Source organism: Malaya genurostris, chromosome 2 (genome assembly GCF_030247185.1).
Source record: "Malaya genurostris strain Urasoe2022 chromosome 2, Malgen_1.1, whole genome shotgun sequence".
Classification (NCBI taxonomy): domain Eukaryota; kingdom Metazoa; phylum Arthropoda; class Insecta; order Diptera; family Culicidae; genus Malaya; species Malaya genurostris.
This window is the reverse complement of record NC_080571.1, coordinates 58,189,269-58,333,447: the sequence shown is the minus strand read 5'-3', so window position 1 is coordinate 58,333,447 and position 144,179 is coordinate 58,189,269. Positions and strand designations below refer to the sequence as shown.

General features: G+C 37.0%; 1 protein-coding gene across 5 annotated transcripts; it reads right to left on the bottom strand.

The window, feature by feature from the left end:
• Positions 1-23,219: 23,219 nt before the first annotated feature.
• Positions 23,220-138,198, bottom strand: LOC131432673 (ATP-binding cassette subfamily G member 4). Of its 5 annotated transcripts, XM_058599081.1 has the most exons (9): positions 138,056-138,198; positions 137,528-137,918; positions 73,948-74,618; positions 46,180-46,306; positions 45,148-45,353; positions 44,510-45,084; positions 40,885-41,616; positions 40,717-40,817; positions 23,220-25,168 (listed from the first exon to the last, which is right to left on the bottom strand). In XM_058599081.1, exons 3-9 carry the CDS (start codon positions 74,322-74,324, stop codon positions 24,668-24,670), a joined length of 2,619 nt encoding a protein of 872 aa, XP_058455064.1. In that variant the 5' UTR covers positions 74,325-74,618; positions 137,528-137,918; positions 138,056-138,198; the 3' UTR covers positions 23,220-24,667. The 5 variants fall into 5 exon arrangements, with proteins under 5 accessions (XP_058455064.1, XP_058455062.1, XP_058455066.1 ...); XM_058599079.1 differs by lacking the exons at positions 137,528-137,918; positions 138,056-138,198 and adding an exon at positions 117,152-118,226; XM_058599080.1 differs by lacking the exons at positions 23,220-25,168; positions 137,528-137,918; positions 138,056-138,198 and adding exons at positions 39,904-40,442; positions 117,152-118,229.
• Positions 138,199-144,179: the final 5,981 nt, after the last annotated feature.

The window sequence follows — 144,179 nt, the reverse complement described above, 5'->3', positions numbered from 1 at the left end:
GTATCAACGAACTGGCATCCTAGATAGGAAGACTACTTATAACAACTTAACTAGGATAATCCAGGAATGGATATCTGAGCTTCGCAACAGGAACTTCCAGCAAAAGCTTCGAGAAATTCTCCCACATTCAAAGCCCTTCTGGTCCTCAACGAAGGTGCTTAAGAAAAAACCGAAGCCTATTCCTCCTCTGATGTCACCCCAGGACGCAGCTGGAGGAATACCTTTAATCACACCAGTAGAGAAGGCAAATGCGCTAGGCCAGCAGTTTGTGTGTTCTCACAATTTAGGACTTAACATTGTTAGTCCATATGAAAGAGCCGTTGCTGATAGCGTAGCTGAGGTTGACCAATCAGACAGCTTGGTTCCTGAGGAAAGTAGAGTCACTGCGAATGAGCTGATGGCTTTTGTGAAAAAATCCAAAAATATGAAGGCCCCCGGTTTCGACAACACATTCAACATTGAGCTGAAACATTTGAGTATTCGCTCATTTGTCTTCTTAGCTAAACTTTTTAACAGGTGCTGGGAGCTTGGTTACTTCCCTTCAATGTGGAAGTTAGCTAAAGTTATCCCAGTTTTGAAACCGGGGAAAGATCCTTCCTTTTCCAAGAGCTATCGGCCCATCAGCTTACTCTCTGCCCTATCCAAGCTGTTTGAAAAGTCAATACAAAGGCGAATTCTTGCTTTCGCAGATGAACAGGATATATTTCTGGAAGAATAGTTTGGGTTCCGGAAAGGAAGATCCACCATCCACCAACTCACAAGGGTTAACAACGTCATCCAGCAAAACAAATCAGTGTCCAAAACGACTGCCATGGCAATATTGGATATTGAAAAGGCATTCGATAATGTGTGGCACGATGGACTGGTGTTCAAACTGCATCGGTATAATTTTCCCATGTATCTTATTAAAATTATCAAAAATTATCTTGCAGATAGAGCATTCCAGGTTTCTCTGAATAATGCACTTTCAGAAAGATTTACTATTCCTGCTGGTGTACCCCAGGGAAGTATCCTAGGTCCCATTCTATACAACATTTTCACATCAGACATCCCACCTCTTCCAGGTGGTGGTGTTCTGTCACAATTTGCTGATGATACTGCCATTCTTTACAAAGGTCGTGTCATTAATGCTCTGAAAAATAAACTACAGACAGGTCTGGACGCTTTAACGGAATATTTTACAAGCTGGAAAATTGTGATCAATGCAGCAAAAACTCAGGTCATCTTGTTTCCACATTCAAGATCTCCAAAACTTGTTCCATCAGACGAATGCCGAATACGATTCGGTGATGAGGTCATTCAATGGTCCGATGAAGTTATCTATCTAGGACTCACCTTTGACAGACATCTGATATTCAGGTCACATGTTGACAAAATCGTTCAAAAATGCAGCATACTCATTAGGTCTCTGTATCCGCTGATTTGTAGAACATCTAAACTATGCCTGAAGAATCAGATGGCTGTCTATAAACAAATCATCTACCCCGCAATTGAATACGCAGTCCCTGTTTGGCGGGGTTGTGCACGAACACACAAACTTAGGCTTCAACGCATTCAAAGTAAGATCTTAAAGATAATTCTAAATCTACCCCCTTGGACAAGGCCTAGTGAAGTACATGAGATGGCCTCACTGGATATACTAGAACAAAAATTCGAACAATACTGCACGAAATTTGAAGAGAGGTGCTCAATCTCTGAAATACAAATAATTCAAAATTTGTACGTATTAGGTTAGGGATAGTTATAAGTAGGTAGACATTTTATAAATAATTAAAATAAATATTATGATTAAACATTAGTATGTAAAACAATAGTTACTCTTTATTATTAATAACGAATCGTATGAACTACAAAGATCAAAACACTTGTACTGTAAAATGTTGATGTAATACACAAAAATAAGATTAATAAACAGATATTTATGCAAAAAAAAAAAAAAATATGAAAATCGATCATTTCTTTTCGTGCGTTCGATGGAAGCAGACGTCGTGGGAGTGGAATCATCAACCAGCAGCGACAGAGAATGCACCTTCTGCGGGGTTAATAAAAACCTCAAACGCTCAGGTCGCATCTCTCATTCGCTTGCTGGCCATCGAGGCGCGAGGACCAGCCAGCAGCAGCAGCGGGAGTTAACCAGCAGCGAGAGAGAATGCATCTTCTGCGTGGTTAATAAAAACCTCAAACGCTCAGGTCGCATCTCTCATTCGCTTGCTGGCCATCGAGGCGCGAGGACCAGCCAGCAGCAGCAGCGGGAGTTAACCAGCAGCGAGAGAGAATGCATCTTCTGCGTGGTTAATAAAAACCTCAAACGCTCAGGTCGCATCTCTCATTCGCTTGCTGGCCATCGAGGCGCGAGGACCAGCCAGCAGCAGCAGCGAGAGAGAATGCACCTTCTGCGTGGTTAATAAAAACCTCAAACGCTCAGGTCGCATCTCTCATTCGCTTGCTGGCCATCGAGGCGACAGGACCAGCCAGCAGCAGCAGCGAGAGTTAACCAGCAGCGAGAGAGAATGCATCTTCTGCGTGGTTAATAAAAACCTCAAACGCTCAGGTCGCATCTCGCATTCGCTTGCTGGCCATCAAGGCGAGAACCAGCAGCGACTGAAACTGGATTCTGAGTCTGTTATTGGATCTAAATTTAGGTCTTGAACTCAGGGTCCAGTTCTCTATTCCAGACTTCTATTCGGTTCTTCTTAAAACCATAATTATACTCCTAAAGAATTATGCGGAATTTACTTTACTGTACCTCTATACAACCAATTTTTGTCGTGAATACGACTTACTTTACTAAGGGGTGCCTTCTTTTCAAAATTTACCCTCTGAGAGAGTGATAAGTTTTTGATCGTGAATATCTATTATTGTATCTAATGAATCAACATAATTCTTGCGACATGCCGACATGGAAATATGATCACAATTTTATGATAAAATTTTCAGTTTTGTGACATAGTCTCAAATAATTCAAAATTAAACTTTTCTGAAATGTTTGGTATAAACGAGTATCAAAAAAGATAATTCATAAGGCGCGTTTGCCTTTCTCGTATTTTTAAAGCTCATAGCTCAGTGATCTGTGAAAGGATTTATATAATCTAACTACCAATAGAATCGAAATTTTGCAACTTAAACGTGTATAGCAAAAGCATTGAAGTATTTCAATAGTACACTATTGAAAAACCTGTCTCATTTGCTCCATGTCAACACCATGTCAGAACGCGTTCTAAGGAAGAGAACAAAATATCTGCTGCTGTACAACAAATCGTCCGGGAAAAATGTTCCGAAAAGTGGTGAATATCGCAGTGAGTTCCTCAATTTGGTCCTTGTGAATGCTAGAAACGAATCCCTACAGCATATTGATAGTTTCTTTCAATAAATTATGCAAATCCGAAATGAAATAATCGACAATAAAATTCTGTATGCTGCTATTTTTATAGCCGTTAGGACCGCCCATTAGTGAAAAAGCTACAAACGAAATCACATATAAGGAAATCTCTTAACAAAAATTCAATCAGTTTGGATTCAATCGCCACTGCGAGCAGATGTGTTTTGTGTCGTCTGCACAGCTAGTTTCGCTTTCGACAAGAGCGATTACGTCACAGCTGCCAGTCATTAGCATTGGTGAAAAAACAACGATGGAGAGCATTGCACAAAATCAGCCGTTCTAATGGCTCTAAAAGTTTTCTAAAGAACTATTAGGATTTGTTGTTCGCAAATCGTAGGGAAATATCCTCAGCTTACTGCAAATCAAGAACAGTTTGCTTAGATTCGTGCACTTTTCGCTATGTGAGATTCACAGTAATCGAGATCAAGTGAAGCTTTCTTTGTTTTTGCGAAAAATGTGAAAAATGGGAATGCGTGCATAATTCATACAATTGATATTTGGAAGTGTTAAGGAACATGTCAGTTGTTTTCGTATTCACGACATCCAGTTATGTCTCTGACATTACCCACCCGCCTTTTTATTCTAAATTAACTTTATTCATCAACGTAATATCTCTCAAGAGCAACACAATCATTCCAACGCCGCTCTAACATTTCAATCCCACTTTTGTAGAGCGATTTATCTTTTGCCTCAAAATAGGCCTCAGTTTCAGCGATAACCTCTTAATTCGTGTTCTTACCGGCGAACATTTTTTTTTCAGGTCTGCGAACAGCCAGTAGTCGCTGGGAGCCAAATCTGACGAATACGGTGAATGTGGGAGCAATTCGTAGTTCAATTCAGATAGTTTTACCATTGTTTTGATTAACTGGTGACACGGTGCGTTGTCTTGATGAAATATTTTTTTTTATTTGCCATATGCGGTCGTTTCTTTGCAATTTCAACCTTCAAAAGCTCCAATAACACTATATAATATTCACTGTTAATGTTCAATTTCCTTTCTCAAGATCAATATTACACCACGCACATCCCAAAATACCGAGGCCATAACCTTTCGGGCGCTTTGAACGAGGTTCACCAGTTGCTGTCCACTCAGATGACGATCGTTTTGATTCTGGAGTGAAGTGGTGAATCCATGTTTCATCCATTGCCACATATCGACGCAAAAATTCTGGTTTGTTACGTTGAAACATGACCAAACACTGCTCAGAATCATCAACACGTTCTCGTTTTTGGTCAACAGTGAGCAAACGCGGCACCCACTTTGAACAGAGCTTTCTCATAGTCAAATACTCATGCAATATAAAGCAAATGCACTATGGTCCGAAACAGGAAATTAGCGTGACAAAAATATGTTCACTATTAAATATTAGCTTTTTGTAGTTGGTGTGTTCACAAAAGTTGTTTGTAATCAAATGGCGCTTCTTTTGATGAAAAATTTTACTAGGGTGGTCCTCATTTAGATTGAAATCTGAAATCTAACTTTCCTAATTGAACTGAAAAATGATTTTGTTGTACAACAAAGTTGTATGAATTTTATTTTGAGCAACTTTGCTGAAAAAAGCACCTCTCTAGCTTTTTATTTAATCGAGTTGCATCAATTTTCTCGAATAAAAGTAGGGTGACTTCTGACAATTCACTTTTTTTGTTCTAACTTTGTTGTGAAACGTTCTACGGAAAAGTTGTCTTCAGAAGAGTTGTTGTACTAATCATTCTCAAAATCATTTTTGAGTTCAATTAAGAAAGTTAGATTTCAGATTTTAATCTAAATAAGGACCACCCTAGTAACATTTTTCATCAAAAGGGGCGCCATTTGATTACAAACAACTTTTGTGAAGAAACCAACTACAAAAAACTAATATTTAATAGTGAAAAAATTTTTGTCACGCAAATTTCCCGTTTCGGACCACTGTGCAATGTCAGCTAACTTACGCAACTTCACTTTTCGATCATTCAAAACAATTTTGTGAATTTTTCTATTTCTGGTGTTACCGCCTCATTTGGACGTCCACTGCGGTCTGCATCATCAGTGTCTCTACGACCACGTTTGCAGTCTGAAAACCAACGTTTTGTTGTTGTTTCTGTTGGAGCGGAGTCTCCATAACACTGACGTTGACGTTTAAGAAAAAGGTGACAGTCGTACAAGTGAAGCTACTTTTGTCAATACTGTACGAGCTCAGCAATGGCTTCAATGGATTCAAAAGTTTTATCCTGACTCTGTTCCTTCCTGTCATCAAATTGAGGTGATTAATCCAGAAAATGTAAAGAAGTGCAGACCAGTTGCTTGTATCTAATTATAATCAGACAGCATTATGTTTATAATTATGCATGAACATTTGACCATTAGGTAGGACTTTTTTAAAAGAGTGTCACATTTACACACAGTCGATCAAAACTAATGATGTGTTGATGATTCAGAGTAGTGTTTGGTCATATTTACAAGTGATAAATCAGATTTTTTTTATCGACATGTGACAATGGATGAAACATGGATCCATCACTTTATTCCGGAATAAAAACTATTATCATCAGAGTGGGCAATTCGTTCAGAAGAACTAGTTCTTTTGAAAGAAGGAATGAGTAATAATTCTTATCTCGAGAACGGTAGTTCCTCATTTCAAAGTCGTAGACCTTTTTTTTGCTCACTCAGCTCTTTTTCGCTTCATCACGAAATTGGTGGAACCTTTTTTTGTTTAACTAAGTTCTCGTTTAGTCTTTGAACAAACAACCCATCTATGAAAAGAACGAACGAACGGCTCTGGAGAACTAGTTCTTTCAATAGAGCTCTGCATCACTGAACGGCTCTTTGAAATGAACTGTTTTGCCCATCTCTAGTTTGCAGCCGGTGATCGTCCAAAGACACCACAGTCAGTTTCAGTATTCTGATATGCACATGGTATAATCTTCATCGACTATCTTTAGAAAGGAGAAAAAATTAATAGCGAATACTGCATAGCGTTGTTAGATCGTTTGAATGCAAAAAACAAAGAAGAAAGATCTTATCCGTCGAAGAAAAAACAACTTTTTCACCAAGACAATCGACATCGATTCACAAGCCGATGGCAACGATGATGAAATCGAACGAATTACGCTTCGAATTGCTTCCTTATCCACCGTGTAGTCCAGATCTGGCCCCCAGTGATTATTAACTCTTTGCTTGTCTAAGTGAAAAATGCTCACCGATAAGAAATTCAACTCGAAAGAAGAGGCAATAGCTGCGTGTGAGGCCTATTTTGTGACAAACGACAATTTCTTCTACAAGCAATGCATCGAGAAGTTAGAAAAGCGTTGGAATGATTGTTTTGCCATTGAAGGAGACTACATTGATGAATAAATCTATTTTTTGGAAAAAAGTGATGAGTGGTGTGTTATGTAGCTGTGAAAGGGATGTAGATTTTAATACTGCTAGGGCTATACCATTCGATAATGATATCAAATACTGCATTGCAGAATGTAAGGAAGATTTTAAAAGTGGTAAATTCTACTCTACGAACTCGTTGACTCAACGCAATGCACAGTGGTCTGAAACGGAAAGTTAGCGAGTCAACAATATTTTTTCTATGAAATATTATTTTTGTGGGGTATTTGTCTTCACAAATCACAAATCCTTTGATGTAAAAGGTTATTAGGATGGTGCATGCCTGGATTGAATTCTGGAATCTAACTGGCTTAGTTGAATTTAAAATTGATTGCACTTTACTGCAAAGTTGTAGATAATTTTATTTCAAGAAACTTTCCTTCATTTGATTTCGGTTACTTCGATTTTTCTGACTAAAAGTTGTATCGGAAAAAAAAAAGATTTTGTAAACACTTCTACGAGAAAGCTACTGTTGAAACTACCTAAAGAGAAGCCCACTTTTGTGAAGACACCAACCAAGCTTCAATAATCGATTTTCTGGTATTTACTTGAAACAATCCGATAGATTTTTTACTTTCGTTTAGTCGAACCAAAAAAGGCGGGTGGGTAATGTCAGAGACATAACTGGATGTCGTGAATATGAAAACAACTGACATGTTCCTTAACACTTCCGAATATCAATTAGTTGATCAATTGTATGAATTATGCAAGCATTCCCCTTTTCCACATTTTTCGCAAAAACAAAGAAAGCTTCACTTGATCTAGATTACTGTGAATTTCACAAAACGAAAAGTGCTAAACTCAAATCAAACAGTTCTAGATTTACACTAAACTGAGGATATTTCCCTTCGATTTGCGAGTAAGAAATCCTAATAGTTCTTTGGAAAACTTTTAGAGCCATTAGAACGGCTGATTTTGTGTAATGCTCTCCACCGTTGCTTTTTCACCAATGCAAATGACTGGCAGCTGTGACGTAATCGCTCTTGTCGGAAGCGAAACTAGCTTTGCAAATGACTCAAAATACATCTGCTCGCAGTGGCAAAAAAACCCAACTGATCCAATTTTTGTTGAGAGGTTTGTTTTTACCTGATTCCGTTTGTAGCTTTTACACTAATGGGCGGTCCTAACGGCTATAAAAATAGCCGCATACAGAACTTTAATGTTGATTATTTCATTTCGGATTTGCATTTCATTGAAAGAAACTATTCGGATGCTGTACGGGATTAATTCCTGCCTTTCAGAAGGACCAAATTGTGGAACTCACTACGATATTAAATACTTTTCGGAACATTTTCTCGAACAATTTGTTGTACACCAGCAGATATTTTGTTCTCTTCCTCAGAACGCGTTCTGATTGGCTGGTGTTGACATGGGTCAAATGAGACAGGTTTTTCAATAGTGTACTATTGAAATACTTTAATGCTTTTTCTATACACGCTTAAGTTGAAAAATTTTGATTCTATTGGTAGTTAGATTATATAAATCCTTTCACAGATCACTGAGCTATGAGCTTTTAAAAATACGAGAAAGGCAAACGCGTCTTATGAATTATCCTCTTTGATACTCGTTTATACCAAATATTTCAGAAAAGTTTAATTTTAAATTATTTGAGATTATGTCACACAACTGAATATTTTATCATAAAATTGTGATCATATTTCCGATGGCATGTAGCAAAAATTATGTTGATTCATTAGATAAACCAGGAGATATTCACGATCAAAAACTGATCACTCTCTCAGAGGGTAAATTTTCAAAAGGCGCCCCATAGTAAAGTAAGTCGTATTCACGACAAAAAAGACTACCCGTTTCAAAGTTCTTCTCCACAACATGGTAAATTCATTGATAGATTGTAGGTTCTAATTTAGCAAATAAACGAGCACTTTTTTACTAAAATTTGATTAGCTGGAGTATTTGCCGTATTTTTAAATGCCAATCAGACAGTTAGCAAAGAAAAATCTTACTCCGCATGCGATTGCCAAATATTTGCCTGTGAAGCCTTACATGTTTTCCGGTAATCGCATTGCATTGCACGTGCCGACCGAAGGCATCAGTTTTTGCACCGCTCGCGAAGACAACATTCTCGATGGAAGCGTGACACCCCCCGTGCCGATGTAGGCAGAGCGATATTTTACCGGATAGAGGAAGCACGTCGAAGCAGAGAACTTTGGAACGAGGTTAATACAGCAGTCGAAATTGAAACGCATCTTGGCCGATGTGAGTTTTCGATTAACTTTTGCAACCTATGCTATTGTGAATACCCATTTGGTATCATCACACGGTCAGGTGCTAGATTTTGACTATGAAAAGATTATGTTTCGTATTGAAATGATTGTCCTCATCATCCGTTACCCTTGAAATAGAATGCAATATTTTGTTCGAACCTTAACAGTTCGGCTGAAAAGTTCGTATCGTTTAATAGAAACACACATTTTTTTTGCCAAAATTCGTTTTTATTATTCAACATAATTGCCATCAGAGGCGATACAGCGATTATAGCGATCTTCCAACTTTTCGATACCATTTTTGTAGTACGATTTGTCCTTTGCCTCAAAATAGGCCTCAGTTTCAGCGATTACCTCTTCATTGCTTCTAAATTTTTTACCAGCGAGCATTCTCTTGAGGTCTGAGAACAGGAAAAAGTCACTAGGGGCCAAATCTGGAGAATACGGTGGATGAGGGAGCAATTCAAAGCCCAATTCGTTCAATTTCAGCATGGTTTTCATCGACTTGTGACACGGTGCATTGTCTTGATGAAACAAAACTTTTTTCTTCTTCAAATGAGGCTGTTTTTTTTAAAATTTCGTCCTTCAAACGCCCTAATAACGCTATATAATAGTCACTGTTGATGGTTTTTCCCTTTTCAAGGTAGTCGATGAAAATTATACCATGCGAATCCCAAAATACAGACGCCATAACCTTACCGGCCGATTGTTGAATCTTTCCACGCTTTGGGTTCGGTTCATCGCGTGCAGTCCACTCAGCTGACTGTCGATTGGACTCCGGAGTGAAGTGATGGAGCCATGTTTCGTCCATTGTTATATATCGACGGAAAAAATCGGTTTTATTTCGATATAACAGCTCCAAACACTGCTCAGAATCATCAATTCGTTGTTATTTTTGATCGATTGTGAGCTCACGCGGCACCCATTTTGCACAAAGCTTTCTCATATCCAAATATTCGTGAATAATATGTCCAACACGTTCCTTTGATATCTTTAGGGTGTCAGCTATCTCGATCAACTTCACTTCACGGTCATTGAAAGTCATTTTGTGGATTTTTTTCACGTTTTCATCGGTAACAGCCTCTTTTGGACGTCCACTGCGTTCATCGTCTTCGGTGCTCATATGACCAGTACGACATTTTGCAAACCACTTACGAATTGTTGCTTCGCCCGGTGCAGAGTCTGGATAACACTCATCAAGCCATTTTTTGGTATCGGCGGCACTTTTTTTCATCAACACACGAAATTCCTTTTTTTTCCATTTTTTTTTACAATAACAAGAGTAGCTTCACTCAAAATACAATATCTCACAAACTAATAATCAGACAGCTGTCAAATTTATACACATATCTTTTGAAGGTTGGTACTAACTGAAAATGGTATGGATTTAATTCTAGTGGCGCCCTCTCATAGAAACGATACGAACTTTTCAGCCGATCTGTTAACTATTTTTTGTTATGAAAGGGTGTAGCATATAAAAACTGCCCCCAAACAGAAATTAAATTGATGTACGCTGTTTGAAGGGGTTTGTTTTTCCCATAACTGATGAGATGATTTTCCCATAACTTTAACCCTCTAACTGCCGTATTTGTGGAGTTAGGGTGGTTCTTCTGATTTTCATTTTATGTAAATTTTTCAACAACCTGTTTTGCAATAAAAAAATGGAAAAATCCGGAATATTTTAGGCATTATGGGGAAACTTTTCGTTTTTTTCAGAATTTTTCGATATGTATAATATGTTTGTATGTATAAATAAATCAATCGAAAAACTATGCGTCTCCATCAAATTACCATCAGATGGAGACGCGTGGTATTTAGTTCTCAAATCATACACCACTCACCTTCAGAACTAAATACGATGCGTTTGCGTCAACAACTGGAGTTCAGGTCTTGGGTACTGACTGACCCAGACAACCATTTTATATGTATAATGCAAACTGTGACTGTATAATACGTACATTTATGCGCTACAGTTAAATTGTATAATATGCTTCAAATGTGCCTTATGCATGCTAAACTGGAGGCGATATACATGCATTTTTAGAACATAGAAAACCTAATACAACATATATAGTTGTTTAGTCCAACTTTCTTCAGTGAAGTTCTTTCGTTCTGTTGTACGGCTAATTTCAAAACTCAATACGACTTCGGAACATCACTTTTGCAATATAAACCCTAGCATATATGCGATGATAGCTATTCTTTTAAGGAACTTATTTAAAATGCTATGCGACTGTATCTGAATTTGTTTCGACGAAAAAAAAACGAATGATTCGAATACTAGTCGATTATCGAATTATGTTGATCTTTCGACATTTTACATTATTTATTATTTTATTATAATAATTGAGCCTTGTAATTTAATCGCCATCTTGTAAATATCCTAAATGTACTATTTTCATCCATTGGAGGCGCGAACCTAGAACGTTTGAGTGATTGAACGCCATTCTCTGCCTTCGTCCATATTTTTTTTTGTTTCGATTATAGAGGTTTTAACCTTAAGGTCATTCGCCTCTTCGGGCCAGAAAATTTTCTGACCCTATGTGCGGGGATGGGAATCGAACCCAAGTGGGCTGCGTGAAAGGGCATCGACTTACCCATCACGCTATACCCGTTCCCATTCGTCCATATTCTTCTCATAAGAGAACTCGATTTTTAGTAAATACATTCTTCCCATTTGCGCAAATGTGATGAAAACTATTCGCATTAGCATTCATATCAGAACATCTACAGCAATGTTCTGCTAGGAATGCTACGCGATTAATTTTCATTACATTCATCTTAAGATTAGCGCATAAATATTTAGAGTGCATCGTAAAAGTTGTATTTAGCAGTAATGTGATAGTGTGAGTTGCTGCGAAACGTTATACGAGGGGTCAAACTGACATTTACATCATACTGTCATGACCGAAACTAATCCAATACTTCTGTCAGGATAGATTTTTGATCCATGCTTTTGAAGGCGAGATATTCAATGAACAAGTTGAAAGTTGCCGTTTTCAGCTATGCAACTCTTCCTGCAGAAAAAAGACTTTCCCGATCGCTAAAGTCAAACAATCATTCTGAAATTTTCACAGAATAATTTGAACTAAATTTCTAAAAGATTGTCAGTTGGGTTTTTTGATATTCGTCACCGTTTCTGAGAAAAGCCCTTTAAAACGCCCTAAAACACGCTGGCCTCAGTCCTTAATTGGTATACTCTGATCGTGTGTCATGCAAACTCGGAATTCCATGTTATGTCGTTTCCCCATGAGAAATTGACAACTACCTCTGGATAAATTTTGAGTGCTTAAGATTAATTTCTAATTTATATTAGATGAACTCGATTGATAATGAGAAATAGTTTATCGCTTCAACCGAAATCGCAGAATGGTAGAGAAACTTAACGCTAAAAAACTGCTTGCATAAAAAACTTGAAAACAAGCTTGGCGAAGAGAAGCTTAATTATCGAAATCGCAAATATGTACAAAGATATAATTGCGTATAGGGTAACGGCTCCCTATTTCATCTGAGCTCCTATTTCCATCTCATCCCTTCACCTCATTACTTTGAACATGAATAATATTTTACAACCTACCTGAACCAACCTGTGAAATGTTTTAAAATGATTTTAAAAGCTATTGTCACACTTTCCTATTGAAAGAAATGGTTTGAAGTTCTTCGTTTATCGTTTTTTCATTTAAAATAAACTCACTTTTCAATTTAGGACACATTTTCGTCTCAAGATTTACAGTTCGTCATGTTTCTGATTATCTACTAATCGATTCGTCTCAAAACATGATCACTTTTTCGCACAATTACACTACCATTGAATGCTGGATGACTTCATAATTAGTAATGTTCACTTGCTACTTGTTTATTTAACGATTTAAAACTTCAAAAACTACCCGACAAACAATAAAAATCTTTTAAAATATGAGATGAAAGTTTTTCACTTAGTTCACTTGATTGCGCTTTGTTTTCATCTCATTTGGTTTCGCAAAGTTGTCAAGTTTTCTCTAAATGTAACAAAAAATGAATTGTTTTTCTTCTTCAAATTATTATCAAAAAGTATGTTTTTAGTATCCGTTGACATTAATTATATTATTGATATTAATACTTCAATAAAACTTTTTTTGCTTCGAATAATACCAGAAGGAGCGTGTTATATACTAATGAAATAACCATTGTGGGAAATCTAGTAGCACTGGTTTCATTCCGCTATACGTCAACATAACGCTGTGAAGTGTGTGTGTTTCATCGGTTGTGCACAGAGATGCCAGATATTTTCATAGAAAATATGTATTCCGTTGCATAGAAAGTCGATATCTACTCTATCTGTTTTCACTAATGAAATGATGTTAACAGATAGTTCTTTATATCTCCGTAAGTCATTGCCCCGCTCACGAGAATATTCAACGAGTTAATATATACAATAACAATAACAATATATATATATATATATATATATATATATATATATATATATATATATATATATATATATATATATATATATATATATATATATATATATATATATATATATATATATATATATATATATATATATATATATATATATATATATATATATATATATATATATACCATGTGATTTGTCCGTTGATTAATAAGCTTTTAAAGAATCACTGCAATCAAATACTAATAGATACTCAGAGAGAAAAGTCTAAGTTTTTACTTCTCACTTTCTATGAACCTGTACAAATCTGTATTAAATTTAGGAAATATGTATAAAATCTTTGATTTAAATCAATATGGGAACGCAAAAATCTATACAATACAAATAAATCTGTATAAATGGCATCTCTGGCTCTACACTTTGTTTTAAGAAGGGCTAATGAATAAATAGTAACAATTATATTTTGGTTTTTATTTAAAGTTCACCAAATTAAATTTAAAGTAAAGTTTTAAATTCAAAGCGAAAGGTAACGGAAACGACCGAAAAATTTTTAAACGTTGAAATGATTTCAAACTGGTTCTAAAAATATCGTGTGTTTTCTCATAGTTTGCATTAGGCCGTTTTTAAGAAGAATTCTGACATTTTGAACCTGAGAGTGTAATAGTGGAATATTTTGTTTTGATTGCTGTCACCATTGCTTATTTATAGGATGAATAAAGGACCAACGATAGGATGGATAAAAATCCATTGAGACGAAATTTGGAGCAGAGTAGTGAAGTGTTTTTAGCTGTTTTATGAATATTAGTTAAATTTTCAAGAAATGTGAATCAATTCTCAACGTGGAGCAATGCGAATGAAGTAGTAATATGAAAAAGTTATAGTGTTTTAGTGGCTAAATCGGGGTTTGAAGGCGACGTCCTTACAAATGAGATGAAATAGGGAGCCCTTACCCTATTTGGGATAATGGTGTAATTTCATCGGTCATAAAACAAATGCAAATCAAGACAAATGATGTTCTGTGTTGATTCGGATTGATTGAACTTTTTGATTGTAGATCTCTAGAAATTTTGGTTGCCTTGTTCCACATCAATGGCTCGAACAACCCCATGGGGCTGATCCTTGTAGTTTTTCTTAAAAGTATGAAGAAAACGCTACATTTGTATAAAAAAGATCTTGAATTCAGTAATAAATAACTGAAATACAGGTAATTGTCTTTGTTCCAATTCTCTCTGAAGCAAGCTTTATGCATAGTAACTGGAAGCCTCACACAGACGTGAAGTATAACTCTACTTGAGCAAAACTTATGCAGTAGCATTTATTTTCGTTGTTTTTTACTTGACATTTTTGAACCATTCGTTTATTCAAATGAGACTGAAAAATCTGGCATTTCATATGCAGAATATTTGAAAATCTGGTGAAATCTACAAAGTCTGACAAACGATCTGGTTTGTAAGAGTGTCTGTCAAAATGAGAAAAATCTGGCCAATGCCTGGAACATTGGCAACTCTGGTCCAGTGTGCGCAAAAAGTGAACGCTTTCCGGCGATGGAAGGTGGTCGCATCGAGACTTCTATTTTTCAGAAAACTGCTTGTGAAAAATTTCGGTTTCAGTTTCCTTGCACTAACGCACTCCATTAGTAACTAACGAACTAACTCTGGCCCGGTCAATCGAAACCTTTACCAGAAAATCGTGCAAGCTTTCATTCGTAATAAGGGTGCTTGCGTACAAGATCAGACCACAAAAAGCTGGGAACCTCCAAAAGGACCGTCGATTGAGCGAAGATACGAAATGAACTGAAGACTTTCAAGAAGCAGCAAGAGCCAAAAAGAAGTAACAAACAAGCCGCATCAGTCAAACCAAGGGTCCGTAATTTGTATCTAATATCTAAATCTAAGTATTATCTAAAATTTAATTTTATTCCTATAATTTTTAATCCTTTTCATTAATTCGATTCAAGTTGTAATACAAATAATGTTTTAATAAAGCGCTTTATGTTATACTAAAATTGTTTTTGTATCAGAACTTTTTTTCGCTACTATCTTTCCTAGTGTTGATTTAGCTTGTTAAACATGCTAAAGAATTAATTAAAAACACATTATGGATGTAGTATTTTGACTTCCCAAGTAACAATTTTTGTTACGCTAGCTTGTTTGTGACTAGTTTGCAACCAGATATTTGAGTGATTGTTACTAACATCTAACCACTTGCATGACTCAAAAAGCGCAGTTTCTACTAGTTTCTATGTCGGTTAAAAATAAGTTGTCGTTACGTTGTAATGCCATACTGAAAGAACTTATCTTTTCATAACTTGAAAATAACTTGTTTTCAAGTAAACTAGTTGAAATTTAGTCACAATCGACATTATAAACATTGAATGAATACAGAACACTTTTCTATCATCAATAAAAAAGCAGAAGAGTACTTTAAATCACAAACTTGATACAAGGTACAAATTTCACAACGATTTTGAAACTGTCGAGCGGAATTAAATTTTACTTAACTGTTTTTTATGCGCCTTCAATCAAAATCTGTTTATAAAGATATAAAAAATAAACAGCAAATTAACACTATGTTCATAATGCTCAAAATTATTCCAAGTAGAGTGATTTCTCATCATTTTAAATTCATATATCATGAGAACTATGATATTATCACAATCGATGTTCAATCCCTATATTATTTTCTTCGTGTTTATGACAGTGCATAGAACAAAAATGACTATTCTGCCTTTCACTATTTTCGGCAAAAAGTAGTTTTAAAACAAGTAATATCCTGGTTTTATTTATGTTTCATACACTTCTTGAGACTCCATATTGTGTTCACCATATTCAAGCCAACAAAGGTTGTTTTGTTTGCATTTTCGTTATCATAACGTTGGGAAAACCTACCGATAACTATCTGAATCAATGAAGAAATTATATGTTATAATCTTATAATATCTAAGTTATTACTACATCAATTCACAGTAACGATTTACATATACGCTTATGTATTTATAATGGTTTCGCAACGGAAAATAAACCTTTTTTCAACTAGTACCTAAAAGCATAGCTGTGATTAAAGATATGTTAGAATCAAGTAACGATAACTTACAAATGATAGTTAGTTCAATGTTTACGTTATAAAGAAACACTGCAGTCACCTTGTTTTAATCAGTATAACATAAAAACATGTTCGTGCTCTTGTTGCAACACAGTTGGGTTAAGTGATATCAAAACTAGTTACGGGTTGCTACTATTGAAGTCAAATAAACTTATTTTCAACTAGTAGCTAGAAGCATTGTTGTGATTAAAGATATTTTTTTTTTTTTTTTTTTTTTTTTTTTTTTATGTGATTAAAGATATGTTTGGATTAAGTAACGATAGCTTATAAATTATATTTAATTCAATATGACACAAAGATGTTATTATTGGAAACCTAAATAACTATTTCGTAACTAGTTATGTTATGATGAAACATTGCTGTCACCATGTTTTAACCAGTAAAACATATTCGTGCTCTTGTTGCAACATAGTTTGGACTTTGTCGTATCAGAACTAGTTGCGGATTGCTACTTGGGTTATACAGCCTGTCACAATGACGTGAATATAGAGTGAGACTTAAGCGCTATTCACACTAGGCCGTGACGTTTCCGGAACGGAACTGGACCGAATCCCGTCCGGGTTATGCTTCAAATTAGTTTAATGCAGCTCCATGTGAATATTCTTACTAGACCATGTCGCACCCGTGTCTGTATCGACACACGTCCGAAGCACGGTTGAAGCACGGTCAAAGCATGCGTTGACTCTAAGACACTATTGGCAGGTACTTGAATTGTCACTGGCTTCAAGACAGCGGGAAATTCACCATAGTGTGAACATCCTTAGCAATCTTCTTCCACATATTTTCTGTTGGTTTCGGCATTGCATCGTCTATTAATTAATTACACGACATATCTCGTGAACAATCAGTACTTGCCTCAAGTCTGTAACTAAATGCTGTGGTTTTTTGCGTGTCTCCTGTTGCTAAATATCTGAAATCATGAGACGAACACAAACTATAAACCATCTCAATCATCGTTATACAATTTTTGGTTGGAGTTTTCTTGACATTTGCCTAGAAATCTTGTTAACAAATCAATCAAAATATCTTAAACAAACTGCCAGCCTCTCTCGGGAAGTCACTGCTAATCGGAATTGCTTTTTAAGATACGGATGAATTTTACTCAACAGCGAGTTAAAACTGGATTCTGACATTCGGAAATATTCCTTGATCTCGTCATTTACAAGCTCCTTATATAAAAGTCACCCTCAACTGTTCTTTTTCGCCAAAGTTCGGGTCCCCAATCTTCTAATGTTCTTTCATTTTTTTTTCTTCCTAAGCTGCTGATTATCTTCGTCATTCAGAGCAATTGCAAATACGGCCAGTTCTTCATCTGAGAAATGTGCCATTTTCATGAGGAACAGAAAATCATCAAACTCTACGATTGTGTATGTTACTAATAGCAACGGCAGCGACACGGAAAGTGCACGGTAGGATGAGAATATTTTACAAATAAATCCTGGCACGTTGCGGACACGATCCGGTCCCGTTCCGGATACGTCACGGCCAAGTGTGAATAGAGCTTTATACTGCAAGTTGTTACAACGCAGTATTTTGAGCAGGCTACGGTAAAGTACTAAAATATTCTCTTTAACTATTTTAATTGAAAGTAACTTGCTCATCGATTCCCTACACGCAGAGAAATAGAACACATTAGATTCTAATATATTAAGTCTTTAAATCAACTTCAAACAATTGTTTGAATCAAATAAAATTATGTTTGAATTAAAATTTGAATCAAATAAAACTCTTTTTGAATCAAATTTTGTGTGGTAATGGATATTAGATTCAAATATATTATGATATGGATTCAAATTTCAAAAATTTATTGAAACAAATCATAAATTTATTTGATTCAAATGCTTGTTACAGTACATCAAATGTATTTGAATCAAATATGTTGTTGGATAGATTCAAATAAAAAATTATGTTGACTTTGGAATTAAACTGAATCAAATATACAGAGTCTTAGCTTTAAATTCATGGGTGTTGATTAAAGCTCTATTCACACTTGGCCGTGACGTATCCGGAACGGGACCGGATCGTGTCCGCAACGTGCCAGGATTTATTTGTAAAATATTCTCATCCTACCGTGCACTTTCCGTGTCGCTACCGTTGCTATTAGTAACATACACAATCGTAGAGTTTAATGATTTTCTGTTCCTCATGAAAATGGCACATTTCTCCGATGAAGAACTGGCCGTATTTGCAATTGCTCTGAATGACGAAGATAATCAGCAGCTTAGGAAGAAAAAAAATGAAAGAACATTAGAAGATTGGGGACCCGAACTTTGGCGAAAAAAAAACAGTTGAGGGTGACTTTTATATAAGGAGCTTGTAAATGACGAGATCAAGGAATGTTTCCGAATGTCAGAATCCTGTTTTAACTTAACTGTTTTAATTCATCCGTATCTTAAAAAGCATGACGCTACATTCCGATTAGCAGTGACTTCCCGAGAGAGGCTGGCAGTTTGTTTAAGATATTTTGATCAAGAAAACTCCAACCAAAAATTGTATAACGATGATTGAGATGGTTTATAGTTTGTGTTCGTCTCATGATTTCAGATATTTAGCAACAGGAGACACGCAAAAAACCACAGCATTTAGTTACAGACTTGAGGCAAGTACTGATTGTTCACGAGATATGTCGTGTAATTAATTAATAGACAATGCAATGCCGAAACCAACAGAAGATATGTGGAAGAAGATTGCTAAGGATGTTCACACTATGGTGAATTTGCCGCTGTCTTGAAGCCAGTGACAATTCAAGTACCTGCCAATAGTGTCTTAGAGTCAACGCATGCTTTGACCGTGCTTCAACCGTGCTTCGGACGTGTGTCGATACAGACACGGGTGCGACATGGTCTAGTAAGAATATTCACATGGAGCTGCATTAAACTAATTTGAAGCATAACCCGGACGGGATTCGGTCCAGTTCCGTTCCGGAAACGTCACGGCCTAGTGTGAACAGCGCTTAAAATTTTTCGTCCTTGAATCAAATGCCAGTGATTATTGATTCTAAATCATTTTCATTGAATCAAACATTGGGACTAGTTGATTTTGTGATATTTAACACAACTTTTTCTAAGGTTTCATTTTGTTACATCACTCAAACGGAAAACCTCGTTTGAGAAAGTAATAATTTTCGCAGCAGTTGACGAATTGAAACTATCTGCACTATTGAAATCGTTATAATTGTGCGATACCATATGCTTTCATAGGATAGGTAGGTTATGAATTATTTATGTACATGGAACTTACATTTGTATTCATTCCAGAGAACGGTTTCACAGTGGAGCTTTTGGAAAATTTTGAAATAAAGGAAGTAGAGGAGTCAATACCGCAACCGTACCTAGCTGAGCGCACAAAATGCATTAAATAATAAATAAAAAACAATTTACAACAATTTGTCAAAAATTATTTTCAAATAATAATTTAATGAATTAAAAAAAAATCCATCATTGAATTTACACACATTCGCACGAAAGCCTGATTTTAGAAACAATGCTAGTTTGCTTTGAATCAAATAAAAATTGTATTTGATTCCCAGTGAAATGAAATTCAGGTGGAAATGAAATATATTTGAATTCAAAGAACAATATATTTGAATTTAATGTTTATTTTATTTATTTCTAATAATAATTTACTTTGATGTAAATATCAAATGTATTTGAATCAAAGGAAAATGAAAATAAGCGCTGATTCAAAATAAAATATCTTTGAATTCAAAGTGTAATATGATAGAACTTAAAATAAATTTTTCTGCGTGTATGTGGCACAATGTAGTCATCACAACAAATATTTTTGTTCACCCAATATTATATGACATTTGGCCTATTCATACTAACTGTCGAAAACCAATAATTTTTGTCAATCCTGGTTAAGGTGCTGGTTTTGAGTAGTGATTAAAACGACCGGAAACAAGATTTCCGGTGCACGAATAATAAAATTTTGTCGTGAATACGACTTACTTCACTATGGGGTGCCTTTTCAAAATTTACCCTCTGAGAGAGTGATAAGTTTTTGATCGTGAATATCTCTTGTTGTATCTAATGAATCAAAATAATCTTTGCTACACGCCATCGGGAATATGATCACAATTTTATGATAAAATTTTCAGTTGTGTGACATAATCTCAAATAGTTCAAAATTAAACTTTTCTGAAATGTTTGGTATAAACGAGTATCAAAGAGGATAATTCATAAGGCGTGTTTGCTTTTCTCGTATTTTTAAAGCTCATAGCTCAGTGATCTGTGAAGGGATTTATATAATCTAACTACCAATAGAATCGAAATTTTTCAACTTAAACGTGTATAGCAAAAACATTGAAGAATTTCAATAGTACACTATTGAAAAACCTGTTTCATTTGACCCATGTCAACACCAGCCAATCAGAACGCATTCTGAGGAAGAGAACAAAATATCTGCTGCTGTACAACAAATGTTGAACGAAAAATGTTCCGAAAAGTGGTGAATATCGTAGTGAGTTCCTCAATTTGGTACTTCTGAATGCTAGAAACGAATCCCGACAGCATATTGATAGTTTCTATCAATAAATTATGCAAATCCGAAATGAAATAATGGACATTAAAATTCTGTATGCGGCTATTTTTATAGCCGTTAGGACCGCCCATTAGTGAAAAAGCTACAAACGAAATCAGGTAGAAACAAGCCTCTCAACAAAAAGTGAAGCCTTCTTTGTTTTTGCGAAAAATGTGCAAAAGGGGAATGCTTGCATAATTCATACAATTGATTAACTAATTGATATTCGGATGTGTTAAGGAACATGTCAGTTGTTTTCGTATTCACGACATCTAGTTATGTCTCTGACATTACCCACCCGCCTTTTTCAACTGAATAAATACTCTTGAATGATTTCAGATTGAGAACTATCAAAATCTGATTCCGAAAACAATGTAAATATTCACGGAGCTCCTATTAAGGTTCCATTTACAATCTCAGGAAAACTGACTCTGCTACTGATATGACCATCTGCACAATGCCCCAATATGATGAAGAGATTATCAATTTTTTTACAGCTTAAGGTTCTACCTACAATCTCAGGAGAACAGCCATTGTTGACAAACGCGAAAGCAGTTTTCTCCGCTATTTCTCGACCAAAAGTCAAGAGCAAAACACAGGATTGTTTAGAAAAATGTACTAAACAAACTGATGTTTTTCTTTTGACGATTCATCAAGCAAAAGCGGAGGAAATTGCTTTCGCGTTTTTCAACAATGGCTGTTCTCCTGAGATTGTAGGTAGAACCTTAAGCTGTAAAAAAATTGATAATCTCTTCATCATATTGGGGCGTTGTGCAGATGGTTATATCAGTAGCAGAGTCATAATTATACCATTATTCGATGCCGAAAATCGCGCATGATTATTTAAATCAGTGACATTTGATTATTCAGTTTTTCCGCAATGCTGCATGAGAGGTCTTATAATCCCTTAGTTTTGAATTGCATACCGAAGAAGATCGGAGTGAAATAATCCAAAATTCACATTCACTCATAGACGAACGAATTATGAAATCGATGGTTTTTGAATGTGATTCAAACATTTCCCAGAATGCTTATTTAATAATCGAGTATAATTTTGAAACTAATCGATTGAAATTTATTCGATTATCTGGGTTATTAATCGATTACTCGATTATTCATTCGATTATTACAATGAGATTTTTTAAATTTATTCGATTAGTTCAATAATCGAATGTTAGTTTTAAGCTAATCGATTAAATATTACTCGATTATCTGGGTTATTAATCGATTACTCGATTAATCGATCGATATTACGACATCCCTAAGTTTCTTATTACTGTAACGAATAAAAATATCGCAAATAATTCTTTCGGGATAAGTTTACAAGTCTTTAGTAGAACCGACTTATTAAAACTCCTCGATATTTAGCAATGATGATTCGCATGGATCAAAGAGCAACGGTTGCCTCGCGAGTATGGCAAACTGCGCACAAACAAATCGTCAAAAAAAGCACTTGTTGGTTTAATTCATTTAGTGCCGATTTTCAGTTTTCAATGGAAGACAATATCGCAGTCAGTTCTTAGGGATAAATTTGCTTGATCTGAAATGAAACGAATTTTTAGATCTTCTTGATGTTTCACAACGGATGGCATTTCTCTCGAATAAACTAAACAAACTATGTTGCTTTTTACTATGACATTTAATTTTGTCACAATATGAATGAGTTTAATTAAAAAAATCTTCATCCGACGAATTTTTGTAGGTCATGTTTATATCAGTGGCTTGCAAATCACCTAACGGACAATAATTGGTAAAGCCACTTCTCAAAAAAGCGAATCACTACTAGAAGTGATAATTGCTATTCCTATCATTTTGACAGGAAGGTGATTATTTCGTGGTAACAAATGACCTTACGTGATTCCATCCCAGTACTCTTTTGGCTGGATTTGGCATCAGTGCATTTCGCGAAGATAACTTGGTGCAAAGCCAAGGAGATGAATGCCTCCCAACTGTCAATTATATTTGCGAAAACATGTCAAAGGTGCGGATTCCATTACAGCTTTTGGAAAAGACTGAGTAAAGTCTCCAAAATCGTTGGCAAACAGACTGTGATAATGAGCAGCGCAATATCAGTATTTCGCTCTCTGGCGTACAATAAAAAGGATATCGGAATTATCACGTAAAACTATTATAGAGTATAGTAAAGAACAGAACAGTTATTCTCAAATCGTGTTCAAACTTACGGGAACACCCTGTATTAGCAAGGAAAATTTTCTTTCGAGCAAATAATGTCAATCTCGTTTGTTATATTATTATTAAAAATTGATGAAATCAAGTTTCGTATCACACTAATTCGCAGCTAAAAATTACCAAAAATCTTATCTATCCAGTTTCCTCAACGGTGCGACAGAGCATACCCTTTGTTATCCTTACGAAACGAACTCTGCTTTGGCAGAGCACACAAATCCTAATTCGATCGGTTTTCCTGCCATTCGAGCATATGGAGCACTGTAAATAATTAGTGGCTGAATTGTTTCGCAGTAACCGTTTTCTTCCCCCTTTCCCTGTACAGTTTGAAGGTTATTCAAACAAGCGTGGGTCAGGGTTTTTTTTCTCTTCTTCCTGAATAAATACATACTCAATGCACTTCTGAAGATGATTAAATAAACCAAACCGGCGGGAACAAAACAGTTCCCGGTTTCACAGGTGAGTGAGTAATCCTATAAATAAGCATTTTCCAGTTTTTTCAAAAAATATAATGTAGATTCCTTTGCGTCAAATATGTCGGCAATCGCTTAAACTTTAGACCGATATATACTGATACAATTTGGTACTTAGAAAATAACTTAACGGTCGCAATTTAATTGAACCATCTATCACACAAATATTTCAATTTATCGTTTCGTCTGCGCTGCTGCATCCAACAACCGACTTGGCTCAAGATTTTTTTTTTTATCTGTTTTCGGTTATGTTTTTTGTTTGTTTCTGGTATCTGCATTAAGCTGGTGCAATCGTGGATTATACACCAAATTTTTTACTTTCGAAAAGTTCGAAATGCACCGACAGCGAAAAATGATATTTACTTTTTGATTTTAAAGTTTTGCGTTTTTTTTGTTGTTGATGTTCTTTGTTTTTTTTTTCTTTCGCCTTCCGTTCGAGGGTAGCATTACATACATTACATACTAGTATATCAGCTGGGATTCTGTTTGTTTTTTTTTCCTTCTATTTCCTAAAGCCTGTTATAAGAATGATTATTGTTTTCGCTAAGTGAGTTGTTCTCAAGTGGGTATATGTGGGTGTGAATTGATTTATGCTTGCTCACAATTACGCTATCGTGTTTCCGGTTTGCGGTTGTAGTAGAAATGATTCCTTTTCCAGTTGGTTCTCTTGCTGGTGGAAAAATGTTGGGTGGCGTTGCGTATTCTAAACACGCCTGGACGCAGATTACCGGCATACACTAAATCAACGAAAAATTGGACGTTGGTTCTTCCTCAAAAATTCGGTCGACATTTGTTACGTTTGTTGTTCTGTTACTTTAAATATTATTACTTTGTGTATATAAAAATGTTCGGACTGAAAAATGATCATTTCTACTTAACAACCTATCTACGTTGTAAACTTTGCTTAAAAGTGGAGTAATGAGTGATGGATTTCGGGCTGTATATAAGCTACATTCGGGCGTTGAATAGGACTATGACCGCCGCCGAATACTCATCGCGCTAGATGCTTCTGTCAGAACTAACCTAACGGATAGAATGAAGTTTCCACCGCAGCACGAAGTAGGCCACGATCCGTAGCCCGATGAAGAACCCAAACAACGCAGTGGCATCGATCCAGTACTCGGCTTTATCCATCGACATCTCCTCCAGGAACTTTTCCGGATTGCGATAGTGACAGTAGATCTCGTTGCAGTCCAGCTTTTCCCGTTTCAGACCGTACACGGTGACCATCGCCCCTTCGAAACCGTACCGCACGTAACTGACGTACGTCAACCATTGCAGGTAGCTGGGAATGACGTCGAAGTTGACGAAGAATCCGGAGAACAGGATGATGGGGATGGTGGACACGGGACCGAGGAAAACCCCAGTTTCTACGCTCATTCCGGCGCCGATCAGCAACCCAAGGCTTTGCGCTACCAGCGATGTTAGGATGCAAATCAGTACGAACATGCCGACCCGCTTCGGTTCCATCGGTTGAGACGTCAGGTAGTACACCACGATTACGTACACACTGGTGAACACGACCTGTGGACGACGAGAAGACAATTGTGTTAGTTCCGTTGAGGATCAAGACTGTGTTAATCTTATTTGTAGCTTTAAAAAATTCGATGTGTGAGATAAATTGGATCAAAAATCAGATTTACCCGAAGATACGCAATGTGAAAGATCTGGTTACAGCACCTACACAATTTTTACGTTTGTTTATCGTACTTACAAGTAGTTCCCGAAACAGGTTTCTGCACGAAAAAGCCCACATTCACAAAACAACTAAAATATTAGTTGTCTATTGTTTTTTTACTTTTTTTTTTATATACATAAAAAATAGGTATAGAATTCGCTCAAACTTTCGAAAATTTTTCCGAGGCCCGGAGGGCCGAATGACATATACCAATCGATTCAGCTCGACGAACTGAGCAAATGTCTGTGTGTTTGTGTGCATGTGTGTGTGTGTCTGTATGTGTGTTGTCAACTAAGAGGTCGAGATCTCAGAGATGGCTGGACCGATTGTGTTCAAACTAGTCGCAAATGAAAGGTCTCCCCGTCACCCAAAACGCTATTGAATGGTTTTGAGATCGGATTTTTACTTTTTGAGTTATACGAAGTTTTATGTCAAAATTTTCAGTTTTTTTACAGTATCTGTCACAATTGACCTTGAAAACAGAATATGTTTTCAGACTTAGATTCCGCACGGTAATAGCTATCCAACAAGCCATAGATTGTTAAAATCCGTCCATTTTTAACGGAGATATCGAATTTTTTGTGTAAGCGACTTTTCCCCCATATTCCAGCAGTAGAAGTTCTGAGCGCTGTCTGGCAAAGAAAGGCTTGGGAGCAACGTAAAACACGATTTTTTATACTGTTACATACAATAGTTTCTAAGTACCAAAAAGACTGTGAACAGCATTATTTTTCATGACATTTTGCCTCGGACCAATTTTAGCACGGTTCGTTTTTGGCAACATAATCGTTCGAATATGACATATTGGAAAGATGGCAGTACTTCCGAATTCTGAACAATTTCATAATTATATTGATTTAAACTGCTTACAGCAATAAATGCTGGAAGAACAAAACACCCATATACCATTTGAATCAGTTCGTCGAGATCAGCAAATGCGTATGTGACAAATAATTTCACTCAATTTTTTACCTTATTTTCGAAGATGACTCAACCGTTTTCTACAAACTCAGATTCATATGAAAATTCGTATGCTCCTAAACAAGGTTCCTGAATTATGTTTGGATCCGAATTCTGGTTCCGGAACTACAGGATGATATGTGAAACGAAATTAAAATTGTGTAACTTATTTTCCTCGTAGATGGCTGAACCGATCTAAGATTCAAATGATATCTAAGAATCATCTAAGATTTGCTGATTTGAATAGTCGACAACCAAATAAACTTATTTCAGTTTTAGTGGTATTCAGTTTTCGATTCGGAAGGCACCCAAATATTTAACTCGTACTACGATTTCTCAAAGATGTCTACACTGATTTTTAAACATATTGAAACAAATGTAAACTAATCAGGTGAATTTGTCTGACTTCGGCTACACCGATTTTCGAATTCCGGCTCCAGTATCGAATCGTTTCTCAAAGCTCAATCGTTTTCTCAAATAAAGCCAAATCGAATTTCAGAAAAAAATTCAAATTAAAATAAACTTATAGTCCCACACAAAATTAGTTAATTTTATTCAATGCTGACTTCCGATTCTGGAATTACAGGAGGATGAATTTTTAAAATTCAATCCGATATAGAAGATGATAATCCCGAAAAGCTTGAAAGTTGGACTCAAAACTATTGCAATTTATTCGTCATATGGCCATACGAATCGGTTTGGTTTATGCTGGTTCCTGAATACTGGCTCTGGAAGTACCTTAAATTACCGTAAATTCTAAAGTGGAACTCACTTCGACATATCATGAGAAGTTTAATCGATTGTAACCTTTTTAGATAGAGTAATGAGTGATTAAAATGTCAAATTGCAGCTTAAAACGACAGTCATTAAAATAATGTCATGAAAACCGAAGAATATTCATGAAAAAAAACACATGCGGATTGATAAAAAAAGGTATCATCTCACTGATAAGTGGATTAAGCACGTTTTTTCCTAAACGGCCGTTTTTCATTGTTCCATGCTGGCAACCTAGCAATCTAATCCACACAAATCGAGCAATGACATAAAAATGGTAAATAAATCGTTTCAATGTCATTTGTAGAACTAGGCAAAGACACACTCCCAGAAGTTACCTGCATGCATGACAGCAAAACGGTGTTTCAATTATTTGAACTGAAACGCCTATTGCAATAAATATTTTTTACTGCTACTCTTTTCGAAATATATGTGGTGATGCAATGTAATTGAATACATTGTTCATTTAGAATACTAGAAATTGAAGTTACGGTTAATTTTTTTTCGAAAAGTTTTAGTAATTCCCGACTTGGAATTCATCAGCTAAATGGTTCACAAGGCCGTAAGTAGTTTTTACTGTACTTGCAAAATAACCCACTGGAAGAGCGTTTCTAATTTCGTTCTCAAGTACAGGGTCCGCCATCTAACATTTTATTTTGAACTAGCGGTTATTTCGACATTGGTAAACATTTAATGTCACGTCTGATTTGACAGAAACTTAGTGTTATCCTTCCGCTGAACGAAAATGGTTGTGTATACGCTTGAGGAACGCGAAAAAATCGTGCCAACTGGGCTTGCGATCAGCTTGAAGAAGACGCCGATTTTTGCCAAAAAAATCATCTTCTCGGATGATGCACATTTTCATCTCGGCGGGTATGTTAATAAGCAAAATTGTCGCATCTGGGGGACGGAAAACCCCCACGTTATCATGGAGAAGCCGATGCATCCTCAGAGAGTGACGGTTTGGTGCGGATTTTGGTCTGGCGGCATCATTTGGCCCTTCGAAAATGAGGCAGAAGCCGCCGCCACGTCCAATGGCGAGCGCTACCGCGCCATGATTAGCGATTGGTTCTTCCCGTTACTTGAAGAGGAAGACTTGGACACCATTTGGTTCCAACATGACGGCGCTCTGTGCCATACAGCCAACGCTACGATCGATCTTTTGCGCACATTCTTCGAAGATCGAATTATCAGTCGAAATTCGGATGTCGTTTGGCCGCCTCGGAGCTGTGATTTGACGCCGTTAGACTATTATCTTTGGGGAGCTTTCAACGATAAGTGTTATGTGGACAAGCCAGAGACAATTCAAGCTTTGAAGGACAACATTCGTGCAGCCATAGCTGAAATAAAGCTGCGTACTGCAAGGCCAGCCGAGGCAGCCATTTGAATGAAATTATATTCGACAATTAATCGGAAGGATTGTACTTTAATATGAGAAAAATAAATTTTGAAATCGAATGAACCGTTTGTGTTTTATTGCATATTTAAAACAAAGTTTCATGGTGGACCCTGATGTTGCCGGTGAACCCATTTGCATTTAAAGACTGTCTCAGAAAGTATGGACGCAACCAAAAACCGCTGCCATTTCGCAATGGTTCAGAATCTGTCAATTTTTATGGCTGCGTCCTGTTGTTTACACTCTCCTCTAACCACTTGTGCAGTTGTTTATTCGTTTTCATTAGTTTGTTTCGAAATGCGTGGACTTTCAGCAAAACAACGTCGAAAAATTATGTACAAATGGTGCACAGAACGCGGACTGTCACTGAGAAAGATAGCAAAAATGGAAGGAGTAAGTGAAAAGTGAAAAGGTCCTGCTAACCCTCAGTTGGATAAACGTATACTGAAGGAGTTCGAGCAAAAGAAGGAAGTTTCAGTTCGGGATGTGGCCAAGAAGTGGGCACTTCGAAGTCAAATGTTCTTCGTGCTAAAGAACGTTTGAATCTTCGAACCTATAAGAAGGGGAAACAACCAAAACGTAGTCCGAAACAAGAAGCATCGATCAGGCCGAGGGTTCGAAAGCTGTACAATTCGTGCTGGAAACTTGAACTGCATAATCATGGACGACGAAACTCACGTGAAACTCGATTACAAATCCTTGCAGGGACCACAATATTATACGGTGCGAGAAGGACAAGTGTTAAACCAGTCCAAGACAGCGACTGAAGTCGAAAAATTTGGTAAGAAAGCTATGGTCTGGCAAGCAATTTGTAGCTGCGGTAAGATTTCGAAACCCTTCATCACCACTGCTTCAATGAACAGCGAAATATACATCAAGGAATGTTTACAAAAACGACTTCTACCCATGATTCGAAGCCACAAGGATCCTGTTGTCTTCTGGACAGATCTTGCTTCTTGTCACTATTCGAAATCAACGGTAGAATGGTATACTACCAAAAATGTCACGTTCGTCCCAAAAGACATGAATCCACCAAATTGCCCACAACTTCGACCAATTGAGGAATTTTGGGCATTAACGAAGGCACATCTTAGGAAACATGTCTCGGCAGCCGAAACCATTCAACAGTTCGAAAAAGAGTGTCAAAACATGTCGCCAAGAAGACTGTACGGAATTTAATGAGGAACGTTCGCAAGAAGGTGCGCCAGCTAGTCTACAATGGCTAAGTAGCAAATGTTGAGAATAATATTCTGTTGTTGTAGTCTAATATTATCAGTATATCGAATAAAATTTGAATATCTGACACTTGTGAATTATTTACAACGAAATCAAAGTACGTCCATACTTTCTGGGACAGTCTTTATTTATTTGTCTTCGAGTTAAAAAAAACATTATTTCGCACAGACTTAGACTTATACTAATTTAATCTAAATCTTATTCTTTGGTTGAAAGTCTTTTTGCTAATATTATATTATTTTAATAAATCAGAACCCGAAATAAAAAAAAGGCGGGTGGGTAATGTCAGAGACATAACTAGATGTCGTGAATACGAAAACAACTGACATGTTCCTTAACACATCCGAATATCAATTAGTTAATCAATTGTATGAATTATGCAAGCATTCCCCTTTTGCACATTTTTCGCAAAAACAAAGAAGGCTTCACTTTTTGTTGAGAGGCTTGTTTCTACCTGATTTCGTTTGTAGCTTTTTCACTAATGGGCGGTCCTAACGGCTATAAAAATAGCCTCATACAGAATTTTAATGTCGATTATTCCATTTCGGATTTGCATAATTTATTGAAAGAAACTATCAATATGCTGAAGGGATTCGTTTCTAGCATTCAGAAGGGTCAAATTGCGTAGTTCTTCACACACGGGGGCACTTTTCGCAAAAACACAGAAGGTTTCACTTGATCTCGATCACTGTGAATTTCACACAGCGAAAAGTGCAAAAATCTAACCAAACTGTTCTAGATTTGCACTAAACTAAGGATATTTCCTTTCGATTTGCGAACAACAAATCCTGATAGTTCTTTAGAAAACTTTGAGAGCCATTAGAACGGCTGATTTTGTGTAATGCTCTCCACCGTTGTTTTTTCACCAATGCTAATGACTGGCAGCTATGACGTAATCGCCCTTGTCGAAAGCGAAACTAGTTGTGCAGACACATCTGCTCGTAGTGGCGATAGAATCCAAACTGATTAGTGATGGGCGAGCGCTCACGAGCCGTTCATTTGAACCGACTCGTAGCAATGAGCGAACGAACCACGGCTCTTCAAAATTGAACCGCGGCTCTCAAGCAGAGTTGCCATTTTAAAATTTGCGTTTCAACTTGGAAAATCTGTGTGCCTGTGTACGCCCATATTTGATTGCGTTGTTGGTTAAACGATGATGTTTTCTAATGAAGCTGTCAAAAATACATAGGAACATTTATTCAGCAATGAATTTTCAAAGAATTCTGTCGTAATAGGAGAAGAAAAATAGATTTTTTTTCCAAATGGAATTTCAACTAATTTATTTCAATATCCCGCTTCCTCGCACACGGACATCTCTAGTTGTGAAACCCAATTTTAGATCGCCCATACCGCTCATGCATTTCCGGGGCTCTCACACTCACTCTCTCGAACCGCTTCTCCACATTGACGTTTATTGAAAAAGAGCCAATGAGCCGTTCATTTGAACCGGCTCTTACGAAAGAGCGTTCGGTTCAGAGCCGCTCATTGAAATGAGCCGTATTGCCCATCACTAAAACTGATTCAAGTTTTGTTGAGAGGCTTGTTTCTACCTGATTTCGTTTGTAGCTTTTTCACTAATGGGCGGTCCTAACGGCTATAAAAATAGCCGCATACAGAATTTTAATGTCCATTATTTCATTTCGGATTTGCATAATTTATTGATAGAAACTATCAATATACTGTCGGGATTCGTTTCTAGCATTCAGAAGTACCAAATAGAGGAACTCACTACGATATTCACCACTTTTCGGAACATTTTTCGTTCAACATTTGTTGTACAGCAGCAGATATTTTGTTCTCTTCCTCAGAACGCATTCTGATTGGCTGGTGTTGACATGGGTCAAATGAAACAGGTTTTTCAATAGTGTACTATTGAAATTCTTCAATGCTTTTGCTATACACGTTTAAGTTGAAAAATTTCGATTCTATTGGTAGTTAGATTATATAAATCCCTTCACAGATCACTGAGCTATGAGCTTTAAAAATACGAGAAAAGCAAACGCGCCTTATGAATTATCCTCTTTAAGTTTAGTTTAGTTTAATTTTGAACTATTTGAGATTATGTCACACAACTGAAAATTTTATCATAAAATTGTGATCATATTCCCGATGGCGTGTAGCAAAGATTATTTTGATTCATTAGATACAACAAGAGATATTCACGATCAAAAACTTATCACTCTCTCAGAGGGTAAATTTTGAAAAGGCACCCCATAGTAAAGTAAGTCGTATTCACGACAAAAAAAGTTTGATGAAATGGGACTGTTGAACCTGCAGATGACCCCGTGAAGTGGTGGTTTAAAGAGTGGTCGAAACTCCACTGTCACTGACAGTGTCCAAAGTACATAGAATGGAGATTAAAACGGGAACAAAATAAACGACAATAATAAAAATACATAACATTTTAGATAGATAATCGGAAAGAGAAAGTGAGCGAGCATGCCATAGTTGGATAGGATTCAGCAGACGAGAAAAATATTCCTCCCGCAGATACTTATTTAGGACTGAAAAGACGAACGCAAGTGTACTTCGAACACATGTTTGACTGGATCCATTATTATACATCAGAGAACAAAATGATTACCCGATAATGGACTGAAGTCAGAACGAGTATTTCCAACCGACACGGTTCAATGGGTCGGGAAGATCATGATGTGGGAATGTCATGGTATACTTTAGGAGGACTACGTCCAAACAGAAATGCAAGTATTAGCGTACATTAATGGAGCGATTAAAGAACGAAATCGCTGTGAAATGGCTTTATCTGAAGCCTCCATACCATGGTTAAAGTCAACGGTTTTGAGTTTCAATTATTTACTCATCCACCTAGTTAACCAGATTTGGCTCCCTCGGATTGTTATCTGTTCCCAAACCTCAAATCATATCTAAGAAATCTATGTGAGTTTTGCATTGAAAGTTCAGACCACTACTTCCGGAACCTGAAATCGAGATCAGTATAGGCAAAGTTCAGAATCAGAAATCAGAACTAATTGACTCAAGTGGCACATTAATCGTGAATCACTGTGCCCTCATCAACTTACCGACACTGCCAAAAATGACGAGTACTTTTCAACTCTAATAGAAGTCATAAATGTGCATAACTGTTGAGAGTTAGAGCACTCAAGATCCGTTCTATCATTTGCGAAAATCGACCTAGTCACTTCAGGTAGATCTATTCTATCGTTCTGTTCTAGAATTTTTGTCCGGTACTTCCGGAACTGAAAACCGGTAAAGCCAAGTTTGTCTAAAAACCAACTAACAACCCCTTTGAATTGAAAAAAAGTTTTGTACTAAATGGAGAAGATTTCTCTGTTTTGGTTGCATCGTTACTTTTAATTACGATTTGAAATTATCAGCACTCATTATCCTTCTGTATTTCCGGAACAAGAAGTTGGATCTCGGTTAAATTAAATTTCATACGGGATAATAACACCTCTTGTTTGAATATAAGTTCGTGAAATAGGCCAAGCAATATCTGAGTAATCAGTTTGAGTAACATTCCGACGTTTTTGATCGCATTCCGTAGTCAAGGATGCTCAGAACCAGGGAAATGTAAAGTGTCTTTAGACTATAAACGTCAGTGAAGTCTCGAGTTTAACTTGGTTAAAGCCGGGTATAAATAAACGATATAAAAAAAAGTCTCGAGTTACACGTTTGATTAGTCCCAGTACTGCAAATGCCTTAGCGGTAACCGTTGAGCAGTGTTCCGGCTGGTAAACGACTGGACAATGCGCAATTCAGGCCCCATTGTGGTTCTTAGCCTCTTGTCCAGTAACTCCTATCCCTACCTCCCCGCGGTGCCGGCTGGGGTACGAGCAACCATAGGAAAGATCGGGTAACCAACCCCGGTGGGACCTTGGTCGTATGCTGACAGGGAAGGGGGTCCTCTTTAGAGGATGTCGGAGCGTCTGTACTCCATGTTAGGAGCGGCTTCAAACAGCGTCTGTTCTGGTATCCAGCGGCTGAGTATGAAATGCTGCATCCCGTCCAGCTAAATCCAAGGTGGCAACCCCACCAACGGGATCGTCCTAGTGCTAGTTGGGACGTTAAACAGAGCAAGCACGATGATCCTCCGGCGAGACAGGGGGTTGGCGTAGGCCTAATAAGCCGCCCATAAAACTTTAATTACAAACAATACAGGAGAGAATATGACCCGGAACAATCGGCTTAGACCCACGCGACGAAATAAGGACTACGATTGGAAACTTGGAACATGGAACTGCAAGTCGCTAGGTTTCGCAGGCTGCGACAGGATAATATACGACGAACTGAATCCTCGCAGCTTCGACGTCGTAGCGCTGCAGGAGCTTTGTTGGATGGGACAGAAGGTGTGGAAAAGCGGACATCGAGCGGCTACCTTCTACCAAAGCTGTGGCACAACGAACGAGCTGGGAACTGGCTTTATAGTGCTGGGCAAGATGCGTCAGCGAGTGATTGGGTGGCAGCCGATCAACGCTAGGATGTGTAAGTTGAGAATTAAAGGCCGTTTTTTCAATTACAGCATCATCAACGTGCACTGCCCACATGAAGGGAGACCCGATGACGAGAAAGAAGCGTTCTACGTGCAGCTGGAACAAGTCTATGACGGCTGCCCACGCAGAGACGTAAAAATTGTCATCGGTGACATGAATGCCCAGGTAGGAAGGGAGGCAATGTACCGACCGGTAATCGGGCCGAACAGCCTGCATGCCGCATCGAATAACAACGGCCAACGGTGTGTCAACTTTGCGGCCTCCCGAGGAATGGTAGTCAGAAGCACCTTCTTTCCCCGCAAGGATATCCACAAAACCACCTGGAGATCACCTGACCAACAGACCGAAAACCAAATCGATCACGTTTTGATCGACGGAAAATTTTTCTCGGACATCAACAATGTTCGCACCTACCGCAGTGCGAATATAGATTCGGACCACTACTTGGTTGCTGTATGCATGCGCTCAAAACTTTCGACGGTGGCTACCCAACGTCGAAACCGAACGTCGCGGTTTAACATCGCGCGGCTCCGGGATACTGGAGTAGCCCAAGATTACGCGCAGCAGTTGGCAGTGGCACTACCAACGGAAGAGCAGCTTGGTGCAGTTACTCTTGAAGATGGCTGGAGACACATCCGATCTGCCATAGGTAGCACTGCATCAGCAACGCTAGGTACGGCGGCTCCGAACGTAAGGAACGACTGGTTCGACGACGAATGTGAACAGTTAGTGGCCGAGAAGAATGCAGCTTGGGCGAGTAAGCTGCAACACCGGACGAGAGCAAACGAGGAGAGATACAGACAGGCGCGGAACAGACTAAACTCGGTATCCCGTAGAAAAAAGCGCCAACAGGAAGACCGAGATCGCGAATCGATGGAACAGCTGTTCCGTGCTAATGACACAAGGAAGTTCTACGAGAAGGTGAACCGTTCGCGCAGAGGCCATGTGCCACAGGCCGATATGTGCAAGGACACCAACGGGGATCTTCTCACGAACCACTGTGAGGTGATCGAGAGGTGGCGGCAGTATTTCGACGAGCACCTCAATGGCGATGTGGCGGAATACGAAAGTGGCGGCGCAGTAACGAACTTGGGAACGCGTGCGGAGGACGATAGACTGCCGGTCCCAGACCTCCAAGAAGTGCAGGAGATGGTAAGCCGGTTGAAAAATAATAAGGCCGCTGGCGTTGACCAACTACCAAGCGAGCTACTAAAACACGGTGGTAATGCACTAGTGAAAGCATTGCACTGGGTCGTTACCAAGATCTGGGAGGACGAGATTTTTCCGGAGGAATGGATGGAAGGAATCGTGTGTCCCATCTACAAAAAGGGCGATAAGCTGGATTGCTGCAATTACCGCGCGATAACTCTGCTGAACGCCGCCTACAAGGTACTCTCCCAAATCTTATGCCGTCGACTTTCACCGATTGCAAACGAATTCGTGGGACAATATCAGGCAGGATTTATGGGCGAACGCGCTACCACGGACCAAGTGTTCGCTATCCGCCAGGTGTTGCAAAAGTGCCGCAAATACAATGTGCCCACACATCACTTATTCATCGATTTCAAATCAGCCTACGACACAATCGATCGAGAACAGCTATGGAAAATCATGCACGACTACGGATTCCCGGACAAACTGATACGATTGGTCAAGGCTACGATGGATCGAGTGATGTGCGTTGTTCGAGTATCGGGGATAAACTCGAGTCCCTTCGAAACTCGCAGAGGGCTACGGCAAGGTGATGGCCTTTCGTGTCTGCTATTCAACATTGCTTTGGAGAGTGTGATAAGAAGAGCGAGGATAGACACGAGTGGCACGATTTTCAGAAAGTCCGTCCAGCTACTTGGTTTCGCTGATGATATTGATATTATAGCACGCAACTTTGAGAAGATGGAAGATACGTACATCGGACTAAAAGCTGAGGCCAAGCGGATCGGATTAGACATCAATGTGTCAAAGACAAAGTACATGAAAGGCAGGGGCTCGAGAGAAGATAACGTCAGCCACCCATTACGAGTTCTGATTGGTGGTGATGAAATCGAAATGGTCGACGAGTTCGTGTACTTGGGCTCACTGGTGACTGCCGATAATGACACCAGCAGAGAAATTCAGAGACGCATATTGTCAGGAAATCGTGCTTACTTTGGACTGCGCAAGACGCTTCGATCGAGCAAAATTCGCCGTCGCACGAAGTTAACTATCTACAAAACGCTGATTAGACCGGTTATCCTCTACGGGCATGAGTCCTGGACAATGCTTGCGGAGGACCAACGCGCACTAGCTGTTTTTGAACGGAAGGTGTTGCGAACCATCTTCGGTGGAGTGCGGATAGAAGACGGTACGTGGAGAAGGCGAATGAATCATGAACTGCACCAGTTGCTGGGAGGACCAACCCTCGTCCAAACGGCCAAGGTCGGGCGGTTACGATCATCAGCGTACATGGTTTTAAAAGACTCTATCTTAGTCTATCACATAGGTCGTTGAAAAAGAGCAGAAAAGGAGGTTCGGTTATTGAGAATATGGTGGGTGAGGAAACAGATCGGTGCCCAATTCGTTCAATTTGGCCATTGTTTTCATTGACTTGTGACACGGTGAATTGTCTTGGCTAAAGATATTTTTTTCTTTTTCATATGAGGCTGTTTGTTCGATTTTGCTCTTCAAATGCATCAGTAATTCAGTAGTATAATCACTTTTGATGGTACTTTCCTTTTTAAAATAGTCGATGTTAATTAAACTCGAACATCGAAGAACTGACGCCATGGTTGTCCCTGCTACCTGTTGCGTTTTCGGATGACTTTCTCCGCCTGAATGCGGATATGACCCCGCCGAAAAATGTTGGATCCATGTTTCGTTCATTGTTTCATGCCAACGCAAGAAATCTTTTCTATTGCGACCTAACAGTGCCGAACAGCACTCTGGATCGTGGATGCGTTGTTGCTTTTGTTCTATTGTGAGCGAACATGGCACCCATTTGGAAAAGACCATTTTAATGCCCAGATTTTCGCGTAAGATCGAAAAAGCATATTCTGTTGATGTGCTAACCATCTCAGCACACCTAATCTCACGAGCTTTGATTTTGCGTTTATTACGATTATCAAAACTTGCCTAATTTTTTTCCGGATGACAGAAATCTTTGTTTTCAATGGATCCGAGTGCGAGTAACACTTCTCAACTCATTGCTGAGTGCCGAACTTTCCCTTTAAAAAGAAATATTTTATCAATACAAGGACTTCGTTATTTTCATGTTTTCGTAAAATAAAAAATAACGAGGTTATGTTGTATATATCGACTGGAAGTGGAGTTAATAGTTTTTATTTGTGGCTTTCTCAGTCTAATTCATGAGGCAGACGATGTATTCGTTAAATTGCCCAATTTAACGAATACATCGTCTGCCTCATGCATTAGACTGAGAAAGCCACCAATAAAAACTATAAAAAATAACGTAACTAACGTAAAAATAACTTATATATCGGTAGGCTTAGTGTTTGTGGGACGATTGACGTAAAAATTTAGCACATGTCATCTGAAGGTTGCTACTTTCGAAAAATAAGATTTGTTTGACATCACAAATATCATCTTTGAGTCAGTCCCGGGACTCTTTGAACAATGTGTTATGTGATTTGTTTCGTGCGCCGTTCGATACGCACGAGACACATTTTGATCGAAAATCAGCTGTTTCTCCGTATTCGAGGAAATTCTCGGTGGTTTCGATCATGGGTTGGCGGTTCAATGCATAGGACGCTGGTCTTACAAGCCAGTTGTCGTATGTTCGAGTCCCGACCGGGAAGGATTCTTATAGCGTTTTCCATTGAAAAACACCGGTGCCAGAGTTGCCAGTTTATTTTTTCAAAAATCTGTCTCTGATTCAAAAATTTATCTGGATTTGTCTGGATCTGGATCTACTACATACAAGGAAATTTTGACCGGGCTTCATTTTCAGCGAGCAAAAAAAAGGTCTCACCACCTACGTATAGAGGCCAAAACCCATAAAGAACTGGGAAATCTGACAAAATCTGGGAAAATCTGGCAAAAGATCTGGTTAGTTAGAGTTAGTTAAAGTGGTTAGTTAGAGTGTCTGACGAAGAAAAGTCTGGGGAGAACGCCAATAGAAATGTAATACCAAGGCATTACTTTTCGATTATGAAGTACTGGATGAACGAGTTCAGCACCTTCCATCAGTGATTTTGAAACTAGTTATGTAGTCCTATGTCAACAGCTCGAACAACCCCACAGTAGTTTTAGGTGGTATTCGACCTTTAAATGCGCAATTTTGTTTCAAGACAAAATACCAAAAACGCTTCAGATTTCGAATTTTCGCGTCTCATGCAAAGTTACACCGAAACAAAATTTTAATCAAAAATCGAATTCTTCCTTTTAAAGGATAAATATAATTTTTACTTATACAATAATACTTCCCCCCGGTACGAAAAATTACCCGTGGGTCGTTCCCCCCGGTACGAAAAATTACCCACCTGGGATTAACATGTTTCACCAGCCCTGGCAGGAATATTTATTCATCTCAGCGAAAACTTGTTTTACAATTAATACAAGCATATCGTGCTTGAATCAGAAAAACAGCGTACTGCGACTTTTCGGACACTGTCAGCTAAAATTTTCATAAAGCTGATTATGATAGTATAAATAATTTTCATTTTACTGTTGATTGGACTGAAGCTCTTAACATTGACGATGTCAATGCTGCAGTACAGACTTTTTCTAGCACTATGAGCTATGTTTTTGATCGCTTTGTGCCTTGTGCCTAAGCAATCCAGTCGGAAATCAATCAAACCGAATTGGCAATTCTAAGACGAACTAAGACGTCTAAAAACAATGGGTAGCATTGCAGCAATAATCTGGTATACCGGCGATTCTTCTGCGAAAAGGCTCTGCCAATTTAGCTGCACCTGTTAGGTTTTTGTTCCACAAATTGCTATCTACCGGAATATTTCCCGACATGTGGAAGCCTTTTGAAATGATCGTTCTTGAAACAATTTTCAACTATTGTAAGCAGTATATTGTCCAGACTCAGCATTTCGCATCTGCTTTCGCTTACGAATTATGTCACAAATTCTATGTCCGTTGGTTATCAAACAGACGTCATTGACACTGATCTCTCGGCAGTCTCCGATAAAATAAACCACGCTATCGCCATTGCTGAACTAGACAAGTAACTAGATCTGATGAGTTTCGCGCTTCATCCGGAATTCCACAAGGCAGTCATCTAGGACCACTGATATGTTTGCTATACTTTGCCGATATAAATTTTGTCCTGGAAGGGTTGCGGCTTACATTTGCTGATCATCTTAAAATTTATAACATAATCCGAATAATACTTGATGCCTAAATCGATTCTAAACAATCGAAATAATCTAAATCCCCAGAAATGTTCGATCATAACATACACACGAACAAAAAATTCTGTTCGATTTGACTACTGCTTTGGTGGTACTTCAATTGACATGTGTTATAGATCTTGGCGTTTTCTTCGATGAGCAACTGACATTTAAGCAACATGTTAGCTACATAGGGGCAGACCCTGTCAGCTTGGAGTGAAATCAATCTTCAGCAACGCCATCGCACGGCATCACATTCAATTGTCAATTGTATGGGGGCGCAGTTTTGCTTTTTTGGCGCGCACGAATTTGACATTCCCCTCCCCTACTTCTATGTATAAGATTGATAATATTACTTGAAATTAAATTAGGAACGAAAGAAGTGTGTAGTAAAAATGTATTATCTCTCAATGATGGTAGAACACGGAGGCGGTTTTTTTTGTGCTCAACCCATGGTATGAAGTTTCAAGCGTAGTACAAAGTATGCCACGAATCGTAACCCGATGAAGATCCCAACCAGAGCGGTCACATCGATCCAATACTCAGCGTCATCCATCGACATATCCTCGAGAAACTTCTTCGGATCTCGGTAGTGACAGTATTCCTCGCTGCAGTCCAGCATCTTCCGGTTCATTCCATAAACGGCCAGCATCGCACCTTCGAACCCGTAGCGCACGTAGCTCAGGTATGTCAACCACTGCAGATACCGGGGAATGGCATCGAAATTAACAAAATACCCGGAAAACAGAATGATCGGAATGGTGGATACGGGACCAATGAAAACACCCGTCTCGACGGTCATTCCGGCACCGATCAGCAGTCCTAGACTCTGCGCCACCAACGATGTTAGCACGCAGCTAGTTACGAACATCCAGACTCGTTTCGGTTCCACCGGCTGGGAGGTCAGATAGTACACAGCAATGACGTAGAGACTTGTGAATACTATCTGCAGAGGACAAAACAAGACGACCGTTAGTGGAGAAGTGGGAAAGAATGGCGACGTGTAATGTGTTTTCGAATACGTTTCGGTAGTTCATTTGATTGTCTTTTCGAATCAACTTATAGTCAGGCTAGTGAGTTGAACTATCAATATTTGAAATATTTGAGGTTTGTAAGGGAAGACGCATAGTATTTTGTCCACAAGAAAATACCATGTGTCCCCATTAGACAAATAGATTTCTGAGGGCTATTTTATGCTACACTTGAAAAATTGCACTTACTTGAAAGGGCAGATCGGCCACGGTTTTCGCGAAATAGAATGCCTTTAGTGAGTACCAATAGTTGAGATGTTCCCTCACGAAGACGGCCATTTCGGTAGGAACTGAAATGAGGAAATGAAAAAATAATCAAGACCACCCCTCCGGAACGGTTCCACGGTATCCACTTACAGGTGAGAATCGTTGGCATCATGGCCGTGAACATCGTGAACATGGTGGTAAAGAACAAACAGCCCGCGTTGCTCATAATCTTCGATGCCTCGTTCCCGATGTCGTAGTAGATCATCCCGATGATGGCACCCACGATCACGTGTGACAGCAGTCTCATCTGCGTGAGGGTCTGATCGCGCATAATCGTGATAAAGGTGCGCTTGAGCAGTATCCAGAACTGCATCCAGCCGGACGTCGGAAAACCGGTTAACTTCTTCGGTACGGTAATACTAACGCTTTCGGTTGAATCCAACAGCGACGTTGTACAGGTGGGTTTCAGCGAAGTCGACGCCGCTTCTCCGCCGCTACTGACTGTACCGGTGCTGGTCACGGCGGTTGCATTGGCGGGTTCATTCAATGGCTTACTATTACTACTACTGCTAGTGCTAGTATTTACTAGGGGGGCTACGAATTTACTGTCATTGTTTAGCTGGGGTTCTGTAGGCGGCATATTGATCGCGGTAAACTCCACCGCCAACGGTTTCGCCAGATCATCGTCTTTGCTAGCCGCCAACGATGAAACAGTGACAATTTTCTCCGCTCCCTGATCACTAACGGTCCCTAACGCTAGGTTTTTCTGGGGTTTGGCTTGAGCTAGTACTGGTTGGTTGTAGTTGTTACATTTGCCATTGTTAACGGCCGTCACTAGTTTACTATTCCAGTCGCCGTGTTCACCGCAGGCAACTTCCATCACTAGAAAGATAATAAATGTGTTAATTTGTTGGGAATTAAATATAGGGTTGTTATGAAATATTTCGAAATCAACACGCGCGAAGTCGAAAACTAAAACGCGTGAGATCCGCGCGAGGTTGTAGAAGAAAACGCGATATATTCGAGCGAAGTGTTTACACCACTATCTTTATGCAGGTGTTACTTTCCGCAGAACTAAAAAAATGATTTTTTTTCCACTCTTGTCTTCTCTTGTTGTCGAATGTTTGTCCGAATGTTTCTCTCTTCCTCCTCATATTTTATTCTTTTATTTGGAGCAGGGAAAGGCGTACTGGAGTTAGTTTCTGCCAAACTTGCTTTCCAGTAGGCATAAAACCTCCACTTCCTTAAATCCAGTACTTCTATAGTAACCGAATCTAATGAAACAATAACATGAGGAACGATAACATTGATAACATTACGTGATTTGAAACATTTGTTAAATATGCGGCACACGCAGGCAATGGGGTCGTTATGTTCATAATTGGTTCTAATATAGAAATCCGAAGAAAATATAGAATCGAAGATTACGACGTCGAATGTCTAATTGTACCAACTGCAATAGCTCAGAGCAATCGGTAACATTTCTGCTGAAATGGCAATTCGCGACTGAAGTAGGTCTGCCACAAGACAAGCCCTTCAAACGTCCGCCTTCGCGACGGACAGGTAAAAAAATCGAAATAAGGCTATCTCCATGGAAGATATCGGAGAGCGAGTCGGACAAATTTACGTTGAATCTCTTCAATGCGTTAGATATCGTTTTCGTAATAAGGTGACCAGATAACAGTAGCATATTCGAGCGTTGAGCGAACTAAAGCGCTTACAAGCAATATACATCATAGAATTTTTTAGTAATGCTGAAAATAAATCCTAATAGCTTAGAGGCTTTGAAGATAGTAAACACGGGAGCTTCGGTTATGTGGCTGCGCCACATCAGTTTTACAGGAGGCATAATAACACAAAAAATTATTTGATGTATTCGAAATTACCCTTTCGGCGAAATGACCCTTTCGGCGAAACGACTTTCGGCGAAATGAGCTTTCGGCGAAATGGCATTCGGCGAAACGACATTCGGTGAAGTGGCCCATTCGGCGAAATGACCCTTTCGGCGAAATGACTTTCGGCGAAACGGCTTTCGGCGAAATGGCTTTCGGCGACATGACCGTGATCCAGTAAACACTATGTGCTCCTTGAAATTTTACATGGAACATGGAAGAACACCCAGGTCCTTAACAGAAGATGCGCGTTCGAGTATAGTTTGCGAAATATCATAGTCCAACTTGAATACAGACTTTTTGTGACTAAAGGAGATGACGGAGCATTCAAAGGCATTTCAAACCATTTTGTTGATGTTACACTAATTAGTTGGAACTCTGAGTCAGCTGCAGCTTTGATTATATGAAATATTTTAAAGTCATCGGCGAACGATGGTTTCATTTCACTTGATCGAAACGTTTGGATCGTTGAGATACAATAAAAATATAAGCGGTCCAAGTTGACTTCCGCGAGGAACTCTAAAGGCAGCAGCAAATGGTGAGATTGTATAGTCTCCTATTTTCAGTATCGTTTCACGACCAGTTAGATATGATCGAAGCCTATTCCAAAATTATCCAATAAATCGCAGTCTACTTAACTTGGAGATCGTTATGTGATGATTGATTTTGTCGAACGCAGCTGAGAAATCGGTGTACACTGAGGTACCTTTAATGCGTTTTTTTACGAAGCTTTTTTACGCGTATTTCCGAAGTTGCGAGGTTTTATTGTTTTGTCTTAGAAATGCATGAAACGTGGAAGTGTAGTGTTATTTCATTTTTTTTAAGTTAACTCTCTGACACTTTTCGACAATTTTAGATTTAAAAAAATATATTTTTTTAGACTTTTCATGTATTTCTAAGACATTTGGCATAAAAAAATGTCGATTTCAGAAATCTCAAACTTTTCTAACGTCCTAAGTCGATTTTCACATTTTTTTTTGAGATTGCACCAGATTCTTCAATTTTGCGGTTTTTTCTGCGCAGATTTCCGAAGTAACGAGGTCTCAAATTCCCAAAGTCGATTTTCACAAAAAAATTGTTTTTTTCGAGATCCCACCAGATCTGCACGTTTCATGCATTTCTAAGAAACTAGCCATAAAAAATTATTCCATTTTGAGGTTTTTTTACGCGGATTTCCGAAGTTACGCGTTTTTTTTTTGCGCAATTTTTTTATGCAGTTCGTATCTCCCCGCGTAAAAAGAGACCTCAGTGTATATAGAATCTACTTGTAGTCGTGCTTGCAAATAACGTATAATGAAGGAAGTGTAGGTTTGAGGAAGTTGAACGGTAGTTGGATATTTTTATAAACTGGAAGCACATAGTATTTCTTCCGTATTTCACGAAAAATTCCAGAACGCAAAGAGCAATTGAAAATGTTGGATAGTGGAGCCAACAAACTATTTAAACAATTTATTTTCACCACGGATGGAATCCCGTCGGGTCCAGCACTAGATAAACGTCTTTAACTTTCTTTTGTTCGTTTCTTTTCCTATCAAACTCGAGATCGGAGAGCATAAAATCGAAGTTTTATCTACTGAAGAAACTATTTGCTAGAGTCGCCTCCTTGTCAATTTTGGATTTACCAAAGTGAAAATTCATCAATTCAGCCAACTCGACCAATTGCTGAAACGTTCGCCCATCTTTAGTTTTAGATCTTCATTAAACTTGTTTTTGAACAAATGATTCACAGATGTGAAACGATGTTTCTTGAAATTCGCACCATCGTATCAAATCTGAGCAGAAACCGCGCGAAATTCGCAAAAATCGCGAAATACGCGAAAACCGCGAAATCCGCGCGACCGTAACAACCCTGTAAATCAATCCGCTTCGCGGCAAAGGCTCACCATAATTTGCCGGGTTGTGATAGCTGGGACATTCCAGTCCCAGAGAGGCCAGAAACGGAACCAGTCCATTCACGAGCCCCTGGTAGATGCATTGGCCTTCCGCCAGCACATACAAGTTGTCAAACATTTCGAATATCCTCGCCGACGGTTGGTGGATGGTACAGACGATGGTCCGACCGCCGCGAGCCAACGATTTCAGCAGATAGATCAACTGCGAACAGGTCGCACTGTCCAGGCCGCTGGTTGGTTCGTCGAAAAACATGACCGGTGGGTTGTTCACGAGTTCTAAGGCGATCGATAGCCGCTTGCGCTGACCACCGGAAAGATTCAGCGCCAGGGTGTTGGCCGCCTCCAGCAATCCCAGCGTGTCGATGATTTCCTCGACGATTTCCCGTTTCAGATCGTCCGAAATGTCCTTGCCGAGTTTCAGGTTGGCGGATACCATCATCGCTTCCCGTACCGTCAGGTACGGCAATAACCGATCATCCTGCATGATGTAGCAGGACAGTTTGCGAAATTTGCGCAGGTTCCGTGCCTTGCCGTTGATTAGCACCGAACCAATCAGGTGGGATGTTCTGAAACCGAAATTACTCAAATTATGAACTCCGTCCGTAAACGTTATCCCCTCAACTACTCACTTGTATCCGGCGAGAATGTTCATGAGTGTACTTTTGCCGGCCCCGGACGGTCCCATGATGGCGGTTAGCTCGCCGGAGCGAAACTTCCCATCGATGCCCTTGAGTATTGTCTTGTAGCTGCGCTTGGTGCCCTCCGATACCGAATAGGCCAGCTCGTTGAACGCGATATCGATCGGAGGTCTCTTTGGTAGATGTGTGAGTGACACCTGCAATTAGGAAGAGCAAAAAACAAAACAATCACTAATCCGGTTGGTTGTGACTCTACAGGTCGATAAGCTAGTTTTAATGAATGAATTGTGCTGTTTATCAGTGCAGATAACCGTCAGCTGTGGCAATTAAAACGCCCAGATTGGAACGCAAACGGTTATACAATCTCTCTTGATCCATTCGAGTTATTTTCAAACAGTACCAACAATGACTTCCTCAACGGCATTGTCTAATCAGAGAATTTCAAATCGTGACTTTTTAATGTTTCGAAAAAACGTTTCCATTGGTTGGTGTTGATGTCCAGCTTTCCGGGGGGGGATTTTGGTAAAAGTCTCAAAATGACACAATTACATTGAGTCAAACTGTGACTATTTATCAAACAGCAATTCAAGGCTGACTGGATTGAATTATGCTAGAGGGGATTGAATATCAACACAAACGTGGAATTTGCAAAATTCCATTAGGTTTTTGTCTTCCTGGTTTTTTTTTTGTTTTTTCTTTGACCATTTGTGAAATCCTACTTTTGTTGATTTTCAAACTAAGCTTTCAACATTTTTTTCCTTCGTATATTTTATAGCGTATCCAACTTCTTCTTTGACAAAAGTGACTTTTCAAATAATCAGTCTTGAGTCAAATTGGTCTCTCCATCCGTGCAAATCAATTGTTGTACTGAACGTGTGAACACGTGTGCCAAATTTCTAGATGAAGAAACTTTTTAAATTAATAAACTCATTGAAATATTCATCGGGCGTTTTTGGTTTACTAGATAATTTGGCACTTGAAATCTTTCTTAAACATTCGTTTAACACTAAAACAAAAACTCACCATGCCTTTTTTCTGGCCATTTTCACTGCTGTTTAGAACCTTTCTCACTAGCCCGTGAGTCAGGTTTGATTCCTTGGTTTGACCGTTTGTCATGATGGATCCATTGCAGAGAGCTCCTTGAGAGTTTCTGTGGAAAGAGGAAAGCAACATGTTATTTTTTTGTTGGTGACAGTTTATGTTTGATTTTCAATATGGGGCACCTTTTCAAAATTCACTCTGAACAGGAATGAGTAGAACTTAATCGTGAACTTCTCTTGTTGTATTCAAGGCAGCAGCATAATTTCTTCGCCTTAGTATCGGAAATATGTTCAGCAATTTATGATAAAACATCCAAAAATAACTCGAAGTTTTCTAAAATTTGTGGTATGAACGAGCATTGAGGAGAAATTTGGTGCCAAAATAAGGCGCGCAAAATTTCAACCACATGGATTGAACGAATAATCGCACAAAGCGTATCGCGCAAAACCGACACATAGAAATACGGAGGATTTTCGAGTGTTTGAGTGCTGAGGGAGACATATTTGTGCATGTTGTTTTAAACGGTCGATTCAGTCATTCAAATTATAACCAAAATGCTCTTATAATAAAAATTTTCGCCTGTAACGAAATTGTTCATTCTTTTTTACAGATCAAAATCTTTGGCATGAGCTGTGTACTGTTCATTCGGATCATAAGCGAGAGATGTGAATGCTAAGTGTGATACTTGTTGTGGTCGACTGATCACCTATACATCTATGTAACTCTTTAAAAATGCTTAAACACTTAAATAATCCATGAGTGGAAGAATCCGTTCCGTTATTATGAATCTCATAAAATGTTATTTTTAATATTTTCATGAATTCCGAGTTTTCAAATTTAATTTCAGGAATTTTTGTTTTTTGAATCCTCTTATTTCCAGTATTTTTTGTAAAGTCGTTTTTGTACAGTTTATTTTTTATTGTCATTTTTGTACTGTCTCTTTTGTAATGTTTTTTTGTACTGTCTTTTTTTGTACCTTCCATAAATGTAATTCTATTATTTTTTGCAATAAATAGGTATAGAATTCGCTCGAAGTAAAGAATAATTCTCTTTTTCGTACAGCTTTTTTGTACTGTCTTTTTTGTACTTTCTTTTTAATACTGTTTTTTAGGACTGTTTTTTATTACATTTTTTGTACTGTCTATTTTCATAATGTATATTTTGTTCTGTCTTTTCGTACCACATTTTCGTACTGTTCATTCTTGTACCGTCTTCTTTGTACTGTCCTTTTTGTACTTGTGTCTTTTTCTAGTTTTGTGTTGTCTATTTTTATACTGTCTATTTTATACTACTTTATATATTTTTTAAATGTTTATTTTAGTACTGTCTTTTTTGTACAGTTTGTTTTTGTATTGTCATTTTTGTACTGTCTCTTATGTACTGTTTTTTTTGTACTGTTTTTTTTTGTACTGTCTTTTTTTGTACTGTCTTTTTTGTTTATTTGGTACTGTCTATTTTTTTCTGTCTTTTTGTAATATCTTTTTGTACTGTTGATTTTTGTACGGTCTTCTTTGTACTGTTCTTTTTGTACTGTCTTGTTTGTATTGTCTTTGTTATGTACATTCATTTTCGTACTGTCTTTTTTGTACTGTTTTATCTGTACTTTTTTTTTACAGTCATTTTGGTACTGTCGTTGTTATACTGTTTTATTTGAACTGTTTATTCAGTACTGTCTTTTTTGGACCGCCTTTTCGTACTGTCTTTTTTTCTGTCTTTTGTTATTTATTTTCTGCACTGTCTATTTTGTATTGTCGTTTTCATATTGTGTTTTGTGTGCTGTCTTCGTTGTACTATCTTTTCTGTGCTGTCATTTTTGTACTGCATCTTTTGTACATTTTGAATTGTCGTTTTTGTGCTGTCTTTGTTGTACTGTCTTCTTGGTATTGTCCTTTTTGTACTGTTTATTTTGTACTGTCTGGTTTGTATTGTCTTTTTTTTGTGCTTTCATTTTCGTACTGTTTTTTTGTACTGTTTTATTTATACTGTCTTTTTTGTACAGTCATTTTTGTACTGTCGTTTTTATACTGTTTCATTTGAACTGTTTATTTAGTACTGTTTTTTTAGAGCCGCCTTTTTGTACTGTTTTTTTTTACTGTCTTTTGTTATGTATTTTTTGCACTGTCTATTTTGTATTGTCGTTTTTGTGCTGTCTTTTTTGTACTGTCTATTTTGTACTGTCTGTTTTGTACTGTTTTTTTGTACTGTAATTTTTTTACTGTCTCTTTTGTACTGCATTTTTTGAATCGTACTTTTTGTATTGTCTATTTGTACTGTCTTCATTGAGCCGTCTTTTTGTACAGTTTATTTCTGTACTGTTTTCTTTGTACTGCCCTTTTTGTACTGTATTTTCTATACTGTCTTTTTTGTACAGTCTATTTTGTATTGTCGTTTTAGTGCTATCTTTTTTGTACTGACTGTTTTGTATAGTTTTTTTTATTGTTCTGTCATTTATGTACTGTCTCTTTTGTACTGTTTTCTTGGACTGTCTTTTTTGTACTGTCACTTTTATACTTTATATTTTGCTTTGTCTTTTTTGTACCATCTTTTTGAACTGTTTTTTTGTACTGTCCTTTTTGTACTGTCTTTTTTGTTCTGTCATTTTTGTACGATCTCTTTTGTACTGTTTTTTGTCTTCTTTGTACTGTTATGTCTTATACTGTCTATAATGTTCTGCCTTTTTATACCATCTTTTTGTACTGTCTTCTTTGTACTGTATTTTTTGTACTGTTTATTTTGTACTGTCATTTATTATTCATGTTTTGGACTGTCTATTTTGTATTGCCGTTTTTTTATTGTGTTTTATGTACTGCCTTCTTTGTATTATCTTTTTTTTACTGTCATTTTTGTAATGTTGTTTTTGTACTGTCTATTGTTGTACTGTTTTTTTGTACTGTTTATTTTTGTACTGTCGTTTTTACTAGCTTTTTTTTTAGTACTGTCTTAATTATAATAGGAATTGGTTTTTTTCTTCTTCAAATGTTTCTCAATCAAGTATTATTTTTTGAAAACTTCATTTTCATCAAATAATACTTGATTGAAAATGTAATTGTTCCTAATTGGGTTAGTAACCATAAATCGATGACATACTGCAAGTAATCTGAGAAGCGAGGCTTACTTTTCATTAACTACTTGAATGAGGGAAGATATGTGAATATGGGGCTATAGTAAAGTGAAGAGCATGGAACCTTACATCAGTTATAATGAAATGAATTACTGTCATGCTCTTCGGAAACAATGTGGAGCATGAGGAGAAATAAAATTTTAAGCTCTCATAGCATGCCATGTTTTTCACGGTAAGTTTCAGCATTCGCGAATTACCGACAATGGTGTAAGTAAATGGAAATTTTCAGTACAGCCATTATAAATTTCACTGATCCCTTTCTGGCGGACCTAAAATCTACTGTTGGCGAACATGGAAAAAATGCGAAGTTTTTTCTCACGCATTCGCCAAGCATTTTGTATTTTACAATTCTTATATTCGATTTGTGGATATTCTTTAAAAATGCTATACAATTTGTTTTTTCGAGACGGGTTTGACAAGTAAGTTATTGAACCTACTGTCATATTAATTCCCAACTTAGGTTTGGAAATCCTAGATGACTAAAAACGATTCGATATTTGGATGTGTGGAAAAAGCATGTTAGTATTATTCGTATTCACGGCATTCAGTTATGTCTCTAACATTACCCTTCCGACTTTTTTCATGAGAAAAGATAAAAATTCGAACCAAAGCAATCTATGATGTCGGCGTTATTAATGGCGTTTTCGTTTGGAGTAAATCCTGACTAAGTTCTAACCCCTACAACTGTCAAATGTACAGATTTGACAGCTGTTGGGGCCGAAACTGGGTTACCTGCGGCTTCAGGCGAAACGACTTTGGTAGAGAAAAAATACTTTATTACACTGAACGACACAGTCATGCTAGTATTATGACTTCACTGACAAATGACTCTCGATCAGGATGCAAAAATAAAGTGACTGTCTAATGAGAGTTGGTTCTTGCACTATAAAGCACTAAATCACAAAAATCGAATACAATTTTGAACTTTGACAAAAAAAAACTCACTTCTTGAAAAATTTCAACACTTCGTTAAACCGTAGCACCGAAGTAAGTCTAGTGATGACCAGTGGTTTTTCATGGCAATCGCCATTTTCCAGATTAACCACATCCGTTAACATGATCTCAAGCAACACACCCTCTAAGCTAGCTAGTTTTCACTTCCTGCACGTTGGAACTCCGACATGCGACTGAACTGACAACTTGTCTCAGTAGAAAATAAAACGAAAAATACGCGCGCGCGCGTGGTTTTGCCAGACTAATCGGGTCACTGTTATGGGCTATCGGTACTAGTGACCCTAAATTGTACCGTCCACCGAATTTTTACACATGCCTGATAATCGCCCGGCAACATTTGATGAGCATAGTTTCCTAATCAGTACCAAAGCAAGCGAAATGTCGTCGGCGCACTCGAACCGATCCGGTTCAGGTGCTCTCGGAATTTCGTGATGGATGATGGCAAACTTTGGAACAAAGCGCTATCAATGGTCGATTTGTATCATTCATTTCGCTCGCTATATCAGTATCGTCGCGGGAGATAAGAACTGAAACATTACATTGTTGCAAAAACGTCAATCCAATTGTTTCAATTTGTTTTACTACACCTTCAATATATTGATCAAAGCAATTATGCAGACTGTCAATATTTTGGTTTGAGTGGGGTCCAATCAATAATCGATACAAAGGTATTTCGATTAGAAGGGTTGTTAACAGGTCTCGATTTGATATTTTTCAGTCCGTACGATTGCAAAGCTTGTCTGTGTTACAATTCATGTAAGGAACGCTAGTCGCTAGCATTGCTACATATTTGTATTCACATTCAGTGGCAATTTTTACAACGAGCTTCTGAAATTAGTGAGAACGTTTCATATGATCTGAATTTTGAATAGTACACAGAAACTCCGATTTTGTGTTCTACTCAAAGGGCCTATCGGGATCAGGATTATACTGCTGTTGTTCGAAAATATGTTACCCACTTCCGGCAACTGGTTGCCCAGAGTTTAATTATACAAACTAAAAAATTCTTTTATTCATTTTCAGCGTTTTTCAGTTCAATTCAAACTGAATAAAAGAAAAAAAATACTGTCAATCTTCGGTTTGATCGAATTCAAATTGCCGGGCCTTTTGGCACAGCCTCCTTGATTGCTATTCTCACTGCAGAACGCAAGTTTGCCTCTTTTCACAGTCTTTCTCACTCACTATCAAGAGTCTTTCTCATCTTCAGGTTCAGTTTCAGAGACATGTCAGATGTGGGGAGAGTTCATGTCTCGGACTTCAAAAACACTAATATAAGTTTTAAAAACTAAAACATAAATTTTTCCATTTTTCAAAAGGTTACTATAACGCATACGTTTAAAAATTGGTTGGTGGTTTGCTTGTGCTGCTAGTCCTATCACAAAGCAACGAAAATGAAGATTGTTAGTCACTTCGTGTCCTCCGAATTTTACCGATACGGATCCGTTTTGAAGAACGACAAAAGCGTCGAACGAAGGACTGGTGACGGCCGCTCGACAGTGATCGTGTGTCAGCAGACTAGAAATAAAAAGTGGGGGGGTAATGCCAGAGACATAATCGGATGATGTGAATAGTAATAAAAAGGATCGTTTAAGTTCTTCACCCGGTTGAGTGAATTTACCTCGAGTTCGAAGCTCATCAATCTGGTCCAAGTCCAGATTAAGATTCTGAAACTGAGCCTGATGTTACCATATTACTGGTTCAATTTCATATCCTGGACAAAAACCTTGATTCTGGCTCTGATTTCTGATCCTAAATTCCTGAAACTGAACTTTGTACTCGTCCTGAGCTTGCATTCTAAAAAATATGGACGCACTTTGATTTCGCTGTAAATAATTCACAAGTGTTAGATATTCAAATTTTATTCGATATACTAATAATATTAGACTACAACAACAGAATATTATTCTTAACATTTGCTACTTAGCCATTGTAGTCTAGCTGGCGCACCTTCTTGCGAACGTTCCGTACAGACTTCTTGGCGCCAAGTTTTGACACTTTTTCCAATCTTTTTGGAACTGTTGAATGGTTTCGGCTGTCGAGACATGTTTTCTAAGATGTGCCTTCGTTAATGCCCAAAATTCCTCAATTGGTCGAAGTTGTGGGCAATTTGGTGGATTCATGTCTTTTGGGACGAACGTGGCATTTTTGGTAGTATACCATTCTACCGTTGATTTCGAGTAGTGGCAAGAAGCAAGATCTGCCCAGAAGACAAATGGATCCTTGTGGTTTTGAATCATGGGTAGAAGTCGTTTTTGTAAACATTCCTTGATGCATATTTCGCTGTTCATTGAAGCAGTGGTGATGAAAGGTCTCGAAATCTTACCGCAGCTACAAATTGCTTGCCAAACCATAGCTTTCTTACCAAATTTTTCGACTTCAATCGATGTCTCGGACTGGTTTAACACTTGTCCTTCTCGCACCGTATAATATTGTGGTCCCTGCAAGGATTTGTAATCGAGTTTCACGTGAGTTTCGTCGTCCATGATTATGCAGTTCAAGTTTCCAGCACGAATTGTACAGCTTTCGAACCCTCGGCCTGATCGATGCTTCTTGTTTCGGACTACGTTTTGGTTGTTTCTGCTTCTTATAGGTTCGAAGATTCAAACGTTCTTTAGCACGAAGAACATTTGACTTCGAAGTGCCCACTTTTTTGGCCACATCCCGAACTGAAACCTCCTTCTTTTGCTCGATCGCCTTCAGTATACGTTTATCCAAATGAGGGTAAAATACCTTTTTTTCGACCCGTTTTCGGTTTATCCTCAAAGGTTTTATCCTCACCGAACTTCCTGATTGCATTTCGCACGGCTTTTTCACTTACTCCTTTCATTTTTGCTATCTTTCTCAGTGACAGTCCGCGTTCTGTGCACCATTTGTACACAATTTTACGACGTTGTTCTGCTGAAAGTACACGCATTTCGAAACAAACTAATGAAAACGAATAAACAACTGCACAAGTGAATAGAGAAGAGTGTAAACAACAGGACGCAGCCATAAAAGTTGACAGATTCTGAACCATTGCGAAATGGCAGCGGTTTTTGGTTGCGTCCATACTATCTGGGACAGTCTTTAGATGCTGGGCCTGGAACTGGCTTAGAGTCTGGACCTGAATTCTGAATTCTGACCCTGCATTTTGGACCTGAATATTGGACATGCATTCTGGTGTCGAATTCTGAAGCTGAGTTCTGCAACTACACTATCCTGAATTTGGACTCAGAATCTAGAGCCTTATTCTGGAATTATTTTAATTCTGGAGCTGAGGTTGGGCTGTTGATTTGAGAATTCGTGAGCAGTGTTCTGAACCAGAATTTTGAATTTGAATTCAGAAATCGGATACTGAAGCTTAATTCTAGACTTTAATTTTGGAGCTGGATTATGGAGCCGAGTTCTAAAACTTTGTTCTGGTATTATGGAACTGCTTTCTGGACCTGGATACGGAACTAGAATTCTGGTCCCAACACCAGACTTCTCGAGCTGAGATCGGTATCCGAATTTTCGACCGAATTCTGGATCTGAGTTTTTAACCCGAATTCTGGACCAGGATCTTAAACTATATTCTGGAACGAATCTGAATTCTAGATTTAAATCTGAGTTATGAAACTGGTCAGAATTTCAGAGCTGGAGCTATAATCTGGAAACGGATTCTAGAGCTGAGTTCTATATTTCAATTCGGTGAATGAATTTTGAAGCTGAATTCTGGTTTTGGATTCTGGACCTGGTATTTGTAAATTAATTGTAAAGAAGTATTCGGGACCTGGACTTAGAGTCAGGACCTGAGTTCTGGATCTGAGCCTGATCATAATTTCGGATTTGGACCAGGATTCTGAAACAAATTTTCGTACCTGGATTCTGGACCTGAATTTTGGACATGGATTCTGGAACCGAGTTCTAAATCTTTATTCTAGGTCGGGAATTTGGATTGAGAGCCTTGTTCGGGACTCGAATTTCGGACCTGGTTTCGGAACATGAATTCTGGACCTTAATTCTGGAGCTGAGGTTGGACTGTGGATTTTTGAACCGAATGCGGAACCTGTGTTCTGAATCTAAATTTTGAATTTGAACTCTTATTGTTGGATTCTAAAGCTTAATTCTAGACCTAAATTTCGGGCCTGAATTATGGAGTCGAATTCTAAAACTTTGTTCTCGGCCTGAATTACGATACTGATTTCTGGACCTAAAAACGGTATAAAAATGCTGAAGTTGGATTCTGGACTTGGTTCTGAACCGAGATTCTGGAACTGGATTCTGAACATGAATTCTAGACAGTATTCTGGAACGAACCTGGATTCTGCGACTGAACTCTGAGGCTGCATTCTCGACCTGGAATCTTGATCTGAACTCTGGAATTGGACCTGAATTATGGAACTGAATCAGAATTCCAGAGCTGGACCTGGAATCGGGAAATGGATTCTAGAGCTGAGTTCTATACTTCAATTGGGTAACTGATTTTTGAAGCTGAATTCTGGTTTTGCATTCTGGACCTGGATTTTGTAACTGAATTCAGAACCTGAATTCGGGAACTGAATTCTGAAGCCAGAAAAATTGCTTGTAGAACTGAATTCTGAACTTCAATTAGCGGGATTCTGGACTAGGATTTATTTTGGACCTGAATTCTAGAACTGGATTTTGGAACTGAGATCGGTATCTGCACGGAGAACCCTCCGATCATAAAATTGCGATATCGCAGTTTTTGATTTTTGCGATAGTTGATTTAACTAATTTATTTTTGATTCAACCAATATGGTTTTTGCTTTGCATATATTCATGTAGTTGAAAAATATGTTGTTTTGAATGCTGTCAAATGCCGGAGACAGTTGAAAGCAAAACAATAATTGCAATGCAAAATCAACAACTTTTTTAGTTGAAATCTGTACGTGTCGCTTCAAAATGTCAATGAAAACAACATCGATGGTTCAAGCGTTTGGTGAAATTGTGTTCATTTGATTTTAGAAATTTATGATTCCATAACAAGTGTTTATCTAACAGAGGTGTTGTGATAAAGTTAACCTTGTTTAAGATGAAAAAGATTTGGTGACAAATTAGAAAATGTTAATGAATGATCATCTCGTAATCTTTCAGGTATGCGCAAAAATTTTATGCTTCAAATTCGATCATTGATTTACTTCCAGCAGACTGTTTTACTTCCAGCTGTTTGATACCGATGATGATGTTCATGCATTAGCAATAAAACGCTTTTTGACATGAATTTAATCTATGAAGGTAACAGGAGCGAAGGGTTTCAAACACACAGAACGCGCTGCGATTGAATGGCGCGTTTGAATTGCCGTCGCAAAATTCCAATTCCCAGCGGTTGATGCACCCAAACTCATATAAATTGACTAAAATTTTCGCAAATCAATAACATTGTTCGAATTGATTCAACTATTTGCAATGTCTAAAACAAATAAAACCGATTTATTTTTCAACTAACAGAATTTTGTTTCAATAACAACACCAGTTATTTCAACTAAAATATTTGTTGAAATTGAAAGGTATGTGTCCTCACTAATTGACAGCATTTTATTTCAAACAGTTAAATTAGTTGTTTCAACCATCGTTTCTGTTAATCGAAAAACAAAAATGACAGTTTAGTTAAAACAACAATCGATTAGTTGTACCAAATTTTAACCAATCGAATTCAGAAAATCAACTAATATTCTGGTTGAAATGGGATCGCGGGTGGTTCCGTGTGAATTTCGGAACCGAGTTTTGAACTTATATCTGAATCTGAATTCATGATTTGAGTTCTGGACTGTATTTTGAAACGAGCCTGCGTTTTGCAACTGAAATCTAAAGCATTATTATTATTATTATTATTATTATTATTATTATTATTATTATTATTATTATTTCTATTATTATTATTGTTATTATTATATCGTTTATTTAACCCCTTAATCTGGAATGGAATTCTTGACCTGAAACTGGTTTCTGGACCTGCATTCTGGATTTGGATATGAATTAAGGAAGTGGATCAGAGCTAGAACAGGAATCTGGAACCGAATTCTATCACTGAGTTCTATACTTTGATTCGGGAGCAAAACTTTGAAGCATAATTCTGGAACTGAGTTAGGATTTGAGTTCCGAAACTGAATTCTTGACCAAGATGTTTAAACGAAACTCTGTACCTATATTCTGGATATGGATGTTATTGCACTTATGAGTCCAATACGGAACGTGAAAATAAGTAAGATAGTCATGTGTACTTTGTACAAACCTATGAAGTACCAGAACCCCTAAATGACTGTATTATGCAGCTAAATTCTAGATTTGGATCATGATTTATGGAACTGGAGCTGAATTTTGAATTCTTTATTTCGAATTTCTGATCCAGAAACCGAATTTTAGAACATAATTCTATACTTTGATTTAGAAATTGCATTCGGAACTGACTGCTGATATCGAGTGCTTGAACTGAATTCTGGACATGTACTCTTGACTGGGATTCTGGACTTCTTGAATTTTATTTTAAGATCTGAACCCAAATTCCGAATCTGGATTTTGGAACTGGTTTCTGTATTTAGATTCTGTACCGAGATTCTAGAATAAGGTTCTGTAACTAGAATCCAGACTGTATTCAGAAACGGACCTTGATTCTACAACTGCATTATGCATACTCGTACGTTGCGTCTTACTCATTTTTACGTTTAATTTTACACTCAATAGAGAAAATAAGTTATCCAAATACATTTGTGTTGTATGCATGTATTTGTGATGGTTTTTTATGCTCAGATCACAGCATGTTGTGCGTTTGACTGTCAGCTTTCGCTTGTTTACTTGTTTGTGCATTTGAAATTCTGCGTTTTCAAAATGTCGCGTATTGAAAAGCAAGTGAAAATTAAGGTTCTGGACACATGGCTAAGTGAGAAGGGTATTACTGTGCGAAAATTGGCGAAGCGGTTTAGAATTCATCATGCCAGTGTTAAAACCATCATTAATAAATTTGGGGAACACTATTCTTTGGGTGAGCTACCAGGAAGATGCAGAAAACCCGGTTCTTCCAACCCGAAACTGGACTAGAAAGTGGTATCTCTAATCATGAAGAACAAATCAATTTCAATACGTGTTTTGACCAGTAAAAGCAGGAACGAGTGTCGGAATGATCCAGCACATCAAGAGGCGAAATCACCTGAAGACCTACAAGAAGCAGAAAATCACGAAACAAAGTGTAGAACAGAAGAATCGAGCAGCAACAAGGGCCCGGAAAATGTATTCGCGTCTTTTGCAGTGTCCTGATGCATGCGTTTCAATGGACGATGAGACTTATGTAAAGGAGGACTCAAAAATCCTTCCAGGTCCACAATACTTTACTGTCGTCGTTGGGAAGGATGTGAGCGATGCGGACAGGTCGATTCAATTGGAGAAATTCGGTCGAAAGGTACTGGTATGGCAAGCAATATGTTCCTGTGGTTTGAAGTCAACCATTTTTTACACTATCGGAACTATAAATGCATAAATCTATCGACCTGAGTGTCTCCAGAAGAAATTACTGCCTTTATATGAGAAGCATAGTACAACTCCACTGTTTTGGTCGGATTTAGTGTCGGCTCACTATGCCAAAACCACTCTCAATTGGGTTGCGGAAAAGGGTATAAATTTCGTTGAGAAAAATATCAATCCACCGAATTGCCCTAAGCTTCGATTCATCAAACGTTACTGAGCAATCGTGAAGAGTGTCTTCAACAATTTTGGGCTCAAGCGCCCAAAAAATGCGATACAACACTTGTCCGGAACTTGATGTAGAGCGTTCGAGCAAAGGTTCGAAAATTCGTGAAGGAATAACTTAAATTTCATCCGGTTTTCATTATGCTCAAGTTTAACCTCGTTCAATAAAGGATCAATTCTTAGGTTGAATAAAATATCGTTTTTTATCATAATTTGAAAGAAAAATTTGTGGATAGCTTATTTTCGATACACTCCTTAACGCTGAATCTGTGCTCTAAAACTGAATTTGAGATTCCGGTACGGATTTTTGAAACTGAATTCTGGAACTAATTTCGAATCCTCAATTCAGGAATTGAGTTTTGGTACTGATATCCGGATCTGAATTCCTGGACCTGGATGTAGGAACTGAATTCCGATCCTAAATTGTGGATCTAGTTTCCAAAACTAAACCTTGGAACTGACCTCTGATTGTTGAATTTGGAACTGGATTCAAGATTTCAATTCTCAAACTAGATTCAGAAACTTAGGAGGAGATCAAGATTTTGAAACTGGATTCTGGATATAACTTCGGAACCTAAATTATTAACCGGAATTCTGAACCTGCATTCCGGAGCTGAACTCTGGAACTGAATTCTGAACCTGATTTTTGGTACTGATGATGTCAGTATCTGAATTCGGTATCTGGAAGTTGTGGCTGAATTCTGTACTAGAATTTTGAATCTGAGTTCTGGAACTTAATTTTTTAATTTGTCCTGAATTTTGGACCTGAATTCTGAACCGGTATTAAGCTTTCGGTTTTTGAAGCATAACTCAGGATCTGGATTCTGAAATTACAGAACTCCCTCGGACGGAATGAATTTAAAAGGTATTCGGGGGATCACTAATTCTTTTATTCAAAGTTACTTGACACATAAAGACTGTCCCAGAAAGTATGGACGCAACCAAAAACCGCTGCCATTTCGCAATGGTTCAGAAACTGTCATTTTTTATGACTGCGTCCTGTTGTTTATACTCTTCTCTAACCACTTGTGCAGTTGTTTATTCGTTTTCATTAGTTTGTTTCGAAATGCGTGGACTTTCAGCAGAACAACGTCGAATAATTGTGTACAAATGGTGCACAGAACGCGGACTGCCACTGAGAAAGATAGCAAAAATGGAAGGAGTAGGAGTAAAAGCCGGGCGAAATGCAATCAGGAAATTCGGTGAGGATAACCTTTGAGGATAAACCGAAAACGGATCGAAAAAAAAGGTCCTGCTAACCCTCAGTTGGATAAACGTATACTGAAGGCGTTCGAGCAAAATAAGAAGGTTTCAATACGGGATGTGGCCAAAAAAGTGGGCACTTCGAAGTCAAATGTTCTTCGTGCTAAAGAACGTTTAAATCTTCGAACCTATAAGAAGCAGAAACAACCAAAACGTAGTCCGAAACAAGAAGCATCAATCAGGCCGAGGGTTCGAAAGCTGTACTATACGATTCTTGCTAGAAATTTGAACTGCATAATCATGGACGACGAAACCTACGTGAAAATCGATTACAAATCCTTGCCGGGACCACAATATTATACGGTGCGAGAAGGGCAAATGTTAAGGTAGCGCTTCGCCGTGGTCAGGTCGAAGCAAGACAACTCACTGCTTCCTCTTGCTTTGTCGCCGAAATTTCACCCTAAATTGCAAATTTCTAAAATACTAACCCGATTCACGAAAAATCAAAAACATACGATTGTAGGTAAATGATTTTACTATGCATTTGGCGAAAAATATCAGTTAGAAAGCTTTTCTTTCGCGAGATTTCGTGCGAGTTTTGTTAAACATTTTGTTTTCTTTTTTCCTTTTCTCGCTATAAACAACTCGCATATGTAGGGATGTGCTACGTTTTCAACAAAGCGTCAAAGCTAGTAACGATGAAAATCTTTACTGATTTCTGGTTCTACTGAAACATGAATAGAAATTATTTTACAAAGTAGTAACACTTACTTACATTTTCTACTCATCTATATTCAACGTTTACGCAGAGAGAACGGACAACGAAAACAAAAGAAATGTTGTTAGCGTCTACCGCATGTAGCATTTTGCACACCCCACTGCATGCGTTGACATTGTGTGCGAGCGAAAGAATAAGGAAAAACTCATTTATTTTTATAACTCGCACGAAATCTTTCGATAAATATGTTTATCAGGCACAATTTATATACGAATCGATAGAAAAATTAATTATCTACAATCGTATGTTCTTGGAATTTCCGTTTTCTTCCCCGTTTTCTCACAATTTTGGGTAAAGTGCGTGAAACCCCGGGATAGGCAGCGAACTCCCGTGACCACGGCGAAGCGCTACCTTAAACCAGTCCGAGACATCGATTGAAGTCGAAAAATTTGGTAAGAAAGCTATGGTCTGGCAAGCAGTTTGTAGCTGCGGTAAGATTCCGAAACCCTTCATCACCAGTGCGAAATATACATAAAGGAATATACATCAAGGAATGTTTACAAAAACGACTTCTACCCATGATTCGAAGCCACAAGGATCCTGTTGTCTTCTGGCTAGATCTTGCTTCTTGCCACTACTCGAAATCAACGGTAGAATGGTATACTACCAAAAATGTCACTTTCGTCCCAAAAGACATGACATGACATGCCTTGATTACACCCAAATCGGAGCGAATATAGTCACTGCTACGCTACACCGGTGCAGTGCTAAAAACAAAAACGGCGTTACTTTACATCGCCAAACTACTTAATGTTGTTATGAAGGAACTCCGTTTACTCAATCATTATAACCAAAATATAACGTTACCAAAGGGCGCTCATCTCGCAGTTTAATAAGTGCACCATCGACCGTCCATTCAACTTCTCTAGCTGATTCAACCAGCTGATTCTAGTTCGATTCACTTTCGTGCATGTTTCCATTAACTCCATTAACTTACCACTTGACCTGTCGAAATTGAGTTCTTTCATTCATCCGGGTATGGGTAGTTTGCATACGAATTTACGACCCATTTCTTCCAAAGTTATGTTTGTAGTCACTGACCGAAAGTATGCTTTCGGTGACATTAGTTTGCTATAAAACCGAAGATTTAATTTGAAGATCAACAACTGAAATAATAATTATTTCTAGTTCTTTTTTCTTCGGGAAAATTATACCGTTTTCGCTTGAGAAAACTGCAACTGACTCAGGGTAACATAGTCTCATCAAACAAACACTTTTCACGAAACTGGGTTGGGTTCGCACTTAGCAACGGGGGTTTGATCAAACCTAATATAAAAATCATGTTTAAAATTTACTCGATTTTCAGTTCAACAACGTTGAAACTAGGTTCGAAATTGGCTTCGAACAATTTACGACAAAGTTTTAGCTTTGTTTTCAAGTCGCCTACTATGCGGATATCACATTTTGAATGGTTCCTTCGGAATGACACTAATGTCGTTTTCGCTTGAGAAAACTGAAACTGACCCAGGGTAGTTTCATCAAACAAACACTTTTCATGAAACCGTGTTGATTTCGCACTTAGCAACGAGGGTTCGAGCAAACCTGATATAAAAACCAGGTTCGAAACTGACTCGATTTTCAGTTCAACAACGTTGAGACTAGGTTCAAAACTGGCTTCAAACAAACGGTTTGACAGCAATTAGAGTGGAAACTGGGTTTGGTTTGGCATCAAGCGAAAACGACATAAAACAAACCATTTCCAAGTGAGAACACTCATGTTATACAGTGTCATTGACGATTATTGTAGAAGTCGCAGAACGCAGTAGTTAACGTTAAATGTGTAATTAAAGTCACAACAATACAAAACGAAAAAAAAGACTTGTCAAATTCTCAGAATGGCAAACAAATAATGGCAACTGCGATGATACACTCACTAAGTCGAACACGGCGAGTGACTGTCTGATCTGAAGTTTGATCGAATCAAATTTTGATGCATGATTTACCACTTTATCGACGCTAAAATTCTCCCGAAGCATTCAACCGGAACTGAACATAACACCCACCTTCTAATCCACACGGCTGGAGCCTGTTCATCGATTTCCTCCAGCATTGGTCGGGCGCCGAACCGATTGCTGTGGAAGCTCAAATTATATCTATTATCACAGCTGAAATGGTAAGCCGGCACCGACATTCGCTCTTCACCGGCGACTAATTCCAAATTGTCCAAACTGCTTGCCCCGGAAGGTGGAAAGCTCAACTCAACCAGGGGAGCCCGCTTCGGTGGCACACTTTCCAGCTCTTCGTAGGGTGGATCGTCATCTTCCAGACTGGCGCTCAAGCGCTTGATGATTTTGGACATGATCGGTTTTCGGACACTAAAACTTTTTACGGATGGTACATGCTACGGCGCGAATTTTAAAAACGTCCGATCGCGAAGGCTTCGCCGATACAACTGTCCCACAGCTGGTCGATCAACAATAGTAGTGCTGATCATTGGCGCAAGGGGCGTGGTCCTCGTGGAGACGTTCGGGGAGGGAAGGTTCGCCGAGTTCAGCAGCGTGTGAGTTCCGTCATTGTTTGAGTTGTACCGCTGATTGAATTAGAGAATGCAATGTAGGGAATAAACAGGAATGCAAGAGAGTCTCCCTCTTCCCCTCCCCCTGAAATGGGACTGATGATGATCGATGTTTTTATGCGTCGAGTGGTTCGTTGTTCATTGGATCTCTGTAATTACGTCGCCGGTCTAAGCTTGCTGATCATCGTGCTAACTAGTAACGGGTTGTCCGGACTTTGGCTTGTCATTTCGATGCTACTGCTCTATCCAATCAATAACAAATAAGTGCTACGCACCGAATATGTAGGTTAATTTATGCTGCTCTCTGAAACATGAATAAAATAACTGGCAGCGAGTGAAAGTGTTCCCTTATCGGAATCTTGTAGTATCGAGCTGGTCTGCTAACTTAATATGCACAGCTTACTCGTCGAAATCAATTTATTAAACTGGAAGGGAAGCTCTCTAAAAATGAAAAATTGTCACATTCAATGATCATCAAACACGCGAATCTCCCGACTTGATATGGCCATTAGAAGTAGACTTAGCATATGCGAAAAGTAAGAGCCGTTTTACGAACATATAGAATACTCATTTGAGGATTCTGGCACTTCGTGAAACGTGAAAATATGATATTATTCCTATAAACTATGCTAAAATTGGTCACCGACGGGGTACCAAATCCCCTGAATCACTACTATCTGGTGATAACCAGAAAGTCGTTACATGTTTGGTTTTCGTGCGGCACGTCAGGAAATAAAAAAGTACAGGTGTGTAATGTTAGAGACATAACTGGATGTCGTGAATACGAATAAAACTGACACTCTTTCTTTATACTTTCGAATATCAATTAGTTGATCGATTGTGTGAATTGTGCAAGTTTTGCCCTTTTAGATACACTACTAGAATTTGAAACGATACACCTAAACTACAGTACAGATTAGTTACATTAAACATTCTGACACACAAATATTACGAAATAACCAGTATAGTTCTTTATGATAAAACAATGCACGTTCTAAAAAGAACCTTTCATGAAGGCGTTCCTGGTGGAGAGTGACGAGTTGAGTTCAAATTCCGATGGATACCGCTGACTTCCGTCATCCATTTCCGGGCTGACCTGTTGTCCGTGGGTGCGATACTGATATGTGTTCTGTTGGAGTCTCCTGCGAGTCTTCCGCTTAGCTTTGTATTTCGCTAGGAGATTCCTCAATCGCACCATAATCAACACGATGACAACGACTGCCAAATTCAAAATGAATGGCTTCTGACTCGGTGCTATGCATTTTATATAGCAAATCAGCAGAAAGTCTACTACAAACTACAGCTGGTTGAAAAATTGGCCGTATATAGTATACTGAATTAAAAATTTCGCATAATTCTTTGGGTATAAAATTATGGTTCTAAATGGCACCATAGAGAATTTTGATGTTGATTATTTCATTTTGGATCTCAATATTTCAGTGAAAGAAATTACATAATGCTGTACGGGATTAATTTCTGGCATCCCAGAAGGGCCAAATTGTATACTTCTCTAAGATATTAAACACTGATTGGATATAAACGATTTTAAACATTGTTGAGAATTTAGCACTGTAAAAATTGCAAAAAAAAACTAATCAAATTATTTTAGATTTGCACTACACTGCTAATTTTAATTTTCGATTTACAAAGAAGCAATCCTAATAGTTATTTAGATAACATTTAGAGCCATTAGAACGGCTGATTTTATATAACGTTGTCCACTTTTCGATTTCTTTCTCTCCAATGCAAACGACCAGCAGCTCTGCTGTCTGACGTCATCGTCATCAAAATTATCCGGTTTCCCAGTTTGATCTTAGTCGAGATCTAGTGTTATCCCGAAATTTTGTTTTAAGTCGACTTTCTGACACAAATTTTTTCCAAAAATTTGGATTCCAGCAGATCTTGACGTTTCATGCTTTTCTAAGACATTTGTCATCAAAAATTTGTTCGATTTTGGAAATCTCAATATTTTTCTCCCAAAATAGTTTTCTTTCGAAATTTTTTTTTTCTGAGATTACATCAGATCTGGATGTTTCATGTATTTCTAAGGCATTTGGCGTAATGAAATTTAGGCATTTGGCGTAATTGAAATTTTTTTTCCAGTTTTTTTTATTCAAAATTTTTTTCCCGACTTACTCGTCAGCGCCGCCTTATTCACTGTAAATCTACAATGACGCAAATATTTAATATTTTTTTTTACTTTTTTATTTATGACTTCTGGTCAGTCCGTAATTTTTACTTTTTTCGGTTTTTTAACGATATCAAACTAACTAGAGATTATAAGAGGAGAAAGAATATGAAATCATAGAGCCATAGTACTCAAGGAAGAGCAAGGATGTGAAGAATAAAGTGCGGAAAAGTGAGACGTGACAAGGGTCATTTAAGTAAGCAGAATGCTTCTCGTATCTAAACTTTTACCTTCTACCAGAGGAGTCGAACTTAGGCATCTTAGCGATACGAGTCATCCGAGTCTCTGATATGTCAGAAAGTAAAGGCAAAGGTCGTTTGCCATTTACTGTCCGAACCGGCAAAAGTAAAGTTACGAGAAGTTGTCACATTCTGCCCACGACGGTTTCTCACACAATGTGTTTCATTGTGTTGATATTTTCTCATCTTTATACAGTTATTTATAACACCGGAATGGAAGATTTGTCCGAAACTATTGTTTGAGTGCCTGGAGTTGTAGCGTATGTCTATGCGTCCCAGGGTGCAAGCGGCGCACGGCCAGTGCTCCATTCATCGCTTCTCGTAACTTTACAGGGCCCCCGAGACTCTAGCTAAGGAGTGTATCGAAAATAAGCTATCCACATACATTTGTGTTGAACGCATGTATTTGTGATGGTTTTTTATGCTCAGATCACAGCATGCTGTGTTGTTTGACTGTCAGCTTTCGTGTGTTTACTTGTTTGTGCGGTTGAAATTCTTCGTTTTCAAAATGTCCCGTATTGAAAAGGTTAAGGTTCTGAACACATGGCTAAGTGAGAAGGGTATTACTATGCAAAAATTGGCGAAGCGGTTTGGAATTCATCATGCCAGTGTTAAAACCATCATTAATAAGTTTGGGGAGCACTATTCTTTGGATGAGCTACCAGGAAGAGGCAGAAAACCCGGTTATTCCAACCCGAAACTGGACCAGAAAGTGGTATCTTTAATCATGAAGAACAAATCAATTTCAATATGTGATTTGGCCAGTAAAAACAGGAACGAGTTTTGAATGATCCAGCGTATCAAGAGGCCAAATCACCTGAAGACCTACAAGAATCAGAAAATCTCGAAACAAAGTGTAGAACAGAAGAAGCGAGCAGCAACAAGGGCCCAGAAATTGTATTCGCGTCGTTTGCAGTGTCCGGAAGCATGTGTTTTGATGGTCGATGAGACTTATGTAAAGGAGAACGCAAAAACCCTTCCAGGTCCCCAATACATTACTGTCGTCGTTGGGGAGGATGTAAGTGATGCGGACAGGTCGATTCAAGTGGAGAAATGCGGTCGAAAGGTTCGGGGTGGTATGGCAAGCAATATGTTCTTGTGGTTTAAAGTAAACCATTTTCTACACTACCGGAACTATAAATGCAGAAATCCATCAATCTGAATGTCTTCAGAAGAGATTCCTGCCTTCATATAAGAAGCTTAGTATACCTCCACAGTTTTGGTCGGATTTAGCATCGGTTCACTATGTCAAAACCACTCTTAATTGGCTTGCGGAAAAGGGTATAAATTTCGTTGAGAAAAATATCAATACACCCAATTGCCCTCAGCTTCGACCCATCGAACGTTACTGGGCAATCGTGAAAAGGGTCTTCAAGAATACTGGTAAGGCAGCTGGGAACATGCAGATTTCCGAAATCGAATCTTTTTTTGATGCCAAATGTCTTAGAAATGCATGGAACGTCCAGATTTGGTGTAATCTAAAAAAGATTTTTTTTTAAACATCGAAAGTGTCAGAGTGTTGACTTATAAAATTTTTAGGGATAAGACCCGACGTTCGACGTTTTATGCATTTCTAAGACAAAACAAGAAAATCGTACAACGTTAAAAATTCGCGTAAAAAGACCGCGTAACTGTGTAAATCCGCGTAACTTCGGAAATCCGCATAAAAAATATTTCTGAATTGCAGTGGCAGCTAGTCAAATCTCATCAAAATGTTAAAGGGGTCGGTTTTGGCTGTAATAAGTGATAGAATGCTTTTTTTAAAAGAACTCTTCCTCATATAAATTCGACATTTCTATGCAAGTTATTAGCTTAGACGAATTTTCATCAGGTGGGAAAATTTTCTCCAGCTGGGGCCACATAAATCTTCTGTCCAAAGTCCATTCTCACCTATTTTCTTACATTAGATTTCTTCTAAACAGTAGTTTTTCGCTCATGGATGCATTTCAGAACTCTGCCCACGATATTTTTCACGTTGATTTTTCAACTCTAACGATTTTAGTTTGTACATTTTCAATAGCATTTCAAGGCTAGGTGAGAGACTTTCCGCCGTACTTCGTTCAATTCATGTGGTACCCATTTTTCGATCTCGTGCACTTTTCCCATGGCTTTCAAGTGTTCGAAAATAGGTGGCTGTGAGGTCAGGGTCTATAATTTTTACTATACTGATTTGAGTTGTGGCGGCTAGGAGTGCATTCAGGTTGATTATATGAAACACTCGAAAACACCTAATTTAGATCAGACTTGGAAGCACAACGATCATTTATTAAGGCCAAATAAAAAGAAAAATCTTTCCAATGTTACCAACCGCCATGAAATGATTTAAAACAAAATTTGATCGAAAATAAACGACGCTCTTGATTTTGAAACCAATAAACTCAATAAAGAATTGTCACACTCTGTTTGTAATTGAAGCCCACCCAAATGAATATTCATGCAATTCGCTTGAAAGATTGTTTATACAGCTTCCATTGTTGAATGCAATTCAAATAAACATATTTTAAGCGATACCGCATTCCACGCAGTGCTCTGTTTATCGAATTATAAAAACCAAAATATAAATCGCCCTTTCTCTCTCTCTCTCTCGCACCGTTCGATAGCCAACCCTATCGAGAAAGCATCTCGCAAACCACATCGTACGAAGCCCATTCGTTCGATTGCAAAGGGTCGAGTTCATGGGAAAACCCTGGTACTTGATTCAATTATTCTCCACTGTCCTGCGGTCATCACCGATCACCACCCCCAAACGGGTCGGACTTTCACACCCACCAGCCGGTGTCCCGGTGCAACAGTGTGTCTTTCAAAACCAGTGGCTGGCGGGTATGGGATGGCTACCATCCGAGCAACACTCGAATGCGGCGTTTGTTTGCGGTGCCACTTGGGCCGCCTCGTGACGGTGTCACACCGTTTGGTAGATACTTACCCCATCAGCATCCGCATACTGTAGGGGAGCTGAGTGTAACGCCGGCACCGTAAGATTGTTATTGTCGTGTGTAGTACAGAGATAATGAGAGAACAAATGATGTAAGGAAACTCTAAATTGTGATTGAGTTTCAGTGTGAAGAGCAAAGGTCACAGGGAACTGCCTCGAGTTTCTTCATCGTTTTGATAAAACCTTTTTTCTTTTCACAAACTAACCCACCGTTTCCCCTATCGCTCGAGTTCGGTGCAAATCTCTTGACTCAGCGGCTGACCCTACTATTTTTTACAAATATAATAATGACAGACGCGCCTACTGCCGTCCGTGTGCTTCCGTCGATCGATAACTGTTATCGTCTGCCTTCGTTTAGGCCTAAGGTCCAGTATCGTTTAAATGGCAAGCACTTCATATCCGACTCGGATTAATTACTACCACTGCCGCAAATGGCAAATGGCCGTTGGTAAAATGTTTATTGAATCAATATTTTTCGGTAGATTAACCAATCGATTAAGCACTACAATCAAGCGCTTTTACATCGGTCGGTGCATTGTCATTAGTTCCGGACGGGCACTGGGAACCCATTAACCTGCAAATGGCCATTGTGGACCATTCGGTTGGGCATCGTTGCACAGGAAATTCAGATTTAATTGAGTTTAATTGACTTCGCTTGACATGAACCCGGTAAAACGCAACCATTAGAGACGGGTGACGTGCTTGTGTTTGGCATGAGTCGTTCGAATACTCGGAAAAGATCCGATATCTGTGCGGAAACAGTGGACAAAGACATCATTGGATTTTTGTTTAACGGACTAAAACTGATTGTCTAAATAAATGGTTCCAGATTTGAAATATATTTCGAAAATAAATGTCACCTGATTCTGTATAATTTCTCTTATGTTGGAAAAATTTACTCAAGTTTGGATGCAGAAGTCAGACCGATGATACCTCAATATAATTTCAGTGAACCGTTTTGCAAACATACAAACAATATTCTTTTCTTTCTATCGATCAGCCCCGCTTCAATGCAATGTATGCTTCAAATGAACGCAAGCGTTTGTTTTTCTTAGGTCAAGAAACTACTGCATTCATGCAAATTATCGCATAGTATTATGTGCAGCATTTGAATTGATTCCTTTTTCGTAATCCGCATGAAAAAATAAAATCGAAACATTATTTTTTACCTGCGTTTGAAGTAATTGAATCGTTCTTAAATGGTCTTCGGTCAAACACAATCCATGTAAACCCCTGGTCACTTACGAAAATTCCATTATAAAGACTGTCCCAGAAAGTATGGACTCACTTTGATTTCGCTGTAAATAATTCACAAGTGTTAGATATTCAAATTTTATTCGATATATTGATAATATTAGACTACAACAACAGAATATGATTCTCAACATTTGCTACGTAGCCATTGTAGACTAGCTGGCGCACCTTCTTGCGAACGACACTTTTTCCAGTCTTTTTCGAACTGTTGAATGGTTTCGGCTGCCTAGACATGTTTCCTAAGATGTGCCTTCGTTAATGCCCAAAATTCCTCAATTAGTCGAAGTTGTGGGCAATTTGGTGGATTCATGTCTTTTGGGACGAAAGTGACATTTTTGGTAGTATACCATTCTACCGTTGATTTCGAGTAGTGGCAAGAAGCAAGATCTCGCTAGAAGACAACAGGATCCTTGTGGCTTCGAATCATGGGTAGAAGTCGTTTTTGTAAACATTCCTTGATGTATATTTCGCTGTTCATTGAAGCAGTGGTGGATTTCGAAATCTTACCGCAGCTACAAATTGCTTGCCAGACCATAGCTTTCTTAACAAATTTTTCGACTTCAATCGATGTCTCGGACTGATTTAACACTTGCCCTTCTCGCACCGTATAATATTGTGATCCCGGCAAGGATTTGTCGTCCATGATTATGCAGATCAAATTTCCAGCAAGAATCGTATTGTACAGCTTTCGAACCCTCGGCCTGATCGATGCTTCTTGTTTTGGACTACGTTTTGGTTGTTTCTGCTTCTTATAGGTTCGAAAATTCAAACGTTCTTTAGCACGAAGAACATTTGACTTCGAAATGCCCACTTTTTTGGCCACATCCCGAACTGAAACCTCCTTCTTTTGCTCGAACGCTTTCAGTATACGTTTATCCAACTGAGGGTTAGCAGGACCTTTTTTCGACCCGTTTTCGATTTATCCTCAAAGGCGTTATCCTCACCGAACTTCCTGATTGCATTTCGCACGGCTTTTTCACTTACTCTTTCCATTTATGCTATCTTTCTCAGTGACAGTCCGCGTTCTGTGCACCATTTGTACACAATTTTTCGACGTTGTTCTGCTGAAAGTCGAAACAATCCAATGAAAACGAATAAACAACTGCACAAGTGGTTAGAGAAGAGTGTAAACAACAGGAGCAGCCATAAAAGTTGACAGATTCTGAACCATTGCGAAATGGCAGCGGTTTTTGGTTGCGTTCATACTTTCTGGAACAGTCTTTATTTGAATATAAATGGTAAAGCTCTTTTTAAAAGACAGTCTAGACCACTTTCCGAGAAACGAAATATGCAATGTGACATTTCAAGACAAAGTCTACATATCCAGAAGGTTTCATTCAAATCTAATAAAATTTTGCCAAAGGCGAATATGATTTAGCGCGAAATTTGTCATATTGAAGTCAATTATAGAATGAATAATTTTCTACAAACAACTTTATCCAATAGATTTTCGAATAATTATAAGGAGTGTATCGAAAATAAGCTATCACGAATTTTCGAACTTTTGATCGAATGCTCTTCATCAAGTTCCGGACAAGTGTTGCATCGCATTTTTTGTGTAAATCAAACCTCTTAAAAAGAAATTCTATGTCGAATACTGGCAAACACCGCGGATTGATTTTCTCTTCCATTTTTTTCAGACCATCATTTGCAAAAAATCGTCTTATTTAAAATATTTAGGTAAATCAATACAGCTTGTGTTGTTATATCTATGAAATTAAATTATTGTATATTATATTAAATATTATTTTTCGGTTCACGCTAGCTCTGAAAATATTATTTTAACAACAACAGTCACATCGAATATGTAAGAATACATTCAGATATATTCATACAAAATGTAACACTTATAATGTCAATTTTCGGTTCATTATCTTTATGTTGTCAATTCTTTGTCAGCCGGTGGGTAAACCAGCACAATTATAAAATGAATATGCCTCAGGATCAGGTAAAAATCTTCAGTAGTTCTTGCTTTTCAATGTCTCCCTTTTCATTACCCATAATTTGTTAAGCAATCCATCACATTACTTGAGGCAGAGAGTTCAAAGTGATATCCGGATAGAAAATTGGAGTTACGAGCTTTAAAAGAAATACATTCCTCAAGTAACGCATTTTCGGATCATGATTAATTTTCATGGGAGAAAACTTTTTGCTCATAGTTTCATGAGAAGCTAAAATGATTGGTTTCATGATTTTCTAATCATGACAACAGTAACGGATTTCTTTCCGTGCATGCCTGCCAATAGCAACATAGGAGATCCAGAGACCTTTCATGTGAATCTTTTGAAGTTTGTGAAAATTGGTTCAGCCATCTACGAGAAAATCAAGTGCCCATTTTTGTTACATACGTACACACACGCACACATTTGCCTCTGGTAAAATGACGGTTCATTGTACACCCAAACCTCCGTTTACGAACACTTTTTATACGTAACCTCTTTTTACGTACCTCTTTTTACGAACCAAATCCCAAATAATGTAAACTTTTTTTACGAACCAAATCCCAAACTTTTTTTACGAACCTACTTCGTAGAAAGAGGTTTTGTCATTCATCGAAAGTGATTTTCGACTCCATGGAAACTACTACAATATTGGTATTTTTGGAACGGGTTTAAAGAGTAGATTCCGGAAAATGATGTTTGAGGTATTTTGGAAATCCAAGATGGCGACTTCCGGTTGATTGATATTCCTTGAAAACCCATACAATATGGGTATTTTCGGAACGGAATTGATGAGTAGATGTTAGAAAACGATGTTTGATGTAGTTTTGAAATTCAAGATGGCGACTTCCGGTTTGTTGATATTCTTTGAAAACCCTTGCAATATGGGCATTTTCGGAACGGAATTGATGAGAAGATGTCGGAAAATTATGTTTGAAGTGGTTCTCAAATCCAAGATGGCGACTTCCGGTGTGTTGATATTCCTTGAAAACCCTTGCAATATGGATATTTCGGAACGGAATACATGAGTAGATATCAGAAAACGATGTTTGAGGTAGTTTTGAAATTCAAGATGGCGACTTCCGATTTGCTAATATTCCTTGAAAACCCTTACAATATGGGTATTTTCGAAACGGGGTTAATGAGTAGATGTCGGAAAATTATGTTTGAAGTGGTTCTGGAATCCAAGATGGCGACTTCCGGTTTGTGGATATTCCTTGAAAACCCATACAATATGGGTATTTTCGGAACGGGGTTAATGAGTAGGTGTCGGAAAATGATGTTTGAGGTGGTTCTTAAATCCAAGATGTCGACTTCCGGTTTATCGATATTCCTTGAAAACCCTTGCAATATGGGTATTTTCGGAACGGAATTGATGAGTAGATGTCGGAAAATTATGTTTGAAGTGGTTCTCAAATCCAAGATGGCGACTTCCGGTGTGTTGATATTCCTTGAAAACCCATACAATATGGATATTTTCGGAACGGAATTGATGAGTAGATGTCAGAAAACGATGTTTGAGGTAGTTTTGAAATTCAAGATGGCGACTTCCGGTTTGTTAATATTCCTCGAAAACCCTTACGATATGGGTATTTTCGGAACAGGGTTAATGAGTAGATGTCCGAAAATGATGTTTGAGGTGGTTCTGAAATTCAATATGGCGACTTCCGGTTTGTTGATATTCCTTGAAAACCCATACAATATGGGTATTTTCGGAACGGTATAGTGTTTTAAAGGAATAAAGAGTTAAAGGAAAATGGCAAAAACTTTCAAAAGATAATAATCAACCGGAAGTCACTGTTTTGTATTTCAAGACCACCTCAAATATAATTTTCCGACGTCTACTTTTAAATCTCTTTCCGAAAGTACCCATATTGTAAGGGGTTTCAAGGAATATCAACAAATCGGAAGTTACCATCTTGGATTCAAGAACCACCTCAAACATTGTGTTCTGACAACTGATCATCAATCCCGGTCCGAAAATACCCATATTGTAAGGGTTTTCAAGGAATATCAAGAAACCGGAAGTTGCCATCTTGGAACTAAGAACCACCTCAAACATTGTTTTCTGACATCTACTCATCAATCCCGTTCTGAAAATACCCATTATGTAAGGGTTTTCAAGGAATATCAAGAAACCGGATGACACCATATTGGATATCAGAACCACCTCAAACATCGTTGTCTGATATCTACTCATCAATCCCGTTCCGAAAATATCCATATTGTAAGGGTTTTCAAGGAATATCAACAAACCGGAAGTAGCCATCTTGGATTTCAGAACCATTTCAAACATCATTTTCCGACATCTTCTCATCAATTCCGTTCCGAAAATACCCATATTGTAAGGATTTTTTAAGGAATATCAACAAACCGGAAGTCGCCATCTTGAATTTCAGAACCACTTCAAACATCGTTTTCCGAAATCTACTCATCAATTCCGTCCCGAAGATACCCATATTGTTAGGGGTTTAAGGCAATCTCAATAAACCGGAATCCGCCATCTTGGATTTTGAAACGAACCCAAACATCATTTTCTTGCACTTACTCTTCACATCCGTTCCGAAAATAAACATATGATGCGCGGTTTCCACAATAATCACATAAAACTTTGTTTACGAAGTAAATTCCAAATAACGTAAACTTTTTTTACGAACCAAATCCCGAATAACGTAAACTTTTTTTACGAACTACCTCTTTTTACGAACCCCCGTTTAGTTCGTAAATGGAGGTTTCGGTGTATAGGGATTGTATACTATGAATGAAACATATTTATTCCTTTCGTTTTAGGAATAACGAGCCGATCCGGAAGGCATTTGCAAAATATTAGTTAAGATCTATTAACAACAAGAAAACAGATCTTCGTGCAACGCGTGTTAGGTTTTAGTGATATAAAAAAAAGATTATTTTTAGTAGTGTTCTTACAGCGCATCGAAATCGAAAATAAATACTACTACTACTCACCCGATCGTCCCGTTCTTGAGATTGTCGACCAGAGTAGGGGGAGATTTGCAGCGCACGTTCTGAGTGTACGAGTTGTACGCCACGGCCGTCATTTCGCCACTGTTGGCCATATTGAATAGATTACCGAGGCCGGCAGTTCCACCGCCGGTAAGAATAGCCGTCGCCGCCGCCGCCGGTTGCACAGATACGGGGCCGCCTGTCGAACCGCTAATCGATGTCGGCAGAAGTGGCGCAGATGCGGCCAGGGAGGCGTTAATGTCCACCACGGACACTTCGGTTAGCTCGTGATGGCTAGCGGAAACTGCTCCAGATGCGACCGAACCCACGGTCGTCGGCATGGCTGACGTGTCCCTGATGATGATGACCTTGTCGCTCATCAGTTTCCCTAGCTTCCCCTAGTGTTTGAGGTTGTGGTGGTGGTGGTGGTGGTGGTGGTTCTACTGCTGCTTCTACTAGAGGTTTGTTGGATACTACGATTCGATACGAATGTGCTGGATGTTTTCTCTATAGACCAGCTGTGGCCTAGTTTTTGCCCGTTCACCACATTGTTTTATCGGAGTACAAAACTTGCGATCCAATTTTGATGTTTTTAATGTGATGAAGCCAAGCGTGTTTTTATCTATGTTTCTTTGATGGGATCACGACTATGTTCTCGCAGTTTGAAAACAATTCTGCAAAATGATCGGGGAAAAAAAAAGAGAAAATACACGATAATTGCATGGTAGGAAAATGATACTCGTGTTTCATCATTTTAATTGCTGCTGTTTATCTAGTTGTTTGCGGGCGTGATGGATGTCATGTCAGGAGAGCCTCGGAAACTCATTTGGTTCGTTTGCTTCGAAATATTAGCTTCTCGCTTCGGACACGGTTTCCGTTAGTACTAGGCGCTTTATCATTTCTTCCGTTTGTATCGTCACGTTAGGAATTGGTAAAATCAACTTGTCAGAATGATTGCATTTCTGTTTTCGGACGTGTGAAGAGAAAGGAGAGACTTTTGCTTTGATATTCTTGATTTTGTATATCATCGCGCTTCGTTCTTTGACTTTCGTTGTTCGTCATTCGCTTTTCATTTTTAGTTTTAAATTCTTCGTCTCGGTTCTTTATTTTTATTTCTCAGACTTTTGTACTTTGTCATTCGTTTGCTGTCCTTTGGTAAGCGATCTTCGTTCTTTATTAGTAATTCTACGTTTTTGTCATTCGTTCTTCATTCTTCGCACTTCATTTTTTGTATTCGTTCTTTATCATTCGATCTTCGTTCTCGTCATTCGTTCGTCGATATATGTTTTTCGAATGTTGTTCTTCGTTATTCGTTCACAAATAACCGTTCTGCATTTTAAGTTAGGGGAGACCGGGGCTGAACTAGGGACTTTTTGTAAATTAAAAAAAAACACTCATTATAACAAAGTTTTTACCCAAGTTATTACAATCCAATTTGTAATAAATCTATTTTTAATAATTGATATATAAAAAAAGAATATGATATAGATATCAATGTTTAGATATGTTTCAAGAATCCAAAATTTACAAAGTCAATCCATGCATCGAAATAATTGCTGGTTTATAAGATATTCAATCTGTGAGGTTTCGCCTTATGTCCGGTTTAGCTCTAGTCTCCCCCTTCGATCTATGTTCATCGTTATTCAATTTTCGATTTTCTTTCTTTGGTATCCTTTTCTTGCTATTCGTTTTCATTTTTCTTTCTTCGTTTATAGGTTGACCGTTCGTTGATGTTCGATATTCTTTATTAGTTTTTCGCTTCTTGTTCTTCGATCTTTGTTATTCGTTCTCCGATCGGCGCTATTTGTCTTTATTATTCGTTACTAGTCATTCTTTCGAAGATCTTCGATATTCTCAATTAGGTTTTCGCTACCCGTTTTTCAATTTTCGTTCTCCAAATAACGTTCTTCGTTCATGGTTATTTTTTTCCTTCGATTTTCGTTTGTCGTGCTTTGTTATTTCAGAAGAAATTGGCTCAAATGGCACGTTCCCCTTGATAGAACTCTCGTTTTTCGTGATAATTTACTCGTTCTTTAGTTTTCGTTTCTCACTATTTGACGTTTACAAAGTCAATGCATGTATCGAAATCATTGCTGGTTCATAAGATATTTGATCTGTTCGGTTTAGCCCCAGACTCCCTTAATCATTCTTCGACCTATATTCATCGTTATTCATTATTCGATTTTCTTTTTTTGTTATTCTTTTTTTGCTATTCGTTTTCATTTTTCTTTCTACGTTTATAGGTTGTTCGTTCGTAATATTCATTATTCGTTTTTCGAATTATGTTCCTCGTTCTCCGATCTACGCTTACCGTTCTTCGTCATTTATCTCTATTTCTCGTTATCAGTTACTCGCTCGAAGATCCATGATTCTCAATTCAGTTTTCGTTACCCGTTTCCAATTTTCGGTTTTCGTTCTCCGATATAGGTTCTTCGCTCATCGTTACTAATTATTCTTTCTTCCATCTTCGTTTGTCGTTTTTTTGATATTCGATTTTCGTAATGAATTATTCATATTTCCTAATAATCTACTCGTGTTTCGATTTCCGTAATAATTTATTCGTTCATTAGTTGGTTCTACAATTATCGATTTGCTTTATAACTTACGTAACTTACTTTATAATTTCGTTTTTCGCTCTTTGTCATTTGCTTTTTACTATTTGTTTTACGCTCTGTATTCTTTGTTCTTCGCTATTAGTAAGTCAATCTTCATTATTCATTTATGGTTGTTTGTTGATTTTTTTCGGTACATCAAAATTAAACAAAGTTGCGGTGACTAGAACGAATTAAGAAAACTCTTCATTATTGTTTATTCGTTTCGCTACTTCGATCAGCGTCCTTTATTATTCGTTTTTTGTTTTCCGATTTTTGTTTTTCGATCTTTGATCTTCGTTATTCGATCTTCATTCTTAGCTTTTAAATCTGCGTTCTATGATATTCACTCTTCGTTTTTCGTAGCTATTCGTTCTTCGATTTTTATTAGTCGTTGTTTGTTATTCGACTTTGTTGTTTACTCTCCGTTTTTCGTTATTAGTGCTTAGTTTGTATACCCTTTATCTTATTTTTTATGCTTATAAATTATTTCTTATTATTTATCACATATTACTTATAATATTTTACCTTTTTTTCATAATATTTTATTCTGTATTTCTCATTTCCGATTTCTAGCCATTTTTTATTTTTTATTCCGTGTTTCTTATCTCCTGTTCCCAATTTCTTATAGCTTTTTTATTTCCAGTTTCCTATTTCCTTTTCTACATTTTTATCATACTTCCTATATCTTTTTTTTTCTTATTTCTATGTTTTCATTTCCTATTTATTTTGGGTTTCTTAATTTGTAAAATTCATAATTTTCATATATATATATATATATATATATATATATATATATATATATATATATATATATATATATATATATATATATATATATATATATATATATATATATATATATATATATATATATATATATATATAAAAGGTGATTTTTTTGAGGTTAGGATTTTCATGCATTAGTATTTGCTCAGATTTTTTGAGGTTATGATTTTCATGCATTATTATTTGCTCAGTATGCTCTGACATTTCATCATGAATAGACTTACTAACGAGCAACGCTTGCAAATCATTGAATTTTATTACCAAAATCAGTGTTCGGTTCGAAATGTGTTTCGCGCTTTACGCCCGATTTATGGTCTACATAATTCTGGTTGAATGGCTACGTAAATAAGCAAAATTGCCGCATTTGGAGTGAAGAGCAACCAGAAGCCGTTCAAGAACTGCCCATGCATCCCGAAAAATGCACTGTTTGGTGTGGTTTGTACGCTGGTGGAATCATTGGACCGTATTTTTTCAAAGATGCTGTTGGACGCAACGTTACAGTGAATGGCGATCGCTATCGTTCGATGCTAACAAACTTTTTGTTGCCAAAAATGGAAGAACTGAACTTGGTTGACATGTGGTTTCAACAAGATGGCGCTACATGCCACACAGCTCGCGATTCTATGGCCATTTTGAGGGAAAACTTCGGAGAACAATTCATCTCAAGAAATGGACCGGTAAGTTGGCCACCAAGATCATGCGATTTGACGCCTTTAGACTATTTTTTGTGGGGCTACGTCAAGTCTAAAGTCTACAGAAATAAGCCAGTAACTATTCCAGCTTTGGAAGATAACATTTCCGAAGAAATTCGGGCTATTCCGGCCGAAATGCTCGAAAAAGTTGCCCAAAATTGGACTTTCCGAATGGACCACCTAAGACGCAGCCGCGGTCAACATTTAAATGAAATTATCTTCAAAAAGTAAATGTCATGTACCAATCTAACGTTTAAAATAAAGAACCGATGAGATTTTGCAAATTTTATGCGTTTTATTGTTTAAAAAAGTTCTCAAGCTCTTAAAAAATCACCCTGTATATATATATATATATATATATATATATATATATATATATATATATATATATATATATATATATATATATATATATATATATATATATATATATATATATATATATATATATATATATATATATATATATATATATAATTTGAAGTCTTATGTATCCGATTTAGCCCCAATTTTAATGGAAAGCACTCAATATTCATTGGATTAAGCACAGTATGAACTTTTACATTATCGCAATGGACGCCAATCTGAATTGACTCAGTGTCATCCAGCTAACGGACGCCTGCCTGTCACATGAAAGCGATTTTAGAAAGTCAATGCATGGATCGAAATAATTGCTGGTTCATAAGATATTTAATCTGTTCGGTTTATCCCCAGACTCCCCTAATCATACTTCGATCTGCGTTCATCGTTATTCATTCTTCAATTTTTTTTTGTTATTCTTTTCTTGCTGTTCGTCGTACGTTTATAAGTTGTCCGTTTGTTGATGTTCGATATTCTTTATTCGTTTTTCTCTTCTTGCTTTTCGATCTATGATCTACGCTCTTCGTTCTTTTCTATTTATCTTTATTCTTCAAAGTTATTTTACGTTTCGTTACTGACTCATTAGTGCGTAGGAGTCTATGTTGAACTGCTAGCGCGACCTGGCGGCTCAACATAAACCGCTAGGCAGACGTAAAGTTAATGCTATTTGCAAAACACGTTTTGCTATCACAACATAAGCTGCTACGCACTGATGAGTCAAAGACGAAACGTAAAATAATTTTGAAAATTTGTATGTGCACCTTGCATAAATTTGGGGGTTAAAATAAGTTTTTTTCCCTTCAAATTAACTTTATTCTTCGTTATTAGTTACTCGCTCGAAGATCCATGATTCTTAATTCGGGTTTCGTAACCCTTTTTTCCGTTCTCCGATATACGTTCTCCACTCATGGTTATTATTTATTCTTTCTTCGATCTTCTTTTGTTGTTTTTTGTTATTCGATTTTTGTAATTCATAAAAATTCACTCGTTTTTCGATTTTTGTTATAATGTATACGTGCTTTAGTTTTCGTTGGTTCTACAATTTTCGATCATCTTCATAATTTATTCCTTCTTAGATTAACTTTCTTTGGTGTTCTTTTCTCTTTATTCTTTATCTTTATTCGTTCTTTGTCACTCGCTTCTCACTATTTCTTCTACGCTCTGTATTCTTTGTTGTTAGTAATTCAATCCACATTATTCAATTATGGTTGTGTATTTCGCTATTTCGATTTGCGTTCTTCGATCCTTGTTATCCGTTACATTTTCTTCGCTGTTAATTCTTCGATCTACGATCATTGTTGTGCGATATTAACTCTTCGATTTTCGCTATTCGTTCTTCGATTTTTATTAGTCGTTCTTCGTTCTTCGTTATTTGAATTTGCTCATTACTCTTCGTTTTTCGTTATTAGCGCTAGCTTATCTACTCTATCTTATTTCTTATTCCTAGAAATTATTTCTTATTACTTATAAGTTATTGTTTATTTCTTATTTCATATTTTCAATTTTGATCAGGTTTTTTATTTCGCATTTCTAATTTCTAATATTTAAAACTCTTTTTTCGTATTTATTAACTCCTTTTCCTTATTTCTTATAGCTTTTGTATTTCCGGTTTCCTATTTCTTATATACTGTTTCGTTTTTTAACATTTTTCTTATATTTCGTATATATTTCTGTTTTTTCTTCTTATTTCTAGGTTTTCGTTTCTTATTTATTTCGGGTTTCTCAATTTGTATAATTTATTTCTTTTTTCAAATTTCATATACCTTAATTTCATATAATTGTCGATATCAATTCAAATTCAATTCTAATTTTCAATTTCCAATTGAATTTTGATTGGAAGATTTTGTTTTCCAATTTCCATGTTCCAACATTCATTTTCGAATTTCATTATCTTATATCTAATTTAACATTAGAATACTCAATTTGAATTTCCAATCCCTAATTTTTAATTCACACTTTCCTTGTTTTCAATTTTCGATTGTCAAAATTAAATTGTTCACATTTTGAATTTTTAGAATAAATTTTTAATTTTCATTTTTCAATTCGTAATTTCCAGTTTTCACTTCCCATTCAGTTTTTCCGAATTTTGAGTATTGAATTTGAGTTGAACTTTGGATGTTGTAATGATCTTGTTGAATTTTGAATTTAGCATTTATAATTTTCAACTTCGAATATAAAATTTGGAATTTAGAATTTAGACTTTTTGAATTTTGGATGTTGAATTTGAATTTGGAATTTAAAATTTAGAGTTAGAATTCAGAATTTTGAATTTTGAGCTTTGAATATTTATTTTAAATTATGAATAACTATGAAATATGAGTTTAAAATTTTGAATTGTAAGTTGTGAATTGAGAACTGTGAACTGTGAACTGTAAACTGTAAACTGTAAACTGTAAACTGTGAACTGTGAACTGTGAATTGTGAACTGTGAAATGTGAACTGTGAACTGTGAACTGTGAACTGTGAACTGTGAACTGTGAACTGTGAACTGTGAACTGTGAACTGGAAACTGTGAACTGTGAACTGTGAACTGTGAACTGTGAACTGTGAACTGTGAACTGTGAACTGTGAACTGTGAACTGTGAACTGTGAACTGTGAACTGTGAACTGTGAACTGTGAACTGTGAACTGTGAACTGTGAACTGTGAACTGTGAACTGTGAACTGTGAACTGTGAACTGTGAACTGTGAACTGTGAACTGTGAACTGTGAACTGTGAACTGTGAACTGTGAACTGTGAACTGTGAACTGTGAACTGTGAACTGTGAACTGTGAACTGTGAACTGTGAACTGTGAACTGTGAACTGTGAACTGTGAACTGTGAACTTTGAATTTTGAATTTTGAATTTTGAATTTTGAATTTTGAATTTTGAATTTTGAATTTTGAATTTTGAATTTTGAATTTTGAATTTTGAATTTTGAATTTTGAATTTTGAATTTTGAATTTTGAATTTTGAATTTTGAATTTTGAATTATGAACTATGAATTATGAACTATGAATTATGAATTATAAATTTAGAATTTCGAATTTTTTGATGAACTGATAATTAAATTATAAATAAGGTCGACCTTGGTCAATCCTTGACTTCAACTGTAAAACCTGATTACTGAAAAAAAAAAACGATTTTGTAAATTTGATAAAGTCGAAAAGTTGATTTGCAATAACAGCTTCTTGAACCATAGGAAAACTGAAAATACTAATCGCTACCGACAGACAATTGAGCATTACCGAAAAAAATTGTAAAAATTCTTGACAAAACATGATAGTCATTTTGCTGCACGACAACGCCTGCGCATACTCAGCGAAAGCGATCAAAACTTCTTTTCTGAACTATATGTATGCTTCTTATTGTTTAGACAGAACAGTGGGTACTCTCAATTTTGAAAATCTTGAGAAATTCATGGCCAACGATTCACTACTCACAATCACGGACTAGTCAAATTATATGGCGAATAAGAAAAAACAAAATCATACTGACTAAATAATTTAATAGGAAAACATTTAGTTTTTGTGTCACATCACGCGAGCATCACACAGTTCACTCGAGGCCCTGAAATTTGAAACAAAAACTTATAATTTCAACACTTCGTTAAAATGCCAAACCAGAGTTTTGGTTGAGAGGAAAAATATAGCAAAAAAGGGCAACAAATTATTTAACTGCAGTGGCAACTTGACTTGAAATGGGCTTTTATTTGCATTTTTCTCTCTATTTGTGGCAGCAATTTGCCCGCTGCTTCTGTCGCAGAAGTTTTCAAGTTTTATTTTGGAATAAATTAAGAAATCGTTGAACAACTTTTGCTCGTTTCCTCGAGAACACTTTTGCAGAAAACCCCGGGCCCTGCCGGGGTTTTCCGCTTAATATTTTCTGCAGTATTTAAAATAGTCTCTCATTCAGTGGCATTCGATTCTGCAGCCCTCGACATGCAAGCAGCAATGATGTCGAACGAGGAGGTATAGGTACTCTTTCCTAGAACCTACTAGTTATGGCTGCTATAGGTAGCTTTGCTCGAACCGTTCGCTAGAAACATCGAAAGCTTTTAAGGGTCGATCGGCATTGGAATGATTTTGCCAGTGACGGACAAGGGAACTTTTTTTTAGACTTTGAGATTGATAGCCGTCCAGTTGATGGGTTGAATGTTTATTCGAAATAGAAATACCAAATGCACCATGCAGCTGTTGTTGCTTTCGGTGATTTTAGAACCGGAAGATGTTGGGCAATTCGCTTCAAGAGTTGTGACAATCACATCAAACTAAACTAGTTTGACTGATTTTATTATAAGTGATTTGGACTGAGTTGAACAATGTAACACTTAGCTTTGTAGTTCTGTTTTTTTTCCAGCTGTTGATTGTCGAGAAATAGCGTCGTAGAAACTGGACAGAAGAAAGGGTTTCTTTGATCCGGAAAAAAGAAAGCAAGATGTGAGTCATCCCGATGCCGAAGCACGTGTCGGTCGAGCTGGCGTGGCTCACATCACCATTTTCGTAACAAAGCCGACAGCAAGTTTACATAATCCAACGTGCGTTCTACATCGCCTACAATGAGTTCAAAGCCGCGAGTCATCATCATCGCACGGCAACAAAGAGGTTGTTGCCAACGCAAGTACAAATAAATACAAAACAGTAACCTTTTGGCCGGGTACAAGTGCACTCTTCGCTGGCGTTTATCCCGGCCAGTCGTCAACAGAGAGCAATTCGACGCAACGGAAGAGAGGGTGTGTTTGCCTACGACGAGCGACGTCGGTCGTTATCAGTTCTCGTGGGCATCGTCTAGCTGCCCTTGGAAGATTACGACGAATTCATTCGGGTGCCTGCCCATACGATGTTGTGAGAACTCAGCTGGTCGGATCGCGTATCGGACAGCGTAGTTATTGATTCAAGTCACGGTAGCACATAGCCGAAAATTCTCACACCCTAACTAATAGCCATTACGCAAAACCGGAAGACGGGACGGCGACTGGCGGTGATTAAGACGAACGGCGACTGGCGGTGATTAAGTATAAATCATACAGGTTGTTCGGTGGATTATGGACTTGCTAATAAAACCGTAAGCCAGCTTTCTTTTATCAACTCGTGAATAAGTATTGGATTGTTGTATGAAGAACGGTTTTACATATTCACTTTTGTTTGAGTCATGGAACAGCTTAAACTCGGAAATACCATTATAGTAGGCGTTTAGTACGAATAGAAAACTTGAAAGGTTAGGAAAGAGCAGTATTTCCTGAAACTGGGATGTTTTTTAGGGTTCGGTTATAAATAAACGATTTATGCTAAGGTCATTTTCATTTACTTTTTCCGCCTTCGTCTCAACTCAACTTGAATCGTAAGGCAGTTAAAGTATGAATTTTAAAGCTGACTAAAAGTACACTGGTACGGCCCTCGTGCACCGCTACTAGTGCAAGTTTAATCCAAGTAGTCGATTCTAATGCCGTTTTTCATTGAAAAACACTGGTGGCGTGGATTGCTCTGATTTTGCACTTTCGAGCAGAAATGCAATATTTTGACGGTGTTTCATTGCCATTTCTGCTCGAAAGTGCAACACCAGAGCAATCCACGCCACCAGTGTTTCTCAATGAAAAACGCCATAAAATAACATGTACCTAGTGGTGTGATGATGCCTTTCTCTTTCCTCAAAACAGTCTCATAAAAATATTTTTTATCTCTTTATTAAACAATTTGTGACACTAATTTGGGCTCATTTTTGACACCAATTTATTCAGATTGATTCGAGTAGTTCACAAAAGCATGCTTCAGCGTTTCTGTTACATAGTCGGTATCATTTCTCATACCAAGCGCTTGACATTTGCGTTGCCTTTTTGTATGAGAAGAGTGATGATTTTTTCAAAAAAAAAAATTAAGTTGATACAAAATCTCAACGTTTCATGAAATTTTAAAACTTTTGGCATCGAAATTTTTTTTTGTTTGATTTTGCAAATCTCAAAATTTATTTTGGTCTAAATAAGCCGAGGTTAAATTTTGTTTTCGAGATGATACTAAATCTCGACGTTTCATGAAATTCTATTTTTTTTCAATTTCGGAAATCTCATATTTCACTTTAAGTTTCAGAAAGTCGATTTTGGAAATTTCATGTACCATAGGGGGTATGGTGATTTTTCAAAATCGAAGAGTCCCAAAAAGTCGATTTTTTCAAAAAAAATTTTTTTTTTAAACTGCATCGCAACGTTTCATAATATTCTAAAATTGTTGGTGCTGAATTTTTGTTTTCTCGATTAAATCTCAATTTTTGAAATTCTCAGAAAGTCAATTTTTTTTCGGGTTGACAATAAATTCCAGAAAGTCGATTATTTTCTGACACTTAATCTTGACGTTTTATGAGTTTCTAAGGCTTTTGGCATCGACATATTTTTCTCGAATTCGAAAATCACAACTTTTATTTTAGTATTAGAAAGTCGAGTTTAGAAAAAATAACATATTTTCGAAATGACACTAAATCTCGACGTTTCATTAAATTCTAAGACTATTGGCATTGAAATTTTTTATTCATTTCGGAAAACACAGAAGTCCCAGAAAATCAATTTTTATTCAAAAAAAATTTTACGTTGACACCACATCTCGACGTTTTATGAAATTCTAAGACTTTTTGCATCGATTTTTTTTTAGATTTCGGAAATTTAAAATTTTATTTAAGTATTAAAGAGTCGAGTTTAGAAAAAAAAATTTTGTTTCGGGATGACACTAAATCTCGACATTTTATGAAATTCTAAGACTTTTTCCATCGAATTATTTTTTTCGATTTCGGAAATCTCAAATTTTATTTAAGTCCCAGATAATCATTTGTTTTTAAATTTTAAGTTCACACTACTTCTCGACGTTTCTTGAAATTTCAGGAATTTTTTTTTTTTCGAATTCGAAAATCACTAATTTTATTTTTGTCTCAAAAAGCCGCGGTTAAAATTTTTTTTTTGGGATGACACTAGGTCTCGACATTTCATTAAATTCTAAGACTTTTGGCATCGATTTTTTTTTTATTTCGGAAATTTCAAATTTTATTTTAGTATAAGAAAGTCAAAATAAGAAAAAAAAAATTTTCGGGGTGACACTAAATCGACATTTCGACGTTTCATGAATTTCTAAGACTTTTGCATCGAATTTTTATTTTGATTTCGGAAATCTCAAATTTTATTTAAATCCCAGAAAATCAATTTTTTTTAAAGAATAATTTTAAATTGACAATACATCTCGACGTTTCTTGAAATTCTGAGACTTTTGACGTCGAATTTTTTTTTTAGATTTCGGAAAGTTCAAATTTTATTTTAGTATTAGAAAGTTGAATTTAGAAAAAAGGACTTTTATTCGGGATGACACTACATCTGGACGTTATTGAATTTTTTTTTTTTGATTTCGGAAATCTCAAATTTTATTTAAGTCCCAGATAATCAATTTATTTTTAAATTTCAAGTTGACACTACTTCTCGACGTTTCTTGAAATTCGAAGACTTTTGCCATAGATTTTTTTTTGAATTCGGAAATTTCTAATTTTATTTAAATCCCAGAAAATCATTTTTTTTTTCAAAAAAAAAACTTGTAAATTGACAATACATCTCGACGTTTCATGAAATTCTAAGACTTTTTGCATCGCATTTTATTATGACTTCGGAAATTTCAAATTTTATTCTAGTATTAGAAACTAAATCTCGACGTTTTATGTAATTCTAAGACTATCGACATTGAAATTGTTTTCAATTCCGGAAATCTTAAAACCCCAAAAAATCGATTTTATCAAAAAAAAAATTTAAGTTGACTAAATTTCGACGTTTTATGAAATTTTACGACTTTTGGCATCGACATTTTTTTGTTTGATTTTGGAAATCTCACATTTTTTTCTAAGGCTTTTGGCATCGAATTTTTTTTAGATTTCGGAAAGTTCAAATTTTTTTTTAGTATTAGAAAGTCGAATTTAGAAAAAAGAACTTTTATTCGGGATGACACTACATCTGGACGTTTCATGAAATTCTAAGACTTTTGGTATTGAATTTTTTTTTTGATTTCGGAAATCTCAAATTTTATTCAAGTCCCAGATAATCAACGTTTCATGAAATTCTAAGACTTTTGTCATAGATTTTTTTTAGATTTTGGAAATTTCAAATCTTATTTTGGTATTGGAAAGTCGAGTTTAGAAACAAAAAACTTTTATTCGGGATGACACTAAATCTCGACGTTTTATGTAATTCTAAGACTATCGACATTGAAATTTTTTTCGATTCCGGAAATCTCAAAGCCCCAAAAAATCGATTTTTTCAAAAAAAAATTTAAGTTGACTAAATTTCGACCTTTTATGAAATTTTAAGACTTTTTGCATCGACATTTTTTGTTTGATTTTGGAAATCTCAATTTTTTTTCTAAGGCTTTTGGCAACGAATTTTTTTTTCGAATTCGAAAATCTCAAATTTTATTTTAGTATCAAAATTTTTTTTTTCGTGTATTTTAGTATTGGAAAGTCGAGTTTAGAAAAATAAATTTTTTCGAGATGACACTAAGTCTCGACATTTAATGAAATTCTAAGACTTTTGGCATCGATTTTTTTTTTAGATTTCGGAAAGTTCAAATTTTATTTTAGTATTAGAAAGTCGAATTTAGAAAAAAGAACTTTATAATCATTTTTTTTTTATTTTAAGTTGACACTACTTCTTGACGTTTCTTGAAATTCTAAGACTTTTGCATCGATTTTTTTTCAGATTTCGGAAGTTTCAAATTTTATTTTAGTCTCAGAAAGTCTATTTCGAAAATTTCATGTACTTCTCCCTATGGTGATTTTTGAATATCGAAAAGAGTCCCAGAAAGTCAATATTACCAAAATTTTTTTAGCACTGCATATAGAAATTTTATTTCAAATTCGAAAATCTCAAATTTTATTTTAATCTCAAAAAGCCGAGGTTAAAATTTTTTTTGGGGATGACACTAAGTCTCGACGTTTCATGAAATTCTTAGACTTTTGGCATCGAATTTATTTTTTGATTTCGGAAATTTCAAATTTTATTTTAGTATTAGAAAGTCGAGTTTAGAAGAAAAAAAACTTTTATTTGGGATGACACTAAATCCTGACGTTTCATGAAGCTCTAAGAATTTTGGGCATCGAATTTTTATTTTGATTTCGGAAATCTCAAATTTTATTTAAATCCCACAAAATCAATTTTTTTTTCAAAAAAAAAAATAAGTTGACACTACATCTCGACGTTTCATGAAATTCTAAGACTTTTGGCAAACTTAACGCAATGTCGTCGTTGCCAAGGCTTCGGCCATGGAACCAAAAATTGTCATATGGATATACGTTGTTTGAATTGTGGTAAATCGCATTCGAAAGACGTTTGTCCAATGAATGAAACCACTGATAAATTTTCATGTTCAAATTGCGATGGAAATCATAAATCCAATTATTTGAAATGTCCTGTGAGGAAAAAAAATTTAAACGCTCGTTCGCTTAGACAACAAGTCAAATCAACGACCTTAAATTTACAGAACATACGTGAAAATCAAAAAAAACGTTACAAATGCCAAGCCTGATTCTTCTAAGGCACTTATTTCTTCGAATTTAAAACAAAAAACAGGTACGCCTTCCAATTCGTCTTCTAACGAAAACAATTTATTGACAGGTGAGTCGACCTCGTCATCATCTTCTTCTAATGACAGTTACGCTTTGATAACAGGTAGACAACTACCACTTAATTCTTCTAATGTAAACAATCAAAACACAGGAACGCTTTTCAGTTCATCTTCTAACGAAAACAATTTATTAATAGGTAGATCGGCCACGTCATCTTCTTCTAATGGCAGTTACACTAGTACCAATATCCCTTCAATGCCATTCGCTTCTTTAAACGAAGTCGATTTAGGCGATATAACGGAAAATAAAATGATCTATCTATAAGATCAACTTTTACAAATGATCATCCGAATGAATTCGACTTCATCACTTTTTGAAGCATTTCAAGTGGGATGTCAATTTGAAAATAATATTATAATGAATTTTAAATTTAACAGTGATGTTAAATAATTATTTGAATATTTCAAATTGGCATGCTCGTTCTTTGAAATCGAGGGAAGATGAACTTTATAATTTTCTCAAAGTTTACAAAATTCATATTGCCATTGTGACGGAAACATTTCTTAAACCAAATGTCAAATTGATAAGCAATCCACGTTATGTGGTTCATCGATTTGACAGGTTTACTGGAATGGGTGGTGGAGTTGCCAATTTTGTCGAACGGCAAATTAAACATCGAATTTTACCTTCTTTCAATACTAAAGTTATTGAAAGCTTGGGAATCGAAGTTGAAGCTATTCATGGAATTTATTTCATCGCTGGAGCATATTCGCCAATCCAATGCACCGGCGAACAATTAAATTTCTTTAAAGGCGACTTGCAAAAACTCACAACATATCGACCGAAATTTTTCGTGATAGGGGACTTAAATGCTAAGCATGTCCAGTGTGGAATTGTAGGCAAAATAACAGTAATGGTAAAATACTTCATAATCAACTCTCTGCTGGTTACTTTTCAGTTCTTTTTCCCAGTAATCCGACTTGTTCTCTTCCGTGAAGAACCCGTCTACAATTGATCTGGTTCTAATAGATCAAAGTCACATTTGTAGTGAACCGATTACACATGCTGACTTTGACTCAGGTCATCTTCCTGTAACATTCAGACATTCCAACGAAGCTTTAATTAATCCAATTAGTTCTATTTTCAACTACCATAGAGCTAATTGGTTGGATTACAGATCTCACATTGAAAATCATATGGATCATGAAACTATTTTAGAAAATTCTGCGGACATCGACACAGCAATTGATAATTTGAATCATTACATTATGGAAGCTAGAAATCTTTCAGTTCCCAAAGCTCAAACTAAATTTAATTCTCCTATCATCGATGACAATCTTCAATTGCTCATTCGGTTGAAGAATTTTCGTCGACGACAATATCAACGTTCTCGTGATCCTGCTATGAAAAACATAGTTAAGGATTTACAAAAAGAAATTAAACATAGATTTACTCTTTTGCGAAATGAAAATTTCGCTAAAGAAGTTGAACAAATTAAACCATATTCTAAATCTTTCTGGAAACTTTCTAAGGTTCTTAAGAAACCTCAGAAACCAATTCCTGCTCTCAAGGAAGAAAATCAAATACTTCTTACAAATGACGAAAAAGCTCAAAAACTTGTTCAGCAGTTCGAGAGTATCCACATTTTTTTTTTTTTTTTTAATAACTATTTATTGGAATATGAGTTAAAATTAAATTATTAAGATTTAAATTGGGTGTTCAGCCACAAGTGGTGACTTTTCAGCCCTGTTATATATATATGATTTGGTTATTACCATGAAGACATCATTTGCTTCCGCAATTCTGAGATTTTTGTGTAGGGAAAATTCTAAACCTACTTGTATTGTGTAATGGGGAAAAGGAACTTATATACTAACTTACTAACTAATACAGAGAGCGAATCGATTCAATTGAAGATTGCATCGATTTTTGTCGGAATTTGCTTATAATATTATGTGACATTACATCTAATGGTTCTATATTTGTGAGTCTGTGTAACTCATTTGTACTAAACCAGGGAGGACGCTTCAGAATCATTTTCAGAATTTTATTCTGAATCCTTTGAAGCGTTTTCTTCCTGGTGGAACAACAGCTTGACCAAATTGGTACCGCATAAAGCATGGCTGGTCAGAAAATTTGTTTATAAATTAACAATTTGTTTTTTAGACAGAGCTTAGAATTTCTGTTTATAAGAGGATATAAACATTTAATATATTTATTACACTTTGCCTGGATTCCTTCAATGTGATCCTTGAAAGTGAGTTTTTTGTCATACGTTAAACCTAAGTATTTAGCTTGATCAGACCATGTCAATTCCAAGCCATTCAATTTGAGAATGTGATTATTGTTTGGTTTTAGAAAAGAAGCTCTTGGCTTGTGAGGAAAGATAATTAATTGCGTTTTTGCTGCATTTGGTTTAATTTTCCATTTTGACAGATAATCACTGAAAATATTTAAACTTCTTTGTAGGCGACTGCAGATCACTCTTAGATTTCTACCTGTGGCTAACAGACTTGTGTCGTCACAGAATAGCGATTTCTGACAACCAACGGGTAGATTTGGAAGATCAGAAGTGAAAATATTATACAAGATTGGAGCTACACTCGAACCCTGCGGAACACCGGCTCGTACGGGTAGCAATTCAGATTTACAATTCTGATAGCTAACCTGAAGAGTACGATCAGTTAAATAATTTTGAATCATTTTGATCAAATAAATAGGAAACTGGAAATCAGACATTTTTGCTATTAAACCTTTGTGCCAAACACTGTCGAATGCTTTTTCTATGTCTAGAAAAGCAACTCCAGTGGATAACCCAGAAGATTTATTTGATTTTATCATGTTCGTAACTCTGACAAGTTGATGAGTAGTTGAATGTTCATGACGAAATCCAAACTGCTCTGGTAAAAAAATTGAATTCTCATTTATATGAGTCATCATTCTTAACAAGATAATTTTTTCAAAAAGTTTACTGATAGAAGAAAGTAAACTAATTGGGCGATAACTTGATGTTTCTGCTGGGTTTTTATCAGGTTTTAGGATAGGAATTACTTTAGCGTTTTTCCATCTTTTTGGGAAGTAAGCTAATGAAAAACACTTGTTGAAAATTTTAACCAGGAGTCTCAAGGCAACATCGGGAAGATTTTTAATAAGAATATTAAAAATTCCATCATTACCAGGAGCCTTCATGTTTTTGAGTTTCCTAATAATTGATTTAATTTCATCAAAATTCGTCTCAATAATGTCATCGTGTGATAACACTTGGGTTGAAATATGATCATACTTCAGTGAGACTTCATTTTCAATAGGACTCACAACGTTTAAATTAAAATTGTGGACACTCTCGAACTGCTGAGCAAGTTTTTGAGCTTTTTCACCATTTGTAAGAAGTATTTGATTTCCTTCCTTGAGAGCAGGAATTGGTTTCTGAGGTTTCTTAAGAACCTTAGAAAGTTTCCAGAAAGGTTTAGAATATGGTTTAATTTGTTCAACTTCTTTAGCGAAATTTTCATTTCGCAAAAGAGTAAATCTATGTTTAATTTCTTTTTGTAAATCCTTAACTATGTTTTTCATAGCAGGATCACGAGAACGTTGATATTGTCGTCGACGAACATTCTTCAACCGAATGAGCAGTTGAAGATTGTCATCGATGATAGGAGAATTTAATTTAGTTTGAGCTTTGGGAACTGAAAGATTTCTAGCTTCGATAATATAATGATTCAAATTATCAATTGCTGTGTCGATGTCCGCAGAATTTTCTAAAATAGTTTCATGATCCACATGATTTTCAATGTGAGATCTGTAATCCAACCAATTAGCTCTATGATAGTTGAAAATAGAACTAATTGGATTAATTATAGCTTCGTTGGAAAGTCTGAATGTTACAGGAAGATGATCTGAGTCAAAATCAGCATGAGTAATCGGTTCACTACAAATGTGACTTTGATCTGTTAGAACCAGATCAATTGTAGACGGGGTTTTCACGGAAGAGAAACAAGTAGGATTACTGGGATGAAGAACTGTAAAGTAACCAGCTGAGAGTTGATTATGAAGTATTTTACCATTACTGTTATTTTGCCTACAATTCCACTGGACATGCTTAGCATTTAAGTCCCCTATTACGAAAAATTTCGATCGATATCTTGTAAGTTTTTGCAAATCGCCTTTAAAGAAATTTAATTGTTCGCCGGTGCATTGGAATGGCAAATATGCTCCAGCGATGAAATAAATTCCATGAATGGTTTCAACTTCGATTCCCAAGCTTTCAATAACTTTAGTATTGAAAGAAGGTAAAATTCGATGTTTAATTTGCCGTTGGACAAAATTGGCAACTCCACCACCCATTCCAGTAAACCTGTCAAATCGATGAACCACATAACGTGGATTGCTTATCAATTTGACATTTGGTTTAAGAAATGTTTCCGTCACAATGGCAATATGAATTTTGTGAACTTTGAGAAAATTATAAAATTCATCTTCACTCGATTTCAAAGATCGAGCATTCCAAATTAAAATATTCAAATAATTATTTAACATCACTGTTAAATTTTAAATTCATTAAAATATTATTTGCAAATTTCCATCCGATTTGAAATGCTTCAAAAAGTGATGAAGTCGAATTCATTTGGATGATCATTTGAAAAAGTTGATCTTGTAGGTAGATCATTTTATTTTCAGTTATATCGCCTAAATCGACTTCATTTAAAGAAGCGAATGGCATTGAAGGAATATTTGTAGGTAGACTGCCATTAGAAGAAGATGATTTGGCCGGTCTACCTATTAATAAATTGTTTTCGTTAGAAGAAGAACTGCAAGGCGGTCCTGTGTTTTGATTATTTACATTAGAAGAAATAGGAGATAGATTTCTACCTAATATACCAGCATAACTGACTTTAGAAGAAGATGATGACGAGGTCGATCTACCTGTCAATAAATTGTTTTCGTTAGAAGACGAATTGGCAGGTGCCTTAGAAGAATTTTCAGGTATATTCTGTAAATTTAAGGTCGTTGATTTGACTTGTTGTCTAAGCGAACGAGCGTTTAAAATTTTTTCCCTGACAGGACATTTCAAATAATTGGATTTATGATTTCCATTGCAATTTGAACATGAAAATTTATCAGTGGTTTCATTCATTGGACAAACGTCTTTCGAATGCGATTTACCACAATTCAAACACCGTATATCCATATGACAATTTTTGGTTCCATGACCGAAGCCTTGGCAACGACGACATTGCGTTAAGTTAGCAATACGATTATGCCGTTTATAATGTTCCCAATGAATTTTAATGTGGGAAATGAAACGTACTTTTTCTAAAGTTTTCAAATTGTTTACATCACTTCGATTGAAGTGTATTAGGTAAAGTTCATGGGAAATTCCAGAGCGTGGTTTAGAAGTACCATTCGCTCTTTTTTTCATAAGTATTACTTGGGAAGGGGCAAAACCAAGCAATTCTTTTAGTTCATTTTTAATTTCATCAATACTTTGATCATTTGATAATCCTTTCAAGACAGCCTTGAAGGGTCTGTCTGATTTTATATCATATGAATAAAATTTATGAAGTTTTTCGGACAAATATCGAATAAGACGTTCGTAATCTTCCAATCCATCCACCAAGACTCGACATTCTCCTCTTCGTCCGATTTGAAATGAGACTTTTACTTCCGGGAGAAAAATAGAAAGCTCAGTACGGAATGCTTTGAAGTCGGAAATCATCACCGTCACTGGTGGCATAGATTGATGTTTCTTCCCAGAACGACAAGCGTCCATTTTGGGAATTTTTGAAGAATTTTCTTCTATGTCGCTACAATCGGATTCAGGAAGAATCTCGTAAATATTGTTAGACGGCATAGGATCAACGGAAGGGAAATCCGTCCGTTGTCTTTTATTTTTACATTCAGATTCTATAAGATCGTGAATGTTATTAGAAAAATGTTGAATAACGGATTGTGATTTATTCCGTATTGAATTATTTTTAGCCTTAGGCTTGTTGCCTTTCCGGTTGGACGCAGGCATTTTTGAAATTAATGAAATTTTAAATTAAATTAACTAGGCTAAATTAGTCTTCGATTAGACTCCTAGCTAACCTTAAAAAAGGCTGATTAATTTCTTAGTCACTCTAATATCACTCTTTGTATCACTTAGTCACTTAGTTAGTGATTCAGGTAGCCTTGAAAAAGACTGAAGCCTTGAATCAATGAAACTCTAGGTAGCCAGAAAAAAATTCCAGGAGCCAAGAGCTATACGCGTGCGGTGCGAACGACTGTTCAACACCGACTGGTATCCACAATTTTAATTTGAACGTTGTGTGTCCTATTGAAGATGAAGTCTCACTGAAATATGATCATATTTCAACTCAAGTGTTATCACAAGATGACATTATTGAGACACATTTTGATGAAATTAAATCAATTATTAGGAAACTAAAAAACACGAAGGCTCCTGGTAATGATGGAATTTTTAATATTCTGATTAAAAATCTTCAGGATGTTGCCTTGAAACTCCTGGTTAAAATTTTTAACAAGTGTTTTTCATTAGCTTACTTCCCAAAAAGATGGAAAAACGCTAAAGTAATTCCTATCCTCAAACCTGATAAAAACCCAGCAGAAACATCAAGTTATCGACCAATTAGTTTACTTTCTTCTATCAGTAAACTTTTTGAAAAAATTATCTTGTTCAGAATGATGTCTCATATAAATAAGAATTCAATTTTTTTATCAGAGCAGTTTGGATTTCGTCATGAACATTTAATTACTCATCAACTTGTCAGAGTAACGAACATGATAAAAGCAAATAAATCTTCTGGGTTATTCACTGGAGTTGCTTTTCTAGACATAGAAAAAGCATTCGACAGTGTTTGGCACACAGGTTTAATAGCATAAATGTCTGATTTCCAGTTCCCTATTAATTTGATCAAAATGATTCAAAATTATTTAACTGGTCGCACTCTTCAGGTTAGCTATCAGAGTTGTAAATCAGAATTGCTACCCGCCTCGTATAATATTTTCACTTCTGATCTTCCAAATCTACCCGTTGGTTGTCAGAAATCGCTATTCTGCGACGACACAAGTCTTTTAGCCACAGGTAGAAATCTATGAGTGATCTGCAGTCGCCTACAAAGAATTTTAAATATTTTCAGTGATTATCTGTCAAAATGGAAAATTAAACCAAATGCAGCAAAAACGCAATTAATTAACTTTTCTCATAAGCCAAGAGCTTCTTTTCTTAAACCAAACAATAATCACATTCTCAAATTGAATGGCTTGGAATTGACATGGTTTGATCAAGCAAACTATTTAGGTTTAACGTATGACAAAAAATCACTTTCAAGGATCACATTGAAGGAATCCAGGCAAAGTGTAATAAATATATTAAATGTTTATATCCTCTTATAAACAGAAATTCTAAGCTCTGTCTAAAAATCAAATTGTTAATTAATAAACAATTTTTCAGACCAGCCATGCTTTATGCAGTACCAATTTGGTCAAGTTGTTGTTCCACCAGGAAGAAAACGCTTCAAAGGATTCAGAATAAAATTCTGAACATGATTTTGAAGCGTTCTTCCTGGTTTAGTACAAATGAGTTACACAGACTCACAAATATAGAACCATTAGATGTAATGTCACATAATATTATAAGCAAATTCCGACAAAAATCTTCAATTGAATCGATTCGCTCTCTGTATTAGTTAGTAAGTTAGTATATAAGTTCCTTTTCCCCATTACACAATACAAGTAGGTTTACAATTATTCCTACACGAAAATCACAGAATTGCGGAAGCAAATGATGCCTTCATGGTAATAACCAAATCATGTATATATTAGGGCTGAAAAGTCACCACTCGTGGCTGAACACCCAATTTAAATTTTAATAATTTAATTTTAATTCATGTTCCAATAAATAATTATTATAAAATTTCGACTGTTTAAAATGTATTAAGATGTGTTTCGAAGTATAAAAAATTAAAACTGTTCCAATTAATTTATGTTTGTTTGGTAATTGTAATATTTCAGTTATCATGACTGGTTTACCTTTCATCCATTATCTAGAACCAATTCGAATGTTCACATGAACCCCATTTGAAGGCCGCTCTCTCATTCAATTGTAAGAGATATTTTGTTACTTCAAGAGATAAATTGACGGTGGTTAAACTGAGCTTCGGTAGAAAGAGAAACGAATGAAGGACGGGATGATGTCCATTTGGTGCGACTGCGAAGGGTGTGTGTTAGAATGTGAAGTTTACTGCAGGAGAGTGCTCGTTAGTGAGTGCATACACTCGATTTCAATTGAATTGAATGAAGTTTTACAGCACTGACTCGGTGCACAGGGCCAAGAGTTCTGACTGAAGAGTGACTTGAAAATTTGACACAACATTTTGAAAATGTTTTCAACATACAAAAAAAGGTGCGCTATTTAGAAAAATAAATTGTTTCCTCCGATTTTCTAGACAGAAAACTTTTAACGCGTTTTTCTTGATCTGTGTCCATCGTCATTTAAAACTACTTTACCAATTATTTTCAAGTGTTGCACAAACTTTCTACATATAAAATACCCAACCCTAACGTTTTCCTTTTCGTTTTTTTTTTGTTACTCTGGGGAGGTTTTACAGATACAAAATGGTGGATTTTGTATCTGTAATTAATTAATTAATTAAAAAAATATCAAAAAAGAAACGTAGCGGTGTAGATTGGCGTAGTTTTCTGCAGAAATCAGTTCAATTTCAATGTTGGACTCTGCTCGGATATAATTTTTTTTTCAAATATGGTTGAAAGCAATTATCCGCGTTGAACAGATTTATGCCTAGAAAACGGTACCGTTAGTACAGTGGCCGGAATCATCAAAGTCCATATTATTGCATATTATCAAGCGAGATATTCTTGGAAGACGGTAGGAATCCATCCACGGAACATGACACCCTCGTGCTTCCTAGGTGTAAATAACGTCCGTGTGTCGTGCTGATAACGTGCTACTCAGCTGGCGACCATTCTCGGGAGCTACAGAGTACTACATGGTAATGATGATAGCCATGTAGAATATCTCGCTCCCGTCATTCGAACACTAATAACAGCAATCTTCCGTCAGGGAGAAGTAAGAAGGAAAAAAACACCGTACCCGTAGTTTTACCCTTACCCGGGAACCCTGGAATTGTCATTGCAAGCTGGCGCTACCGGCGTCGGTGGCGGCAGCAGTAGAGGCCACGACAGTTTGCAAGTGTAGCAAGATTCGCTTCGGCAGAACTACGTTGCTGCTGCGGGTGAATCGAGGGAAAAAAAGAGCCAATTACGAGCCTTTATCGCATCATTACATGATTCAGTGTCATTACTACTGTGATGCTAGCGGAACCGAAGGGGCTAAGACGTATGGCTGGGAAGGAAGGTCACGACCACCAGCGGGTTTCATGTGTCTGTTGCTATTTGCCGGTTTAGTTGTACTTAAGTTTTATTCACGGTCAGATGGGTTTTTGTTTTACGAATGAAAGAACAAACACAGCATCAAAGAGGCTGTGTTGCAGCGAAAACTGTTTGACAGACGAAAGCAAGCTCATACATTATTTCGTCTGGAGTTATTTACGCAGCTAATCGTTTGATAGCACTTCTTATTGCAGCAAGTCCAAAAAATAAGATCTAAATTTATAACTTAAGCATGAATGAACATGGTTTTACTAATCATACAATTCTCTAGATTCAAATCGAGTTGCATGAGCAAATTCTTGATTACGAGAAAAAAAACAGTTTTAATTCACCTAGTGGTGTGATAATGCCTTTCTCTTTCTTCAAAACAGTCTCCTATAATCCTATTTTTGATCTTTTTATTAAATAATTTGTGAAACTAATTGTGTTTTGAGTTTTAAATCGACCGCGTGGCTCGCTCAATTCCCTTTGCGCATCGTATTTCTTTTGTACTCTCTCGTATATGAGCAAACTGTACCGGGTTGCCAGCATACATTTTATTATTTTGATGAGAAGTTTTATCACATTAATCTATCGTATGTATCATAGATCTTCAAAAGTCACCATACATGAAATTTTCGAAATCGAAACAAAAATTTCAATTCCAAAAGTCTTAGAATTGCATGAAACGTCGAGATTTAGTGTCATTTCGAAAAATTGTTTTTTTTTAATTGGCTTTCTGCGACATATTAACATCAAGTCCCAGTAAGACGATATTTTCAAAAAAAAAACATTTTTTTAAGATGACACTAAATCTCGACGTTTCCTGTAATTCTAAGACGTTTGACTTCAAACAAAATTGTTCAATTTCGGAAATCTCATGTACTCCCCCCTATGGTGTTTTTTCAAGATCGAAAATTTTCAAAACTTAACCGCCGGGCAGCACCCCTTACACATGTCCGATTCAGCTCAAATTTTGCATGGGGACTTTTTTCGAGTTGCTTAAACTTTTGAACAATAGCGCTTTACGACATTAGAGGTGATCCCAAAATATTGGCACCCTTATATAGTGGTGTATTGATGTATATGTATAAAATAATAGCGAAAAAAGTGTGTGTTGCTAATGTTCTCTGGTATGCGTGGACCGATCTTCAAATGATTTTTTTTGTTCGAAAGGTGACGTTTATGCGGAGGTTTTAGGCTATAGTACATAAGGAAAATCCTTCGGGAAAGTAGAGAAAAACTAGAAAATTGGTTCATTTTGAATAGAAAATCTTCCATTCAATGCATGCTAGATCTCCAATGATTATTTGGCGCGTATCGAGTTATGCAATGCTGCTGCCCGCTGGAGAGCAAAATATGAATACTAAATTATTAATAAAACCGTTTAGCGCCAAACGAGCTGATTTCTCAAAAATTTCACTGAGCCTACTTGATTCACGTGTTTCTTTATTTCGAATCACATGTTCAAATTAAGTAAGGGCGCCAAATGAACAGCATACGGGTTTCCATTTTCCGATATATAAATTTGGGTTCAATACCGTGAAGTCAAATTATAAAACGACTATAAGAAAAGAAAGTGATTAACGTTTTTTAATGATTCGTTATTTTCCTAAAATTCCAGAAATGTGAAATGTATCTTCTTGAAAGATATAATTATTGCTTTCACAATGCACTGAGACAACAGGATCAGCACACCTCAGCTGCCACTTTAAATTAAGACCGTTAACTCAAACACCAAAACTGTTCGGCTCCCTACTTTTTGGAACGGTTCCATTCGAATTAGAAGGATGTTTTCTGTTTTTTTTTCGGCTTAAATTTTTCATAAGCATTTCCTGTGCTATATCTTTGAAGGATTTTTTGGACGGGATTTTGTGTAAATTTTTCTCGAAACGACCTCCAAATTTCGTCAATTGCTTCAAATTGCAAATTCGGTTATTGATTTGAATCCAAACGTCTTCAATTAGCCCAAATGCGACTCGAATTATATCAACCCAGAGTATTCCGAATTTCAAATTATTTACATTTGAGTAACTATGAACAGTTTCGTCCAATGTACTCGAACCATCCCGTTTGCCTTCTGTTTTTAAATTACATCGAGATTTGGGAACTCATCGACATGTTTTACCTATTCGAATGATTCACTCTCTTGCTCATAAACCGTCGAACTGATTTTGGTTGTATTTTGCTTGAATCATTTGGGACTTTTAAGAGTAGGGAAAAAAAAGTTTTAAAGTGCGAAGTGTACGTGTGTACCTGAATTGGGGAAAAATGTTGTGATCGAATCAAAAACAATTGTCAGATGATTCATTTTTACAGAACACATACCATTCTACTTCACTAATCTCGAGCAATCATGAGGGTCGTTTGATTATTCTAATTTTAGAGTATTCGAAGTAATTTTCATCCAAAGATTTTGACATTTTTGAGCTGTGAGAAATTCACAAGGACAGCTACAGGTACAGAATTAAAAGGAACAAGTACAAGTTCAGGAAAAATAAAGAAGGTACAGGAACAAGTGCAGAAAGTACAAAACCAAGTACAGAAATGTGGGAAACTATTATAGGAAGTACTGGCACAATTGAGTGCAGAAAAAGGTACAGAATGTGCCGATGGTACAGATATAAGTACAGAAGTTACAGGACCAAATACAGAAAATACTGGAACAAGGTACAGAAAATACTGGAACAATTTTTGAAACAGGCACAGAAAATACAGGAACAAACACACAAATTACAGAAACAAGCACACAAAGTACAAAATAAAGTACAGACAATAGAGGAACAAGTACAGAAAAAAGTTAAAAGTACAAAAGTTAATCGCAAATGTTGTCGAGACAACAATTTTGAATGGCAAATTAGAAGAAGAAAAAGTTTTCATTCCACGCATTCCAATGATGCCCACTGCTATGCCATTTCAATTTGAACGTCATTTTCTCATCCGTTTAACTTTTCTGTTATCGTCAATAATCGTTAGGAGTTTGAAGCGTGGGCAATCGTTGTCCGCGATATAAAAAGAGTTGGGGCCACTATCATAGAGCATTATGATGATATTTTTCTTCAATAATCATTAAATTAGTTTCGATTTTCTACATCTAATCTAATCTTATTGCGCGAAGTGTGCAGGGGTCCGCTAGTTATTTATATTTTCATTTTTTCTATCTTGAATAAAATAAGAAACTTTCTTTGGGTATAAACTAACTAAACTTGTTCAATTTGTAAACAGCTATGTCGAATTATTAAGTATTTTACTTTATTTTGCATCGTCGCATTAAATGATTGAACACACTCCGCCCTATAGATCTGGAAGTCAGACCCGGATGGATTTTTCAAGAATATATATGAGAAAGGCAATAAGTGTAGTTTTATACAAAAGCATTGTTACCATGATTTTGTAACGAGTAGGTACCAATTGAATAAAAGATTCACAAGTTTCCTTTTTTTCACCTGAAAAATATAGATTTAAATGTGGCAACCATGCACGCATTATGAAACTGAACAAATCACGCTGCGAACGGATGGTGTTTTCTTCTTTTTTAGTTTCAGCACGTATCGACGTGTACCGGTTTTGCATCGTCATTTTGAATAATGATTTGAATGTTTTGACACTCATCGCCCTATAATTTCGGAACCGGAAGTCGGATCTGGATGAAAGTGCACAGTATATTAAAAGACAATAAGAGCTTTAATTTGAATCATGATTCATGATAATCGGTTTGACCGTTGCTGAGAATTCGAAGTGAGTTCCGTTTTTGGAGTTTTTCTTCACTATTATCGGTGCCTTCGGAAGCGGAAACCGGGGACTAGTAGTCTCAAAGTAGTTTTATATATTCACTAAATAACGATATCTGCCAACTAGATGAATTTAACAGTAAGTTTTATAAAAATGTGCTCCTCGTTTCTCCATCGCTTGTGAACACATACTCATGACATTGAAAATTTTCACTAATCGCACTGTAATACCGGAACCGGAAGTCAGATCTGGTTCAACCTTTCAAAGACTTTTTAAAGAATTCTATGACCTTTTATTTGCTTCTCAGTTTGTAAAATTCGGTTGGTAAATTTCCAAGAAAATTGAAATCGAATGTTTTTATAAGTTTGCACATATTTTCATGTAATTCCGGAACCGGAAGTCGGATCAAAATGAAATTCAGGAAACTTGTATGAGGCTATAAGACCTTTAATTTGAATCTAAATTTGTGAAAATCAGTTTAGCCATCTCTGAGAAACGTGTGTGACTACTTTTTTCCTTTTTTTTGTGCATGCGTTTCCTTCGATTGATAAAAACGACAGTAGAAATTGCGTATTCAACCAAATGCATGATGCTTGAGAGCAGAATTGCAATTTGTCGCGTCGAATGACCTTGTCAGACTGACTGAAAACATTGTCGACTGTAATCTGTACTGTGAAAGTGATTATCAAATGAGATACTCCGTAGTTCTATGACCAAGTAGAAGTATACTCAAAGACAGGCGACTCTAGTGTTTTCTTCTTCATTCTTCTATTCCCTATCGAAGTGAAAAAATAAAAGAAAGTACTAACATAAATATACATTGATTGAACTCATTAGTCTTTGCAAAAAGTCATCGGACTTTATTGAAGTAAATGAATAAATTTCAATTTTGATGCTGTCCGATTATTATTTAGTCACATCGTAATCAAGCAGTGAAAGGAAGAATGAAGATTATGTCAATTGCTTCTGCAATCCAAGAGCGTTCTGACGAGTGCAATGTCCAGAGAATTTTTGAAATCGGCAAAGGACCGATGTTAGTAGGGTGACAAAATGAACAACATTTGTTACTCATCTATAGCCGATCACGAATAAGAAAAAGAAATTGATTATGAAAATACCAAATCACGAGGAAGTTACTCATATTTTTGTTCTGACGTGAAGTCTTTCTACCAAAAACGGATTTGAAAAATTGAAATGATTGGAATTGCGAAAGTAAACATTTGCCTAAAAATACATCCCAGAGGTTGAAATCGAACCAACCAACTATTTCCATTCATAAAATTGTTAATTTAAATTTTGCAATAATTATGGTTTCAGCTTTACCGGTCTGCTAAATAGAAACGGCTGTTATATACTGCCCGACGTTTCGACCACAGGTTATGGTCTTTTTCAAGAGAAACTGTAAGTGTATTGGTTGTGAAAGATATTACGAAAACATTAAAACTATGTGTTAACTCGCTATCTTATCGTTCCTCGTCTAAAAATCGTATGCTCACGAACGGTGCTTTCGGAATCTGCTACTTATTGAAATAGTTTTATACCAATTTTTTTCTGAAAAGTTTTGACGTTTTTTGCTTCACCGCTTCAAGTGGCGATGTGACATTTCACCTTCATTCTCACTCTTCAAAATCTGATACTTTCTAATGGGGCATTAGGACCATTCATTTGAATTTATGTTTGTAAAAACAGGTTCAGCCATTCCGAGAAAAATGAGTGACATTATTTGTGACACACACAAACACAGACAGATCTCCATGAACTGATTCAAATGGTACATGATACTCGACTTTTCAATGTCACCAACACCCGAGAGAAATATTCAGAAATCTCTCGCTCGGCACAGTACGTTCGAGATAATTCCAATTTAACAACACCAGATGTAGGCATATTCGCATATGCCTACATCTGGTGTTGTTTAAAGTTATGGTAAAAAGCTAATTTTTTCCCCAAAAGCTGTTGGTTCGGCAGATGAAGTTGTGAGTATAAATGAGAACAACAAGTTTGATTCTGAAGGAAGCTATTTTAGCGAGGAACTGAGATCGAAACGCAAAATATCCAAGAAGAATTATTGCACCGGCTATATCGAAAGATGGATTTAAAGATAGTTCTTACATTATCTAAATTTATGCACGCACAGCCAGCTCTAAATGCTGGTACAGTGACCAGTAAAAAGAAAATAATGCAATCTGTACATTTTTAGCTAATAAAACGTGATTTTTAATGCGTGGAACTTTCCATATGGGACAGACCCGAATTGATATTGTTTTAGAATTTAAATGAACTAACCCTATATTATTTTTGCGACTTCTGAAAGTAAGGCAAAATAACCGTTATCCGTCTGGCTAACTCAAAAGTGGCCAAAACCCATATGGGACTGATATGTGAGTATGGGCAGTATTTGCATTTGCATTTGAGTTCATGAAAATCGGTCTCTGAGAAAATGTTTTGAGTTTTGCACAACTATAGCCGAAGTCGGTAAGAATTAATCAGTTATCTATGGAATTGTAAGACCTTTCATTTGATTCCAAATTTATGAGCATTTTTGTAGTCATCTTCGAGAAATTGGAATACATTCTAATACAGAGTTTGTGCACCGAAAACCGGATACCAGTATAATTGGAATGAATTTTTTTGGTCATCGACTATCAAGATCTGTAAATTAGAGAAATTTATTTGACAATTGAAAGGAATTCGCTACTCATCACATGGTCACTGATAAAAAAGTACTCTCGAAATTGACACTAATCACGCCGTATCTCCGGAACCGGAAGTCGCCTTTGCAAAAAAATCACGAGTTTTCTATGGAATCATAAGACCTTTTATTTGAATCTATGATGGTAGGTTTCCGCCATCTTTAAGATATGTGACATAATTTATCACACACAAACATTTTACGATCCCGAACTGATTCGAATGATATACGAGGTCTGTTCAAAAAGTACCCGGAATCCTCATTTTTCTAAAAAAATATTTATTTATTCGTCTACATCTATATGGCCCCCTTCAAAGTAATCCCCCCTAGATATAATACACTTATGCCAGCCTTTTTTCCAGTCTTCGAAACACCCCTGATAGTCACTTTTTGTAATGCTCTGTAGCACTCTCAGCGATTCTGCCTTTATCTCTTCAATCGATGGAAAACGCTGTCCTTTCATGGGTCTCTTCAACTTTGGTAACAGGAAAAAATCACACGGAGCGATGTCTGGTGAATAAGGAGGTTGGGGCATGATTAAAGTCTTGTTTTTAGCCAAAAAATTTGATCAAAATTCAGCAGTTTTGGAACGAATTTTGCTGCCACTCGTTTCATGCCCAAAACATTTGAAAAAATATGATGGCATGAGCCAACTGATATGCCAACTTCATCAGCAACTTCTCTAATAGTGATTCGGCGATCATCCATAATCATTTTTTCCACTTTTCCCACATTTTCATCGATTATTGACGCGCTGGGTCGACCGGAGCGTTCGTCGTCTTCAACGTCTTCGCGGTCATCTTGGAAACGCTTATACCACTCGTAAACACTTGTTTTTTTCATAGCACACTCACCGTAGGCTCTCTGTAACATTTCGCACACTTGGTTACACTTTATTTCATTTTTCACGCAAAATTTAATACAAATTCTTTGACTCTTCAATTCTTCCATTGTTTAAACTAACAAAAATCGCCGAGCTCAAAAAAACACGCCTACAACAGCCGCTACAAGACAGAATGTAAACAATGAATACAGCTGAAAATTTCACCATACATTAGGGACATATGTACCAACACAATAAAAAAAAATTTTGACCACCGGACTCTCCAGACGCGCGCAATTAAAAAATTCCGGGAACTTTTTGAACAGACCTCGTATGATACTAGGCCCTCAGCCTTTGTTTATGAGTCACAAGCGGTGAAAGGAGATAAACTTTATCTTCACTGTCTCTGCCCGGTGAATAATAGAGGTACTTCAATTGACAGTGGATAATCATTTCCAGTTTGGTTGTATCTTCGCACAGTTATTTAGAGGTTTCCAACGATATTTTTGAATAAATATTCCCAATGGAATTCAAACGTTTAAAAAAAACTATTCTTGATCCATCTAGTGGTGTGATGTCTTTCTCTTTCATCGAGATATTTTTTGCCTTCTCATTAGGATAATTTATGACACTAATTTAGGCTCATTTTAGACACCGGTTTTTTCAGATTGATTCGAGTAGTTCACAAAAGCATGCTTCATTTGCGTTGTCTTTTTGTATGAGAAGAGTGATACTAATCTAAAAACGCATTCTGTCGGCTACGTAACTTATACCATCATATCTTCGGAACTAGAAGTCACATGCACACATACACACAGACATTTTGTGATCGCGACGAACGGAGATTAAAAAAAGTCGAAGTCGATTTTTTTTTCTAGTTTTTGGTCTGTTAAAACGGTTTCCTCGCATAGTACTGTATATCTCCAAGTTTTGAAAACATCGACATAAAACCTGTTTTAATCCACCTAGTGGTGTAATGATGCCTTTCTCATGTACATATAATATTGTGGTATACTATTCAAAATTATTCTCTTCGATTTTTGAAAGAAATCAAGAGATTGTTTGTGCATAAAATACAGAATATAACTGTGCTTTGATTGCGTAAGTCATCCATAAGAAAACGAAATGGGTTCACTATTATATGCACTTCCGGACCGGAACCCGAGAACCGGTATAATCAAAGTCGGTTCGTACGGCCACCAACTAACATGACATACAAACTCTACTAGTACGCACTCTAAATTACGATTTAAATGTTTGTTGCATCCGAAAATATTTTAAGTGACGGTGTACAATATGTAACACACTTTACTCTATAACTCCGGAACCGGAAGTCGGATTCGGATGAAATTCTGAAATTCCGTATGAGATCGAAAGACCTTTCATTTGTTCCGGTACTTCCGGAACCAGATACCGGGAACCAGGATAGCCGGAATCGGTTTGTTTAGTTGCCTACTGATAAATACTAACGATTTGAATAGTTTTGAAACCAGTTGAGAAATTTTTTTACGTGTTTTGTTTCGCCGGTTGAAGTGACGGTGTACAATATTGAACACACTCTACCCTATAACTCCGGAACCGGAAGTCGGATCGGGATGAAATTCAGGAATTCCGTATGGGACCGCAAGACCTTTCATTTGAATCTAAGTTTGTGGAAATCTGTCAAACCATCGCTGAGAAAAGTGAGTGAGATCCATTTTGGTATATATGACCACTATTTCCGGTACTTCCGGAACCAGATACCGGGAACCAGAATAGCCGGAATCGGTTTGTTTAGTTGCCTACTGATAAATACTAACGATTTGAGTAGTTTTGAAACCAGTTGAGAAATTTTTTTACGTGTTTTGTTTTGCCAGTTGAAGTGACGGTGTACAATATTGAACACACTCTACCCTATAACTCCGGAACCGGAAGCCGGATCGGGATGAAATTCAGGAATTCCGTATGGGACCGCAAGACCTTTCATTTGAATCTAAGTTTGTGGAAATCTGTCAAACCATCGCTGAGAAAAGTGAGTGAGATCCATTTTGGTATATATGACCACTATTTCCGGTACTTCCGGAACCAGATACCGGGATCCATGATAGCCGGAATCGGTTTGTTTGGTTGCCTACTGATAATAACTATCGATTTGTGTAGTTTTGAGACCAGTTTAGAAAATTTTTACGTTTTTTGTTTCGCCGGTTTAAGTGACGGTGTACAATATTGAACACACTTTACCCTATAACTCCGGAACCGGAAGTCGGATCCAGATGAAATTCAGGAATTCCTTATGGGACAACGAGAGCTTTTATTTGAATCCAAGTTTGTCAAAATAGGTTCAGCCATCTCCGAGAAAACCTAGTGAGATTATTTGACACATACACACAGACATTGCTCAGCTCGATGAACTGAGTCGAATGGTATATGACACTTGGCCCTCCGGACCAATTTTCACTAGTCGATTTTTCAAGTGAATGCATAACCATTTTATATGAGAAAGGCAAAAATGTTTTCGGAAATATGTAACGATTTACTGCTACGAATTTTAGTGACTGTATGTTCACTATAATTTCACTCCAAGTGTCAAAAACTTGTAATATTTAAAAATTGCTGTAAAAATATTGATATTTTTTTTAAATGACGGGTTATACAAAGTTCCAAAATAGATATTAGTCGGAGGGAGTCAAATCGGGCGAATAAGTTGGATGGGAAAGCAACTTTTTCGCTCCACGTGAGTCCATTTCGCGATGATTTCGACCTTAAAATGCATCATTAAAGCGAATTTATACTTGTTGTTGACGTTTTTTCCCTGTTTCGAAGTGATCCAGAGAAAGTATGCTATAACAATTCTAGAACACCTACACCATAACTGATTACTCGAAACCGCTGTACCAGATATGGTTTTTCACTTTTAGTAGCTCTCGACCACTAACTAACTAATAGGGTACTGATGTTATAAGTACCGAGTTTCCAATCAGATTCACTCGATTGATCCGTCCTGTCGGTAATCGATTGATCCGTCCTGACTATCGTTTTCCGTTGCTCTTCTTAGTACATAAAAATTAAAAATAGGAATCGAGACACTCTTTGAGCTATATTTCCTTTTTAAAAGTCCAGATTATGACAAAACTTTAACTCTTTTCTACCACAACTGCAAACGGCCTGCCATACTGAATATTTTTCTCAAAAACTTCGATTTCATTTTTTATCATTCATTACTACGCAATCATATTTTGATAACTATTAGTGATACAAATTACGGCCAGATCTTAAATCCCTATCTTTGCTTTGTTGCATAAATGAATGTGGACTAGATTCTGATTTTTAGAGGGACAGTATGAACAGATAGATTGAATGCAGTAGGAGAAAATCCTAGATATTCATTATTGAACTTTTCCTAATTATTCAACGTTCAAATCACTTGTTCAATGGTTCTATCGGCTGTTGCTGTCGCGATTAGTAGCAGTTGATCGATAAAAGGACATTATCAATACCCAACACCCACCTTTGTCGGGACACTTGTTCTAATTCTCATAACGTTGTTAGCCAGATCCCTCCACTTCACTTCACCATTCGAGCGATGAAAATCCGTCGCGTAGAGTTTTGCTTATGCAACAGCTATGCAGGAAAGCAAGTCATTGCCATTTGGTGAAACAACCTTGGCAAAAACGTACGGAATGAAAATGTGTAAAGGAAAACGACGAGGCCCCATTAGAATTTTGCACAGCGAACACAGAAACAATATTGTACTGTAGATTCAAATGGAAAGTTTGCTGAATCGGAAGGAATAAAAGTGTTCCATTAAAAAACAAAAATCCCAACAGTTCCATGGGCTGTGAACTTTGCTACAGCAGATGTAGGTCGGAAAAGGCGGTCGCTTAAAGCCCAGGCCGATACATGCCAACATGTAATTACCGCTCGGTTGGAAGGTATAGGGTACGGATCGATGCCGCTCGAGAAATAAATGATAATTGTCACTTGCCACTGCAGGCAGGTAATCACCTGGTATAATGGCAGAATGTCACCATCGAGGTGCGTTGCAAAAGACATTACGAGGCGCGGAATGTACGAGTGCTTATTTCCACCATCGAGACTGATATGAAATAAGGAAATTTTCCAGTATGCCATAAATTATCGCACTAAACAAAAATTTTAGGTTTTACTCGAACATGACACATGGCCTAAACTGAGAAGGATGGAGTATTCCAATTTAAATGTGAGAAATTGATAATGAAAATTAAAAAGAATTTCAGCGACCGTAACCGCTGTTGAGTGCATTTCCATCCATCGTTAATCTACAAAGTAGATCTACCAAACAGTCCACTCGTGGGCTTCTTGTGAACACAAGTTTGACTAGTTGATTCAATATTAATTCTAGCTGAGTAAAAATGCTCTGTTTAAATATTCGTGTCACATTTATTTTTAAGAAGGCGGAGCTAACGCTAGCTAAAATGCAACGGATGAATACATTTCATTGGAATCGACTTTTTAGGAAAGACCTGAAAATGACCGAGCTGATGAGTTTCTTCGATTTTAAACAATTATTGAGTATCGATTTCTTCGCGATTCGTCTTCGGCTCGTCAGTGCTTAAAGCAGTTTTGTTTTAGTTTTTGACTGTCTGTAACTTTTAGTTCAATGTGTTTTTTTTTGCAAATTATCAAATTTTTGTGGCCTTACTTTTTTTAAATAAAAGAAGTAGGTATCAAATTCGTTCAACTTCAACAAGTATCATATACCACACGATTCAGATCAATGAACTGTATGTATGTGTCGGTATGTATGCTGTTAACAAAGAGGTCGAGATCTCAGAGATAACTGGACCGATTTTGACCAAACTAGTCGCAAATGGAAGTCTACGTCGGCCGGAATGCAATTGAAAGGTTTTGAGATCGGATGTTTACTTTTTGAGTTTTACGAAGTTTTACGACAAAATTTTTTGTTTTTTGACAAAATCTGTCACAAATGACCTTGAAAAGAGAATATGTTTTTAGACTTAGAGTCCACACGGTAATAGCTATCCAACAAGCCATAGATTGTTAAATTACATTCATTTTTAACGAAGATATCGATATTTTGCCACTTTTCCCCCTATTCCAGCAGTATCAGATTTGAGCACTGCATGATAAAGTACACTGCATACTGCACCCTTTTTCATGACATTTGATCGAATTTCGATTTGAGACATGGTTCGTTTTTAGTAACATAATCGTTCGAATAAGACATATTAGAAGGATGGCAGTATTTTCGAATTCAACATAATTTCAGCATCATATAAATTTAAACTGATAAATCAGCAATCATTACTGAAAGAACATAACTTCTTACATCCATATAGCATTCGAATCAGTTCGGCGAGATCAGCAAATACCAGTGTTTGACAAATGTCATTCGATTTACTCGGAGATGGCTTAACCGATCTCTTCAAACTTAGATTCATATGAAAGGTCCTATGCCCCCATACAAATTTCGTGAATTTGAATTGGATCCGAATTCTGGTTCCGGAACTATAGGATGATAAGTGTAACGAAATTTAAATATTGTCTTTAATTTTTCTCGAAAATGGCTTAACCGATCTTCTTCATGGGTCAGATTTCGTAAAATCACCCAAAGAATTAGTATTTTTATTTTTTGCTCAAGTGATGATAATTTGGTTCTATTTGATCATTAAAATGAAAAAACTATTTTTTGAAAGTTATTGTAAAATGAAACTTTTCGTCAGATTTTCAACAAAATCAAACCATTTTTTAACAAATAAACATATTTGGATGAAACCTTTACAGATCGTCGATAGTACAATAAACTTTAACTTATTGTATAATTTTTTTTAAATTTTATACAATAAGTTTAAGTTTATTGTACTATCGACATTTTTTCTACAAAATTTCTTAAAACAATTGATTATTTTTCAATGTTCTGGACTTTTAAAAAATCGGGAAAAATCTATCATAATGCTAAAACAAGTTTCATTCAAATATGGTTATTAGTTGAAGAATGGCATTACTTTGTTGAAAATTTGACAAAAAAAATCCTAGTATAAAAACCAACACTTGAACAAAAAGTTTAAAACATTATAGATGTTTTGATCCCATAAAAACTTCTTGTTTTTAATCCGATCGGACTTCCGGATCAGGCGATACAGGAGCATTTATGTAAAAATGTCAAATTTACATAAATTAATCGGGGTTTTATCGGGGTTGCAGATTCTGACAATCGAAAACTTATTTCAGCTTTACAGGTATTCGGTTTTCGATCCAGGAAATTTAAAAGTTACACAAAAATTTGAAAACAATCGACTCTAGAAAATTTTGAAATCTTTTTTTTATGCCAAATATTTTATAATTGCTTGAAACGTCGAGTTCCGGTATCTCGAAAAAAATTTAAAGCAATTTTTCGGTTTCGAAAATTTCATGTTGATTTTTCTAGATCGAAGATTTCCAAACTCTAACCGCCCGCTGGCACCACCGGTATCCGATTTAGCTTAAATTTTTCATAGACTTTTTTCGAGGTGCTTAAAGTGTTGAACACTACCGCTTTACGGAATTAGAGATGACCCCTAAAAATTATATTCCATATTTCATCAGGGATTATTAGGAGATAAGTGGACACTTGTGAAAATTATTAAAATCATGAAACATGTCTTCTTATGAGATCATGCCTATTATCGATGATTCTATGAGCAAAATGATTCATATCATGAGCAATAATTTACTCATAGAATCATCGGTAATAGGCATGATCTCATAAAAAAACATGTTTCATGATTTTCATAATTTCTTAATCGTGGTAAAGACTGTCCCAGAAAGGCGTTCGAGCAAAAGAAGGAGGTTTCAGTTCGGGATGTGGCCAAAAAAGTGGGCACTTCGAAGTCAAATGTTCTTCGTGCTAAAGAACGTTTGAATTTACGAACCTATAAGAAGCAGAAACAACCAAAACGTAGTCCGAAACAAGAAGGGTTCGAAATACGATTCTTGCTGGAAATTTGAACTGCATAATCATGGACGGCGGAACCTACGTGAAACTCGATTACAAATCCTTACCGGGACCACAATATTATACGGTGCGAGAAGGGCAAGTGTTAAACCAGTCCGAGACATCGATTGAAGTCGAAAAATGTGGTAAGAAAGCTATGGTCTGGCAAGCAATTTGTAGCTGCGGTAAGATTTCGAAACCCTTCATCACCACTGCTTCAATGTAACAGCGAAATATACATCAAGAAATGTTTACAAAAACGAAATCTACCCATGATTCGAAGCCACAAGGATCCTGTTGTCTTCTGGCCAGATCTTGCTTCTTGCCACTACTCGAAATCAACGGTAGAATGGTATACTACCAAAAATGTCACCTTCGTCCCAAAAGACATGAATCCACCAAATTGCCCACAACTTCAACCAATTCAGGAATTTTGGGAATTAACGAAAGCACATCTTATGAAACATGTCTCGGCAGCCGAAACCATTCAACAGTTCGAAAAAGATTGGAAAAAAGTGTCAAAACTTGTCGCCAAGAAGTCTGTACGGAATTTAATGAGGAACGTTCGCAAGAAGGTGCGCCAGCTAGTCTACAATGGCTAAGTAGCAAATTTTGAGAATAATATTCTGTTGTTGTAGTCTAATATTATCAGCATATCGAATAAAATTTGAATATCTAACACTTGTGAATTATTTACAGCGAAATCAAAGTGCGTCCATACTTTCTGGGACAGTCCTTACCGGCAACGGACTTTAATCCGTGGATGGTTATTGGAACTGAATTTGGCTATACCAGTCTTGAGATTCTGATTCCGGAAGTACCGGAAAGAGTGAGCACATACTCCGAAATGAAATTCACTCACTTTAAAATGTAACTTTATGTTTAATTGTCTGCTTCAAATATGTGCATGAAAATAGATGTACGGTAGACTCTTATGGAAACTTCCCCATAGAACGCTTTTGAGTTTAATTTGAAGCTTCTGGTTTTGGATTTGTGAGGTGATAATACACTCATTTTTTCGGATTTTCTAAAACTTAGATTCAAATTAAAAAAAAATACGTACTCATGAAACGGTTTTGGATTTCATATGGATACGACTTCCGGTTCTGGAATTAGAGGGTAATGAGCAGTAAAAATGAACTAAAATCACTTGAACTAGCCATATAATTTTGATCATGTTTGTTGATGGCCTTTTGATTTGATTTCAAATATATCGATTATCAGTTTCCGGAAATAGTGGTCAAAAACCTCCGTCATTCAGAGCGGCGATGCAACGAAGGGAAAATTTCTTCTAAATTTGGCTCAAAGCTGTTTCAATTTGCAGGTTATGTCCGTTGCTAGCTAAACAAACTACATTGGTTCCCAGTTCCCGGTTTCGGAAGTACTGGAAGAAGCGGTCAAAATCTTCAAAACGGAGCTCACTCAATTTTTTCAGAGATGGCTGCACCAGTTATCACAAAATCAGGCTCTAATGAAAGGACTTGTAGTCTCATAGGGTGCCATTGGATTTTCATCCGGATCTGTCTTCCAGTTCCGGAACTATAGGGTTAAAGTATGTTTAAAATGGCAAACCGTCACTTAAGGTGAAATGTAGCGGAATGCGAAAATCGCGTTTTTGATCAATTATTCAAAAATTAGATCGATTTTCGAAAAACCAAAAACACTTAAGTTTTCGAAATCAAATTTATCATAACTAAGTATTCTTAGAATTTTGAAATTTTGCTTTGGCGAGCCGTAATTGGTTTTTGAAATGTATAAACGGTTACTGTTCCGTTCCACGGGCATGATTTTAGAACTGAAAAGTAGTGTTTGTAGCAGAATTTCACAAAGAATCTGAAAATGCAACTCAAAATTATAAAATTTTAGCTAAAACAACCGAAATTTGAAAAAGTTTAGATAAACTTTTCCGCATTTTTTTATTGCTTGCGCGCTGCTGTTTCGTATTAAGGTGGTGTGAGAAATGCACGGTGGGCACGGTGGCATTATATCGTGAGCAAAAATTACATATAAAATAATGACGCGAATTTATGCACCATTGGGTTTTGTGTTGAAATAAAAACTAGTTGATTACAATAAAATGGGTATTGTAAGAAATCGTCTATTTTCTAAGTAACTGTCATTTATAATGCTAATAATGTCCAATTCTGTTGAGTTCAATGCATTGCAAGGTCTTGGTATTACATTTATTGTTGAATATGACCATTTGTTTCTACAAACTTCGCAGACAAGAAGTGGCTGAACCGTACTGGGAGAATACTGAATCCACACCAGGAAAATGTCTGGGTGTGGAAGTCTTGGAATTACATTCCTTTTGAGAAATTTGGCCTTTCTTTTTTAACAGACTTCGCAGCCGACTCATAGCATACTCATATGGCTAGTGCTACGATCCTATTGACACAACAGAAATAATACTTTCTACTTATTCGAAGATGATAATGAAAGTCAATTAGAATGGAATATATTGGCATTGAATGTATTCGATAAGTAAATTCGACCGCGCTCTATCATGCGAGTTAAGTAAATACTTTTACGTAAATTCTATCTCATCGGCGGGAAGGGCCTGGTGAACGACTGGCAAAGATATCGAAAATACTTGAATGTTATCTCGTCTTCAATCGTTCTTTTGAAGGAGAATCCATGCTTGCTACTAAACTCAGACATATACATGGTTAGCAAGTTGGTCAATACATATACATATAGCCTCATGTTAGTCATTCATAATTACTCATGACTCATAGCTCTAGTGTAAGAGTAATCACTAACAATAATGATTGAATTAGCATATATTTAAAGTGTGAAGGATTCAAAAATCCATTACGTCCAGTCTTTATTACAAGCCAATATAACGAGAGGTAAACCCACTGCGCTCAATCATTGGAAAAAGTTCTTGTTTCTATGTGTCCGTTTTTCTTGGTATGCTTTGTGCGACGGTTCGTTCAACTGAAGCGGATAAAATTTTGCGCGCATTTTATGACGCTACATTTCACCTTAAAGTGAAGCTGTAACAAACGATAAAATTTTTCTTAATTTGACATAATTTATTATTTTTACGTTTCGTCTTCGACTCATCACTGAAGAGCAGTTCAAATTGAACTGCTTAGTGCTAAACAGTGATGGCCCAGCACACAAGCCAGCTCTCATACAGTCCGTGTGCTGTACTTTTAAAAAAACACGCACACGAAGTCTGAAGCACACGCTTGTGTGCCGTGTTGCTACTAGATCGAGAGTCGTATGCTTCGAAGAATCAGCTCGCGATGCTGGCTCATCTGCTGGCTCATGAGCTGGAATGGGGAGCTAGTTCCTGAGCTGGCTCATGTGCTAGCTCACGTGCTGAGTTGAGTGTCCGTTTTTGTTTTTTATTTAATAATATAATATAATTTTTAAGCACACAGTGTCCGCTCTTGTATTGTCTCTTGTCAGTAGGTGGACTACACAAATAGCACACGCTCATGAGTCTGGTTTGAAAAAGCACAGCACACGAGTTTAATAGGCACACACTGCATGTATAGAGCAGCTCGTGTGCTGAGCTCGGACATCACTGGTGCTGAACCGCTAAGCAGACGTAAAGTTTCTGCTACTTACAGAACACTTTTTGTTTTGCAACGGAGTGCAATGTCTTTTCTGACGTGCCGAACAAAAACATGTTTTCGACTATTTCTGGCGGATGCAGGTTTGGTCATTTAGGGGTTAGCCAAATTTTTGTGCTAGGGCACATAACCGTAAATTGACATAATTGTTTTCAAATTGAAAAGTTTTTGAAGGTTATGTATCGGCTTTTCAGTCTTATATAAAGTAGGAACTCCATTGTTTTCTTTTCTTCCGACGTTTCGGTCCTTATTGGACCATTTTCAAGGAATCGACAATTATGGTGTTCTTTTGCCTGTTAGTTCTGGCGGAACATATAGTGGTCATACTTCATCTACAACTACTGTAATTTGCAAAATAATAATTTATAATGTTTATTTTAGATGATCCTAAAAACAGACACTATCGGCGTCGATCCAAAGTGAAAAGGTTATGCTAGTTTGTACCCACTTAGCCTCTTTAATTTTCATCCAAGTTTGCCATAACCGGATTCAGATGACCGGAATAGTCGAAATTACTTCTGCAGCATAAAACATGTAGTAAGATAATTACTATTACTATTATTATATTATAATAATGACATCACTACACCACCGGCACGGTATTACTGCACTACCGGCTGCGAAAATTGCATATTAAAAAAAAAATTAAATTCATTTACATTCTTTTATTCTTTCGGTCGCACTTATCTTAAAATAGTTCAAATTTTTACTAGCCGTAGCACAGACTTCTACCAATATTACACACTAGTAGCAGACATCCGAAGCTGTTTCGTTTTCTTAATAGCGTGTACGAAATAAAACAAAGCACACATCGTTCGTTTTATGTTTCCTTCTTCCACCGTACCACGGACCGGTGTTGTATATATTGTCAATCTATGTGTCGATTATAAAAACTTTGACACTCATCGTTCTGTAACTTAATATGAGCTTTAATTCAATTCAAGATTTGTGAAAATCGGTTTAAGCATCACAGAGAAATCGAAGTGAATTCTATTTTTGAGATTTTCTTCATCACTTTCGGTGCTGCCGAAACAGGAAAAGGGAGGACCAGCAGTGCCGATTTAAGTTTTTATACCCTCTAACTAACAAGGCTTTAGTTTCGGAGCCGTGCAATCGGATATTTGAATCTTAGGTTGTGAAAATCGGTTCAGCCATCTCTGAAAAAAGTGAGTGCATATTGTTTCCATTTTTTTATGCATATCATCCTATATCTCCGGGACCGGAAGTCGGATCTTGATGAAATTCAATAGCAGGCTATGGGACCATGAGACCATGATCGCATAGGCTTTCTATATGAGAAAGGCAAAAAGAAACAAAATTTTGTAATTAGAATCTATCAGACTGTAAACCTTCACTAAACTAATTATATTCACTTTCGATTTTTCATATTTCAACAGACAAGTAATTCTAATAGTTCTTTAGGTAACATTTGTAGCCATTAGAAGGGCCAATTCTACCTAATGCTCCCCATCCAGCAGCAGGATGACGCAATCGTTTTTGTTTAAAGTAAAACTGATTTTTACGTTTCGCATTACAATGCAATTATCGAACTGATGAACGAACGGTAAGTTGTATGAAATCCCGTAGAAATATCCAAATTTGTAGAAAAATAATTGAAAAATGTGTTTATTTCCTTCAATCACAGTCATGTTAAAATTTTTTGAGAGAATCCTCTAGTGATATATATGCAAATATACGTGATATGCGATAACGTTACACCACTGGTTTTTTACAATAAAGCCACACGTTATGGGATAAAGAAAAAAACTGCTGTGAACTAATTACTGAATCAAATATTATTCCATATTTTCGATTGAATCGTGGATCCAGTTTTTTATTTTTTTTAAACACCTTTAAAACTAGATAGAAAAATCGATTCCAACTAACTGAACGCTTATCTATTCGGTGTTTTTCAGTTGCTTTTCAAACATGATATTGCTCAAAAAGTTTGCCACAGTAATAATTTCTGTGCTCGTCTGTGGCAACAGAATTATGAAACACCAAACAAAACACGGCCGAAGCTCCTCTCGGGTTACTCACAATTTTCCTGTGTCGCCTACGTCTACGCCAACAAATGCTGCCTTGAGGTCGCGTGCACTCGCACTTCGTTATCAGTGCTTTGTGTCAGCGGTATCAGGATACGACAGAACAGTAACTTTCTCTCCAGCTAGTGTGGCATCGGCCCAGTTGTATCCGCTCCCTTCTTTCGGTCGAACAAGGAGAGCGCAATTTAGTCGGTTTCCTATTTATTTATTTTTTTTTTTTGGTTTTCGCGAACGTCGTCCTTTCAAACACTCTTACGTCAAAATTTTCACTCTTATTCACTCTCTTTCTCTTTTTAGCTCTGCCACTTTTGCACCGAACCGAAACGCGGCACTATACGGGGGGAAGCAATTTTCCACCCTTCGACTTTTCTCTGGACTCTCATAATCCGGCGTACTTGCTAGTGGAGGTACACAGCCAGGATCGATTTCGATGAGGATTTCATTTTTCTCCGCACCTTCGCATGTAGGATTGATTGCCCGACGGTGCCCACCTGCACCATCCGCGATTGCGACCGGAATGTTTTCACATGCAGCCTCTTTTTTTTTTATCAGATCGTTAATTTGCCCTGATATCGCATCTGGTTTGAGATCGAACCAAAAACTGTTTACGTTTGGAATGAGAGTTTTCTATTTTTATAACACAACGCACCTTAGTATGTTTCCCAAACACATCGCAATTTCACCTTGAAAGCGATTTTTATTCGGCAGCTTCCAAACTTTTCCACGCGATTATGCGGTCGAAGTAGCCCACCGAAACCGAACCGACGATGATGGAAGGTGGTCCGCAAAGGTCATCACTGCTGGGACAAAATGGTGAGTGCTTTCTTAGAAATTTCTTCGGTTGCTAAACATTCGGCTCATTGGATCCGAAATACCGTGAATTTGTTTTCAGCAGGAAAAATTTCGCAACTGTCAAACGAAAACACAACCGATACAAACTTTTCTTGATGAGAAATATATTTTTTTGACAGCTGCCTGCACACACAAACTAGTCCGCTCGGTAGGCAGTACGATATTTTTCGGTCCTCTTGTGGTGCCAACAACTCTCAGACTGGTTGACGCACTGACGGACTTGCGGCTTGCAGACGCTTCTCTCAGCTGTGTGCAAGCACGGACTGGATGGACGAGGGGATCTCCGCCACCAGCAGCGGCGCGACTGTTGTTGGGTGGGGTCGGGGAATAAACATGAACGGGTTTTCTCTTGGTTCTCTTTCTCACTAACTCGCACTCGATACCAAACAATAATGGCCGTAACAAAAAAAAAATAATAAAACATCAACAACACTAACGCAGTAGACTGGTGTATCCAAAGTTTTGACTATACATACAGAAGAGGCAGTACTTGATTAGAACCAGCTTCAACTGGCCTGGCGCGGCTGCTTCGAAAGATCACTGATCGCTTCGCGACAGTTCTCAAAAGCGTTCTGCTGTTCAAACAACAGTCGAATCTCATGTGGCCCATGTTGATGTTAATCGATCGCACGTCGTTTTGAATGATGATCGAGACTGTCGCTCAGCCGTGGCATATCGCTGAATTAATATTGCGCTCGCTGTCTTCCAATGCGGTTCATTGGTCCCACTGGGCTGAGCTGGTGAAATGCAAATGTTTGTTTGGAAGCTGCCCAAAAAGTGCATCGTGACCAGAAAGTGACGACTGCTGTTTAGGAATGTCACATCGCATGTTGAGCACCACAGACAACAGATCTTTTCTGGGGATTTGTACTTTTCTGCCTGCGCCTATGCAAGAGTACGACAGTATTATAAATGAATTGTTTACTTATTATCGTTCTGCAAGTCGAAGCGATCAGGTGACATGCCATAATAATTCTATAGAAAGCAGAGTTAGATTGCTCATGCCACAGAAGACAGGTGTTTCAGACATATCCATTTTTTTTTTCAAATTCCTGTGGTGAATCAGTATAATATTTCACGCTTCAGGAGCACATTTCACATTCTTGAGCGCAATGTTCTAAAATTTGCTTTACGTTTATGGGTAACAATTCCCGGAACAGGCTCGGCGGAACATTTTCTGGCCCGAGTAGGTAATTTTAAATTATAAGTCCATGTCCTAGCAAAGTCGCCCAACCACAGTCACGTACCCGGAGGGAGGACCCAAGTGGACCCGAGAAGTAAATTCTGCACCCCTAAGGGATGCTGAACAAACTGCTGGGCATCACAATTAGTGGAAGCAGAAGTAAATTTTGAACCTCTACGAGGTCCCGAACAGTCTGCTGTAAAACCTATTTAGGTTTGTTACTATGTGCGTTCTTTTCAATGAATGATGCACAGTTAATAAAACCTCCAACTCCCGAGAGGATTTAGAGATCTTACAAAAGCGACACCATTCTGCACTCCCGGAAGAATGCAGAACGATTCGCAGTATGTAAGAGCAGAAGTAAAGTCGGTACCCCATAAAGGATGCCAAACAATCTGCTAAACCCTATTTAAGGTGAATACAGAAAGGATTCATTCACTCCAGGAAGAACGATGAACCTTTCTGGCTATAGTTCCTTACCACATTGGGTGAGAAACGAGAAAATATCCTTTAATTGTAGCTCCGCATACACAGACTCAACCATGTATGGAGAACCAAAAACCCGGATACGTAGCTGCGTCAATGCGGAACAGTTACATATCAGATGATATGAAGTACCATAATCGCATTCACACAAATCACACGAATAATACTCAGCACGTTTAATAGTAGCCATGTGATTATTGAGTTTGCAATGTCCAGTCAGAGCTCTGACCAGAATACTGCAATGATGCTTGGAAAAATGCAGTAGACATTTTGACATTTTCAGATTTAAATCTGGTAAAAATGCTTTTGTCTGAGCGCAAGTTTGCTAGCTGCGCCAGTAGCTGGCATATTTGGATGCAGCCCAAGAACGAGTCTTGTGCTTTATCCAACTAGTTGAAAGTGGTAAAGCTGGTTCAGGACCAACGAAATCATTCGTTGCACCAGCTCTAGCCAACTCATCAGCCCATTCATTTCCAGTAATACCAGAATGGCCATAAGAAGTAAACAGCATTTGAAATGCTGAGGTCTTCAATTTGAGTTCGACATGCGATCACTAGATTCGACCGTGAGTCATTCGAACTGAGTGCTTTTGAAGCTGCCTGACTGTCGGAACAAAAATTAATTCGTTTACCGCAGATCCTCTGCTGAAGTGTCAATTGTATTCCACACAGAATCGCGTAGATTTCTGCTTGGAACACAGTACAGTATCTACCAAGTGGATGAGACTGCTCTAGCCTCATTTCACGACAGTAGACACCAGCACCAGCACGACCATTCAACAGAGAACCGTCCGTACAACAAATGTGTTCATCAAGTTGTCGTTCCAAATAACCAGTCAACCATTCCTCACGAAGAGGATAGCTCACATTGAATGTTTTGAAAGGAAAACTGCATGTGAGAGTTAGGCCACTAGGAGCGAGTAAATACTCATCCCTCGTAACCATTTGAGACCACAAGCGAGTGTGGCTAGTAGCATAATCTAATGGGTTACTGTTCCAAAGCCCTGTAACCTTAAGACGGTATGCACAAGATAATGCTTCTTGTTTTAGGAACACATGAAGTGGTTTAATGCACAGTAGCGCCTCTAGAGCAGCAGTAGGAGTTGTCGTGAATGCTCCATTAGGACCATCCTTTGGAGATGATTTAGCTTTGACTGAACTGTCACGACTTCTCCTTTCTGCCACCATACAAGACATCCATATACTAAAATTGGTCTAACAATAGTTGTGTAGATCCAATGAATATATCTGGGTTTGAGTACCCATGATTTTCCAAAAGCTCGTCTGCATTGGCCGAAAGTCATGCAAGCTCTTTTAATCCTGAAGTCAATGTGAGCAGACCAATTCAGTTTTGAGTCAAGAATAACCCCGACGTATTTAATTTGATCAACCACAGTAACCTCTGAACCGAAGAACTGTAACGGACGAGCTCCTGTGATTATCCTACGATGAGTGAAAAGCGCCATTGATGCTTTGCCCGGATTTACAGATAATCCAACCTGACAACACCATTGCTCAACAGATCGCAGGGCTTGCTGCGTTAAATCAAAGAGAGTGTTAATGCTTATACCGGTCATCAATATATGATAATCGTCGGCAAAACCATAAGTCGGAAATCCAAGGTTATTAAGTTTCCTTAACAAACCATCAGCGACTAGGTTCCATAAAAGTGGGGATAGTACACCACCTTGAGGACACCCACAGACACACTGCTTTGTAATCTCTGCTTGCCGAAGCGATGAACAAAGAAGTCGATTGCTAAGTATTGCGTGTATCCAGTAAGGGAAAAACCCAAGATATTCCGTTCACGACTGCATTGTTTAACCTCCTGCAGCCATTCAGTCCTCGGCACGGAAATACACTTTGACTGAGGAGTTCCTATTTTGGTGGCCTTTTACGACATGTAACAGGAAACCAGTGGATCAATTCTTGGTAGAAAATAATTCCGCCGGATGCCACACGGCTTACTTGTTTGGTGGACTTATACAAACGGTACAGGTGGACCGTAGCGTTATTCTTACCCAGTTGGGAAACCGCTACCGACACTATACGGCTATCTAGGTTGCTCAGAAAGGAAAGTTGACATTGATGGACCACTTCCATGGATGGCCGAGTAGCCTCAACACATAATTCTAAAACCGAAAGTCGGATCCATATAAAATTTCATAGTACTGTATGGGATACTAAAATTTTTCATTTGAATCTGAGTTGGTGAAAGCCGGTCGAACAGTCTTCGAAAAATCAACATAAAGTAATGGAAATTTTGGGATTTTTAAACATTTTTTTTCGGAACCGGAAACCGAAATGAGTTATTTGGCCATCAACTAACAAGATCTGCACCTGGATGACCGAAAAGTGAGAGTGCCCTAACAATTCGTACTGAGCGAACATATAATACTTTCAGCAAGATTCTCTGAATGAAAAAGATGTCCTGTCGCTGGATGCCGCACTTGCGTACTCAGGATTAGAAAAACGAACGCGAGCACACACCGGAAGCATGTTTATCTGAGTGTGTATGTAACTATCTGTTTTTTCCATACTAACCTGGAGTAACCGTCAGTAACTCGGCTCCCTTTTTCAACATTAACCTTAAATTTTCTATAGTTTAAACATAATTGTATACCTCACTTTTTAACTCTCCCACCAACCTTGTATTAGTATATATATATATGTCAAATAATTATATTGTACGAAAAAATATAACACAGACTTTGGCACCTCTAAGCCAAAGCTATGTGCCATATCAAATAAACGATCTAAAAAAATGGTTTGAAAATGCTAGGAGAAGTTTTTGAACCCCCGTTAACATTCTGAATACTAAGGCGGTAAAAAAATTTGGCACGTGAATTTTGACTAATATCTCAGCTAGTTTATGACTGTCTTGAATAGCTATCCACAAATTTTTCTTTCAAATTATGATCAAACTAAAAATTGATCCTTCATTGTACGAGGTTAAACTTGAGCATAATGAAAACCGGATGAAATTTAAGTTATTCCTTCACGAATTTTAGAACTTTTGATCGAACGTTCTTCATCAAGTTCCGGACAAGTGTTGCATCGCATTTTTTGGACGCTTGAGCCCAATTTTTTTTTAACTCCTGCATGTTCCCAGCTGCCTTACCAGTCTTCTTGAAGACCCTCTTCACGATTGCCCAGTAACGTTCGATGGGTCGAAGCTGAGGGCAATTTGGTGGATTGATATTTTTCTCAACGAAATTTATACCCTTTTCCGCAACCCAAGTAGCAATTCGCAACTAGTTCTGATACGACAAAGTCCAAACTATGTTGAAACAAGAGCACGAATATGTTTTTTATGTTATACTGGTTAAAACATGGTAACAGCAATGTTTCATCATAACATAACTAGTTACGAAATAGTTATTTAGGTTTCCAATCATAACATCTTTGTGTCATATTGAATTAAATATAATTTATAAGCTATCGTTACTTGATCCAAACATATCTAGCTACTAGTAGAAAATAAGTTTATTTGACTTCAATAGTAGCAACCCGTAACCAGTTTTGATACCACTTAGCCCAACTGTGTTGCAACAAGAGCACGAACATGTTTTTTATATTATACTGGTTAAAACAAGGTGACAGCAGTGTTTCTTTATAACGTAAACATTGAACTACCTATCATTTGTAAGTTATCGTTACTTGATTCTAACATATCTTTAATCACAGCTATGCTTCTAGCTACAAGTTGAAAAAAGGTTTATTTTCCGTTACGAAACCATTATAAATACGTTAGCGTATATGTGAATCGTTCCTTTGAATTGATATAGCAATAACATAGATATTATAAGATTATAACATATAATTTCTTCATTGATTCCGATAGTTATCGGTAGGTTTTCCCAACGTTATGATAACGAAAATGCAAACAAAACAACCTTTCTTGGCTTGAATATGGCGAGCACAATATGGAGTCTCAAGAAGTGTATGAAACGTAAATAAAACCAGGATATTACTTTTTTCAAAACTACTTTTTGCCGAAAATAGTGAAAGGCAGAATAGTCATTTTTTTTCTATGCACTGTCATAAACACGAAGAAAATAATATAGGGATAATAACATCGATTGTGATAATATTATAATTCTCAGTAGAAACTGCGCTTTTTGAGTCATGCAAGTGGTTAGATGTGAGTAACAATCACTCAAATATCTGGTTGCAAACTAGTCACAAAAAAGCTAGCGTAACAAAAATTGTTACTTGGAAAGCCAATTGAGAGTGGTTTTGTCATAGTGAGCCGACGCTAAATCGGGCCAAAACAGTGGAGGTGTACTATGCGTTTTATATAAAGGCAGCATCTGCATCGAATGGTAGTTGGGCAAAACTTGTAGCTGGTATCACTAGCAATCGAATGATGTGTAAAAATATATAGGTCATCGCTTTGAAAGTCGAGATATTTACGATCATTGTAAAAAGTCCCACCTTTTATGAGGTCATCTATCCACAGTTTTCATTATAACTTTGGGTAGACAACCCTATTTTTCGTTTTTTTTCAGTGCATTTTATTTCTGGAAATAGTACCTTTCCAATGGTGAACAAATTTCAAAAATCGGTTGACTAACAACAATGTTATGACTCGGTGAAGTAGAAGTGTTCAATATTTTCTATGCGACGCTTATGTCAAAGGAAAGAAAATTGGAAAGCAGATAGGGCATATATGGCGTGTGAAAAAACCTGGAACGGGAAAAATAAAAAATCATTGGTTTTCCTTTACCAATCGTCTGCTGCAAAGTTTTTGAATCAATCTACACGTTTCACAAAATTCGAGGGTGTAAAATTTATTGAGATTCGTCAAAAACAGCTGAGCTATGACAGCTCGAAGTTACCGTTCCAACTTTTTTTCAGGCTTGGTATTTGGAGTGTTAATAAGACTGTTTCTTTATTTTGAATCGTCGCACTAAATGATTACCCTATGATACTATAAGAACTTTTATTTGAGTCTGTTTATGGAAATCGATCAAATCATCTCTAAGAAAATTAAGCGAGTCTTGTGTCAGACTTTTTGACCACTATTTCTGGTAATTCTGGAACCGGGAACTTGGAACCAGTATAGCCGAAGTCGGTTCGTTTAGTAAGTAACTAATATAGCTTACAAATCTAGAAATCTAGAAGAATATTACCTTTTTTTTGCATCGTCGCTCTAAATGACGGTGTGAAATTCAATAGCAAGCTATGGGACTATCAGATTTTTTATTCTATGAGTGACATTATTTGACACATACACGCACAGGCACACACTTTGCTCAGCTTGATGAACTGTGTCGAATGATATAGAACACTTAGCCCTCTGGGCATATTTTCACTAGTTATTCAAGTGATTGCATAAACTTTCTATATGAGAAAGGTAATAAATATACTTTTATAGAAAAGCATAGTTATCATCATTTTATAATAACACTAATAAGTAGGTACAAATTGAATAACAGATTCAGTGATTCACATTTTTTTCACCTGAAAAATATAGACTTAAAAATCCTGCACGCTATACGAAATTGAACAAAGCACGCTGCGAACGGAGCAAAGCTACACGTACCGACGTGGGCCAGTTTTACATCGTCATTTTGAATGACGATTTGAAAGTTTTGACACTCATCGCCCTATAGTTTCGGAACCGGAAATCGGATCTGGATGAAATTACAGTGTATTTTAAGACAATGAGAGCTTTAACTCGAATCATGATTCGTGAAAATCGGCTTAACCGTTGCTGAGAAATCGAAGAGAGTTCCGTTTTTGGAGATTTTCTTTACTATTATCGGTGCTATCGGAAGTGGAAACCGGGGACTAGTAGTCCCAAAGTAGTTTTATACATTCACTAACAAACAAGATCTGCAAACTAGAAGAATTTAGTAGCATGTTCTATGAAAATGTACACCTCGTTTCGCCATCGCTTCTGAAAAAATACTCATGAAATTGAAAATTTTCACTAATCGCACTGTAATAGCGGAACCGGAAGTCGGATCAGAATCAACTTTTCGGGGACTTTTTAAAGAATTTTAAGACCTTTTCTTTGCTTCTTAGTTTGTGAAAATCGGTTAAAAAATTGGCACATATTTCCTTCTAATTCCGGAACCGGAAGTCGGATTCAAATGAAATTCAAGAAAATTATATGAGACCGAAAGACCTTTTATTTGAATCACACACACAGACAGACAGACATTTTGTGATCTCGACGAACTGAGTCGAATGGTATATGACACTCAGCCCTCCGGGTCTCGGTTGTAAAGTAGGTTTTAACAGCGGTTGCATAGCCTTACTATATGAGAAAGGCAAAAAATGGCATGAATTTATGCATAGGGTTTTGTGTGGAAATAACAACGAGTTCAATACAATAGAATGGGTGTTTTAAGAAATCGTTAATTTTCTAACGTAACTGAAGTGCTTTGTTTTGTAAACAGTAGATATTAAGCTACTGAAAGAAATGATTATCGTTCATTTAGAACATTGAAACATATAACATTCATATCATATGGCGGCAGATTACTAATCAAAAATATATACGTTGATGGAAAATGTATTTATTTGGTCATTTTCGTTGTCTTGTGAATAATATCTTGTGAGTAATATCCTATTTCAACAGTTTTTTAATCGATAAGCTCAGGCATAATACACATTGTGAGCATGTTAGTCAATTATAAATACTAATGGTTTATAGTTCTAGTGTAATAGTAATCAATAACAATAAAGGTTGAATTAGGATACACTCGAATTGTGGAATATTCACAAATCCCTTACGAATCAATAAGAGTCTCTTTTTTACAAGCAAACAAACCTACTGCGCTCAATCACCAAAAATATGACTGACTTCTATGTGTCGGTTTTGCTTGTTATGTTTTGTGCGACGATTCGTTCAACTCAAGCTGTTAAAATTGCGCGCATTTTTGAGACTACACTGCACCCTAAGAACTTGCTTTACAGAAATTATATGCATTTTTACGAGACGGACTCTTTTACAGAATGCTGCTATAGAACATTCAAAATTTGTGGTAAATCTTTATAGACTTCTTGTTCGGATTATAAAAAGTTAAAATAGAATGAATTATGAAATCTTTTTCCAATGACTGTCCTCCGGAAGACTCGAAAGACTTTTTGACCACTATTTCTGGTAATTCTGGAACCGGGAACTTGGAACCAGTATAGCCGAAGTCGGTTCGTTTGGTAAGTAACTAATATAGCTTACATATCTAGAAATCTAGAAGAATCTTACCCTTGTTTTGCATCGTCGCTCTGAATGACGGTGTGAAATTCAATAGCAAGCTATGGGACTATGAGATTTTTTATTCTATGAGTGACATTATTTGACACATACACGCACAGGCCCACACTTTGCTCAGCTTGATGAACTGTGTCGAATGATATAGAACACTTAGCCCTCTGGGCATATTTTCACTAGTTATTCAAGTGATTGCATAAACTTTCTATATGAGAAAGGTAATAAGTGTACTTTTATAGAAAAGCATAGTTATCATGAATTTGATGAACTGTGTCGAATGATAGCGACAATGCAAATTTACTGTCAAACCATGACCGTTTTGTGATCAGGAAACGGATTTTGAGAGAATTTGTTTTAATGTAACTTTTGTGCATTTAGCCTGTCAGGTTTCATCCCTGACGACCGACAGTTGTCTGTCAGCGATTTCTGCTAGTATTCTGGTAGAGTTCAAGCTCAAATTTGACAGCCATGCATCGACTGACAGAGAATTTTGTGAAACGATTTTCAACGTTTTTTTTCAGCTGGAACTTGTCTCACAAGAATTCTTCTACTCAACTGGTCGTTTTTGAGTGCTTGATCCACTTATACTTTAATATACTTTCGCTCTCTTTATGAATGGGTTAGTGTAAAGTTTAGCGAACAAAGTCATTTTTATTACACTTCAGCTAACAGAATGGATGTTGCTAATCGAGGAAAGCCTTTTTGTTGGTTTTCAGTAAATTTCAACAGTTTATGTTAAAATTTTAGAAAGAACTGGTCTTTTACTAATTCCATATATCCAAAAAATTAGTTTTAGACTAATATATGCGTCAAGAACGATTCTGACGAGCGATGAATTATTGTCAGAAGATGTGAACTATGATTGAAATACATATATTTTCATCCCTCGATTCGAGTGTTTATTCTACTTTCTACAGTTTTCATAAGTGTTTCAAAAATGTCCAATTTCTGAATCTTTCAACTCGGGCCAATATTCTATCAACATTGTTACTCATTTGTTGGTCTTCACCCGGGGAATCCTTACTACGACTGATGTTAGATTAGGTAGATGAAAATTTGCGTTACCGTAAGTTCCATCACCGTGAAATCGAAGCAGGCTACCAAAATAAAATCCACACGTTTCTGTCGGTTTGAAACGCAAAGAACCCGCCACAAGTGAAACGTAGTTACGTTCGAGACATGCGCCGTTTGTCAGCATAAGTCGGGGTAAAATGTGCCGTTCGGTAGGAAATCAACAGCGTCATAATTCGCTGTCACTAGCGAATGATTTCGTTGCGACATTAGTTCATGGTTAGGAAGCAGCATTGGTATTGGTATGAATGCGAAGGGTTGCTTTACATTCATCCACACTACATTTTTGCGTTCTAGCGGTAACATATGCGTATCGGTTACATGGCGTTGACTGTGGAAGGACGGCGTTGGAAGTTGAAATCAGTTGAAAATTAAAATATACGGAATTTTGACGAACTCAGGAAATAACATGTCCTTCAAGCTAATTTTGATGCAAATTCCGTTTCAATAAAAGTCATTACAGCTGTTTGGTTTTGTGTAATTTCAGTTTATAATGCGCTACTAAGGTTTCTTTCTATACATTGCTTTGAGCACAATCTAACATACACAGCTATTGTGTCTTTTATTGTAGTGAAATTCACCAAAGTACAGTCTATCGCAAAATTGAGTGCACACACATGTTAGTTAACATTTCCAAGACAAATATCACTATGAATGAAAATTTGTGATGGAGTACAATAAATATATTTGTCATCTTGAGATGTGTACACACAAAGTATGCTAAATGTTTCTAAGTATTTTAATAAAATCGAAAATATGATAAATGAGCCGTTTTCAATGTAGCAAAATTGAGTACACAATTATGTGTTCGTCAGCATGTTCTATTCTACACATATGTTAATCGAAAATTTTCGATGTGTTTTATATCAGTGTGATATATTAACATCTGTCAGCTGCTAGGTCAGTGATCAAATTCATTGTTAACTGCAATTAAACTGTGTTTTAATGGAAATGGCTATGAAAAGAAAGGAAACGGATATTAGCACGCGAACTCAGGTAATAAGTCTTTGCTGTCGTAGAAAATCGTTACGGGAAATTGCTGAAATCATTGGAAGATCACATTCGACAGTATTCAAGATCATAAAAAAGTGAAAATTCGAAGGGAGCCGAGTAGCTCGGAAAAAACTGCTACTCTCCAAAGCCAATATCAAAAAGCGGCTGGAATTTGCGAAAGAACATGTGAATAAGCCTCAAGATTTTTGGAACAATGTAATTTTCACTGACGAAACGAAAATTAACCTGTTTGGATCGGATGGAAGACAAATGGTATGGAGAAAGTCAAAATCGGGGCTTTTCATATAAGTCAATAACCCATTCGGTAATCATGTAATTTAAATTATGTAGTTTTGCAGTAATTATCTTCGTTGCATTGATTTAATGGTCTCTACACCATTGTTCTCCAGCGTCAAATAAAAATCTTATTATGGGATACATATCCGTCCAAAAGTTTCAAAATTTCGATGCACATTTGAATATCTTTTTGCTCCTACTCTTAGAATATGTTTAACAATTCGAAATTTAACATTCACCCAAATCAGCTTTTTGGCGAAAAATGTCTGTATTCTGTATTGTATTGTATTGTAATCTTCATTGGAAACTAACTAGATTCGCTCGTTGAAATTAACTCGGTCGTCCCTTCTACTTTTTCTTTGTCATCCACCATCCGTTTTTCGGTCACTAACCAGATCTTCATGCCGATTCTAACCCCGTCGTTTTCTCTGTCTTTCACCATCTTTTTGGTCACTAATTAGATCTACATGCCGATTCTAACACCGTCGTTAGCCCACTCTCGTTTACCATCCCACCCCCTCACCAACCCTTATATGTTATAACATTTACCTATTCACTTTTTTCTTCTCTCTCACCTTTTAAGCAAGAGCGCTATTACTGCCCTGCAATGCTTAGTGTCATCAACTAGTTATAGATAGGGTTATTGATTTAGTTTTATTTATTAGTTTTAATTGTTAGTGTTAAGCCCAAATGTATCTGTTGGATCATTGTAATCTGTTGATACAAATGATGAGGAGGTTTTATGCCTGCTGGAGAGAGAGATTGCCAAATTTCATCTCCATCGGGCTTTTCCCTGCTCCAAAATAAATAAATAAATAAATAAATAAATAAATAAATAAATAAATAAATAAATAAATAAATAGAAAAATAAATAAATAAATAAATAAATAAAAATAAATAAATAATCTTACTATTGATAGTTTAGATTTGATATTCTCAATCCTTTAAACAATGCTCAAATTTCAATCAAGTGGTAATGTGATAGATTGTCTAATGAATTTATGGAAAAGTCTCGGCAAACAACTCAAATAGTAGAAAGCGGGGGTAAATGAACAGATATTTAATAATAACGCTTACCAAGTACAGTATTGTGTAGTGAACAATAGAACGACCTCGAAAATTGGTGAACCAAACGAACAAAAGCTACCGCCGACACGAAAGAATACAATTGTTGTTGACTTCAGGCAGTGCAAAATTCGACCTTCAATACGAGAACTTGAAGGTTTGCTTAAGGAGCAAATGCATCTTGACATCAAACGTGTGCATTTACTTCAATGCAATAAGACAAATAATGTTATTTACATCCAGTTTTATAAAGAGTTGGATGCAATTCAATACGCAAAAGGCAATAACAATGTGCACTATGTGGAGCACGAGAACATTAAGTACAACATTCCAGTATATATGGAAGATAGTGCTATAGAAGTGCGTGTGCATGATCTTCCCTCAACCGTCATCGATCCTTATATCCGCAAAACTATGTGCCAATATGGAGAGATTCTCTTTATCGAAAAAGAAAAGTAGAAGAATTTTTTCCCCGGTATTCTAAATGGCGTACGTTTATTACGCATACCCTTGAAGAAGCCTATACCTTCTTATGTGATTTTCGGTCAAGATACAAGAATACCGTGCAAATCACTTGTTACCTATGACAATCAGATGGCCACATGTCAATATTGCCAAAAAGCTGTTCACTACGGTAAGCCATGTGATAAACTGGACAAGGAGACAACTACACCAAAGGACAACGGTGCTTCCTTCACACCAACCCCAAGCAACTCCAGTACACCTGTGACAGTCACCAACAACAGTGAAGCATCCCCTTCAACGAAACTATCCAACGTATCCCCTATAGAACAAAGTACACCAGCTGCAGTTAACAACGTACCATCCAACCAACCAGCAACTGCAAACAATGTACAACAAGACGCATCTACAGCAACTAGCAACGAAATCAACAACAATACCACCGATGCGGCAATGAATGACGAGACTAACCGCGGACAAACTGCCCCTCAATCCTCGCAGGAGGGAAATGGAAGCTCCTCTCCCCCTAGAAAAAGGGTGACAACGAGATCCCATACAAAAAAAATTATCTGAAAACTCAGCTAAATCGGCCACGTAAAGCTTGTACGCAAATAGGCCCGAATAAAATATTTTTTAAATAAAAAAAATAAAAATCGTATGAATTATGCAAGCATTCTCCTTTTTCACATTTTTGCAAAAACAAAGAAGGCTTCACTTGATCTCGATTACTGTGAATTTCACAGTGAAAAGTGCACAAATCTAATCAAACAGTTCTAGATTTGAGGTAAACTTAAGGATTTTTACCTTCCATTTGCGAAGAAGAAATCCTAATAGTTCTTCAGAAAACTTTTAGAGCTCTCCACCATTGTCCCCTTTTCATTGTGTTTTCACCTATACAAACGACTGGCAGCTGTGACGTAATCGCTCTTGTCGGAAGCGAAACTAGCTTTGTAAACGACACACCATACATCTGCTCGCAGTGACGATAGAATCCAAGCTGATCCAATTTTTGTTAAGAGGTTTCTTTTTACGTGATTTCGTTTGTAGCTTTTTCACTAATGGGCAGTCCTAACTGCTATAAAAATAGCAGCATATAGAATTTTATTGCCGATTATTTCATTTTGGATTTGCATTTCATTGAAAGAAACTATCAGGATGCTGTACGGGATTCATTCCTGCCTTTCAGAAGGTCCAAATTGTAGAACTCACTACGATTAATTACGGGTCAAATGCGACAGGTTTTTCAATAGTGTTCTATTGAACTACTTCAATGCGGTTGCTATACACGTTTAAGTTGAAAAATTTCGATTCTATTGGTAGTTAGATTATATAAATCCTTTCACAGATAACTGAGCTATGAGCTTTCAAAATACGAGAAAGGCAAACGCGCCTTATGAATTATCCTCTTTGTTCCTCGTTTATATCGAACATTTCAGAAAAGTTCAATTTTGAATTATTTGAGATTATGTCACACAACTGAAAATTTCATCATAAAATTGTGATCATATTTCCGATGGCATGTAGCAAAAGTTATGTTGATTCGTTAGAAACAACAAGAGATATATACGATCAAAAACATATCACTCTCTCAGAGGGTACATTCGAAAAGGCGCCCCATAGTAAAGTAAGTCGTATTCACAACAAAATCTGTTTAAAAAAATAGGTATTTGAAGTCGTTCTTTGAAATCGGCATGCTCTGGGCGTCGTTGTTAAAAACGCAGCAGTTCAATACATGAAATGATTTATATCAATTGAATTTAAATTGATCTTTAGAAGAAGTTTGCTTCTCGAAGGCAAAGTAATTCAAACATTTATTAAACTCTAACAATCGGAACGAGCACAACTGCGTATCTGAACTCAAACAAATCTCTAATACATCGGTTAAACAATTCCCAGTCTGACAAAAAATACAACACATTGTTTTTTCCAAAATTTAATCTTCTTGAAGAGCAATACGGTTGTTGCAATGGTGTCCGAATATTTCTAAGGCTTGGCATCACTAGAGGATTCTGTCAAGAATTCTTTTTCAAACTTGAGTAAAATCAAAAACATTCTTTGGGTATAAAGTTTGCTTCATTTAGAATTGGAACAAACTGTTGCTCATAATGTGGCGCTCCTGGTGGACGGATTTGGAAGTTCTTGGCGCCCACGTGTCGGGAATTTTGTCAGCTTCACGTATGATTTTTGACATTCCGCAAATCGACTGTACTTTGTAAACAATCAACATGGAAGCCGAAAGAAGGGAAAAATTGTGCACAGTTATTTGGAAAATCCATTGTGGTCTGCATCTAGGCTAGCTAAACACCTGAAATTGCCCAGAAATACCGTATGGCGCGTTATCAAACGGTATAAGGAAACATTGACGAACATTCGGAAGCATCAAGCCAATCGTCGGAGTGGAACTGTCGAACGGAAACTGGGTGGTAAAATTTTGAAGACGATTAAGAGGAATCCTAATCTGTCGGACCGTGATTTGGCCAGAAAATTCGGTGCTGCCCATAGTACCGTGAGAAGAACTCGACTCCGGGAAGGAATCAAGTCGTATCGGGCTAGCAAACAGCCAAACCGGACCATAAAACAGAATAGTGTGGTCAGAACTCGTGCTCGGAAACTATATGATCATGTTCTGGCCAAGTTCGACGGGTGTCTTCTGATGGACGATGAAACCTATGTCAAGGTTGACTTCAGGCAAATCCCAGGTCAAAAATTTTACTTAGCAACGGCTCGGGGGATGTTGCAGCCAAATTTAAATTTGTTTTTGCCGACAAATTTGCAAGAAAATTTTTGATTTGGCAGGGCATTTGCAGCTGTGGCAAAAAAAACGAATGTGCTCCAAAAACGAATTTTGCCGTTCATTCGATCCCACGACCATCCCGTTATGCTTTGGCCAGATCTGGTAAGCTGTCATTACAGCAAAATCGTTTAAGAATGGTATGCAGAGAAAGGGGTCCACTTTGTTCCGAAAAACCTTAACCCACCCAACTGCCCCCAGTTCCGCCCTATTGAGAAATACTGGGCAATCATGAAGAGGAGACTCAAGGCAAAGGGAAAGGTTGTCAAAGACATTAATCAGATGACGATCTGGTGGAATGAGATAGCTGAAACGATGGTCGAAGAAAGTGTGCGTCGCGTAATGAGCCGTGTTACAGGAAAAATTCGAGAATTCCTTCGAAACAGTGACGAATAATTTTATCCGTATTTTTTTTAAGTATGAAGAAAACGCTACATTTGTATAAAAAAAGATCTTGAATTCAATAATAAATAACTGAAATACAGACAATTGTCTTTGTTCCAATTCTATCCGAAGCAAGCTTTAATCTACCATAACCTTTTCAATCCATAAACAGTTACATCAAGTTTATATAGATTTAAATGTGGCAACTCTGCACGCTGTACGAAACTGGTCTTACAAACTAGTTGTCGTATGTTCGAGCCCCGACCTGGAAGGATTCGTAGTGTCAGTAGAATCGTAGCACCAGCCATGCAATGGTTCTGTACACTCTGAATCGGCTGTGAAGTCTGTTGAACCAGAAGGTCAAATTCCACTACAGGAATATAATACCAAGGCTTTGCTTTACATTTCCCCCGGTGAATGACGGATAGGTTAAAACCGGGCTAAAATAAACAACTGTGTGATTCGTTCGAAAGGCGGTGGTGTTTTCTTCTTCCGTACCAGCACCTACCGATAAAAATTTGCAACACGTTTCGCCAGGGCTTATGAAAAGGATACTCATTTTCCATTTATCGCGCTGTAATACCGGAATCGGAAGTCGGGGACTCTTTAAAGAATTTTTTTTAAAGATTTTCAAGAGCTCTTTTTTGCATCTGAGTTGATGAAAATCTGTTAGGATTTTTTTTCAATTTGTCTGTAGGATTTTTTGTAGAGCTTAGCAAAGTTTGGTAATTGGTACTATTGAATACTAAATCTACACCAAAAGGTTTTACTTTTGATTCAATGAGATGTTCCATGTTTGAATTAAAGTCCATCGATATTATATTCATTTTTTTCTGAATGAAGGGAATAAAAGTTGTGATTGTTTTTCAATTTTATTATATCCATTGAACTTTCCAATTTCGAAGACAAAATTTTTATCTTTTATTTTATTCTGATGGACAAGGTTAGCAGTCTATGAAACATATGGTAAAATGCTGTCATTTTGTGTTGGTGAGATTGGTTAGAATTATTTGGTATTACTCGCTTTGTAGATAAAGTTTTTGCGTCCCGTACAATGAAAACACATAAAAAAGGTAAACTACTGCTTTCTTCTTTCTCACTGGTGAATTTTTATGTTTTTATGTGAATCATTAATTGTTTCTGAGAAATTTGTAGAGTCGTTATTTCAAACTAAATAATAAATTATTTCTACCTTTGAGATGTTTTGTTTTAATAATAGAATTTGTTATTGGTTTACAAATCACTTCTACTTGGGTACTTTCTTTATTTCGTTACCAAGTTCCCGAACCTTTGGTAATCCTTTGATTTTTGGTAAAGAGGGGTTGGGAATTTTAAGGCGACTGAGGTTGACACGAAGTTAAGATTAATTAGGATTAGTTATTAGATTGTCATAATCATCTTTGTCTATGATAACGACTATGTTTCCCTTGTCAGCCTTAAAATGGAAAACAGGCTTTTCTCGCAATTGCTTTGCTGGTTTTACTTTTATTAATATTTTGTTGATTTTTCCATGGAGGACTTTTAATGGCTTCAGCTACAGTAGTTCTGGCGTCTTTAATTTGAGTAAAAGAAAAGTTACAGTTATTTAGACCTATTTCTATGTCTATAATAACTTGTTCAAGATAAACTTTGGAAGAAATAGCATATTAGCATCGAAGATTTTGGAGGTTGGAAAAAAATTTTTTTGGGAAAATAATTTTCGAATTTCTTATGAAGCAGAATTCGTTTGCGCTCAGATTCTCAATGTTCTGCAAATTTCGAAACCTTGGGGGCATTGTATCTCTAGTTTTAAGTGAAGCTTACGATGTTCTAAAGTTTTTACGCTTTGCATCAGTGGCGTCTCGTTCTAATGTGCACCTCGTGCAGTGCACAACTGGTCAAATTGAAGGATTCGACTGCATCTCCAGCGCGCTCTGAACACGAGCACTTTGTCTTGTGCACCAAAACCAACTTCATATTGAAGATAAATTTTGTGTCTTTTCCGTGCACATAAGTTAGTGCACAGATTCAAGGAATTACTCAGCTTAGTTCAGAGATTTGTTGTTCTCTGTCTCGTTTGGCTCTGTGAGAACTTTTATGCATACCTTCTGTGGCTCATGCTTATGGCAGTTGAAAACAAATTACTGTCTCAGTAGCAACTTCGAAGCGGTTCTATTGATGAAGTAATTGACAAATTTGCTCGACGTGCAGAGAATCGAATTCTTTTTTATCGTACATCCATTCCTCAATCTTAAGGTTTCACTTACGGCGAACTGTTACATCTGATATACCACAAAAGCAGTGCACAACTCGTGAATTTTGTCTCGAGATGCCACTGCTTTGAATTCTATATAATTTTATTATATTCTCTCATAAAATTTCATTCTGAATTTTACACAGGATATGCCTAGAAAATGATCCCCCACCCTTTACCCTGCAGCATGTGGGAATAATTCCAAACATTCGGAAGCGTGACGATTATTATACATGTTTAAAGTGTTGTGAGATTCATAGTGAATGTGTATATAGTAGAATTCAATAGTGATAAAATATTCTAGTAAATTGATTCTACTAATATTCTAGTGAATACTAACGCTCAAGTGACAAATAAGCTGTTGTTTATATCGAGAGAGTTCTCTCTTCACAAGAGTTAAGAAGATATGCCAATTTCGATTTATACCATTCCAAAGCATCTTTGGCATAGTGACAAGATGCCAAATTAGATAAAAATAGCGACGCAGCATCATGGCTGCGTAGGAATGGTAACAATCGCTTCTTTAGACATTCTTCATGGTATATTTCCTGGTTTGCTGTTCCGAAAGTGATGAATCTTTGACTTGCTCGACCACTGCTACATATTGCCTGCCCAACAAAATATTGCCTTTTTTGCGTCCTGAGATGCTTCTCTACACCGTTCTGTTGCATGGCAAGCTTTCAAAAGCTACCAGCAAGAATGCTGAGAAAAAGGTGGGGTCGTGATAGAACCACCCCGTTCCACGTAATTTGTCAAAATCTAGAAAACTTGAAAGCACTTAAAATCGCCAAAAACGCTTAAAAAATCGGATAGCTTCTGTTTAACGGTATATTTATTTATGTAAGTATGCATAATTTAGATAATTGAACAGGATAAAATTGGAATATGTATTACTTTCCAAGCCAACAGTTTTCTCTACCTACACAAAACAAAATCAATCAATCTATATCACATATCTTGGTTTTCGATTGAGAAATTTACATCGACTTGCTGTTCCAATCGCTATTTGCATAATAACCTTGAATTGATGAGATTTGATCCCGTTTATTCACACCAACCGAATTTGGTTCTAATGCATAAATGGATTTGGATTGGTATCTGTCAAGAGTTCATGTGAGTTCAAATGTTGAACTGAGCAAAGTTAATTCATTATCTATTCCAGTTATTGTCGTTGACCTGATTTTTTTATTTAAACTAAATAAAAGAAAAATCATAACTCAATTCAACTTAGTGTCCCCGTTTTGGAAAAGAAAACATGAAAATGAACTGTAATTCCATGACCAAACTCATAATCCCATTAGAGAAATAGAGACCTTCCCAGTATATTTACCTTAATTCGTTCGTCCTCTGAATTACACATCAAACGACTCGTTGTCCTATGTTAGGATCTGACATTTGCTGTTATTTTCCCTTGTCGTGGCGATTCCGAATCTGATTTGCGATTATGGGCAGTCGTGTGTTGTCTGGCAATGATGAGTTTATGTATATGGTTAGGCAGCTTCAGTGTGCTTTCTGACGAATCCAATCGCATATCTGGAAATGACTAATCACTGTGCTCTCGGTAGCAACATAAACAGCTCCGTGCAGCTTGCTTTCTTTGTTCTTCAACGCATGAGTGTACATAATCACCATTAGTTTTTTCTTCACCAGTGTCCAACCACCCGAAACGTAAATTGCTGGAGCCGAATAATTTTACAGAACCGTACAGAGTTATTACACAACTCTACCGCCCCCCATAGAAGCAGAAGTAGGTACATCAATTCACTAAAATTGTGTCAAAAATCATCGGTTGTTGCAATCTCAAAAAAAAACTACGTCTTTCTTGTTCCTTCCCAATTCACTTCCACCTTCCACTTACTTGGCAACCCGATCAAAAAACAGAAAGAGAAGCACCAACGAACGGGAACACCAACCGAAACTCACAGTAGCCCGGATTGGCAAAGCGCTACTCGCGAGTGCAGACGAACTTTGAACAGCTGATTCCGTTCCGGACGCTCGGTGCAGATGTACTGAATCGTCATCGGTTTATCATCGAGCTGGTTGGGTCTGTTGAGTAAGCATTTTGAATTTTTTTTTCATTGCTCGCTCTCCGTTGGAAGCCTACTTCGATGTTGATGACCCATTCGCGGAAAATTCGCTGATTTTCTTACATTTCACGTGAGAATGCTTCCGAGAGGTTGTTCATAACGGGAGAGCAATCCCGTGCGCTCGTGGTGCGGAGAGAGAGAAAGAAAGCCTGAACGTAACGGGAGAAGAGAGGATATGTAATTGTACATAACAATTCAGTCGCTCCGCGTAATAAGTTGGTATATTTTTATGCGCGTAATTGAAAAGTGTTATTGTAAGAGTTTGTATTGACATACTATGGCGTTGAACAGGGTTGTAATGAAGAGAAAATATGTTTTTGTGCGCTGTTTAAAATTAAAGTTTTGGATTCACACTTGAACCACGAATGATAGCCTGTAATTTATTTAGTCTTAGACATCAGAAAAAAAAAGGCGGGTGGGTAATGTCAGAGACATAACTGGATGTCGTGAATACGAAAAAATTGGCACACTCCCATCACTTTTCCGAGTATCAGTTAGTTGATCGATTGTATGAATTGTGCAAGCTTTCCCCTTTTTCACTAATAGAGTTTGAAGGCGATGCACCTACTTTAAAGTACAGATTAGTTACATTAAACAGCTACTTTTCTACAACTATATATTCCAATTGAATATTGAAACAATTACATTTTAATTTACTAATATAGGAGGCTAGGCTAGGTATTTTTTATTGAAGCTATGAAGTTCGAAGATATCTGATTCTTCTCGAAATTTCAGTACGAGACAATTGCAATGGCCTGGTCTGAAATGTATCGACGATCTTCGGTATGCAAGAGTAATTTTGATAATAATAATGATAATAATAATAACAATAATAATAATAATAGTCATAATAATAATAATAATAATAATAATAATAATAATAATAATAATAATAATAATAATAATAATAATAATAATAATAATAATAATAATAATAATAATAATAATAATAATAATAATAATAATAATAATAATAATAATAATAATAATAATAATAATAATAATAATAATATTAATAATAATAATAATACAGAATAATCTGTATATATGGCAACCCTGTTTCGCGTGCCATATTTTCACACAACCCCATACTAGTATAAAGATGTGTTCAACATCATAACTTTCACTTTCGCATTGCCGTTCGTAATTGAATGTGTTAGTGACGGTACAAATTATTTCAATTTCCATCTTGATGAATCTTTTGATAGGAAATATTGAAAGTTTAATTGAGACTTAATGATTTTCTGTTGCACTAAAAAGTGCCTTGAATTGTCACAATCAACAAGATCTGCATTTAGATCTGAGATGGTTCTCGTTTGTGTCTTGTTTCGGCAACAGTTGCTCAGAAAATGGTAGGAAAGCGACAAAATTCAACTAGTTCTTTATGATGATCTTGAGTACTGAAAAGTGCTTTGAATTGTCTGAAAAGTGCTTTGAATGGGCCTTGCTGGACTTTTTGGCTGCCGTTCTACCGGTTTTCGGTGCCAACGTGCTGACGGTGTCTCGTACATTCAGAGTAGCTGCCTTAACCTAAATGACCTGCTACTGGCAGCGGTGTACGGACAGCCCCTTTACCAAAATTCATTTTCCTGTTCGCAGAACGGGAATCAGTGAAACGACAGGTCCTCGATGTTGCTCTCGTGTGTGTGTCTTGTTTCGGGAACAGTTGCTCAGCCAATGTTAGGAAAAATGAACCATTCAACTTTTATATGGATGCTCTTGTATAGATGCATACATCTCGCGTTCTGATTGGATGGTGCTGTCATGAGTTAAATCAAACAGATTTTTCAATAGTGTACTATTGAAAAACATCAATGTTGTTGCAATACACGTTCAAGTTGAAAATTTTCGATTCTATTGGTAGTAGAATTATATAAATCCTTCCACAGATCACTGAGCTATGAGCTTTCAAAGTACGAGAAAGGCAAACGCGCCTTATGAATTATCCTCTTTGATACTCGTTTATACCAAACATTTCAGAAAAGTTTAATTTTGAACTATTTGAGATTATGTCACACAACTGAAAATTTTATCATAAAATTGTGATCATATTTCCGATGGCATGTAGCAAGAATTATGTTGATTCATTAGATACAACAGGAGATGTTCACACACGGAACGACCGAAATTAGCTCTGCGCCTAATTCGTATTACTGTTTTTGAATTAGTTGATTGTAACAACAAAATTTCCAAAATAACTATAAAATTAGTTAAAATTGAGAATTTACTTTGCTGAAAAAACTCTTATTTTTAGAGAATGTGTTTAGTTGGTGAGTATCCTGGACACAAACCAGCAATATTTCAATCCAACACGAAATTCTCATTGACAACTAATTTTGTTATTAAAATCAGAAAATTTGTTTCTATTTATCTATCACCATCATTACTGAAGGACAGCACAAAGAAAACAATACTGAAATGGGTATTATTAACAAGTTTATTAGCCAAAAACTCATGAGAAGTGTCAAAGCAAAACAATCCATTAAAAAGCTAAACAGGAGAGTCTTATTGAAACTGCTTGAAAATTGTTTTGATGTTTTTCGCATGTGTTCGATATATCTTTATTTAAATTTCTTAACCGATATGTAAAAATGTCATAAACTGTCAGTGGAAAGTGTATTTATTCAGAATTTGTGCGCACTTGAAGCGATTGTGCGTAATAATGTTTTTACGCGGAACAGTGAAGTGAATTTCGAATGTTTCACTCTAATTGTGATGAAGTTTTTTTGTATCTTCAAACCTTCCGAGCTGCGCCGTCCGGTGTACTACTTGTATTCGGTTTTTGTTTTCCGAGTGCTCAAAGTTTTCAGTGAGAATGAAGAAAACAGTGATTTAGAAGAAAAAAAATTCAAAAAGATGTTTATGTTTCGTTTATGTCTTTTTCTCCAATACAACATCGTATTTATACCTGCCAATATGGAAAAGACAACCGCGTCTGAAATTTTTTCGGCAGTAGTGTGCCATCTAGCGGCTAGTAGTCATTACGGTGTTACCGTTTCGGTGACAGGGCGCCATATAGCTGCAGATTGCAGAAGCCAATTCAACCATTCATATTGGTTGAAAACAACATTTCATTTCTTTAATTCAACTAAAAAATTAGTTGAATGGAAATGAAATGTGCCTTAGCTAAGAAATGACAGCACGTTTAATTTGTGAATTCAACTAAAAAAAATAGTCATTTCAACAAATATTTTATTATTATTAAGGGAATGAGAATAAAAAATCTAAATTAGCAAAAGTAAGATTTTTTTAGTTGTCTCAAAAAATAACTAACTAAAATCAGCAAATCAACTAAATTTTTCGCGAAAATGCTGATTTCGGTCGTTCCGTGCAATCAAAAACTTATCACTCTCTCAGAGGGTAAATTTTGAAAAGGCGCCCCATAGTAAAGTAAGTCGTTTTCACGACAAAAGGGAATAATTCAATATCAATAAGAAATAAAATTTTATTGAACAATACGGTTTCTTACAGATACTGATGATATTTTGTAATAATTTTTTCGGCAAAACTTTATTTCTGAAAATTCATACACCCAAACCTACGTTTACGAACACTTTTTATACGTTACCTCTTTTTACGTAAGTCTTTTTAAGGACCAAATCCCAAATAACGTAATCTTTTTTAACGAACCAAATCACAAATAACCTAAACTTTTTTTCACGAACCTACTTCGTAAAAAGAGGTTTTCGCATACATTTTCGGCTAATTTATATTCCATGGAAACTACTACAATATGGGTATTTTTGGAACGGGTTTAAAGAGTAGATGTCTGAAAACGATGTTTGAGGTGGTTCAGAAATCCAAGATGGCGGCTTCCGGTTTCTTGATATTCCTTGAAAACCCTTACAATGTGAGTATTTTCAAAGAATATCAATAGACCGGAAGTGATCATCTTGGAAATCCTTTTCGAAAATACCCATACTGTAAGGGTTTTCAAGGAATACCAAGAAACCGGAAGTCGCCATCTTGAATTTCTGAACCACCTCAAACATCGTTTTCCGACATCTACTCACCAATCCCGTTCCGAAAATGACATTCTAGCACTGAACCGAATAGAATGTCATTGAATATTCGCTCATTTTATGAATGTGTTAGTGTAAAATTTAGGCGACTTAAGCCATTTCACTACACTCCAGCTAGAGGAATGGATGCTGACTAAGGTAGTCCGTTTTATAATTTTTCAGCGAATTTCAACAGTTTATGTTGGAATTCTAAGAAGAACTGGTTATTCACTAGTTCTGTATATCCGAAAATCATGAAGATTTAAATGTGTAAAGACTCTCCCAGAAAGTATGGACGCACTTTGATTTCGCTGTAAATAATTCACAAGTGTTAGATGTTCAAATTTTATTCGATATGCTGATAATATTGGACTAAAACAACCGAATGTTATTCTCAACATTTGCGACTTAGCCATTGTAGACTAGCTGGCGCACGTTCTTCATTAAATTCCGCACAGACTTCTTGGCGACAAGTTTTGACACTTTTTTCCAATCTTTTTCGAACTGTTGAATGGTTTCGGCTGCCGAGACATGTTTCCTAAGATGTGCTTTCGTTAATGCCCAAAATTCCTCAATTGGTCGAAGTTGTGGGCAATTTGGTGGATTCATGTCTTTTGGGACGAAGGTGACATTTTTGGTAGTATACCATTCTACCGTTGATTTCGAGTAGTGGCAAGAAGCAAGATCTGGCCAGAAGACAACAGGATCCTTGTGGCTTCGAATTATGGGTAGAAGTCGTGTTTGTAAACATTCCTTGATGTATATTTCGCTGTTCATTGAAGCAGTGGTGATGAAGGGTTTCGAAATCTTACCGCAGCTACAAATTTCTTGCCAGACCATAGCTTTCTTACCAAATTTTTCGACTTCAATCGATGTCTCGGACTGGTTTAACACTTGCCCTTCTCGCACCGTATAATATTGTGGTCCCGGCAAGGATTTGTAATCGAGTTTCACGTAGGTTTCGTCGTCCATGATTATGCAGTTCAAATTTCCAGCAAGAATCGTATTGTACAGCTTTCGAACCCTCGGCCTGATCGATGCTTCTTGTTTCGGACTACGTTTTGGTTGTTTCTGCTTCTTATAGGTTCGAAGATTCAAACGTTCTGCAGCACGAAGAACATTTGACTTCGAAGAGCCCACTTTTTGGCCACATCCCGAACTGAAACCTCCTTCTTTTGCTCCAAGGCCGTATACGTTTATCCAACTGAGGGTTAGCAAAACCTTTTTTTCGACCCGTTTTCGGTTTATCCTCAAAGGTGTTATCCTAACCGAACTTCCTGATTACATTTCGCACGGCTTTTTCACTTACTCCTTCCATTTTTGCTATCTTTCTCAGTGACAGTCCGCGTTCTGTGCACCATTTGTACACAATTACAATAAACAACTGCACAAGTGGTTAAAGAAGAGTGTAAACAACAGGATGCAGCCATAAAACTGACAGATTCTGAACCATTACGAAATGGCAGCGGTTTTTGGTTGCGTCCATACTTCCTGGGACAGTCTTTATATTCAGTTCTGTAATGTTTTCATTTAAAAATGAACTGAAAATCAGCACGAAAACGTGCACAATCGGGAAAGAAGAAGAAGAAAACAAATTGACAATGCAGTCCGCATCTTCTCACTCAATTCCGACAGATTTCCGAATCAAACAGTTGTTGGCGAAATTCATTCGGAATCGGTTGTTGCACTGGAGTTGGAATTGATTCGGAGTTCCACATGATTTCCACATGGAACTCCGAATGAAAATTTCTCGCCGATTCGGAATTCATTCGGATCTTATAATGTGGGTTGCGGGAGAACATTGGCGTCCTTTTTTTAATTTGTGCTAAACATTCGAAACAAACGGGGCATGAGCAACAAGATGACGTGGGAATCGCAACAGAATGGATAAAAA

Excerpts from the sequence above, each read along its gene's own strand:
- LOC131432673 (XM_058599081.1), bottom strand. The coding sequence starts at position 74,324 with ATGAGCGACAAGGTCATCATCATCAGGGACACGTCAGCCATGCCGACG. Across the intron at positions 46,307-73,947 it reads CTCAAGAACGGGACGATCGG|AAACTCTCAAGGAGCTCTCT; the intron begins GTGAGTAGTAGT and ends CTCTTTCCACAG. Across the intron at positions 25,169-40,716 it reads TGGCCGATCTGCCCTTTCAA|GTCGTGTTCACCAGTGTGTA; the intron begins GTAAGTGCAATT and ends CGTCGTCCACAG.